The sequence below is a fragment of the Acomys minous genome (assembly GCF_964271855.1).
Source record: "Acomys minous genome assembly, chromosome: 4".
Lineage (NCBI taxonomy): Eukaryota > Metazoa > Chordata > Mammalia > Rodentia > Muridae > Acomys > Acomys minous.
In genome coordinates, this window is record NC_140486.1 from 47,463,650 (window position 1) to 47,605,807 (window position 142,158).

The 142,158-nt window shown below is 46.8% G+C and overlaps 4 protein-coding genes across 18 annotated transcripts; 2 read left to right on the plus strand and 2 right to left on the minus strand.

Moving 5' to 3' along the window:
• The first annotated feature begins 21,213 nt into the window (after positions 1-21,213).
• Positions 21,214-33,002, plus strand: GNPDA1 (glucosamine-6-phosphate deaminase 1). 2 transcript variants are annotated; one of them, XM_084780347.1, is made up of 7 exons: positions 21,214-21,302; positions 22,014-22,143; positions 25,056-25,157; positions 27,370-27,552; positions 28,556-28,740; positions 30,136-30,310; positions 31,457-33,002. In XM_084780347.1, exons 2-7 carry the CDS (start codon positions 22,020-22,022, stop codon positions 31,555-31,557), a joined length of 870 nt encoding a protein of 289 aa, XP_084636473.1. In that variant the 5' UTR covers positions 21,214-21,302; positions 22,014-22,019; the 3' UTR covers positions 31,558-33,002. The 2 variants fall into 2 exon arrangements, with proteins under 2 accessions (XP_084636473.1, XP_084636474.1); XM_084780348.1 differs by lacking the exon at positions 21,214-21,302 and adding an exon at positions 21,677-21,889.
• Positions 32,742-68,865, minus strand: RNF14 (ring finger protein 14). 12 transcript variants are annotated; one of them, XM_084780338.1, is made up of 10 exons: positions 66,071-66,196; positions 64,516-64,648; positions 63,118-63,288; positions 62,539-62,707; positions 61,377-61,528; positions 54,724-55,254; positions 52,969-53,197; positions 48,551-48,723; positions 46,454-46,584; positions 41,883-43,154 (listed from the first exon to the last, which is right to left on the minus strand). In XM_084780338.1, the coding sequence occupies exons 4-10, from the start codon at positions 62,690-62,692 to the stop codon at positions 43,097-43,099; spliced, it is 1,428 nt and encodes a 475-aa protein (XP_084636464.1). In that variant the 5' UTR covers positions 62,693-62,707; positions 63,118-63,288; positions 64,516-64,648; positions 66,071-66,196; the 3' UTR covers positions 41,883-43,096. The 12 variants fall into 12 exon arrangements, with proteins under 12 accessions (XP_084636462.1, XP_084636464.1, XP_084636467.1 ...); XM_084780341.1 differs by having other exon boundaries at positions 64,512-64,648; XM_084780340.1 differs by having other exon boundaries at positions 64,500-64,648.
• A 10,973-nt stretch (positions 68,866-79,838) lies between these two features.
• On the plus strand, positions 79,839-99,356 carry PCDH12 (protocadherin 12). 2 transcript variants are annotated; one of them, XM_084780331.1, is made up of 4 exons: positions 79,839-83,044; positions 86,863-86,960; positions 90,303-90,454; positions 95,844-99,356. In XM_084780331.1, exons 1-4 carry the CDS (start codon positions 80,171-80,173, stop codon positions 96,251-96,253), a joined length of 3,534 nt encoding a protein of 1,177 aa, XP_084636457.1. In that variant the 5' UTR covers positions 79,839-80,170; the 3' UTR covers positions 96,254-99,356. The 2 variants fall into 2 exon arrangements, with proteins under 2 accessions (XP_084636457.1, XP_084636458.1); XM_084780332.1 differs by lacking the exons at positions 86,863-86,960; positions 90,303-90,454; positions 95,844-99,356 and adding an exon at positions 86,742-86,850.
• A 2,809-nt stretch (positions 99,357-102,165) lies between these two features.
• DELE1 (DAP3 binding cell death enhancer 1) lies at positions 102,166-116,601 on the minus strand. 2 transcript variants are annotated; one of them, XR_014778919.1, is made up of 14 exons: positions 116,444-116,601; positions 115,664-115,778; positions 115,462-115,579; positions 112,952-113,099; positions 111,710-111,868; positions 111,384-111,472; positions 111,182-111,278; positions 108,122-108,264; positions 106,827-106,985; positions 106,649-106,741; positions 104,726-104,885; positions 103,701-103,928; positions 102,584-103,020; positions 102,166-102,536 (listed from the first exon to the last, which is right to left on the minus strand). XR_014778919.1 is itself a non-coding variant. In XM_084780333.1 (13 exons), the coding sequence occupies exons 1-12, from the start codon at positions 116,472-116,474 to the stop codon at positions 103,702-103,704; spliced, it is 1,539 nt and encodes a 512-aa protein (XP_084636459.1). In that variant the 5' UTR covers positions 116,475-116,601; the 3' UTR covers positions 102,166-103,020; position 103,701. The 2 variants fall into 2 exon arrangements, 1 of the variants encoding a protein (XP_084636459.1); XM_084780333.1 differs by having other exon boundaries at positions 102,166-103,020.
• Between the last annotated feature and the right edge of the window lie 25,557 nt (positions 116,602-142,158).

The window sequence follows — 142,158 nt, forward strand, 5'->3', positions numbered from 1 at the left end:
TGTGTGTGTGTGTGTGTGTGTGTGTGTGTGTGTGTGTGTGTGTTCCAGTATCCTGCCAAGTCCAGGTGTTTCCTGCATCCAGGGCAGCTCCAAAGCAGTTACTCACAGATGCTCCAGCACAGGCTCAAAGACTGCTTCAGCTAAGCTGCAGACGGTCTCACAGATCCTGGACAGCGGTGACACACCCAGCTCTCCCAGGACTTTGCCAGAATCCCAGTTTTCTCAGGGTCCCCAAAAGATGTCTTTATCCCCCCATCAGCAAGTAGCAGTCTAAAGAACACAATGACGCCCTCGTTCCTGCCTCACCACCTCTTCCTAGTTCCTCCTTTTTAATTAAACAAAAAGAGAGGAATGTTAGCATTCAGGGGGTTCCGCTGGCCTGCCTTCAGGGCCCTAGCAATTGCTTAAGTCACCACCTGCCACTGCCAGGTATGCCAGGTGTGTTCAGGATATAAGGACCCCTGCCACCACCCCACCCCCCACCCCAACACACACACACACAAACACACACACACACACACACACACACACACACTTTTCTCTGCCCTCATGGCTCTATTCCCATCTGCTTGCCTACATCCAATAAACTTCCTTATCCCCAGATCTGTTGCATGGCCTAATTCTGCCATGGTTCTCTCTCACCGCATCATTATATATCATGACAGCCGTGCCTTGGGTTGTTCAAAGTGAAAAGACAATGTGTGCAAAGAAACCAGACCGACCCCAGGACACAGTGAGTACTCAGCGGCGTCTCTGAGGAGGAGGGCACGGCAGGATGCCACAGAAGCATTACCCCCCTGCCTTGCTGTCTCTGTACGGCAGAGACCTGGTTCTGTTAAGAAAGGAGTTAGTATCCTCAAACAGGCTGACTCTCAACCATGGTGGTGAAATTGCGAGCAAGCTCTGGAGACTCCCTCTTGATTTTTGCCTCTGTCAGCAGAAGAGAGTTGCCAGGAAGTGATCACACCACACAACAGTTAAAACGTTTTCCGCTTCTTTGGCTGCGTGTTGACTCAGCGGGTGCTCATGGAGAGCATAACACTGTGCCCTGCTCTGAGCAAGAATGACCTTTCTCACTTAGGATCTTTCTTGTGTTCTGTGCTCTATAGGAGACTCTGCAACCCGGCCTCAGCTCCTCACCCCGCCCCGCCCCGCCCCGCCCCACCCCCACCCTCATATTCTCCCTCTTCATCCCCTGGCTGCATGGCCAGGCTCACAGGATCACACCGATGCAGAATGGTCACAAGACACCATACCCGGAAAACAATCTATATATACTTCCTGCTCTGGCAGCACTACTTATTTTTAAAATGGTCATTTTTCGGGCTGAGGGTGTAGCTCAGTTGGTAGGGTGCTTGCTTCCCACACAGCAAGCCCTGGATTCATTTCCCAGTACTGCATGAATGTGCCCAGCCCTCGGGAGGCAGAGGCAGAAGGATCAGAAGTTCAAAACTGCCCTCAGATAAACAAATGTGAGGCTATCGATGCAGAAACTGTCGCACTCATCTTAGAGAGAGTAAGAGTTTATTGGAGAGCCAAATACGAATGACTAAAGGCTGGAAATAGAGATTTAGGTTACCCCAAATATCATATTCCAACATGGCAACAGTTTCATGGAGCTTTGCTAGAAAGAGAGGGAAAAAAAAGATAGTAAGTTATAAAAACCAGGCAGTGTCTCATGACTTTAAACCGAGCACTTGGAAAGCGGAGGTACGCGGATCTCTGTGTCAGATCTCTGTGAGTTTGAGGCCAGCCTGCTCTGTACAATGAGTTCCAGGACACCAAGAGCTTCTTAATGAGGCTCTGTCCCAAAACAACAACAAAAAGGAAAGGAAGGAAGGAAGGAAAAAAGAAAGTTGTAAATCAAGGCATTTTTCAAATATATTGGTGGAAACACCAGGTTGGTGGGTTCCAGCAAAGCTGGGAAATCTTTGATCTAGGAGGCCACAGACAGTGTATGATGGCAGTCTTAGCCTTTGGATTGGTGCAAGCCAGGGGTCTATTCGTACATTCCGAAAAGATTTACCCAATAGTCACAGGATATTAGGTCACACTCCCAATAAATGTGTGTTATGGGGACTGAAGATAGCCAAAGATAGTTTGGCTCCCAACCTCTACGATCCCAGCTCTCCAGAAACAATCAGGAAGTTCAAGTCAGCAAATCAGCCTGTAGAATGTTTCACATGAGTGTGGACTTTGTCTGAGGACTTCAGTTCACAATGCCAGAGTGACAAATTTAAGACTTAGTCTTAAAAGCCAGGCAAGGTGCCGCATGTCTGTAATCCCAACACTCAGGAGGCAGAGGCAGGCAGGTGTCTGTGAGTTTGAGGCCAGCCCCTGGTTTACAGAGTGAGTCCAGAACAGCCAAAGCTACACAAAGAAACCCTGTCTCAACCCCTCTCCTGAAAATAATAATAAATAAAATAAAAAAGACTTAGTCTTAAAACATGTCACAAAGCAGACCAAACAGCATCAGAAGGAGCCATCACTGCTTTCAAGCATCTCTTCCTCGTGCTCAGCATCACTCCAGAGACAGCCTGTGTTTCTGGGAGCATCAGGGTTCTCTTATTTCAGGCCCTTATACACATTTTAACATTCTTTTTTTCAGACAGGGTTTCTTTGTGTAGCCTTGACTGTCCTGGAACTTCCTCTGTAGACCAGGCTGGCCACGAACTCATTGAGTGCCAGGATCAGAGGTATGTGCCACCATGCCCAGCTTATTTTAATATTCTTGGGCTGAGCACCATCCTCACAGAGGTTTATAGAACTGGACTCTTTGGTTTTATTAATTAATTTATTTATTTTGCAGTACTGAGGATTGAACCCAGGACCTCGGGCGTGTTAAGTAAATGCTCTTCTACAGAATTATATCCTCAGCCCATTTTGCATAGGTTTTGTTTTTTTTGGTTTGTTTGTTTGGTTGGTTGGTTGATTTTTCGAGACAGGATTTCTCTGTATAGCCTTGGCCGTCCTGGACTCACTTTGTAGACCAGGCTGGCCTTGAACTGACAGTGATCCACCTGCCTTTGCCTCCCAGTTGCTGGGATTAAAAGCATGCACCACCATCACCTGGCTTATTTTGCATGTTTTAAAATATTTTTTATTTTAAGTGCATAAATGTTTGCCTGAATGTATGTATGTATGTATTCATGCATGCCATGTGTGTTTCTGGTGTCTATGAAGGTCAGAAGAGGGCAATGAATGCCCTGGAACTGGGGTTCTGGCCAGCTATGAGCCAACATGTGGATGCTGGGAATCGAAGTGAAGTCATCTGTAAGAGCAGGAAGTACCCTAAACATCTGAGCCATCTCTCCAGCCCCAATTTTTTTTTTTAAAGTCAAGATTACTACATTGCTCAAACTGGCCTTGAACATACTCTGTAGCTCAGACAAGCCTTGGATTTACAACCTTCCTGCTTCAAACTCCATACAGCTGAGGTTATAGGCCTGTGGGAGCTGGTCTGACGCTGTGTAGTTTAATGCTAATTACTGGCCACCAAGATCTGCTCCCTGCTCAGAGAAGCACATTCTCACGTATACCTGTCTTAGTAGTGTAAATCTTGCTCCACCTAGTTTAAACTTGATTGGTTAATTTTTAAAAATGCTGAAGCTCAGGATTTGGCAGAAGAGAAGGGGGTGGAATTTTGAGGTTGTGAGGCCAGAGGTCTGGGGGACACAAGGAGAAAGTGCAGGACAGGAGGAGAGTGGGCTGACTCCAAAGAAAATAACAATGCAAGTACCTGGGACCTCGGATGGGAGGAAGATAAAATGATAGTAGGATACTAGATTAACTATTATGCTCACTTCCGTGCTTAATTTTGAATGAATCATAGTCTCTCTGTGTGGTTATTTGGGAGAAATCATTGATTAATAAATAAGGTTTTACTAAATATATGACTGAATATTATTATTAATATTCTATCAACACCTATGTGTCCTTCTGTGAGTGTCTCCATGCAGATGCACATGTATGTATGTATGCACATCGAGCCCAGAGGACCATCTTAGCTGTCACTCCTTATATGCTATTCATCACCTTTCCAGGACAAGGTCTCTCATTGGCCTAGAGTTTGCCAAATAGGCTAGTCTTATCTGGAAGAAAGGACCAGGTATGTGTATGTATGTATGTATGTATGTATGTATGTATGTATGTATGTGTATATATATATATGTATATATATGTATATATATGATGTCAGGCAACAGATTTGATATGGAGAAGTTTATTATATGAGCATGGGGAGAGAAGGAAGAGGAACACACCAAAGAGAGAGAGACAGACAGAGACACAGGAAGAGAGATAGAGGCAGGTAAGACGGCATGAGAGTAAGAAAGAAAAAGGTAGGTGGGTTTGTCCTTTTGTGTAGTCCTGGGCAGGGGAACACCTGGTGGCAGGTAAGCAATGATGTCACAGGTTGGTAGGCAGGCTGGGGCAGAATCCTAACATTCCTCCCTTTTCCTATAATTTAAAAAATGAGGATGTTGTTAAACTATATTAATAGACTCATTGGAAGCAGTTTTTGGTTGCCATGTAAGGGGGAAAAAGAGAGAGAGAGAGAGAAGCAACAGCAATAAAATGTCCAGATGATGTGGTGAAGGGGAAGGAAAAGCTCCACCCTGGAAAGTTCAGGGTGGAGGGCAGGCTATGTCATCCATGTCCTGCAGCAGACCAGGACCGAGGCATGCTGGGAGAGCCTGGAGCTGGTTTGTCCTGTGTCTAAAGCACATCATTTCAGCCTTTTGTAAATGGATTATTGCTTTGACTGCTTCCTGCTGACAGTAGAGTGGCAACAGGGGGTTAAAAGGCTGAAATGCTGGCTAAGTCTGGGAAGAGCAGGCTGTTGTATCTGCTGTCCAGGGTCTGAGAACATCTTCAGTTAGGAGGGGAAACGCAGGTCTAGCTGACACGATCTGTGAGGTTGGACTGGAGCATCCATGGGTAGCTGTGTTAGTGCTGCCCTGGATGGAGGAAGTCTGGCAGGATACTGGAACATACATGTGGGCAGAAGACAAAGTTAGTAGGTTAGGGAGAAATTTCCCTTTAGGTATACATTTGAAACGCTTGAGAGAGCAAAGGAGAGAAAGACTTGAAAATACGGAGAGCCTTCTTTCATTTTACCCAATTGCTGGCGGTAATTAAAAGTTTCGTTTTGGATCTGTCTGAGTTTAGTTGCACAGGCATGTAAGCTTAGCAGTCCTTTATGTGGGCATAGAGATTTGAAAGTCTCTAGAAGCCTGAAGGGATGGAGAATGGACTGTTCCCATGGGAAAGTAGAAGTCAGTGACCTGTCAGGGCGTCCCCTGAGGAAGCTTTAACTCAATGAGATTGGTACAATGTTTCAGCAGCTCTTCAGCGCTAGTCAGAGACCAAGGGCGTGGCTGGAGAGCGGACATGGTTACCTAGCACTAGAGTTTCAAACATGAAGGAGAGGGGAGGGAGATGGAACCAAGCTGGTAGAGGGAGGTCTCACCCAAGGGAGAAGGGCCTAGATGAAGGGTTTGGATGTCGGTTGCCAAGAATGGCAGGAAGTGTTTATGTCCACCAGCAATCAGCTGGTGTTGGGTGTAAGAATGTAGCAATCGGGTAGTTAGGGAAGTCCCAAAACCAGGGAAGGTGGGGCGGGGTGGGGTGGGGTGGGGTGGGGTGGGGTGGGGTGGAGGGAGTGGAGGGGCAGGGGGGTTGGGGGGAGCTCAAATCTCACCCTCAGGGATAGGCGATAGTTGGGAAACTTAGGCTGTTGATTGACAGTACTTATCTGGATTACATTTGACCTGAGAGGTGGATTTCCTGTAGCTTACAAGAATCCTTTTAAGTTCATAAAGGGAGATAAATTTTAGACAAGTTAGCATCATCATTGTTTGCAATCTGCAGTGAAATACACATTGTAAAAAAAAAAAAGCAGTAGACATATCAGCATAGCAGAGGCTTGGGAAAAAACTTTGTGTTAAGAGTATGAATGCTCTTTGAGATGAGCTTAGGAAAGGCAGAAGCCTTATGGAACTGTTTGATATGTGTGGAACAGTAACCTGGGGAGGACAGAAACCTCCTGTAGAGCAGCAGGGCAAAAGCTCACTTGATCTTGGTTTTTAGCATCAGTACACATCATGAAAGAGGGGCTCCTTCCCTCTGTTCAGAAGACTGGAGGTATATAATTGTAGCACAGTGAAAGACATTTTAAGAAAAAGACAAACCAAAGGAAATGTAAAGTCTTGAATTTGGAACTATGATCCTATAGTGGAATGTTTTACCATAGTTAGCTTAATAAGTCGGAGCCCTGCTGATCAGTGTCAACACCCTAACCAGTCTCAGTGCGGCAGTACCTTAGCAATAGGAGGAAACAAAACATCCCTTTAGACATTTTGACCTTTATAACTTTCATTTACCAGCCTTAAAACACTTTCTTAGACCTTTTTACATTCATAATTTGCATGTATCAACCTTAAAACACCTTTTTGGACCCTCCAACATTCATAAAACACCTTCTTAGACCTTCTAACATTCATAAAACAACTTTCTGGAGGCTTTAAGACATAGGTGACATTGCCGTAAGCAGTCACTGTCCTTTAGCTAAAAGTCTGGCACCCATCTAGACCTGACAGGAGCTCTAGGAGTGAGGCTTAAAGCTTCTTGGGTATGAAGAGGATTGGGAAGGTATCCGAAGCCTGTTTATCTTTAACCTGAGGACTGTAAGGCACATCTGTTTGCCTATTCGTTTATTTATTTATTTATTTTGGTTTTTCGAGACAGAGTTTCTCTGTGTACCTTTGGCTGTCTTGGACTAACTTTGTAGACCAGGCTGTCCTCGAACTCACAGAGATCCACTTGCCTCTGCCTCCCGAGTGCTGGGATTATAGGCACCTGCCACCACCGCCCAGCTTGTTTGCCTCTTTAAATAAGAGATCTAGTATCTAGTAGTTTTAACTAGCAAATGAATTGACCAATGAACTAACATGGTAGATTACCCTGGGGTAAGGAAAAGAGCTAAGCTAATTGTCTGTTTTCTAGCTATCAAGCTAACATCAGCTTTAGCCATCAATGTGACCAGAGACCTGAGAAGGATAAATTGTAACCTAAATGAATCTGTGTATTAATAAGATGACAGAGATGACTAGTTAGTCATATGCCAGTAAATAGACAGTGTCCCAGCTGTCTCCTGTGGCAGCATGGCACGATAGGCAGAGGCAGTCTGGCATCAGGCACAGAGGACGAGAGGCTGCTTCTGTGGAAGGAGAAGGTGGGAGAGACTGATCACACTTAATTTTCAGCAATGTGAGACAATAACTCTCCAGGTGTTCAGTTTGTCCAAAGTTCAGGCTGGGCCCTAGCAGAGGGCAAGACATTGGGAGCAGTTTTTCCCAGTGGTCAGCACACCACAATCCAGGGTTGAAGTCACCTGCCATTGTGGCCAAATCTTCCAAGACCCAGGAGAACTGCTGTTATGATCTGGGAATCAATCTCTCTCTCTCTCTCTCTCTCTCTCTCTCTCTCTCTCTCTCTCTCTAATAAACTTATTCAGAAAATCTGATAAGTTTGAGGGTTAGCATATTTGAGGTTAAGGAATCTTTGTCTGTATTTGGTTATCTGCTCTAAACTATACTTTGCAAACGTAAAATAGAATGTTACGATCTTATTCTATGTTTGACCTTGAAAATATAATTAATCACATTGGTTCTTAGCATGACTAAAAATACATTCTTGAATATGTTAAATGACTTGATCATTTATAAGATCTTAATAATGAAAGATTAGGACTTCAGGTTTCATCCCTATTAAGTTGGAGCTTTAAAAACTGTAAACACAGTCCATAAAGGGAGCAGAACAGTTTCCTGTATGCTTAATAACATCAAATTTAGAAAATAAAGCTAAACACGTTTTAAGGCAGTGATTTTTAGGCTTCCAGAATAAGGGTAAGGCTGAAACATTGTAAACAAATGAATGTTAACACAGCAGAACATTATACCAGAGCAGTTGACCAGGAAGCTTGCAGGTGCCCGGTGGGAGAAACAGCACTTATCTTCCTATCCAAGTCAGGGCACCACTGTAATGATTAAAAAATAAGGTGCCAGGTAACAGAGCTGATATGGAGAAGTGGTTTATAGGAGCATGGGGAGAGAAGGAAGCGGAGGAACCCAAAGAGACAGAGACAAGAAGAGACAGGTAAGAGAGTACAAGAGAAAGAGGTAGGTGGGTTTGTCCTTTTATATAGTCTTGGGCAGGGGGACACCCAGTGGCAGGTAAACAGTGATGTCACAGGTTACTAGGCAGACTGAGAGAGAATCCTAACATTTGACTTCCTAGCACTGGGGCTACAAGTAAATGCCATCAGGCTGGGTGTGGTGGCACACGCCTTTAATCTTAGCACTTGGGAGGCAGAGGCAGGTGGATCACTGTGACTTTGAGGTCAGCCTGGTCTACAAAGTGAGTCCAGGACAGTCAAGGCTACACAGAGAAACCCTGTCTAAAAAAAGAAAAAAGAAAGAAAAAAAGAAAGAAAGAAAGAAAAGAAAAACAAGTAAGTGCCATCATACCCACCTTAAAACAACAACAAGCAAGCAAACAAACAAAAAGCATGTATTTTGGGCACTCGAACTCAGTTCTTCATGCCCACAAGGTTACTACTATGCCAACTGAGCTATCATGCCAGTCCTAAATGTGACCTTTCAATGGCTGCATTTTATTCTATATTATATCTGTACCAAACCGTTTGGCTCTTCCAAAGCGTTCCTCGAGTAAATCGGGTCCTTTTAAAAGGAGATAAGAGTCGCACTTCCTTCTGTTGGGGTGGCCTCCTCTACCATCCCCGCCTCTTCCTCACCCAGCTGCTTGCATACACTGAGTACATCTCGTATTTTGTCCTATGATTTACACTGACTTTGTCAAGGCAGTCCCTCACCGCCCCCCCCCCCGCCCCTATTCGAAATCCTTGTGTTTTCTTCTTCCAATGCATTCGTAATTCTGTCTGCGCTATTTTTCTTCCACAGCAACAGGCACTTAAATTACTTTAGTGGCTGCGCTTTGCTGAGAAGCTTATTATCTCCACAAATAAAGAGCTGAAAAGTTCCTTCTGCTCTGAAGCAGATTGGGCCAGGGAAGAACAGACGGGAAGACCTAGAATTAAATCCATATTCAGGAAGGAAAGCGCTGTTCTCAGCAGAAACCCCAACAGTAGCCACCGTTAATTAAAGAAGATAACAGCGCAGGCGTTCTCAGCCTCAGCCAGTCAGAGACAGCCTCACTCCTGTAACTATGCTCCAGAGCCAGAGTCAAAAAAGATAGCCAATCACGGAAGCCCCTCTAGACCTCAGCCAGTATGCTATGGTCTCTGGTGACGTCAAAGGCAGCCTTGAGCTGGTGAGCTAGCACAGCTGAGAAGTCCCGAGATGCCTCAACACTTCCTCTTTTGAAAGCTGGCCAGGCTCTGAAATGCCTCATAAAACCAATTCTGGGCTCTTAAGGAGATTTTGTGAACATGCGCAGATGTCTCTTTCCGGCAAATAGGAAGGTTTTTTTTTCTATTAGATGTCAAGTTCATTTTTATAAAACTCTTTAACAGCTGGAAAGCTCCACCCTTCCTCCATCCCTGTTTATGGTTTATTGTGAGTTCAGAATTGTTAGAGACTGATTAAACAAAGCTCTCCGCACTTGGTAAACTCAGTATCTTCCATTCTTGCCGTGGCTTCTATTATCTGTTCCTTTATTTGTTCATATAGGAACCCATAAATGCCTGGGAGGAAACGTGTGGTGTCTTACTTTCGGGTATTTATCAAGTGTGGAAAGAGCACCATTATGCACCTTGCGCATTACACGGTGGTTCGCTTATTATAAAAACAGTGGAAAGACTAAAATAACTAGCATACGCCAACAGGCATAAAGAAAATGCACGAGCCTGGCAGCAGTGGCACTTGTGTGTAATCATAACACTCCGGGGAGGTAGAGGTAGGCGGATCTCTGTGAGTGCAAGGCCAGGCTGGTCTACATAGTACAGGACAGGCAAGGCTACACAGAGAAACCCTGGGGGGGAGGGGAGAGAGGGGGGGGGAGAAGAAGAAGAAGAAGAAGAAGAAGAAGAAGAAGAAGAAGAAGAAGAAGAAGAAGAAGAAGAAGAAGAAGAAGAAGGGAGGAGGAGGGGAGGGAGGGAGGGAAGGAAGGAAAGAGGGAGGGAGGGAGGGAGATATTAAGACAATAGTGGGGCTGGCGCAGTGGCGCATGCCTGTAGTCCCAGCACTCAGGAGGCAGAGGCAGGTGGATCCCTGTGAGTTTGAGGCCAGCCTGGTCTACAAAGTGAGTCCAGGACAGCCAGGTATACACAGTCTCAGAGGAAAAAAAGAAGAAAGAAAGAAAGAAAGAAAGAAAGAAAGAAAGAAAGAAAGAAAGAAAGAAAAAAGACAATAGTGGAAATCAGGCATGACTTTAATTAAACTAATAAATTTAAATACAAGGCACGAGCCTTTAATCCCAGTTCTCAGAAGTCGGGAGTAAGAAATTGTAAGTTTGAAGCTTCCTGAGCTGTATATTTAGACAATCTCAAAAGAAGACAGGAAGAGGAGGAAAGAGGGGCGGGTATGTGAGGGGACCCGGGAGGAGCAGAAGCGGAGGTTTAAAGGGCGTCCTGCCTGAACTGCTAATGGAAACCTCATCTAGTTTTTTTGGGGTTTGGGGTTGTTTTTGTTTTATGTGTATGTGAGTGTTATATCTACATGTGTGTCTGTGCGCCACATGTGTGTCTGATGCCCTGGGACTGGAGTTACAGAGTTAGAAACTGACATGTATATGAATGCTAGATCTCGAACTCGGGTCCTCAGGGAGAACAGGCTGTGCCCTTAGCCACTGACTCATCTTGCCAGTCCTGCGTTTTCTACTTCTAAACTTGGAAGCGCATTTCAAATGCTGGAATAAGATCTGTTGCCAAAATAAAAGCAGCAGTTGGCCCCATTTCTTATCACAAGATGTCCACTGGGCATGCTGTAGCCACAACAAGAGTGGTCAGCATGCAGAGGTGGCTCGTCCGTCTTTCGTGCTGTGTTTTCCTCTCGGAGAAGGATTGCTCAGTAGGACCCTTCCCAGATGAGACCTGAGAAACCAACAAACCTCACAGTCCCTTACTGAGTTAGCAAAGAGAACTTATGGTGAATGTGTGCACAAAAGTACAAATGTATCAGAAGTTAGGCATTCCCCAGTAGTAGCTCTGGGACTCAGAACCAGACTGAGTTGATTCAAAGCTGAAGCAAAGCATGACTGATTTTGTAGAAGGCGTCAGCTGTCTGCCCAGACTCTGTGCGATGCTGCGCAAACAGCACCTGGTAGCTTCCAGCAAGACTATGGTAATTGTTGTGAAGCTTTGCCTGAGTCAGCGTTTCTCGTTTCTAACCCAGCAATCCTGGGGTTTTAATTGGTGTCATTGGCATTCAGAAATTTTTTCATTTCCCTCACCTTTGAAAATCCAGGACAATCTGTAACAAATGCCATTGAGAGACTCCCTCATTTATTTGAAGCACTGTTAATCATACATAAAAGAACTCCCAAATTCTCGACCTTTTAAATAGTCCACTGAATGAAGCCTGCTTACTTCTTGTTCAGAGTTTTCAGTGTTAAGTTAGTGACAGGATTGTGTGATTGAGAAGCAAAGAGTGTCACTGGAGTACTCCGCTGCTGAAAGAATGAGTGGGGACAAAGATCCCTCTTGTCAGGGGACAGCATTTTAAAAAGTCATTGATCTGGACATTCCTTGTAGCCCAGAGCATAGGAAAGAGAGTTATAGGCCACAAAATGTGTTATGTGCTTCAGCCAATCAAATCTGGACCACATTTCTCAGCACTGTCAAATCTAAGTCAGTGCAGGTGCGAGTCGTGAGCATGATTTCTCATTAGGGAGTATGTAATGGCCAAAGGAACCAAGCTGAGGCTGGGAAGGGGCCTCGGTGGATAAAAATGCTTGCTGTGAAAATACGTGGTGCTGGGCTGGAGAGATGGTTCAAAGGTCAAGGCCACTGTCTTCCAGAGGTCCTGAGCTCAATTCCTAGCAACCACAGGCTCACAACCTTCTATGATGAAATCTTGTGCTCTCTTCTGGTGGGAAGGCACACATGCAGGCAGAATGTTGTATATATAATATATAAATTGGGTTGAGGATTTATCTCAGTGGTAGGCACTTGCCTAGCAAGTGCTAAGGCCCTGGGCCAGGTCCTCAGTTCTGGGGGGAAAAAAAACCCCACAAAATAAATAAATATATAAATCTTTTTTAAAAAGAGAAAATACGTGGTCCTGAGTTCAAATCCCCCAAAGCTGCAAACAAACAAACAAACCACATTCATCTGTAATCCCAGTACTCTAGTGAGGAGATGAGAAGCTCATGGGATGCACATACACACGCACGTGTGCAGGCACACACACACACACACACACACACTGATATGACACTGGGAAGCCATGGTAAAGTGTTAGTGGAATGCAGACATGTCTGCAAGAAAATTCTGCAAAATAATCTAGAATTAAGATTAACCAAATAATCAAAGAGATAGAGGTATGTGACTAAGACATTTATAATGTATTTCAGATACTCAATATGAGTGTGTTTGAGCGTAGCAGTAGTTTGCCTTTATCTTAATGCACACATTCATGAAAATTAGAAACAATTCAAATGTGTCACTGTATCTCGTGTTTTTGTTTGTTGACTCTAGAACCTGCTTCCCCAGCACAGGAGCCTCTGTGCCTTTGCTCATATCTGGCTGCAGGCTGCCCTCCTCCTCTACAAAATCAAACCCCATTTAATTTTCAAATCAAGTCAAAATCTTAGTGATGACAATAGGAGCCATCGCTTGGTGTTTTAAATACACGAAGCATTTACTTCTCTCTAGAGCTGCCACACTCGATAATAATAGCTAATCCCATACAGTAAGTTTTATTTTTCTTATTTTGCAGACAAAACAATAAGGGCACAAAGAAATGAAGTAGCTTATCAGAAGTTAGGCATTCCCCAGTGGTAGCTCTGGGACTCAGAACCAGACTGAGTGTTGCCAGAGGTGGTGGCACATACCAAAATCCCAGAGATGGGAGACTCTCCACTTGCAGACACCCCTGAGCTAAGACCCTACTTGTAACAACAGCCACCTATGTAGTGTACCTCTGGTGTCCTTTCTCAAAGGCATCACTCGCACCTGCCCCACCATGGCGTCTTCTGGACATACGAACAGCAGAGGTTTCTCCTCATTTTTCCCTTTTAAAAGAAATTCTGCAATAGCCAAGGAGTGGAGCCAACCAAGCATCCATCTTCGGGTGAAGAGCTACATGGAGCTGGGTGAGGAAAGGCAAAACCTCCGCCGGCAGTAGAAAGCTGAGTAGCTTCCGAGAGTTTGGAACACTGAAGAGGCGAAGCAGAGGTTCTCTCTGCCGTCATTTGGATTTGTGCAGCGTAGCTACGCCACATGATACTATAGTTGTAGACATGTGGCACGGTGCATTTGCTAAACTCTGCAGAACTTTAGCACAAAGAGTGAAGCTTGCTCTACATAAAGTTTTAAAAGTTACCGAGGAGGGGCTGGTGAGGTGGCCCAGCAGTTGGCAGCACTTGGCGTTCTTGCAGAGGACCTAGATTCAGTTTCTAATACCCACATGGTGGCTCACAGCTCTGTAACCTCAGTTCTGGAGAATCTGACATCCTCTTCTGGCTGTCTTGGGCACTGGGCACATATATGATATACATATATAAATGCAAGCAAACACTCATACACACAGAATAAAAATAAATCTTTAAAAAAAATTTCCTTTATGAGACTGAGAGATGCTAGGATGGCTTCTACAGTTCGGATTCCTTTTCTGTGCCAGAGATTGAACCAAGGGTCATGTGCATCCCAGCCAAGTGTCCTACCACTGAGCTGTGTTTCCCATCTCACTTTAGATACTTGTCCCCCACAAATGACCATGTACAGAAAGTCAGTTGCAAGCCTGTCCTAGAAGGAGGTGACAGAAACTTGAAGAGGTGAGACCTACTGGGAAGTTGTCTTAGCTAGAGTTGCTTTTGCTAATGAAGAAACACCATGACCAAAAGCATCTTGGGTGGCTGGGGGAGGGTTTATTTGGCTTATATCCCTACATCTGCTGTGCATCACTGACGGAAGTCAGGACAGGAACTCAAAAAGGATGAAAACCTGGAGGCAGAAGCTGATGCAGAGGTCGTGGAGGAGTGCTGCTTCCTGGCTTGCTTCCCATAGTTTGCATGGCCTGGTTTCTTATAGACCCAGCCCAAGGGTAGCCCCACTCACAATGGACTGGGCCCTCCCATGTCAATCACTAGTTAAGAAAAGGCTCCAGGGCTACATAGAGAAATCCTGTCTCAAACTGCCACCCCACCTCCGACTCGACTCACAAAGCTAACTAGCTGGGCATGGTGGCGTAGGTCTTTCATCTCGGCACTCGGGAAGCAGAGGCAGGTGTATCTCTGAGTTTAAAGACAGCCTGGTCTCCAGATGGAATCCCAGGACAGCTGAGGATACAAAGAGAAACCCTGTCTCAAAACCCCACGGAGAGAGAGGGAGAGGGGCAGGGAGAGACGGGGGGGAGGGGGGGCAGAAGGAATGAGAGAGGGAGGAAAGGAAAAAGAAAGCATAAATGGATGCTCTACAGGTTTGTTTACAGTCCAGTTTTATGGAAGCATTTTCTCAGTTGAGGCTGCCTCCTCTTAGATGACTCTAGCCTATGTCAATTTGACACAAAATTAGCCACCAGAGATGTCTTCCATCAAATGAAGGCATGTCCTTGGAGAGAATGTTGGGACCCTGAGAATTATAAACCTTTCTTTCTTTGTTTTAGTTTTGTGTGAGGCAGGGTATCACTCTGTAGTGTTGGTGGCTGGCCTAGAACTCACTATCTGCATGTTGTCTAGCCTTGAATTCACATACCCATAATCCTAGTGCTTGGGAAGCAGTGTCACTGTGAATTCGGGGCTGGTAAGACTTTGTACTGTTTCAGCAGAGGGCCCGGGTGCAGCTCCTGGCGCCTCAGTCGGGTGGCTTCCAACTGCACTTAGCTCCAGCTTCAGGGGATCCGATGCCCTCTTCTGGATTCTGAGGGCACCTGAATTCACACACACACACACACACACACACACACACACAGAGAGAGAGAGAGAGAGAGAGAGAGAGAGAGAGAGAGAGAGAGAAACACACAAACACACAGACACAGACATACACACACACAGACACACACAAACACATACACAAAGACACGCAGACACACACACAGGCACACACACATGTGCGCACACACATTCTTTTCCTTTTAAAGAAGTTGATTATCCCAGACATTTGCTACCATGACACAAAGCGGAGGCATAGAGGCATACAGGTGAGCAATAAAACTTACCATATTACTGTAGTAAAATGGTTGAGACAACTGGACTGAAGGGAGTGTGGAAAGAGCACTAGCTAGGGCATCTTTGGAAATGAGAGGAGTTTATCAAAAGCGTAGAGCCTCCACAGCCCTGTACTCTCTGACAAAGCTGTTTTGCAGGGGTCGCATGCGTTTGCAATTCTGATACTGTTATATGTGTGTACCAGAATTGAGCAGTTAAGTTGATGGATAGAAGACAGCGGCTAAAAGTATGTTATATAAAGTGAAATATTATTGTCTTAGGAAGAAGTTCTGCCCCACACTCCAACATAAGTGAACCGTGCAGACATGGTTATGTGAAACAACCCAATGTAATGAGACTTGTCTTCTGACTCCTGGGCTGGGTAACTCCATTTTGTTGCAAGCTGCGATTTATCTGATCTTCTTGCCAGACTGCAATGAAACAAGACAGCCTTCCCAGTCAGATGAGACCATCAGGGTCCCCAATAAGAGACAGGGCAAAGTCCACATGAACATATCAGAGTCTGGCTCTGTCTGCGTCGCTCTCTCACTGGGCTCTAAGCTACGCTTGCTCTTGAGTCATAGAAAACAGAAGCTCAGGAAATGGGGTGTGGGGTGGGAGCCTGCAGTCAGCTCATCACTCTGAAAGTAACCCCAGTAAACTCATTTTACTCATCAGGTAAGCTTGTATGAGTCACTCTTTGGGCTGTTGGTGCCATCTCAGTTTGAAGGCAGATAATTAACTTTGCGTTTTCCCTGGAGCACAAAAACAACAAAAGAACACATTGTTTATACAAGAAAGATCTAGAATAGCCAAACCAAAGACAAGAGACTAGAAAGGTAGCTGTCAGCAACTGGGGGTGGGTGGGGAGGCCTGGGCAAAGAGGGAATGGGAAGCCGGTGTTAGTGGGCATACACTTCCAGTTTGGCCAGATGAAAAAGTTGGAGCATGGGGGCACAGGCCTGTAATGCCAGCACTCGGGGAGCTGAGGGAGGAGGAACACGAGGGCAAGCCCTTGAGCTGGGAGTATAGCTCAGTGGGAGAGCACTTGCGAAGTAAGCATCAAGTCCTGGGTTCAATGTCCAGGACCTAAAAAAAAAAAAAAAAGCTCTGGGTGGGGGGGGGGAGAGAGAGGGAGAGCTTGCACATGTGCTCAACCTGCACTATGTAGCAAGACCCTGTCCCTCAAAGAAGAAAAAAACATTCTAGAGATTGGCTACCTAGCTTTGTGATACATTTAACACTACTATAGATGATAAAAGGCCATTTGCTTGCATTACTGCCTCAAGAGCATAGGAGCGGCCAGATCAGTCACAACCCCAGACCTTCCTGATGAGTTCCCAGGCTGGCTGGCTGCAGGGCTTCCCGGCTGAACAAAGGGAGATGGGCTCAGCTGCATAGAGACAAAGATCTGGGTGCAGATGCTGTAGCCCGGGGCCTGCGCTACCCGATGACCTTGGAGATCGAGGCTGGACTGTCCCTGTGAAGCATCTGCAGTCCTCACGCTGAGATATGATTTCTGATTAAGTTTAAAAAGCAGATTAAAAATAATAATGCCAGGGCCGGGGGGTGGTGGCACAAACCTTTAATCCCAGCACTTGGGAGGCAGAGGCAGGCAGATCGCTGTGAGTTTGAGGCCAGCCTGGTCTACAAAAGCTAGTCCAGAATAGCCAGGGCCACATAGAGAAACTCTGTCTCAAAAAACCAAAATTAATTAATTAATTAATTAATTAATTAATAATGCCTTTCACAGTGGCAAAGAATAAGTCCCTCAGTCTCCTGCATGGACTCCACCACCTCTGGTTTTAGCACACACCCCTCCCCCTGACCAAGACAGTCATGCTTACAGCCAGTGGAAGAGGCAGATGAGCCCTAGGTCCTCTCACTGTAAAACTAGTCAAGAGAACTAAATATGGCCACTGCATAAACTGACCATATGACCACTCCATGGAATGATTAAGGGGAAGGTTTTCATTGTAGATATGAGAGAACAGCCAGAGCAGAGTGAGAAAGAAACAGACTGAACATGGCCAGCAGGTTGAACATGGTCAGGGCTCTCTGTGAGAGAAAGGAAAACAGCCGGGGAGAGAAAATAGCAAAACCATAGTGAGAATAGCAGGGTTATAAGGAGAGTGAGTAACTGGGGGAGGAAGGGGGGGCCCCATGGGCTGAATGAAGGCAGTGTCAGGCAGGGGAGGGCGTGAGAAGGGCTGGGAAGCTAGCATGGACTCTGACATGTGTAACAGGTACCTATGACACCAGCATGATGTGTGTGTGTGTGTGTGTGTGTGTGTGTGTGTGTGTGTGTGTGTGTGCATGCACATGCACGCTAGCCTCACAGACAACCATATCTTCCTTCTGCCAGAGGTAAGGGGAAATGACTCCTTTTGGCAGATGGGAACCAGTTCTACAATTTCCCGAGGAATGTTGGCTTTTATCTAAGTATCAGAAACCCTCCTTTGGCCCAGGTCGAGCTCCTGTCTGGATACTGGACTGCCCTTCGGAGTTTAGGGAATTGGAGTTTCCTTTAACCTTACAGCCACCTCGTGGTCTGAGAAAGGCCATGTCACCAGGAGACAGGACACGCCACCTTCAGACTGCTGTTGGGGGAGCTACATGGACTTAGGAAATCTCTTCCCTGTTATAAAGAGCTCACCATAGGTCCCGGGCTGTGCCTGTGAGGCCACACATAATATGTACATCTATAAAGTGCCAACAGTCGCACCTGACTCTTGGAAGGGATCCCTTGAAACCACAGCTTTTAAGTTTGTAGAATATTTTCTATTGTGATGCTTTTACTAATGTGCGATCTTGGGAATGAACAAGAAAGGAAAGGTTGTAGCTTAACTGTGATGGGCTTGTATATCAAGTACACAAGGGGTCAGCTGTGCTGGCTATTTTATGTCAACTTGACATAAGCTATATTCATCTTAGAAGAGGGAACCGAAGAAGAAGAAGAAGAGGAGGAAGAGGAGGAGGAGGAGGAGGAGGAGGAGGAGGAGGAGGAGGAGGAGGAAGAAGAAGAAGAAGAAGAAGAAGAAGAAGAAGAAGAAGAAGAAGAAGAAGAAGAAGAAGGAACTTCAGCTAAGAAAATTCCTCCGTAAGATCAGGCTGCAGGCAAGCCTGTAGGGCATTCTCTTAATTAGTAATTGATGTGAGAGGGCCCAGCCCATTGTGGATAGAGCCACCCCTGTGTCGGGTCCCAGCCCATGGGAAAAATCGAATCAGGGTTCACCTGAAAGAGGGAGTGGGGATTGAAAGTAGGATACAGAGACGCAAGAAATAACGAATCAAGTCAGGACATTTCTGATCAAGATTCACTTTACTGCCGACTCACAGGAACATATATAGGGCAAGGCCAATAGGATCTATTCTTATCTCACTCACCCTAGCCCCTGGGCAAGAATGCAATAGCCTAAATCGCTCCCTGTAGAACTTCCTAGTTCTCTGAGTAGTTCCTAGCTGAGACTTCTCTACTTCTTTCAAAGATAAATAGTCCAAGGATGGCCTAGAACACAAGACCTCGTGGTGAGGTAAAGGTCAGCAACTCCAAGGTCACAGCATATAGCCTAAGCACGGGATTTCTGACATACCAGAATTTGGCACAGGTCCCCACACCCCTGGGCTAGCAGTTCTGGGTTGTATAAGAAATCAGGCTGAGCAAGCCACGGGGAGCAAGCCAGGAAGCAGCACCCCTCCATGGCCTCTGCATCAGCCCCTCCAAGTTCCTGCCCTGTTTGAGTTCCTGTCCTGACTTCCTCCAATGATGATCAGTGATGTGGAAGCCCTTTCTTGGGGCTGGAGAGATGGCTCAGAGGGTAAGAGCACTGGCTGTTCTTCCTAAAGGTCCTGAGTTCAGTTCCCAGCAACCACGTGGTGGCTCCCAACCATCTATAATGAAATCTGGTGCCCTCTTCTCGTGTGCAGGTGTACATGTAGGCAAAATACTGTATACACAATAAATAAATAAATAAACCCTTTCTTCTCGAGGTTGCTTTTGGTCATGGTGTTTGATCACAGCATCGGTAACCCTAAGTAAGACACATGGGCACCAAAGCTCTTAGCAAAACCATATATAACAGGAGGGGCTTCTGGTGACCACCCAATCCTTCCTCCTAACCTCAGCATGAGCGTCTCCCGGATACCCTCAGAAGTTTGATATACTCTAGTGCTGCCCTGAAAGAGTAAGATAGGCTGTTGAAATGGCTCAGTAAACAGTTTGCTGAACAAGCGTGAGCCCCAGCACCTCTGCTAAGAGCTAGGTAAGGTTTGCGACCCAGTAGGGAGATGGTTGGAGACATAAAGATTCCTGGGCCTTGCTGACCCACCAGCCGGCTGAATCAGTGAACCCCCAAGGCCCCAGCAATAGACCCTGTCTCAAAAATAAGGCTGACCAGGGCCGGAGAGATGGCTCAGCAGTTAGGAGTGCTTGATGCTTCTACAAAGGACCCAGGTTCAGTTCCCAGCACCTACATCAGGCAATTCGCAATGGCCTGAGACTGCTTACTCCGGGGGATCTGTTGCCTGTGACCTCTGCAGGCACACACATTGTGTGCACATACCCACACAGACACAATTAAAAAGAAATCTTTAAAACGTAAAATAAGGGAGACAGCTGGAGAGGTGGCTTAGCAGTTAAGAGTGCTCGCTGCTCCTATGGAGGATCTGAGTTCAGTTCCCAGCACCCATGCCAGGGAACTGCACAACCTCAGCACCTCGGGATTCAACGCCCTCTTCTGGCCTCCTTGGTCACCTACACACAGAGACTTACACACACAGAAACACAACACACTACTACTACTACTACTACTACTATCTGGTTTTTCGAGACAGAATTTCTGTTTGTAACAACCCTAGTTGTCCCGGACTCACTTTGTAGACCAGGCTGGCCTTGAACTCACAGAGACCCACCTGTCTCTGCCTCCCAAGTGCTGGGATTAAAGGCATGCGCCACGGTGCCCACTAATAAATCTTTTTAAAAGACTGCATCTTGTTCGGAAGCTACAAAGTTTAAAGCCAGACAAGCAGACGGGAAGTAGGGTGGACATGACTCACATGGACCTTCCTTACTCTCCTTGTTCTGACTTCCGTCTCTGGCCAGCTCAGGAATTTCGACATAAGTAACCAACCCAACTGCCTGCAATACTCTCATTCGTGAGAGGCATCACCAATGAGATTACTAACGTGACAGTGAGTTGTGCCTTTTGTCCAGCTTCCTTGTGACTTGGGCATTCGGAGCCCTTTGACCGCTGTCCTTTCTGTTCCGCTGTGCAATCACAAGTTTGCACAACCATACCTTTAAAAAGTCTCCTTTTCGCCGGCCGAAGTGGCACACGCCTGTAATCCAAGCACTCGGGAGGCAGAGGCAGGTGGATCACTATGAGTTCTAGGCCAGCCTGGTCTACATAGCGAGTTCAGGACAGACAAGACTACACAGAGAAACCCTATCTCAATAAACAAAACAAAACACAACAACTAGTGTCCTTTTCAAGGTCAGAATTATGTGAATAAGAAAAAAAGCACATACTTTCCCTAACAGCCAGATTTAGCTGCAGATTAAGCTGTGTCAAAGGCCCCAAAGCACACACCGCTCAGTCAGACAGAATGCACCTCTCCTAAGGCCCGCAGCCGGGCACCTTGTCCAGGCCTTAGTGGACAACCACCCTGGCTGCTGCTGTGTCTGTGTGCCCACCACCCCAGGCTGAGGGGCACCGCGGGCGCACAGTCAGCAGCCAGAGTCATTGTCCACCTTGCACTTAACATCTAAGGGACACACATCTGGCCTCCTTCCCCAGGTCAGGAAGCCGCATTTTGCGGTCCCAGGGGGCGTGGCCCGGCAGGGCAGGGCAGGCCCTGAGTCAGCTGGCGGCGCGCGCACCGCGTGACTGGCGCCCACGTGACGCGCGCCGACCCGGCCACCAGTACTGTAGCCGCTGCAGCCGGGGGGAAGCGTGCGCGTAAGTGGGAGCGACCCCGCCACCGCCACCCCGGAACCTGATCACTGGCAGGCCCGAGGGGCGACGCGAGCGCAGTCTGGGAGGGGGACGCTGGGCCGCGCGGACAGACGGCGAGCCATTAATCCTCCTGCCGCAGGGTTACCTGTATCCCTTGGTGCTTTGGGGGGAAACTAAAGCCCCTGAAAGCTCTGAAAAGCTTGGAGGGCGGGAAGCACCCCCGCCCTTCCCCATGCCTCGCCTCGTCCTCCTCTAGTACCCCAAGGTGACCTCGCGGCACTTCAGGTAGCAAAGGCAGACGAGGCAGTGGACCTGTCCTGGGTGAGGATGGACATGTGGGCAGGAGCAGGCCCGGCCGGTAGTTGGCAGAGGCCCGCCAGCTGTGTGCGTTGTGGCTCACGGGCGGCCTCTCTTATACCTTGCCCTATCCTGAAATCGAAGAGGCAGGTGCTGCTGACTCCAGCTCTACGCAGGAAGGAACGGGCCCAGAAAATGCTAGGGCTTTGTGAGGTCCTCCCCAGCCAGGGACCCCTCAGTACCGCCTCCTGGTGGTTGGTTCGCGGAGGCCCGCGACCCAAACCTGTTCACCGGTGAGCTGGGAGAGGGCTGTAGCTTGACTAAAGGAACTCTATCCCGTCCCCCCCCCCCCACCATCCCCAGCCTTTTCTGCCCCCTGCCCTAACCTTCATCCATCTTGTCATCTCCACGCTGCAGGACGAAATGAAGCTCATCATCCTGGAACACTATTCACAGGCCAGCGAGTGGGCAGCCAAGTACATTAGGAACCGCATCATCCAGTTTAACCCAGGGCCTGACAAGTACTTCACCCTGGGGCTCCCCACCGGTAAAGTGTGGGAAAGGGGGGGGGGGGCGGGAGCGGGCATCCAAATTGGGGGAGGAGGGATAGATGGGGTTACAGATGGTCAAAACAAGGTAACCATGACAGGTAGTCATAATAAAGTAGTGGGGGTGGGTCACATGACCTTTGGAAACAAAGGTAGGGTTGATTATAAATAACTTTTAAAAACAAAGGCACGATTGCCATTCCTGGAACAGGCAGTAAAGAACCATTGTAGTTAAAGTCGCAGGTGGGGCTTAACGCAGTCCTTGAGAAACAGCAGCTTAATCATAAACAGGAAGGAACCTGGTTTGTCTTTCGTATAAGATGGCTTTTAAACCTAAGATGGCGGCCGGACTTCCATCCTAACTCAGCCTGGGCACTCTAAGGCATTCCTTTTATGAGATAACTGTTATCTGCATACAGGGGCTACAGTCTGAGTTCTGGTGGTCATGGGAGAGCTAAGAAGTTAGTCATAACTTAAATTTTCTCTAAAGCTTGATTATAAACCCCCAATGTCTTCTGAAAAAAGCCGTAATGTTACCTTTACAGGAAGATATGTTGGCCAGGTGCCTCAAAAATATCCTAAATATTTCTTTCACAGTTGGGGAGATAGATTGGCCTTAGTGGTTTTGTCTGACTAGAAAAAGGCCTTCAAACTTTTGCAGCAAATAACCTAGCAGTGAAATATTTCAGGCTTCGCTATTGTAGCTCATTCTGCCACTGTGGGTTGGGGGAATATAGTCACAGACAGTATGTGTGTGTGGCTATATGCCAGTAAAACTTTATAGACATGGAAGTTTGAATTTTGATGTCATGAAGTATTCTTTTGATTAAAAAAAACCAATTAAACATTTAAAACTATCTTGGGCTGGAGAGATGGCACAGCAGTTAAGAGCAGTGCTGTTCTTGCAGAGGACCCGAGTTCAGTTCCTACACCCTTACCGGTATGCTCACAACCTTCTGTCTCTCTACCTCCAGGAGATTCGGAGCCCTCTTCTGGGGTCTGCAGGCACCTGCGCTCACACACAGAGTCTCACACAAAGATATACATAGAATTAAAAGGAAATCTTTCACTAGGTAGTCTTGGCTAGCTAGACCAGACCCGGCTCAAACTCGGAGGTCGGGCCTGCCTCTCCCCTCAGTGCTGGGATTAAAGGTGTGTACTACCATGCCTAAAGTGAGTCTTTTTAGCTGCCGAGTCCCCTCTCCAGCCCCACTCAGTAGATAAGTTTTTGAGTGCCTGCTGTAAGCCAAGCAGTTAAAGTTCCCGGGGATAAAACAGCAACATTTTTAAAAAAGAAAAGGAAAAAGGGGAGGGGCAGAGAGCATAACTACCTACTTGTTAAAGCTTAAATTATAGAGGGAAAGACAGCGTAAACAACTTAATTAGCAAAATGTAGAGTGTTTTAGAAGGCAGCAGGAAAAAAGCGACCCAGGAGAGAGGCTGGGAGTAGCTTGGGGGAGCTGTGTCAGATGTGGTGGCAGAGGAGGTCTGTAGAAGGCTGCATGGGGCACAGCCTGAAGAAGAGACTTGGCCTTGAAGTTACTTGAAGGAACAGCATGGCCTGCAGAGAGGACGGTGGGTGCAGAGGCCTTGAGGTGAAGCCTAGGGCGGGCTTGGCAGCCTTTGTGAGCTTGTTCATCATGGGGCAGAAGGATGACAACAGAGGGTTTTGAGGAGGAGGAGTGACTTAGTTGGATGAGGTTGATGATTTTTTCCCCCTTTCAAATATTCAAAGGAACTGAAATCAACAGTATAGTACTGTTTGTCCATATTCACCAGTGAGCACCTTGGCACATTTGCTTTTTTCCCCTCTGGCTCTTGTTTGCTGTATACCCATGTTGTTTGTTGTTGGAACCACGTAAAAGAAAGTTCCAGACACCCTGACACTTTAAGTCTTGCAGCCCTTACCTCCCAAGAATGAGGGCATTTGTTCACAGGCCCCATAACCACTGTAGACCCAAAGACAGGTCTGCCTCAGCATTCTGCAATATCACCTAATACAAAACCTATATCGGAACCTTTCCCTGGGAGTCTACAGTAATCATGTATGGGTGGCTAGGTTTATTTGCTTGTTTTCTTCCAAGACATGGTCTCTCCGTGTAGACTTGGCTGTCCTGGACTCACTTTGTACACCAGGCTGGCCTTGAACTTACAGCAATCCACCTGCCTCTGCCTCCTGAGTGTTGGGATTGAAGGTGTGTGCCACGACGCCCGGCTGGGTGACTAGTTTTTAATTTCCTTCTTGTCTGTAGACATGGCTAGGGAGTACTCCATCTTTAAGCCTTCCCCTTGACTACACGCCCATCTGAGAAGGTTAGTTTTAAAGTAACCCAAAATCCAATCAGGGTTCTTGCATCTTGTTTTTTTTTTCTTCTGCAGCATTGCTGGAGATGGGGCCCATCACTGAGCCATACCCACAATTCAGCTCTTCAGCCCTTTACTCTCTTGTGCTCCTCCTCTTTTTGTGTGCTTACCTGCTCATGAGGCTCAACTCAGGACTTTGCTGTTGTTCTGATCCGTCTTCCCTGAGCTCTGAAGCGCAGGGTGGCCCTGTCACAGCTGACAGCCTGGCTGTGTCCCCATTTCCACACAGCGGTCTCTTCTAGGGCACTTACCTCTGTCTTCCTGTCTGTAGCCCTGTGTCTTGCATGCTATTAGAACATCCCATCAGTAATCAAGTCTGGCCCTCGCTCAGGTACTAATCGGCGACTTCTGTCAGCTGTGTGGCGGGTTCCCGCGGGACCCTCACTGCCCCGCCCCCTGGAGCGTACAGCCACCGAGCATGGAGTAGATACACAGTGGATGGGGCTGGCACATAGTGGGCCCTGCAGATCTGACACGTCCTTCTCGGTCCTCCTGGGAGCTGAAGGATGTTTGTGGTTGTGGTGACGTTCCTAACTGCTCCTCACAGGGAGCACCCCACTTGGCTGCTACCAGAAGCTGATCGAATACTATAAGAATGGAGACCTGTCCTTTAAATACGTGAAAACCTTCAACATGGACGAGTACGTGGGTGAGTGTCTTTCGTGTTCTTCTCGATTCTAGGGGACTCACGTTCCTTCTCTCCCCGGCTCAGCCTTGGGGAGGAGTGGCTGAGTTATTGGCACTTGTCTCTAACAGCCTTGCTTGCCCGCTGTGAAATGGCTCTTACCTTAGTAGCTGGGTTAAAAGATGCTGTGGGCGATGCAGAAGCTTCTTGTGCAAGCAGGCATTTTAGCGAATACTTGCTAAATAAGAGGGTGCACTTCCCCCTCTGTTTGGTCCCCAACTCCATGCCATTTCTCTCTGGAACCCCTGCCCATGAGAGCCTGGGATCCAGGTTCTGTGTCTGGACAGTTTTCCTTTAGCTGGTCTCTCTGCCAGGTACGCTTGGCGGAGGCCGAGACTTGTGCCCTTGCTCTTCTGTCACCTCTTCTGTCACCCAATCATTTTGTGATGGTTTCGTTTTAAACATTAAAAAGCAAACAAACAGAAACCTGGTAAGATACATAAGCATTTACCGTCTTCAAACCTGGGTGTTTTGAAGTAGCCCAACTACTAGGGCCTAGGGAAAGGGTGGGTAAGGCAGGGGTGCTTTATCCCAGGTGATTGAGGGCAGCCTGGGAAACAGAGACATTTCTGCCTAAAAAGCACAAACTCAAGACTGGCAAGATGGCTCATTGGTTAGGAACACACGCTGGCTTTAACCCCAGCACTGGGAAGGCAGAATTAGGAGGATCTCAGTGAGTTCAAGGCTAGCCTGTTCTACCTAGCAAGTTCCAGGATAGTTAGGATTGCATAGACTGTGTGAACCCTCACCCCTGCCAGAAAAAACACACTGCTCTTGCAGAGGCCCAAGTTCAGTTCTAGCACCCACCTCAGGTGGCTTACCTGTAATTCCAGCTCCAGAGGATGCAACACCCCCTTCTGGCCTCCAAGGGTACTACACTCACACGCACTCACGCCCCCCCACCACCGCACAGGACATCTTTTTCTTGAGCACTTTTTAATGTACAGTTGACGAAGTCTTGAATGCCCTCACTCCACCCTGAGACTCCTTCCAGAACTCTCAACTCTGCAGAGCTGAGACTTCCTGTCACACAGCTTCCTAGTTCCCCCTCTTTCAGGGTGCCAGAATCCACTTCCCCAGCATCTGGCTTCTCCAGGCATCTCCTGTGAATTTGACTATTTTTGCCTGGCTTTTGTGTAGCATGTTTGCAAGGTTCATCCATGTATGGTATGTAACAGAGTTTTTTTTCTTTTTTCTTTTGGTTTCCTGAGGTCGGCTCTTGCTGTGTAGCCCAAGTTGGCCTAGAAATTAGGACCCTCACACTTCACCTCTCGAGTGCTGGGATTACAAGTGTGTGCTCTACCACTGATGAATATTCTCAGTCTCTGATTTAAAATAAAAAAAAAGTTTTGAGACAGGTTCTCACTATTGCTGCCTTAGCTGGCCTGCAACTGACTGTGTTGATCAGGCAGGCCTTGAACTCCTAGAGATCCTCTGTCTGCCTTTGTCTGGGATTAAAGGCATGACTTTAAAGATAATTTTTGGGTTTGTGTTTGTTTGTTTGTCGGCTTATTTGTTTTGAGACAGGGTTTCTCTGTGTAATAGCCCTGGCTGTCTTGGAACTTACTCTGTAGACCAGGCTGGCCTCTGCCTCTCGAGTGCTGTAATTAAAGGCATGGGCCCCCCACTGCCCAGCTGACTTTAAATATTCTTAATATTGAAATTGTCTTTAAACAGCCTTCTGGCTATAAAAAAAAAAATAACAGTTTTGAGAAGCTCTGATACTCTCTCCAACCACTTCGTGCTTAAGCCGGGGCTCAGGTTTAGTGGGAATAATGGAGTGACTGGTGGGATGGCCAGCTTCCTTCCCTGTGGACTCAGTCCTGCCGCCCGGGGGGACAGGCTGCCTCCTGCTGCACAGTATCCCTAGACCGCAGCTTGTAATCATTTCCTGACAAAAAGGTGATGAGCTGGTGCTGGAGATCAGACTGAGCATCTCATGTGCCCGGCAAATGCTGCAGTGGGGTCAGAACGAGCTTTCCTGGTTCCCAGCGCCTCCCCCATCTGTAGCCACAGATAGTGGCCATGGCTGACTGCACACCAGCTCGGTCTGTCTTAGCTACGTGGTGGAGGGTCAGCTGGGCAGTCTCCCAAGTGACCCTGAAGCCAGTGTGGTCTCCCCGGGAGGAGGGCTGCGGCTCAGTCTCAGGTGAGTGAGTGTCCCCTGACCCCACAGGCCTTCCTCGAGAACATCCAGAGAGCTACCATTCCTTCATGTGGAACAATTTCTTCAAGCACATTGACATCCACCCTGAAAACACCCACATTCTGGATGGGAATGCGGCTGACCTGCAGGCCGAGTGCGACGCCTTTGAGGAGAAGATCCAGGCTGCGGGCGGGATTGAACTCTTTGTTGGAGGTGAGGTGGCACGTTCTGCAGTGCATATCCAGGCCCGGGCCTAGAGTGGCCACAGTACATGGGCAGGAGAAGGGGATGCCATGTCCACCCCCATGTGGCCCCTCAGTGCTGGCAACACTGTCTGTCACCATGTGCGGCAGGGAAGGGATAGAGTGGGAGCCCCAGGTCCAGCCTCAGCCCTGTTGCTCAGGAACTGTGACCTGAGGAGTCTTCTTTCTGATGGCCTCAAGACTGCCTTTCCAAACAGCCACGTAACCTAGTCATAGACTCTGTAGTTCCAGAAGATACTGTTCGGTCCTTGCATGTTGTCATCAGTTGAACCCCAGGCCCCAGAAACATGGGGAGAAGGTGGGAACTTGGGCTCTTGTCTCTTGGACATGTGCTCTTATTCCCCTGGGCTGCTGACAGTGTCCACACGCTGTCATGTTAGAAGTCACCTTGGGCTTAAAGTTGGATGGTATCTTACTCCTTAATCTAACTCCTATAAGAGAAGGAAGAGGGCTGGGCACGGTGGCAACGTCTTTAATCCCAGCACTTGGATGGTGGAAGCTGGTAGATCTCTGAGTTTACACACCGAATTCCAAGCCAGGCGCTCCGGCGCACGCCTGTAGTCCCAGCACTCAGGAGGCAGAGGCAGGTGGATTGCTGTGAGTTCGAGGCCATTTTGGTCTACAAAGTGAGTCTAGGACGAAAGAAAGAAGAAAAGAATAGTAGTGGGGAGGGCAGAAGTTTGCAAGTCCTGAGCACTTTTAACTCTGGGCAGGAGGGACTTGTACTTCCTGAGTCCAGGGTGGGGGGAGCTACTTTACACAGGTCAGAAGCAAATTACCAGAGTCTGTGTGTGCCTCAAGTAGATGAGGTGGAGAGGGAGGTCACATGCTTGAGGTAGACCTGAGTTAGGGTACAAATGAGAAGAAATGCAGTTTTCAAAGATTTTATTCGGAGCAGAGGAGACTGAAGTTTTCGGTCCTTGGGGCTCAGAGCTGCTCTGCCATCTCTGCAGGCATCGGCCCCGATGGACACATTGCCTTCAATGAGCCGGGCTCCAGTCTGGTGTCCAGGACCCGGGTGAAGACTCTGGCCATGGACACCATCCTGGCCAACGCTAGGTTCTTTGATGGAGATCTCGCCAAGGTGCCCACCATGGCCCTAACCGTGGGTGTAGGCACTGTCATGGATGCTAAAGAGGTAAGTGTTCAAAGCTCAGTCTGCAGCCTCTGCTAAGGTTGGGCCAAGTGTCAGTCTCTTGTACATTTTAAGCCGTACAGGCACCAAGTATGCATTCTTACTAAAGACCAACTCTTCATAACTAAAGATAAATGGCCAGCTGGTCTTGACACTGCTTCTCCTCCAACTTGGGGGTGAGGCCATTCCTGGGGTCTTGTCTGTGTCTTAGGGGCCAGGGCCTGGCCATCTCTGTTAATGCACCCCTTTCACACAGCTTGTGGGGCAGAGGCTCTCAGCACCACTAATGGAGGAGTAAGAATTTGTACATGCCCAGGTACTGAGCGGACACTTTTGGTCTCTGTGGTTAGTCACTGTTTGAAAGGGCCCCTTTCCTGCAGCCCAAGGGTGCTGCTACTCCGTAGTCCTGTGCCTGAAGGCAACAAGGCAATAAAAAGTAATTAGAATGTTTTGGGATGATTTTAGTGAGTTTTCTCCTAGAAAATCAGACATCATTTTAATTTTATGTTTTGTGGTTCCAGTTTCCTTACTGTGTCTGAATTTTACTTTTTCTTATTTTTCAAAATCATGTATCTCATGTGTGAGTCTCATGTGGGGCCCAGGGGTAATCTCCTTGTCAGGCTTGGCTGCAAGCACCTTTACTTACTGAGCCACTCGCTAGCCTGTGCGTTTGAATCTTGAAGCATTTTCTTTCTCTTTCTGAGGTGTTATACTCAGTGAGAAATGGCTGTAGATGTTTACTCTCCAGTCTCTTTGCTCAAGTCTGTAAGCAAGCATCTAAATCAGAGGAAAGGTGGACGTTAGTGAGTTGTGGTGCCTGGATTTCCACTGGGTGGCCTGAATCCGTCCCTCAGGGTCTGCTTGCCTCTTGAAAGCAGGAGGGTTTGGAGGCCAGTCATACCAGAGGGCATCTGCCCTGAGAAAGGACCAAGGACAAGAAATAAGTTGGCATTTGTCTCCTCTGCCTTTAAGAGCAGTAGTGCATTCCTTAATCCCAGCACTCGGGAGGCAGAGGATCTCCTGAGTTCAAGGCCAGCCTGGTCTGCAGATGGAGTTCTAGGCCAGGCATCACTACACGCTGTGAGACCTTGTCTCCCACTGGCCACTCTATGGGGGGAGTAGAGGACTTCAGACGGAAGTGGAGTCTGTAAAGCTGAGTTCTTTAGGGTCACCTCTCAGCATGCGTGTTCTTGGTATCTTAGCTCTGGAGTAGAGCCCTGCCTTTGCTTTCTATAACAGAAAACATCAGCACATTATAACAGTCACATTAGCACTGTCAATGCTCTGACCTTGAAAGAGAGCAGACACAGGGACAGCCTTCCTGAGAGTTAACCGTGGGGTCTGCCATGGCTGCCCAAGCTGCGTGTCTCCATCACTGGCCTGTTCTCTGACCCTCAGGTGATGATCCTCATCACAGGTGCTCACAAGGCTTTCGCTCTATACAAAGCCATCGAGGAGGGCGTGAACCATATGTGGACTGTGTCGGCCTTCCAGCAGCATCCCCGAACCGTGTTTGTATGTGACGAGGATGCCACTCTGGAGCTCAAAGTGAAGACAGTCAAGTATTTCAAAGGTGGGGCTCGGGCAGTGTACAAACCCCCAGGCAGGCTTTTGGGAGGAAGGATGGATGACCTGACTTTTGTTCTGGGTTTTATGTCATTTTTTAAAAATTTATTTGAGTCAGGGTCTCGCTTTTGTAGCTCTGGCTGACCTGGAACTAGCTTTGTAGACCAGGCTGGCCTTGAACTCACAGAAATTCACCTGCCTTTACCTCCTAAGTGCTGGGATTAAAGGTGTGTACCACCACACCCTGCACCTATTTTATTCTTTATTTTCACTCTGTAGCCTCCAAATCCTGTCTCAGCCCCTTGAGTGCTGGAATTAGAGGCACTACTACCACACCCGACTTATTCCGGATATTTTAATCCACACCTATGGTCTTTTGTGTATATGTGGACGTATGTGATCTATGCATGTTTGCATGCGATGGTATACCTGTGAAGATCAGAGGGCAAGTTTGGAGTTGGTTCTTTCCACCTAACTTTATATGGGTTCTGGGGACCAAACTTTGGTGACCAGGCTTGTACAGCAAACACCTGTACTGAGCCATCTTGCTAGCCCTCCTCCTGTGACCTCAGTAATCGTCAAAGTGTACTGCTCCATGGTATGGTCATTCCTCTTTCTGTCCTTGACTGGAAGGGTCTGTTTCTGGAGATGTGTTACTGGGGAGTCAGGGAGATGCAGTCACAGACCATAGCGCTGTGGTAACCCTGCAATACATGGAGCCTCAAGCTTTTTCCATCAGACCTTGTACAGGCATTCCTCCATAGCTGGGGCACTAAAGCAGCTCTATGGGGAACTTTGTTTCCTTTAAAAGGATGCCTGCTAGAGCAGCTGAGAAGATAGCTTTTTCTAGAGTGCCTGCCCCATAATTGTAAAACCCCAGTTTTAAGCACTCATCCTTATTCGTTAAGCAGCTAAATTAGAATTTGCCCTTTGCTAAAAAGAATAATCTTTACACAGCCCACTCCCACAGTGGCAGGGCTGACAGAAGTTGTGAGCCGTTGTCCGTCGCTCCCCAGAAACCAACTATATTCAGTGTTTGGAGATCACAGAGCTCGAGGTCTGCTCTAGGCCTCTGGAGAACCTCATGGTGTTCCTCTTGAGACCTGTGGAACTTTCACCTGCATTGACTACTGTTTGCTTTAAATTTTTACAGGTTTAATGCTCGTTCATAACAAGTTGGTGGACCCCCTGTACAGTATCAAGGAGAAGGAAATTCAGAAAAGCCAGTCTGCTAAGAAGCCATACAGTGACTAGCCTGTGCTGGGCATGGCACTGAGCACCTCAGAGGGACGGGCAGGCCTTTCTGGAAACTAGGAAAGTAGAATTCCTTTTCAGTCCACTGTGGTTGCTGCAGATCCTGGGCGGGGCACCTCTGTCTGCGGACTTTAGCTATGGGGAGCACTGTTTGTAACTTTGCCCCTCCTCCTTCAGTGCTGGGGGTTGAACATGGGGCCTTGCACATGCCAGGCAAGTGCTCGACTGAGCTATGTTCCCAACCTTCTGCCCCCTTTTCATGATTTTTTTTGGTAACTACCAAGAGAAGATCTCTGTCATTCATTGCCTGTCATTATACCCAAGTGAGGACTCTCGCTTTCCTCTCTGCCCCCACGCACATGGGCAGCACACTCCCAGGAAGTCCTACCTGGAAGCGCACTCTCGGGTGGGCAGGGATTAGAGCCTGTGCACTTCGGACATAGCCTTTTTGGAGTCTTGAGAGGCCCTCTTGTGCAGGGCTGCCCGTTGAGAATCTTTGTGAAAGAACACACTTCCGGAACCTGAATAGCGCACAAGGAAGCAGCCCTACCTGCTTGAAGCAAGCAGGGGAGAAGCCTGTCCCTTTCCCGCTGAGTGGATACTCTTGTGCTGCTGTCAACAGCTAGCCATCCTGTAAACAGGCTTTCTGGGTAGGATTTGGCATGGTGGCTAAGGTGGCTTTCCAAAGGCAGCCAACCGTGTCTTGTTTTCTCTCAAGATTCCAACAAGAGAAAGTGGAAGCCCTTTCCCCATCAAAGCAGTTTTTCTCACTGCAGTCTTTTTTGTTGTTTTGGTTTTTTTCTGGGACAGGGTTATTTGTAGACCAGGCTGGCCTCGAACTCACAGAGATCTGCCTTCCAAGTGCTGGAATTAAAAGCATGAGCCACCACTGCCTGGCCTTTCACCACATTCTTACACACTCCCTAGTGAGGAGGTCCACTCAGACAAGGCCATGGTTTCAGTGTTTTTTACCTAAGGTGGAGACCTGGCATCTGCACACAGATGCTGTGTTCTCCTACTTCCTCAGAGTGCCAAGCTTATACACACGCTCGCACCATCTCCTTGCTTAAACCACACTGTCATTCCCACCCCTGATGTTCTCAGAGCACCAGAAATAAAAATCTTCAGCCACTGTCCTTCAAGCCCCCTTCCCAGGCTCCTTTGCTCAGCCTGTCTTTATATTCTCGCTCCCTGTGGAGTAGTTGCTGCCTCCTCTTCTGTCTTTGTGCCTGTCTGAAGCTACAGGTGCCTATTTCCAGGAGAAGTTTTTCAGATCATGGCCCAGGCCCCTCTAGAAGTACTGTCTGGTACCAGCATTTTGTTTGTAGTTTTTATATGTGATTGTGATGTCATTCTGTGTTAAGCTAATGGATCAATTGACTTGTTTATGATGTGATATTTTCTATTAAATCTAGTATTTTCAAATAAAATGTATCACTTGCGGACTTTGACATTCTCCTGAGTCACTATTCTGTTGCTGTGAAGAGACACCATGACCAAGGCAACTTACAGAAGAAAGAACAGTTAACTGGGGACTTGTGTACAGTTTGGGAGGGTTAGTTCATCATCATGGCAAGGAGCGAGGCAGCGGGCAGGCAGTGAGAGCTTACATCTTAGCTGCAAGATGGAGGCAGCAAGGGAGAAAGACTGCCCCAGAATGCAGAAGGTTGTCTTCTGAAATACATTTGGGAAACCCCTGTAAACATGCTTTGAAGGGAAAGAAGAGAGCGTGGGTCACAGAGCAGGCTGCAGTCTAGCCTGGCTTGTTTTTCCTTGGCCCTGGGGCTGAGGATGGTGCTGTCTGGTAGCAGCACACAGGACCTGCTCTTCGCCCAATGCCTACCTTTGGAGAAACCTGAGTAAGTAACAGAAGGGTGCTAGGACAGTGGGAGTCAGTAAACTGTACTGGAAGCTTTGGGGGCTGTTTACTGTAGTCTACGGTTGGACAAAACTGAAAAAGCAAAATGAGTTTAATGTTTTGGGAAATAAAAGCTGCCACTGAACCCCAATCTCCACCAGGAGAGTAACTGAAAATCAGGTCATCAGCAAAACTATTGAAGATCAGGCTAACGCTGAGGCACCATTCAGAACTGGTAAACTAAGCAGCAGGAAAAGCATCAAATGAGGAGTGAACATGGCACCTATGATGGTCTGAATAAGGCTCACACATTTGAGTGCTTAGTCACCAAGGAGTAGCACTATTTGAGAGGATTAGAAGGATTAGGAGATGTGACCTTGTTGGAGGACCTAGGTCACTGGAGGTGGCTTTTAAGGTTTCAAAAGCCCAGACCATGCCTAGAGTCTCTCTCTGCCTGCAGATCAGGATGTAGCTCTCAACCACTGCCCAGTGCCATGCTCCCTGCCATGATGACAACAGACTCACCCTCTGAAAATAAGCAAGCCCTCAATTAAATGCTTTCTTTTATAAGAGTTGCCTTGGTCACTGTCTCCTTACAGCCACAAAACAGTGACACCCCTAAAAAAAACTAGTGAGAAATAAACAAAACATAGCATAGCTTTATACTCTATTCTCAAAGCAACTATCTGATCTCTTCAGTTTTAAAGACTAAAAAAGACTAAAAATTAAGCATGTGAGAAACAGTTGGAATAAACAGATGGGTGATACATTGTAATGTCTGACAATCTAAGATGTACACTGGCAGTCAGCTATTAAAAATAAGGCAGGGGTCAGAAATGCTGTTCAGTGGATGCTCCCCCTGCAGCACTGTAACGCTGACAGGTACATGTAAGGTTAAGTGAAGTCACTGACAGAGTATTCTGAATCAACATATCCAATTAAGGAGGTACAATAAGAAACCAGGAGCTGCCTTTAAATCCAGCACTCAGGAGACAGAGGCAGCTGGATCTCTGTGAGCTCAAGGCCAGCCTGGTCTACATAGTGAGTTCTAGGACAGCCAGAGGTACATAGTGAAGTCTTGTCTAAAAACAAACAAAAAAAAAAAAAAAAAAAAAAGAAAGAAAGAAAGAAAGAGAAAAAAGAAAGTGGGGGATGTTACAGGATATTTCATCCTATTGTGAACTGTGAAAATCTGTTTCTAGTTGTGGAATGGCTCAGCCCTAACACACACACCTTTAACCCAAGAGTTAAATAAAGTCAACCCTAGCTTAAGAGGTGGAGCAAGAAACCAGCTGACGGATTACACAGGAAGGAGGGACACTGAGAGAAGGGATTTAAGCCAGCATGGAGAAGAAGGAGCTTTGGGCTTTTGCCCTTTTCCTTTTGGGATTTGTGCTGAGTTGAAAGGCTTTTTTCCTTCAGGGGCATCTGCTGAGAAGGAAGGTCAGCTGGGTGCTTTCTCTGCCTCTCTGATGCTGGTTTCCACCCCTGCATCAGGCTCAGAGTCTTCACTGGGAAAGTCTAATGCCTGGGACTTTTCATTAAAACAAGAAGGGGATGCCAGGCAGTGGTAGCACACACCTTTAATCCCAGCACGCAGGAGGCAGAGGCAGGTGGTGGATCTCTGAGTTTGAGGACAGCCAAGGCTACACAGAAAAAAACCTGTCTCAAAAATCTCAAGATAGATAGACAGACAGACAGGGGAAGGAAGTTACTTTTCAAAACTTGTACTGATATAATTTGTATGCCAGTAAAATCTCCTTCCGATGTAAATCACGTGGCTTTAAGTTTGGAGTTGTGTGACTTCTGAGCCACATCCCTTTCCTGTTCTCCCTTTAGCTCCAAGTGACTATAGATGGGAGTTCTATCTGTGGGGTGTTGAAGGTTAAACTAGGGCGTTGCATATGCTAAGCACAGGCACCTTTCCCATCTCCTTCTAGAAATGTCACAAATAGTTATATGACATCTTTTGTGTTTGATTTCTTACACTAAGTGGACTTAGTGTATTTGAAGTTAGTTCACATGGCATGCAGCAGTAATCCACTCCTCTTCGTTGCCCAGCAGTGTTCCATTGTGTGATAACATTCTTTTATCCAGTCAAGAAAGGGCAGGAGAGATGGCCAGCAGTCAAGAGCACTTGTTGGTCATACAGAGAACCAGGGTTCGATTCCCATAGTCCCAGTTCAGGGGACCCAACAGGCACATACATACATTCATATGTGTGTGTTATGTGAGTATAATTTTTTAAAAGATTTATTATTTACACAGTATTCTGCCCACACGTGTGCCTGCCCACCACAAGGCGGCACCAGATCTCATTACAGGTGGTTGTGAGCCACCATGTGGTTGCTTGGAATTGAACTCGGGACCTTCGGAAGAGCAGACGGTGCTCTTAATCTCTAAGCCATCTCTCCAGCCCAGTGAGTGTATAATTATATATAATGTAAAATAAAAAAATTTAAAGGTTCAAATAGACATGAAAAACATGAGATAGGGAAAAAGGCGTAATGGTTACCAGTGAATAGCATACATTTGATGCAGCGTGGGACCTTGCAAAGATTTGGCTTCTGGGGTCTGTTCTCCTGGTAGTCCCATGGTAGTCATCCTGTATACTCAGGGCCTTTGTAGGTCAAGTGGGACACGCACTGTGGGCTTCCTGGAGAGAAGTGCGTCATACATTTGGGGCAGAGATCATGGTGGGCCTGAAATAACCTTAGAAAATAAAGATGCTTTCAATACGTGTGCAGCAGTGTTGAGAGGATGGCAGCCAGCTCAATGGGATTGTATTTTTCAGCTGCCAGACCAACAGTTTGGTTAAAACCGCTTAATGGCCAGGTGTGGTGGCATACACCTTTCATCCCAGCACTCGGGAGGCAGAGGCAAGTGGATGCTGTAAATTTGAGGCCAGCCTGGTCTACAAAGGGAGTCCAGGACAGCCAAGGCTACACAGAGAGACCTCGTCTCAAAAAATAAAAAAATAAAAAATAAAAAAATAAAAAAGAAAGAAAAAAACAAGGCTTAATGGCTCAGTGTATGGTGTAAGCCTTACTAAGTCAGGAGGATCTTAAATTCAAGGCTAGCCTGGGTCACACATCAAAACCCCTATCTCAGTAACACAGTTGTTAGGGACAAGCTCAATCTGTACAACAGTAAGCCTAATATTCGAGGTGTGTGGGGGCGCGTACAGACATTTCAGCAGGGACGGAGCGAATGTTTTACTTGGTGTAGTAAAAAGAGGCAGCATGGACATGTGTATGCCACCAGCTACTAAGTAACTGCTCAGTAGGGATGGAAATGGGAACTCAGCCCAAGGGCCCCCTACTCAAATGTTACTTACAAGAGCTATCCTCCCCATCATATAAAACTCTGCCCAACCCTCCCCTGAGAACTGCCTTCATGGGGACAGAACAGGCTGTGGCACGTCTTCAAGCTCAATAATTCTCCCTGGCTGTGTTCAGTCTACGGATGAGCTCACTAAGAACACTCACAGCCAATGTCTGACTTTTTTGTTTGTTTGTTTTTTAATTCTATGTGCATTGTTTTAAGAGTGTCAGATCCCTTGGAACTGGAGTTACAGACAGTTGGTGAGCTGCCATGTGGTTGCTGGGAATTGAACCTGGGTCCTTTGGAAGAGCAGACAGTGCTCTTAACCACTGAGCCATCTCTCCAGCCTTTGTTTTGTTTTTCGAGATGGGGTCTCTCTGTGATAGCCTTGGCTGTCCTGGACTCGCTTTGTAGACCAGGCTGGCCTCACAGCAATCCACCTGCCTCTCCCTTGCCTCCTGAGCGCTGGGATTAAAGGCATGCGCCACCACGCCCAGCTGACTTTTTTTTTTTAAAGATTATTTATGCAAGCCAGGCGGTAGTGGCGCACGCCTTTAGTCCCAGCACTTGGGAGGCAGAGCCAGTAGGATCTCTGTGAGTTTGAGGCCAGCCTGATCTACAAAGCGAGTCCAGGACAACCAGGACTACACAGAGATATTCTGTCTCGAAAAAACAAAAAGATTACTTACACAGTGCTCTGATTGCAATATACACTTGCACACCATAAGAGGGCATCAGATCACAGTATAGATGGTTGTGAGCCACTATGTGGTTGCTGGGAATTGAACTCAGGACCTCTGGAAGAGGAGTCAGTGCTCTTAACCTATGAGCCATCTCTCCAGCCTGCCAATGTCTAACTGTTAACTTTCTTTTGTACCTTGCTGACATTCCTATCCTTTCACGTCTCTTGTTATTGAAGACTTTAGTATGTTAACTACTTCTCTGTCAACTTAAAACCTGTATCATGTCTAAGTCTGGTATGCGTTGTGTCTGCTTCTCTTCTGGCATGGCTTTATATTGGAAACTAGACCTGGTGTACTGGGAACTTGAGCTAAAGCCAGAAAGCCTTTCATGCACTCATGTTACTTACGTGAGCCTGTGTCTAATGGTTGCTGTAGCAGTGCCTGAGTTTTCGTGCTTTGCTTTCTAACCCTGTGTTCGGGTTTCCATAAACATCCTAATAATGTCCAAGTCTTACTGCTGTCTCAGTGGTCATCAGGGTTCTCAGGCACCCTGTTGATGGCCCCTACTACAGAGGAGTAACATTCTAGAATCTTTTATTAAACCTCTTTTGTGACACCCCTCTCACCTCTGCCCCATCCCATTAGGTGAAAGCCCCTGGGCTGGGAATTTCCTAGCTTTCTTCCCCCACCCCTCCCCCATCCTTCAAGTGACAGGAAGGCCAGAGGGGCCAAAGGTCTACCAAAATAATAGTCCCTAGCCAGGCGTGGTGGCGCACACCTTTAATGCCAGCACTTGGGAGGCAGAGGCAAGCAGATCTCTGTGAGTTTGAGGCCAGCCTGGTCTACAAAGTGGGTCCAGGACAGCCAAGGCTACACAGAGAAACCCTGTCTCGAAAAACAAACAACAAACAACCAACAAACAATAGTCCCTGACCCTGACGTCAAGCTTCTGTCTGAGAACAAGGTTTGGAGTACTTTAAGTATGTTTCAGTGGCTCCCTTCACTTCCTCTGTCCAAAGCACAAGAAGGTGGACTTTCCTGGGTTCAAGATTAGGGCCAGTAGCTCTATTTTTATTGACACAGCAACTGCTGCCACCTGCTGGCTGTGTTCATAACAGTACTTGGGAAATGTGACTGCTAGTCAAATTTTTGACAATCATTTTCAAAGCAGGTAGCATATGCACAGCATTAAGGTTCTTCCTTAGTTACTCTCGGTAGAGACATATATGAGATTTATAATTTTAACTAGAATCTTCCACTACTAAAAATTACCCTACTTAGCCCTGGTGTGATGTTGCACACCTTTAGGTCCAGCACTTGGGAGGATGAGGTATGTGGATCTTTGAGTTCAAGGCCAGCCTGGTCTACAGAGTGAGTTCCAGTAGGGCCCACTACAGCCAAGGACACACAGAGAGACCCTGTCTCAAAATAAAAGGGGGAGGAGAAAGAGGGGGAGAGGAAGGAAGGAAAGAAGGAAGGAAGGAAGGAAGGAAGGGAAGGAGGAAAGAAGAAAACTAGAACAACCTTATACTGACCACGCTACAGATCTAGCCAGCCAGATCCAGGCTTTTCTGCTTGCTGTACCTCAAGACAGGAAAAGATGAGCCATGCACATCCTGGTCCAGCTGACATGGTGGGCTTGTCCTTTCACACCAACTCAGGACTGGTATGGGTTGACCCCTGTGTATTGATTCACTTGCCCAGTGTATAAATGCCATTTCTTCAGTAACTGAGCAGAGAAATAACAAGTAAAAACCTAAAACTATATACAAAGCTAGTGAAATGTCCTGAGTGGTAACTAATTTATTAAAGCTACAAATAAAAATAGTTTCACTGGCTTGCTCATGTTGCAGTTTTCAGCCTCTCATCAATCCAGATGCATCAATATATAATGAATATTTATCTATACAACTAATAAAAATGGGTGGGACAACTGTGACAGCCAAGAGGTATCTAAGGAAACAGGTGATTAAATGCAATGTGATACACAGAGATAAGAGATCCTGGAACAGAAAACACACAGAAGGAAAAAAAATTAAGAAAAAAAATTGGTCTAAGACATGGCCAAATAAGTGTTGGCCACTGATGGTACCATATCACTAACATATATCAACAATGGGGAAGCAACATGGGCTATAAAGCGACTTGAATACCTTGAATACCTTACCCCAACCGTTGCAGTTTGGGGTAAATTCCCACCCTACTTAAAGATATATATATATATATATATATATATATATATATATATATATATATTTTTTTTTTTTTTTTAATGTATACTGGTACTTTGTATGTACATCTGCACACCAGAAGACAGCATCAGACAGTTGTGAGTACTGGGAATTGAACTCAGGACTTTTGGACGAGCAGTGAGTGCTCTTAACCACTGAGCCATCTCTTCAGCCTTTCCACCCCTCTCCCTTGGCCCCCTCCCTGTTTTTGAGACAGGGTCTCAAGTAGCCCAGACTGGCCTGGAACTCACTACATAGCTAAGGCTGGCCTGGAACTCTATCTCCCACCTTCCCTCCCCAGTGGTGAGATTACAAGCATGTACCACCATGCTTTGTTTCTTCGTAGTTTTCTAGGAATCAAAAATTATGCTTCTTTTTGAAAATAGATTAAACAAAATACATCTCAGTTGATAAAGGCAAGCCAAAATCACACAAAGTGATGGCCAGTATTTCAAGAAAAAAAAAGTTATTTTGTATCTAAGGGTGTTTTGTTGCTTTTTTTTTTTTTTGGTTTTTCAAGACAGGGTTTCTCTGTTTCTTCTCTGTGTAGCCTTGGATGCCCTGGACTTGATTTGTAGATCAGGCTGGCCTTGAGCTCACAGAGATCCAACTGCCTCTGCCTCCTTGAGTGATGGGATTACAGGCATGGGTGTTTTTGTTTTAGTCCCAAGTATGAGATGTTAAACTGCCTCATGAGAAGGTGCGTAATTCTTTCCAGCTGGGGGACTGCCTTGTCCAGGGGCAAAAACATCCTGTTGTGGATTCTGATAGGGTATAAATAAGAGGAGAGAGAGAGAGAGAGAGAGAGAGAGAGAGAGAGAGAGAGAGAGAGAGAGAGAGAGAGAGAGAGAGAGAGAGATGCTTTGCATCATTTTGCATCAGTTGGCTTCACATTGCTTTACTACTTTGCTCCAATTCAAGACATTCCTAGAGAGAAAGGCTCCAGAGAACATTTGAAGGAAGCTGCTGCTGATTTGTGCTGTTGTTGCTGTTTGCTGATGTTGTTTGTTGTTTATCTGGACTGCTAGAATCTTGATGACAAAGAGTGGAAACACCCCAAGGAACTGAGTCCATAAAGGTCTAAGTCCCTTGTCCCTACTAACCTTCTTCCTCTCCTACCTAGGGTAGGTGGGGTGGAAGGGAGGTAAAGGCATTAAGGAATCCCCAAAAAAGTAGATTAAAAAAAAAAAATCAAAGCCTACAATATATTCAGGTGAGTAAACAAGTCTCAGACTAAACACGGCTAACTCATTAAAAGACACACGAGTGAGGGCTTTCCTGTTTCCCTCCTGACTATAAAGGCTTCATACTCACTTCTACAATATCATCAACAAACTGCACAGCAGCTCCAGTAAAGGATCACTATAATTTATCAAATAGCTCATGAACCAGAGCATGTCAGTGGCTACACTGAAACACCAAACTGAATTCCTGCTAATATTTCTCTCAGTGATTTACTTAGCAGTCATCTGATTTCCATTTCTTACCCTTGTTTTTTTGTTTTTTGTTTTTTTGGTTTTTTTTTCCGAAGACAGGGTTTCTCTGTCACTCTGGTTGTCCTGGACTTGCTCTTTAGACCAGGCTGGCCTCAAATGCACAGAATCTGCCTGCTTCTACCTGCCTGAGTGCTGAAAGTATAGGCCTGTGCCACTGTGCCTGGCTTTTCAACTTAATATTTTTTAAAAAATTTTATTTTGTGTATATGAGTGTTTTATTTGCATATATACCTTCATGCCAGAAAAGGGCATCAGATCACATTATGGATGGTTGTGAGCCACCATGTGGTTGCTGGGAATTGAACTCAGGTCCTCTGGAAGAGCAGACAGTGCTCCTAACCACGGAGCCATCTCTTCAGCACCCTCGACTTGTTTTTTTTAACTCTAATGATTATATAAAATGTGCTGGATGGAAACCCATGAAAAGAACATGTTCCAACAACATATGTGCCCTGAGTAAAAAGGGGAGGTGTGTTCTGGGACTCTTCCTTCTTAATTTAAGAATGTTGGGGTGTGGGTGGAGGGTCACTTAGTGGCAGGGCTCAGGCTCAGGCTCAGGCTCAGGCTCAGCATACTTGAGGTCTTGGGTCAATCTCCAGAACAAAAACAAAGAACAAAACACATCTGCTACAAACACAACACACACCAACCAACAGAACAAACATAAACACAAGTTAAGTTTAAATTTGATCAGTGCTTTGGTGACAGAATCAACAGGACATCTCTATTTCAATTATAGGACGATTTTAGATAATTTTTATTGTTAAGATTAAGCATCCTCATTGACAACAGCAGTCCATGCTGACAGTGAAAGCAATTCCTTAATTTTCAGTGTCAAAGTAGAAAACACATGTTCACAAGCTGCAGGTGAATTACTGTCCTTTCCAAAACATCCACTGAGTGACTACCACCTCGCTTACCGAATCATGTGGAAGACAGTTTTCCAAAAAGCCACTAAAAGCCAGAGATAGGAATCCAGTTGTCAAGCTACTGTTCTCACTCCACACACTGCAGTGTCGGGGGAGGGGAGGGCGCCCAATTCCTATAGGTGACCAGGCAGGACGAGTGTTCAGAAGGAAGGGCTGGAAGCGCGGTGCTGTACACAGGTGCCGCAAGCATTCACCTGAGGAGTATACTGGGCTCTTTCCTGTTCCAGCACAGGAAATAAAAGCACACTGCTGGAATCCTGTCCTTGTCAACAGAAGATGGGAGGGCAAAGGGAGAAAGTTGAAAACAAAATGGGACGAAGATACCTGACTCTGCATCTTCTCCCCAGGCAAGCAGGAGGAGCAGCTCTGAGCCAGCATCATTAAATTCTATATCTGGCTCTAAACAAGTGGACTCAACACACTATTTATAAATACTAAGTGACCCACAGGGCTTGAAGTACTACAGATAAATTTTAATGTATTGTTAGATTTCTGTTCTGACAAGCGGGAGATCTGAATGACACTTGGATATCTGATCAGTTACAGAGCAAAAGGGTTGCTCCAGAGAGAACTGACAGAAGTGAATGGTGTCCAGAGAATGGAGCAGGCTCCCACTACAGTGTCAACAGGGCCGCGACTGTCCCCACAGAACACAAAGTGCTCCAGCAGCAGCAGGCTTCTTGGACATGATCTGAAAGCTTAACTCTTGACCCTTCCCCTAACCTAAAGCTTGGGGAAGAAATAAATATTTACTTTTTAACTATCCACAGTTTGGGCATATTTAATCTCCTATAGTTTTCATTTCTGAACCTTTGGCATATAGTTTTATCAGATTTTGTTATGTGGAAAATGTACGTGCCTTAATCAGTAATACCAAAGGAAAATATAAACCCTGTCCTTCCTTGTACACAGGAGGAACGAACTTATGGCACCCTAAGTATCTTGAAAGGTCTCTGCGTCCTTGACAGGAGATCAGGGCAAAACATTCCATTTCTCTATTGTGAGCACAAGGAATGAGCTAGTCCTCAATTTCATCTTCCCAAATGTCTCCATTAACATCCACAGCGTGGAACAATCTGAAAGCATAAAAGAAGGTACAAATTTATGCAACTGGACAATACTGAGCATAATCTGTCCTTCCTTTTCTCAAAAACAGTCTATTCTTCTGGTAACATCTCTGCATAAATCTTTAACCATTTCATTAAGGAGGGTTGAATTCTAGGTCCCTCTAAAGAAGCTGTAACATTTTTGTGTAAGGAGATGGTATCAGCTCAGGACCCCCAAGACCATGTTCTCACCACAAAGGAGATTTATTTGATCCAGAGGAACAAAGGGCAGAGAATAAGAGACAAAGACTCCCAGCACTTGGGAGGCAGAGGCCAGCCTGGTCTACAAAGTGAGTCTAGGACAGCCAAGGCTACACAGAGAGACCCTGTCTCAAAAAACAAAACAAAACAACAAAAAGAGACAAAGACAAGAGCTAGAAGATGAGGTAGAAGAGGAAGTGAAAAGGGGGAGGGGAAAGGGGCATTTACCCCAAAGAGAAGGGAATGACGAAGTCAGGAATGGAGAGTCATATAGACTGAAGAGACTGACTCGTTCAGAAAGCAAGTCAGCCATGTGCTAATCTTCCCCCCCCCCCTCCACTGGTGGTATTTTGTCTTCTTTCCTTTATAATCTCTAAAGTTGGTGTGCTCTCCAGCACTAGCTTGCAACAGGGTTAGCAAGGACTAATTCCCTCCATTTCTCTTATACTCCTATCATGATGAGAGTGGGTTCTCCTCAGAAAGCAACACAGAAGAACAGCGGCGCTGACTTTAGAGAGCCTTTCAACACTGACCCACACTGCGTCAAAGAACTGCCTTAGACTGCTTTCAGATAACAAAAGGGAAAGCATACCTTGGCATGGATTAACTTTGCATGCATACTAACAGAAGGGCACCATCTGCAGTACATCACATGAACTATGCTTGTCAAAATGGATACTATATCTAATCAAACTTCCATCCAGATGTGACTTGTGGTGACAGCAAAGAGAGAAGACAGAGAAGCAAACAAGCTAGAAGATGTCAAGGAGACACAACTCCAGAGATGTCACCTAACAGTACAAGCTGGCCTAAACAAATAAGTGGCCCAAAACCTTCTATATTAAGAGAAAAGCCAGCTGCTCCGAATGAGTTATCACAATTGATTGTTCACAGTCAGTTACAGATTGAACTCCTGCTCTATACTTTGCCCCATCTCACTACTGCACTTGACTAGTCTTTCTCAAGCTGGGTGTGGTGGCGCACGCCTTTAATCCTAGCACTTGGGAGGCAGAGGCAGAGGCAGAGGCAGGAGGATCACTGTGAGTTCAAGGCCAGCCTGGTCTACAAAGCGAGTCAGTCCAGGACAGCCAAGGCTACAAAAAAAAAAGTCAAGGCTTTTTCCTGTCTTGAAAAAGAAAGGAAGGAAATAAACCAAACTGAACCTGACTTTAATAGGAATTCTTTTTTTTGTTTTGTTTTGTTTTTTGTTTGTTTTTCGAGACAGGGTTTCTCTGTGTAGCCTTGGCTGTCCTGGACTCACTTTGTAGACCAGGCTGGCCTTGAACTCACAGCGATCGGCCTGCCTCTGCCTCCGGAGTGCTGGGATTAAAGGCGTGTGCCACCACGCCCGGCTTTTAATAGGAATTCTGAATGGTAAGTAGGAAGGTGTTTTGCTTTTTTACTTTGTGTTGTGTGGTTGGGTACATATGTGGCAGTCAGGGGACAACTGTAGAGTTGGTTCTCTCCTTCCTTTTTTTTTTTTTTGAGACCAAGTCTATGTAACACTGGCTGTCCTAGAGCTCACTGTGTAGACCATTCTAACCTCAGACTCACAGATCCTCCTGCTTCTGCCTCCTGAAAGCTACTGTTAAAAGTGAGCACACCACCCCTGGCAGTCATTCCCTTCTTAGAGCTTCAGAGAAACACTCTGGTTTTAAGGGAGCTGGGGAAGGGGACTGAACTCATAGCTCCCACACATGCTAAGCATTTAACCCACCACTAAGCTACACCATGTCTTGTAGGCATTTCCTTATTTGGATATATAATGTAGTAATAGATTTACTTGAAACATTGTCACAATTTATCTTCAAGCAGTTTAGCAATGTCTCTGAGACAGTGGAGAGAGTAAGTCAGCGCTGTTGTTTATTCCTGCTATTCATACTGTAGTCTTTCAACCTTTCTATATGCTTAAAAATTTTTACCACAAAAAGGAGGAGTGAGCTGGGCATGGTAGAACACGCCTTTAATCCAGCACTCAGGAGGCAGAAGCAGGCATGTCTCTGAGTTCAGGGCCAGCCTGGTCTACAGAGTGAGTTCCTGGTCAGCCAAGGCTACACAGGGAAACCCTGTGTGGGGGGTGTGGGGGGGGGATTCAAAGCCAGGGTTAGCAAAATGGCCCATCAGAAAGACTTGCTTGTCCTGAGTTAAGAGTCCAAGGACCCATGGTAGAATGTGGTAGAAGGAAGTAACAACTGCTCAAAGTTGCCCTGACTCCACATGTGCACCAGGACACAAATGCACCCACTTAAGTGGGTGGGGGTAGGGTAGAGTAATGGTTCAGCCGTTAAGAGCACAGCTGCTCTTCCAGGGGGCCTGTGTTTAATTCCCAGCACCCACATGGTGGCTTTACAACCATCTGTACTCCAGTCCAATGGGATACAACCTGCTTTCCCAGCCTCCCTGGCACCAAGCACATATACATGCAGGCAAAACACCCATAAGCATAACTTTTTTTCTCCTACAAGGCAGGGTTTCCCTGTGTAGCTCTGGCTGTCCTGAAACTCACTCTGTACACCAGGCTGGCCTTGAACTCAGAGATCCTCCTGCTTCTGTGCCACCACTGTCTAGCTGTGTGTGTGTGTGTGTGTGTGTGTGTGTGTGTGTGTGTGTGTGTGTATTTTAAGGTAAGGGTAAAAAGTAATTTTTTTCAAGAGGTGTTTATTCTGACCATAAATTGTTTTCAAGGAGATTTAAAAATCACATGGAGGAAACTAGTTCTCCAACTCTAGCAACTTTAAAGAAAAAGCAAAAACAAAAACAACAACAACAAAAAGAAACCAAAATGGTATTTAGGAAACAAACTAGCCTGTATACCGGTATCAAAACATACCAGTGGTTCAGTGGTTAAGAATGCCTGCTGTACAATCACAAAGACAGGAATCTGGATGCTAGCACTCACCTAACAAACCAGGAATCCTGCAAACATCTGTACTTCCAACTTCACCTCTGAAAGACTATACCCTCTTGGGCCTCTGTTCATGCTCAGGTACACCTGTGCACACACCTACTCATGTATGCACACATACGTTTTTTAACTGCTGAGTCTAGGAAACCCTGTGGGTACAAACCTGTTAAAGCATGGAGAATCAGGATCAGTGAAGTGTTTGTAAGGGTTTGCTCTAGAGAGAGAACCCATGCAAATCCAGCAGAAATACTGCATACAGCCCGTACAGGTCATCTTGTTACAGCCATCTAATTTCTGGTGGGAAGGAGAAAGGAGAACAATACCAAGGCAGTAAAGGCAGAGGAGGATGCAGGTGCCACAACAACACGGTACACGCCCGCAGTCCTTTGTCCTTTCTCAGGGACAACTGATACACAGGCAACAAACACACTGACAATCACTTATGCTTACAATTTTGCACTGCAAGTAAAATACAGAAATTTTGAGCAGGTGTTCCTACAACTAGACACTTAGAAAAATCTCTTCTCATAAAAATAGACACAAATGAAGCATATGAAAGGAGCATGTCCTAGATTAGGACTAAGATGTCGCTTTATTTTCAGTACTAGAGATGGAATCCAGGTTATCTTACATGCGGGGCAGCCACTCTACCATTACGCTTTATCTCTCTACTTTTCCCCGGGCCTGGCAACCCTCCGGCTTCAGCTTCCCGGACGGCTGGGAATACAGACTATGCCAACAAGAATGGATTGAGTTTTAAATTTCTATATAAATCAAAATTAAGTTCTTCATTCTATCATAGGGCTTAGGCATATTAGAAGTGGTCAAATCTGATGCCACTTTCCTTAATGATGTAACTAAGGAATTATCATCAGTTTTAGTTACAATGTACAGGACTGGAAAAATCAAATCAAATGGAATGCTATGTTTTGATTTTAAAACCCATTAAGATTTTGGTGAGAAGAAATAGATTTGTCTGTTTGGCTCAGATTAATGGAGAAAATGTCTCCATTTCCTGAATACATATTCATTAAAAATATTTGCTATTTTGAAGGAGAAATAGTTCTGAAAAGTCAGATTTTTTTTTGAGACAGGCCCAGGCTGGCCTTGAACTGAGAGATCCCCCTGTCTCTGCCTCCCAAGGGCTGAGATAAATGGACACTACCATGCCTGGCAATTTTTTTAAAGATTTATTTATTATGTATACAATATAATCAAATCACATTATAGATGGTTGTGAGCCACCATGTGGTTGCTGGGAATTGAACTCAGGACCTCTGGAAGAGCAGTCAGTGCTCTTAACTACTGAGCCATCTCTCCAGCTCCGATTTTTTTTTAAACTGAGTCCCATGTTGGCCCTGAACTAGCAACATAGCTATGGGTGACCTTGAACTTCTATTTTTCCTGCTTCCACCTCCCACACAAACACAAAGACACCAATGTGCACTTCTATGTTTGCAGGGCTTCCTGCATTCTGAGCCAACACTAGCAACTGAGATACACTCCCAGCCACAGATAAAGACTTTAAAGAGATGGCTCCTTGGGTAAGAGCACCTGCTGCTGTTCCAGAAGACCCAGGTTTAATTTTCACCACTTACATGGTGGCTTACAGTCTAACTCCAGTTCCAGAAGACCCAAAGCTGTCTTCTGGCCTCTGCAGGCACCAGGCATGTACATGGTACACAGACAAACATGAAAGCAAACAGCCACACAGACAGAATAAAGTCTTTTAAAGCTGACTGTAGTGCTAATGTGCTCTCTTTGTAGCATGCTATTGCCTGTCCCTCTCAAAACTCATGTTAGGAATTTAGTTCCCACCGTGATGTTGGAACTTAGCCCGAACACTGTGTGTAGAAGCAGGGTCCTTGGGAGAAGATGAGGTGAGGTGAGGTCACCAGGCTGGAGCCGCATCATTGGACACGGATGGCTTTCTATGAGAGCACTGCCTGTGGAGACACACTCCAAAATGAGCTTGACAGCTTACCTAGCCTGTGGTACTGTCAGCAGTGAAAGGAAGTGGAACGGAGCACCAGCTGCTCAGCTTTGAGGTAGACACAAGTGAGATAACTATCTTTATATAAAAGCACTTTGAATAGAGACGCCCATGTGCACTTAAGGTCAGTAACTAGTGAAATTTAATTTTCCAAGTAAGGAGGCTGAATAGATGCTCAAATATGTTTTCTCCATACTATAACTATTACACCCGACCCACGGACTTGTGGCGTAGCTGCGTCCTCTAAGTCTGTCCTACGATGGTTACCTGGATGGGTGTTCCGCAGCAGGGGCAGCTCTTGGAGTTCTTTTCCAGCCAGTCTTTACTCTCCATCTCCTCCAGCGCCTTCTGAATCACCCTCTTGCCATAGCGCTGTTCCAAGAACCTCTTAGTAGCTTCATCTGCTTGTAGGTATTCATTTCGTACATCTATTAATTTCTCTAGAAAGTAAAAGAGAAAATTATGTTACTTTGCAACGTTGACTAAAAAACACTTTAAAAATGGTCATAATAGACGTGATGGTGCACAGCACTTAGGCAGAGGAAAGCAGATCTCACTGAATGAAGTTGAAAGCCCAGCCTTGTCTGCACAGAGAGTTGCAGGGTGAGAAACGCTGTCTTGAGAGAAAAACTATGAACAAAACAAAACAACAACAACAAAAAATTCCATAAAAGGGGCTGGAGAGATGGCTCAGAGGTTAAGAGCACTGGCTGCTCTTCCAAAGGTCTTGAGTTCAATTCCTAGCAACCACATGGTGGCTCACAACCACCTATAATGGTGGCCTCTTCTGGTGTGCAGGCGTACATGCAGGCAAAGTACTGTATACATAATAAATAATTGTGTTTTTTTGGTTTTTCGAGACAAGGTTTCTCAGTAACCTTGGCTGTCTAGACTCGCTTTGTAGAACAGGCTGGCCTCGAACTCACAGCGATCCGCCTGCCTCTGCCTCTGAAGTACTGGGATTAAAGGTGTGTGCCGCCATGCCTGGCTAAATAAATAAATCTTAAAACAAAAACAAAAACAAAAACTAAACTAAACAAAAAAACCACCAGTAATATTTAAATATAAAAAATTTAGGAGATTAGAGGGAGGAGTCGGAGACAAAAGGGGGCAATGGAGTAACTATTATAAAAATACATGCATATATAAAACTTTCATAATGAAATTGGGTGGTGGTGGTGGTGCACACCCTTAAACTCAGCACTGGAGACAGAGGCAAGCAGATATCTCTGTGAGTTCAAGGCCAGCCTGGTCTACAAAGTGAGTCTATGACAGCCAAGGCCACAGAGAAACAAACAAGGAAAAATTCATAACGAAACCCATTATTGTATATAAAATTAATGTCAATAAAAACCAAATATATTGTGTGTGAAAATGTGAGTGGTCTTTTGTTCTTTAGATCTGCATATTAGAAAAAGCTTTCAATATGGTGAAAGAAATCAAGACATACAAAAAGACTTATAATTAGAGTGGCCACTATTCATGTATCATAGGATTCAAGAGAGCATGCCTACACGACAAGCAGATAAAAGTTACATGTGCACACCTGACAGAGGAGAGAAGGAATGCCCCACCAGAAGAGTCAGGCTTGCTAAGGGGACACATTTCCCCTTTGACTTTGATCTTTCAGGATCAGTATGCTTAGGCAGCTGGCAACATTCGAAGTAAGAACTGGCTTGTCAAAAGGAACAAAAAGCCTGGGGGCGAAGTGGCAGAGTGTCTGCCTATGCTCCAAGTTCAACCCCCAATACCATCCCCCAACACCAAGATCTCTAAGTTGTAGACATGGATTCTACACTATATAAACACCAGCCACTATAAAACTCCAAGTTTTGACATATAGTAATAGTGACTAGATTTTGCTTTGTTACAGATGCTGAGAAGCTCTTCCTGGGGCAGGTGAGATGCCTCAGAGGGTAAAGAAACTGGCTGTCAGCTGGGCATGGTGTCGCATGCCTGTAATCTCAGCACTCGGGAGGCAGAGGCAGGCGGATCACTGTGAGTTTGAGGCCAGCCTGGTCTACAAAGCGAGTCCAAGACACCCAAGGCTGCACAGAGAAACCCTGTCTAGAAAAAAAAAAAAAAAAAAAAAAAAAGAAACAAACAAACAAACTGGTCTTCTGACTGCCACATTTCTCACCAAGGGATGAGTGTGCTTCCTACCACCAAAATAGACAGACAGACAGACAAATAAATAAATGTAAGCTTTAAAACAGTTCTTCCTTGAAGTAGGAGACTTAAGAACACTTGCTGCTCCTCCAGAGGACCTGGGTTCCATTTCCAGGACAAACGTTATCATGAGGCTCACAACCTGTAACTCCAGCTCCAGGGGAATGTAATGCCCTCTTCTGGCCTCCATAGGCACTACCCTCACATGTATATACCCATTCAAAAAAGAAAAATAAATTTAAAAGAAAAGTCTTTTCAGCTTTTACCCCAATATTCTTCAGCTGACTTATTCTGGTGCTCTACCACTTGAATAAAACAGGCAACCTTTTGCAAAGGTCCCAGTTGTAGACAAAGCTTTTGTTCACAATTGTATTCCTTTAATTTTTCAATATTCATTAAAGTCCTAGTTAATGACTTTTTATTTGAGGAATGGTGTATAGTGTGTGCATGTGAGTGTACAGATGTGTGTACCTGTGCACACAACTGTGGAGAAGACAGAGGACATCCAGCATCTTTCTCTGTCACTCTTTGCCTTACTCTCCTAAGATGCTGAAGCAGAAGCCTGCCATGTAAGCCAGGCTGGCTGGTCAGTGAGTCCTTGTCATCACATATGATGGGGTTTCAGGCATGTGTAGTCATTCCCAGATTTCTACTTGGGTGCTAGGGATTCAAACTCAGGCCCCCATGTTGGCATAGCAAGCATTCTTACCCACTGACCATCTCTCTAGACCTGCTCTTGTTCTTTTATTAGGCTCCGTTCTTCGTATTACTTAGAGATCTGTTCCTTTTAAGCAGTAGACACCTGAGGCAGCCTGTATTCTCTCCTCTCCTCTCCCTTTTCTTCCCCTCCCCTCTCCCCTCCTTCCCTCCCCCCCTCTCTGGTTTCTAGGGTTTTTTGGTTTTTGGAGACAGAATTTCTCTGTGTAGCCTTGGCTGTCCTGGAATCAATCTGTAGATTGAGCCTGGCCTCAAACTCACAGCCTCTGCCTCTGCCTCCCGAGTGCTGTGATTATAGGCCTGTGCCACCTTGCCTGGCACACCCTTCCTCTTTTTCAACTGTAAATTCTTAGCATATTGTGCATTCCCGTGGCATCATGGACATTTTTCTTATCTAATAACTCAAAGCATTTTTTTTTGTTTGTAAACATCTTAAAGACAAAAATTTATTGTTTAATACTCTCAAAATAACTATTTCATGGATGTGCATGTGCACTTATGCCCATACATGTGCACATACACATAGACTCTAATTCTGCTGAGCCCCCAAGCCTATGTGAACCTCTCGAAATGCATGAAACATTGCCCTTCTCTCAACAACAGGGTTAGAGAATAGAGACTAGCACAGTGCTTCAGAACAGCCTGAAGCATGAAGTGCCCTCATACTTCAGGCTACACGACTCTGCCCCCACGGACGCAGACGCTTCCTTGTGAGGAAAGGCAGTCTGCTGGCATTGCTGATCAGTGACTACACTGGCACCAGCAGCTACCACTCTGCAGTTTGCATATTAGCTCATTGTTCCTCACTTTACTGAGGACGAAAGATCAGTCTTCCTGTCAGGAATCAACACTTTTGCAAAAATACATTAAATTGAATTACTAGAGAGATTAATGACAACTACAAACTTAAAATTTGTAGAAGATCTGAGTTATTCTGAAATTGTTCTTAGTTTTTAACCCTGACTTTCAATTTCTCTATCTACCTTGTCAGACTCAAATAAGTGTAACAATACTCTTGCACGGCACTTTCGTTAGTTCTCCTCATTTTACACCACCTTTGGCGTACTCCTGTCATCTTCATTAACCTGAGAGAACGTAAGTTGACAAAAGGGCCCAATTCCCCAGGCCCTACCTGCATCAGAACCGGCAAGCATCTTCCCCTCCTGTACTCACTCCAGCAGAGGTGCTCAGTGAGAAGACGTCTGAGGACTGACAGGTGTATGTGCCAAAGAACCAAGGGTGGCAGTTTGGACGCATCTACCACCTGGGACCTGTGTGAATCCACGTTCACTGGCAGACTGCAGTGCCACTGCCTGGTCCTGCGTGCTTCCAGCAAAGCTGCCCTGATTTCCTAACTAAAACCCTAACTCCTCTTCCTCATCAGAACACGTCCTAACCTGCTCTTATGTTCTTCGTCCTCCTTAGCCCTTACCACTATCTACTCTCTATACTTCACTGTCTGTCACCCCCACCAGACTGGACGTCCCATGAAAGGCTTTTGTCTCCTCTGGTCACCTTTGTCCTACAGCCAAAGTAACAACTGACAAAAGTAATCGGTAAATGAGTATTTCACCCAGCACTCAGCAAGATGTGTCTGTACACCATATCTGCCACCAGGCCAGGGTACACTTGAGCAAAAGCTGGTCACAACTGGCATGCAACTCTACTTCTAACAGCGCTCTGACCTGGAGAGGAATATAAACATTACAGGTGGGAGGACTCTAAATGTATAAATGGAAGTCCCAGCCTTTCTGAGAGAGGGATACAGCACGGTGGTTGGGCTCACAGTTACAACATACCTGCAGATACTTTACATGGAGAAACCCCGTGATAGGTCAGTCTGCAGAAGGTACAGAAAGCAAAATTGCAGCTGGAGCAGATAGCCATGGTTCCGCCAGGCTCCTTCATCACAGGGAGCTGGCAGCATGGTCGGGGGCAGTACACCACGTCTGCCATTAGGTCCAAAGTTGACTGGAGGAGGAGGCGGTCATAACGGGCAAACAAGTCTGCTTCTACCAGCTCTTTGACCTGGGAGGGAATATAAAGCCCCATAGACCTGGTGATTTCCCAATTAGTTTGATCCTGACAAGATTCTTAGGCTGCTGATATAAAATAGATAGGTGCAAAATTCACACCTCTATTCTCATTTCAGCAGCAAAGGAAGTTTGCCAATAGTTTACACCTTTCAGGCAGGGGGTGAGGGGGTGGAGGGTGGAGAATGGTTGAGACGTGCTTTCCTATGTAGTCCAGAGTGGCTTTGAATTTTCAGCCATCCACTTGCCTCAGCCTCCCCTGCCTTTCTGTAACAGTCTATATCTTAGCTGGGATTGTAGTTTCATGGATCCACACATTGGTCAAAACAAAGGCCAAGCATGGTGGTGCATGTTTTTAGTCCCAATACTCAGGGGAGAGGGGCAGCTGGATCTCTGAGTTTGAGGTTAGCCTGGTCTACAGAGCTAGTTCTAGGCTATCCAGGGATATCCAGAGAAACCTTGTCTTGAAAGAGAGAGAGAGAGAGAGAGAGAGAGAGAGAGAGAGAGAGAGAAGATAGAAACCTGCCTGTGTATGTGTGTGCACGCATGTACTCACATATATTTCTGTGGGCTAAAAGACAACCTGAAGAAGTGGGTTTTCTCCTTCTATGATGTGGGTCCTAGAGGTTAAACTCAGGTCCTCAGGCTTGGTGGCCAGTGCCTTTACCTGCTGAGCCATCTAGCTGGCCCTGGTTTTGATTTTTGTGAGATGAGATCTCATACCGCCCAAATTAGCCTTGAACTTGCTACTCAAGTCAAGGATGATATTGAACACCTAATCCTCCTGCTGCTACCTCTGGAGTGCTGGGATTACAGCTGGTTGGGTGGCTATACAGCCATCTTACAGCATTCTTAATAGACACAACGTAAACTTGTGGAGTGCATCCAAGGACGTGGTCTAACCTATGAGTACTATCAAAGTTTGTGAAGTCTGGCGGTGATGGCATATGCCTCTAATCCCAGGACTCAGGAGGCAGAGGCAAGTGGACCTCTGTGAGTTCAAGGCCAGCCTGGTCTACAAAATAAATAAATAAATAAATAAATAAATAAACAAACAAATAAATGTTTGTGAGGATGGGTTTAGTGGGAGAGGGCTTGCCTAGCATGTGTAAGGTTTGGGGTTGATCCTCAACACTGGTAACAAATACATTAATTAAAATTCCTGTGGTAGCCAGGCATGGTGGCGCACGCCTTTAATGCTAGCACTCTGGAGGCAGAAGCAGGCAGATCATTGTAAGTTTGAGGCCAGCCTGGTCTACAAAGCGAGTCTAGGACAGCCAAGGCTACACAGAGACCCTCTCTTAAAAAAAACAAAACAAAACAAAATTCATGTGGTAACGTGGTGGCCTACATCTACAATGCCAGCACTTGGGAAGTGAGGCAGGAGGTCATGAGCTTGAGTCCAGTCTGGGCTATATAGAAAGATCCTGTCTCAAAAAGAAACAAAAGACAAGTTTCCAAGATGTTTCCCTTTGTGAAAAAGGCCTACAGGGCCATGTGACATCAAGAGTGTATGCTTACCTGGCCAGGAGTAGCCACTGAAGAGCACTTTGGTTCTGGACAGTTGAGGCATTTGACTTGCCCGTCTTTGATCTGGATTTCAAAGTAGTCCTTAAGACAGGCTTTGCAGTACACGTGTCTGCACTCCAGGAAGTACATGCACTCACTACCCAGCTTCTCGCAGAAACAGATGTTGCACAGGAACAATTTACTGTTGAAGCACTTCATCTGCTGAGCTTGATTGAAGTCCAAGATTTCCTGGATCAGGCTTGACAATGACTCTACATCCTGCACAGCTCTCTCGTCCACAGTTTCCTCTTGGTCTACATCAGACCCAGCAGCTCCTCCCAAATCCAGCTCTGCGCTGGAAGAGGCCTGAGCTGTCGTCCTTCTCTGAACTTTATTCTGAGACCCCATCTTGAGCTCAAAAGGGGAGACGATATTCAGGTAGGTGAGGGTCTCCTCCTTAAGAAACTGCATCCAGGCAAACAGCACCACGCTGCCTCGGTGCTCTTCCCATAGGTTGTCTAGGTGCTTGCAGAGAGCAGAGAGCTGGGAGAAAGCACACGAGGATGCTGAGTTTGAAAAGATAATGCTGTACCTGTTCCTGATCTTCCTAAGGATCTTGAGACTTATGTTAATGTAACTCCCAGACACTACTTTTTCTATCAAAATAGTACCAACACTCTCACCTAAATATTCCTTAACCTACTCAGCAACAGGAGCCAGAGTAAATCAAAGGTGGAATCTAGCAGGAGCATGAAGACAAGAGAAATGCCAAATGCTGCAGGATATAGAACCAGACTGCTATTTAAGCTACTTAAACAAAACTTTTAGCATCACTCTGTCTCTCATTTGTTAGAAAGGAATATTATTCTAAAAGGAACTGTTTCTCTGCCCTTCCTTATGGGTGACCTGGACCGGTGATTAGAAAAGGACACTAGCTAGAAGCCCCGAAGGGTCTCACAGCACTTGTTTCGGGTGGTAAAATTCAATAGTTACCTGTGTTCTCTTCTCCCACACCCTTCCTGTTCCTCTTTTGGATTAACTGTACTTCCTATAACAAATCTATCCAACAGAACTTTGTGAGGCACACAGGAAGAGTAAATGGGCTGAAACAAAAAGAAAGATAAACGAAAATAAAAGTATCATTCAGAACTGGGGACACAGCTCGATGGTAGAGTGCTTGCTTACCTCGTCCATAAGAAACAACAGAAAAAAACATTCGACAAAGGACAGCTTCCTCAATACATGGTGCTGGATAAACTGGATGTTCACACTCAAAAGATCCACTAAATGCACACCCCTACACATTCACCAGTTACAAAATCAACCCAACCTTGAGGAAAGCTTTTATCAAAAGGAACAACTTCTGCAGAGCACAGAACAACTGAGGGGACAAGGCACCAGGTGGAAGAAAATAGTCATGGTGCACATACCACCTGGCCAGGGTCCATGCCCAGTATACACAACAAGCCCCAAAAGCACAAACCTGATTCTTTTCCCTTTTTGACAGCACTGCTGATGGGACCCAGGGCAAACGTCCTATCCTGAGTTGGGCCTCTCTGCTTTCTTGTCATTTTTTATTGAGAAAGAACCTTGTTAAACTGCCCAGGTTTGCCTTTTTAAAAATGTATTTATTTTGTATGTAGTTATATGTGGACACAGACATACATGTGCCATGGCATATATGTTGAGGTCAGAGAACAACTTGAAGCAATAAGTTCTCTCCTTCCACTACATGGGTTCCAGAGCTCAGACGCAGGTCATCAAACTTGGTGGCAAGGCTCTGAGCGATTTTACAGATCTAGCCCTTAAACCTTTGATGTTCTTGCCTCAGCTTCCTGAAGAGGTGGGATCAAAAGCTACTGCTACCACACCTGGTTTACACAATATGATATTTAAGTAGGCAAATAAAGCCTGGGGTATTACTCCATAGTAGAAAACATACATAGCATGCACAAAGCCATAGGGTTTTTTTGGGGGGGATTGTTTTTTCTGGGTCTCTCTGTGTAGCCTTTGGCTATCCTGGACTAGCTTTGTAAACCAGGCTGGCCTCCAACTCACAGCCGATCCACTGCCTCTGCCTCCTGCTGGGATTAAAGGCACTATGCCCAGCAACTTAGCCCTAGGGGTTTTTTGTTTGTTTGTTTTTGTTTATTTGTTTCTCCCTGCCCCCCCCCCAACAGGGTTTCTCTGTGTAGCTTTGGCTGTACTGGAACTCAGGCTGGCCTTGAACTCAGAGATCTGCTGGCCTCTGCCTCCTCAGTGTTGGGATTAAAGGTATGTGCTACTACTGCCGCCCTGCCAAATCCCTAGGTTTAATCCCCAGTACCATTTAAAAAAAAATTATTCATATATTATATACAGTATTCTACCTGCACGTATGCCTGCATGTACACCTGCACACCAGAAGAGGGCACCAGATCTCATTATAGATGGTTGTGAGCCACCATGTGGTTGCTGGGATTTGAACTCACGACCTCTGGAAGAGCAGACAGTGTTCTTAACTACTGAGCCATCTCTCCAGCATCCCCAGTACCACTTTCAATACACACACAAGGGCAGTACCTAACAGACAATTCTTAAATAAAGACATGCAAGTTTCAGACAAAGCTCATGAAAAAAGCTCAGTGTCACTAACTGAGGTGATATAAAACCCAGACACAGTGAGGCACTGACTTACTCTAATAAAAATGGCCATCATCAAAAAGACAAGTGTTGAGGCTGGACATGGTGGCCCATGCCTTTAATCCCAGCGGGAGGCAGAGACAGGTGGGTCTCTGTGAGTTCAAGGCCAGTGTGTCTACAAAGTGAGACCAGGACAGCCAGGGCTAGAGAGAGAAACCCTGTCTCAAAAAACCAAAAACCAAACCAAAACAAAACAAAAAACAGTATGAGATTATGTGTATAATATACACTCTCCCGTGTGGCAGAGGTATTCTTATTACCAAGAAAGGAAATAATCTAAATATCCATCAACAGCTGGGTGAATAACAATGGAATATTGCCTATCTACAAAAAAGAAAATCCTCTTGTTTACAACATGGGTGAAATTGGGAATCACTGTGTTAAGTGAAATGAACCAGACTCAGAAACATAAGTCCTGAGTGAGTTTGTTCATATGTACAATATAAAAGTTAACCTCAGCTAGGCATGGCAGGGTATACCTTTAAGGAGAGGCAGAAGAATTAGGAGTCTGAGGTCAGCTTGGATTACATGAAACCACATCTTTTTTTTTTTCTTTCTTTCTTTCTTTCTTTTTTTCTTGTTGTTTGTTTTTTGTTTTCTGAGACAGGGTTTATGTAGCCTTGTCTGTCCTGGACTTGCTAGCCTCAAGGCCTGTCCAGGCTGGCCTCAAACTCACATCAATCCACCTGCTTCTGCCTCCCGAGTGCTGGGATTAAAGGCATGATCCACCATGTCCAGCTTCCCTTTCTTTCTCTCTCTTCCTTCCTTTATTTTTCTTTCTTGGTTTGTTTGTTTGTTGAGACAGGGTCTCTTTGTATAGCCTTCGGTGTCCTGGAACTGGCTCTGTAGACCAGGCTGGCCTCAAATTCAGAGATCTGCCTGCACCCCTACTACTGCCTGGCTTTTATTTTTAAGGAGAGGGGGCTGGAGAGATGGCTCAGCAGTCAAGAACACTGGCTACTCTTCTAGAAGACCCAGATTCAGTTCCCAGAATCCACAGGGTGGCTCACAACCATCTGTAACTCAGTTCCAGGAGATGCCATGCCCTCCTCTGTGGACACTGCATTCATAAAAAGGCAAAACACTTATACACATAAAATAACAACGTTTAAATAATAAAAAAGAACAAAAGTAAACACAAAACAGTTCATTTTACAGAATTTGAGTTACCAGAACAAAAAAATCCCATGTGCATACAGTAGGGCAACATTGGTAATAATGTGATAATAATGTGATAGCACAAGCCTAAAATCCTAACACCTGAGAGGCAGAGAGAGGCAGGGCGACTGTGGGCTTAAGGCCACAGACTACATGAATCCCTGACTGAAAACAAACAACAAAAGTGTATCTCAAAAACTAGAAGGGGGAAAGCCTGAAGAAAAGATTTTGAATGTCCTCACTATAAATAAATAATAAAGGGCTGGAGAGATGGCTCAGAGGTTAAGAGCCCTGACTGCTCTTCCAGAGGTCCTGAGTTCAATTCCCAGCAACCACATGGTGGCTCACAACCATCTATAATGAGATCTGGTGCCCTCTTCTAGAGTGCAGACAAAACACTGTATATGTAATAAATAAATCTTGAAAGAAAGAAAGAAACACAAGCGTAGTAGCACATGCCTTTAATACCAGCACTCGGGAGGCAGGGACTGCTGAATCTGTGAGTCTATGAGTTCCAGGACAGCCTAAGCCTGGTTTACAGAGTGAGTTCCAGGACAGCCAGGGCTATTACACAGAGAAATCCTGTCTCAAAAAAACCAAAAAAGACAAAAAGGAAAGAAAAAAAAAAAAAAAAAAAAAAAAACAAGAAACACAACCAATTAAAACCTCAATTCTCTGTGTAAGAAATTATTTGATGGGCCAGGCATGATGGCGCATGCCTGTGATCCCAGCACTCAGAAGGCAGAGGCAGACGATCTCTGTGAGGTCTAGGCCAGCCCAGTCTACAGAGTGAGTTCCAGGACAGCTAGGGGTACACAGAGAAACTCTGTCTCAGAAAACAACAATAAAAAAGAACTTTTTTGATAAAGAACTCTAGTATAGTTTTATCTAAAGACAAGAGCAATGAATCCTTCCCTAAGCCCTAGTGCTCCCAAAGCTAGCGATAAGTAGACACTAGAATCTGAAAGCGCATCACTTATCCAAAGACTCTATCCCTCTTGTGTGCATGTGTGTGTCAAAGTATGCAGAGTAGCAGTAATTCTATGGAACTATATGAGGCTCTGAACACCTAAAGAATTTGCCAAATGTCAGGGATTTAAAACTCACAAATGGGGCCGGGCAGTGGTGGCGCACGCCTTTAATCCTAGCACTCAGGAGGCAGAGGCAGGCGGATCGCTGTGAGTTCAAGGCCAGCCTGGTCTACAAAGTGAGTCCAGGACAGCCAAGGCTACACAGAGAAACCCTGTCTCGAAAAACAAAAAACAAAAAACAAAAAACAAACAAACAAACAAAAACCTCACAAATGGTGAGTCTCAAGAGATGATGAGCTGCCATCCACCCTCTGCTTTGGACACATTGTTACAATATCCTTCCTATTCTACAAGCATTATGCCCTTAAAGTTTAACTTCCTTTTTAAACTGTAATCCTAATTCTTGCAAAAGTACCTTTATGGGAAAGATAAGACCAAGTGGGTTGTTGCCCACATCTAATCCCAGAAGGCCAAGGGAGGAGGGTTCTGAAGATTTAGCCCATCCTACGCTAGGTGCAGAACTCTACCTTCAAAAATAAACAAACATATCAAAACCATAGGACTAAATCCAGGTGTGGTGGCACTCTCCTGTAATCCCAGACTCCGGAAGCAGAGGTAGGTGGATCTCTATGAGTTCAAGGCCAGCTTGGTCTATAAAGAGAGTTACAGGACAGCCAAGGCTACACAGAGAAACCCTGTCTCGAACACCGCCCCATCCCCCACCCCACCCCCACAAAAAACAAAACAAACAAACAACAACAACAACAACAACGAAAAAAAAACCCCACACAACTAAAGGAAAAAACAAATGAGTTATTTCCTTAAGGTCAACAACTGACAGCTCTTGTCTTTGTATCAGCTTATCAATCTTCATAACTTCTAGAAGAGTAGCTATTGATCTATCACATCTCAGAACACTACTAGCTTCAAGTCATATTTATGTCTTAATCAAATAGTGAAGTTGAAGAGAGGTGCTTGAAGGCTCCAGGCATAAATGATATAGAGACAGAAATGGTAATTACCCTGGTTTGATCTATGCATGCTGTACATAACTGAAATGTCACACGTGGCCCCATAATATGTACAATTATTACCTGTTAATAGAGCAGTTGAGGTTATTAGAAAAGGATGAGCAGCCCAGAGAGGAGGAAGGTTTTCAATGTACGGTCTCACCCTTACAAAGCAGCTCCGAGAACTGCATACATTTCTCTTTGTGCACTTACAGCTAAGCAATACTAAGTAACAATTACCCATTATTAATACACAGATTTTTGTGGAGAAGCATTTATTACATTTATTCAGGAAATTTGCTTATTATAGTTATTTAGCTCAATTTTCTGTTGTAATTACAATTAAAGCATTTATGGAATAAATAAGAAACTAAGAAAAATAATATCAGTATCTAAGGAAAATGAGGACTCGTCTCTAGGAAAAGAAGCAATACACTTGACTAAACATCTCTGCTGCTGTAATTCATGAGGATTAATTAAGCTTTGTTTTCTTTCTTTCTCTTCCTTTCCTTCTCCAGTACCTGAGTCTAGGACCCAGGGCCTTGCACACGCAAGGTTAAGAATTCTACCACTGATCATACCCCCAGACCTGCCATTCTTTCTAAAAACATCAAGTATTTTCAACTCATTAGCATTAGGATTCATGAACACTAGGGGAAAATTTACAAAACCAAAGCCATTTGTTCTTTATGCACTAAGTTAAAGATCACCAAGGTAGTATTCAATTAAAGATGCTTTCGAAAGTTTCTAAAAATGGATAGGAGAAATTAAGTTTTGGGTCTACCTGAGTTGGTGACAGCCATTTGCCACTAAGTGTGAATGAAGGTGGGGAGGAAGATGGATAATCTGGTGGCAGTTCAAAGTTCAGCACAAGTGGTGGCAGAAAGCAAATGGTGTATTCAAAGCCACTATTCTGGAGACACTCATTTGAATTGCCTGAACCAAAAACAAAAATCAGAAAGGATCAGTTGACCAACACTGGAGCGCCCGAAAGGACTGAGCAGTGCTCAGCCTGATGTTTCAGTCCAGAGGCAAGAACCCTCCCTCCCACAGCACTTTCCCCCCTTAACGTGGTTAATTCCCTAGTTTCTGCCTTCAAAAGCAAAACCACCACCTTAGGAGCCCTTGAAAAATCTACTTAGGTGCCCTGTCATGCACAAAGTCACACAACTCATTCTTTCAAACCCTCCCTAGCACAATTCCTAACACTAATGACAAAGTATTGCACAATGTTTTGTTTCATTGGTGGTTTATGGTAGACAAAGACACAATCTAGAGAAAAAGACATTTATTTCTATGAAACAACCATGACTTTATGAAGACCAACATATGCCAACCAGTCATGAATCGGTTGGGGAAGTTTGTGCCAATAAAACAGTATCAGGCTTGAGGATGTAAGCTGGCACACACACCTGGGACTACAGGTTCATCTGCGTGGTCTCAGGCTCTAGAGAAACAGTGAGACAACATGGTCTCTGCAAGTGAGCAAAACAGTTCTGATTTTCTCCAACAAGAGGTGGCAGAGTAACAGCATGTCCCATACCTGTCCACAGCAGTTGCCCTGATTCTAGAAACTAAGCAGAATCAACCATGTGGCACTCAAGTGCTCCAAGAATCTTCACGACTGCACATTACTGTCTGTTCTCTTTGGTTACGTCCAATAATCAACGCCTGTGCTGATCAACTACTAATTAGAAGACTAGGCTGCATGAAATATGCAGGATATCTCAATTCAGTGGTCAAAAAGACAGCATCAAATAAAAAAAAAAAAGTTTTTACCCACCACCCAATTTTCTTTTAAAAACAGAAAACTGCATTCAATCTGTGCCTCTAATACTTATTAATAATCCCTTAGGGCTATATACACAAACGACAAGTAAAATATAATAAGAAGTTGTGAATGATTTTTATTTAGGAAGATCTGTGTTAAGATATTATTAACTAACCGCTCACAAAGATCTTGAAATTCTGCGGCAAATCCAAATAGATCCTGGTTTCCCCGCCTTGGACAGACTCTGCTTTTCGAAACTCATCAGCATCATAAATGCTCGCCAGGGCCAGTAGCTCATCCTCCTGGGCCTCCAGGTCTTCTGACGACATTGACTTTCCTGAGAGCTGAATACAACCATTCAAGTCAGTTAAGAACAGAAAAAGCGCACAGCTGGGGTAAGTTTCATGGTACATAAAAGTCCTCATCAACTACTACAGAGGACTTATCAACTCTTTCTGCTGAACCCCTAGAACGCTGCCAGGGTGGAGGCGGCGCACAACGGGGGCTGGTCTCAAACAAAACAAAAGTGAGAATGTGTTTTGCATTCTAAAAGATAATGCTACAAAATCTGAGCATCCATTTAAATGGCACTATTTTCCTCTTCGTTTTTTATTTTTTCCTAAACCCCACCCTCATATCTGAAACAATCCTATTTTCTAAAAAATATTGCTTTTCCTCAGCAGTTGTTCTACCATGCTTAAGCTTAGCTCTGTCTGAAGCACAGTGACATGTTCCATTTTAGGTCACTTAGTACCTGTTAGTAACAACCAGGAGAAAAGGATATCAACACTGCAGTCTGTACTTCAGTTGGGCTTGGAATTTGTGCAAATCCCATTTACTTTCTAGCCAGTGGAGCTGAGACTGAAGCTGGGTAACAAACTAAGATGTGGGACTGGAGTCGGATACACTACAGAAATTCTGCCATCTGCAAAGAAAGAAACAGGAAGGATGAGTGAGGACACTCCAGCTTCAAAGTCCCCACCTAAGTCACACACCACACACTCTAACACATCAACCCTAACCCACTAGAGCTCTCCCAGGACAGACTGCCTCACGTGGTCAAAGGGCACCTGCACGGTCCCCAGTTAAGACACCTTATCAGAGTGCCCTCAGCCCTGGAACTGAGGCACTTCTACGAGATAACAGGACACCACGCCCAGAGGACATCTTAAATTTGCTGTTTGCTTTCTCCTTTCCTCTTCTGCTTCTGTGACTTCACTCCCCATCCTTTCTACCTTCAATTCTCACCCGCTTATAAAATAACCTCGCACGTGATCTAGTTAACTCTGACGGTAGGATAACATTTTAAAACAAGGGCAGGCGTGTACACGTAAGAATTACTCTAGTGGCTGAGCACTGTAACCTGTACACCTGTAACCCCAGCACTCTGGGGGGCAGCTGGTTCTCTGTGCGTTCGAGGCCAGCCTGGTCTACAAAACTACTCCAGGACAGCCAAGGCTAACATAGAGAAACACTATCTCAGAAAACACAACAAAACCAAAAAACTAAAACCAAAACAAACAAAAAAGAATTACTCTAAGTGTTTACAGCCACACTTCTATGACTGAGGTCACTGTGGAAGACAGACCCCTAAAGTTCATTTTTAGAGAAGTGTGGCCCATACATGGGTTATGAAACCTGAGGAACAGCTTGAAATTATATGCAAAAATGTTACATAACACTAACGTTTAAGCCATATCCTCAGAAATTATTCCCAAATAAATCAGTATCAATTAGTGTACACTTACAGAGCACCAACTGCGTAGGGTACTAGGTCCAGTTACATTACCTTAGTGAATCTTTAACAATCTAACCAGAAAGTAGCACACAGTGAGGATAGATTAAGCCTTTTGTTTCTTTGTAAACAAAGAATTTCCAGACATGAGAGATGTATTTATTGACTTCCTGGTTTTAGGTTAGCATTCTCCATCTTGTGTGCACATCAAAATCTCCTGAAGAAATTGCTTTTTAAATTCCAATACCCAGGCCATATTTAAGAACAATTAAGTCTGGCCTCTACAGTCGGGTTGGCTTTTTTCCCCCAACAACTTTTTAGGGGGGAAAAAAAAGACTACAAATAGATTTATTGCATTTTCATACATAATTTGATTCTGTTGAAATTACACACTTACACACACACATACATACATACACACAGCCTTGAACTCCTGGTCAGGTGGTGGTGTTGCACAGCTTTAATCCCAGCACTTGGGAGTCAGAGGCCAGCCTGGTCTACAGAACAAGTTCCAGGACACCCAGGGCTACAAAGTTAAGCCTTGCTCCGTCTTAAAAAATAAAAAATTAATTAAACTCCCTCCCCCGTCTTTTCTGCATCTCCCTTTGTACCCCCCACCCCCTTTAGCAAACTCCTCCTGCTTTTCCCGTTCATGTCACGTACGCTCTGCTCCTCTACTTGCGTCCTGAAAGCCTCCATTTGCCCTCTCATGGTCTCCTTTCTCGTTTCCTAACCTAGTCTCACACACAAAACACAGAACGCTTCACGAATTTGGATGTCATTCCAGCACGGGGGCCTTGCTAAGCTTTGTATCATTTGAGCTTCAGCATATGTGCTGCCAAAGACAGCACACGCCTAGTTTCCCAAGTGCAGATGATTCCAGTATGCAGGCCGGGCTGACACTCCTCACACCTCGTAACACCTATTCCATCTGACGCCAGCTCAACATGAAGGCTGGGCACAGGCGGCCCCTACCCTCCCGGCTGCTAGCTCTCACTTCCTCTTGAGCCCATCTAGACTTTGAGGGCAACCTCTAAAGTCCCAACTCCACAGAGCAGTTTCCCAACAGGCACTGTCTTCGGTATAAAATCGAGTCTTGCACCTCCTCTCCTGTTCGCCTGCACGAGGTCCTCACGGGACAGGCCCAAGTCTCCCATCTACCTACTATACTACTCTTAAGTACCTAGCAGTGTCGTGGGCACTGAGAAAATACCTGGAGTAAAACGCAGTGAGCTGGAGGGGAGGACTAGCGGCATAGGATTCAGTGGGCACTCACTCACACTCCGCTAGAAGCAGGACGTTGGGTCTGTTGCCACAGTAACACTGGTAGGAACAGTAACAATTACTGCGTTCTTACCGGCGTCGGGCACTACGCTTAGGCCCTTTCAATGCGGTAACTGACACTAGACTCCACAATCACATGAAACAAGTCCTATTACTATCTTCATTAACCAAAATTAGACAAATGGCAGCCTGGGCTCTTTTCTGGGGCATCTCTGGACACACACACAAAAAAAGGCCTATTTTTCCTCTGTAAGCCGGGAACAAGAATAAACCCTGGCAGCACCAAAGTTTAATAATTCTACTGTAGAAACCGGAAGCCGCTCCTCCGCCGGGTTTCCCTAGCTTGGGAAAATCCTCCTCATCTTCCTCGCCACTCCCTGCAGCTCCGGCGCTGGGGTCAGCCCGGGTCTGGCCCCCGCCGTCTGCCAATCGCCATGCAGACTTATTTGTGTGACTCCCCAGCAACACCTGGCAGGATCTGGCAGGACCACGGGGCCGGGGTTGGCAACCGCACAGAGGAGCTTGGCCCTAGGGCGTGCTGGAGGGGCAAGGCCCGTCCGCCCCGCCCTGTCCCCCTCCGCGCCCACGGATCCCGCCGCCCCGTCCCGGGCAGGGGAGCCGGGTGTCCCCAGAGCAGGCCGGGCCATTCGGCTCTGCCTCGCGTGCTAACAGCGCGTCTCCGCCGTACCTTCCGGCCGCCCCTCCGAGCCCGGCCCCAAAGTTCCGCACTACACCCTCGCCCTGGGCCCCGCAACACGCCCGCCGGCCAGGCCTGGAGACACCGGGCTGCACCCGAGCACCGCCTCTTCCGTCTCCAGACCTGTCAGCTGAGCCGGGCGGACGCAGGCGTGGGGAGGGAGGGCTCTGCGCAGCCGCTGTGAACGCCTCTGACTCCTGAGCGCCCTCCACAGACCGTGGAAAGAGCTGCAGACGCCGCCGCCTACTCTACCGGAAAGCTCAAATCGCCCCGAATTTGGTACAAACGCAGGTTCTGACCAGCGAATTCAGGCTTTTACTAAACTCTAGAACTACCTAGGGGGCAGAGACTCGTTTAACAATCAATCCCACCCCAGCACTTGGGAGGCAGAGGCAGGTGTATCGTTGTGAGTTCGAGGCCAGCCTTGTCCACAAAGTGAGTCCGGGACAGTCAAGGCTACACAGAGAAACCCTGTCTCAAAAAAAAACCATAAAAACAAAACAAAACAAAACAAAACAATCAATCCCACCGGGCGCACGCACGCCTTTAAAGCCAGCACTCGCGAGGCAGAGGCAGGAGGATCGCTGTGAGTTCGTAGGCCAGCCTGGTCTACAAATCGAGTCCAGGACAGCCAGGGCTACACAGAGAGACCCTATCTCAAAAAACCAAAAACCAAACCAAACAAAACAAAAAACTCATTAACTCACTGCGTATATGATAATAGTAACTGCCGCCGTTTCTGAGCAGTTGGAGGCGTCAAGCATTGTACTCAGTGTTATATGTACACTTTCCTGCTCTTTACCAAAACCTTATGATTCGGGTTCTGTTTGCTAGTCTCATTTACAAAGGAAATTGAGACTCAGCTTCAATAAGTTACTAAAAGCCAAATGATTATTGACACAGTGAGCAGGATTTTAAATTGCATTTCCTGTTACGTCCCAGCATTATAGAAACATTAACTAAAATGGACCTAAGGTTTAAATGTGAGGGGCAAAAACCATAAAACTCTAGGAAGTAAATATGGGGGTAGGGGACCTTCAAGAACTCAAAGGCAGCATATATAGATTTATAAAACTTAGAAACATTTGTGCATCAACAGATGCTACTAAGGAAGGGAAAAGACAACCCACACTATAGAAAATATTTTCAAATTATACATCTAATGAAGATGTATCACCTAAAATATATAACTCCTGTGAGCCTGAATATCACAGCACTGCAGAAACTCATGCAAGAGGATTGAATGTCCTAGGCTGACTTGGGCTACATGAAGAAACACTGTCAAACATAGTGGGACCAAAGAAAATAAAAAGATTTGATGCATATATAGATAAATAACTGGGAATTTTCACACTCTGATGGTGGAATGAAAAAAATGATACAGCCACTGTGGGAAAGTTTGGTTGGTCCTCAGGAAAGCTAGATATAGAATACTACAAAGCAATTCTATTTTTTTTTAATTTTCATTTTTCATTTTATGTGCATTGGTGTTTTGCCTGTATTGCATATATGTCTGGATAAGGTTGTCAGATCTTGGAGTTACAGTTGTGAGCAGCCATGTGGGTGCTGGGAATTGAGCCAGTTCTCTAGAAGAGCATTTAGTGCTTTTAACTACTGAGCCATCTCTCCAGCCCAGCAATTCTATTATTAGGTATACTAAAAAAATAAAAAATAAAAAATTGCATCAACACTTGATTAATGTATACAAGAGCCAAAAAAATTGAAAATCCAAAGCTCCATCAAGGAATGAACAAAATGTGGTCTATCCAGCAATGGAATATTATTCAGCAATTAAAAATAATATACTGATATGTGCTCCAACATGGATGAACCTGGAAGCCATGTCAAGTGAAGTCAGATATAGAAGGTCACACTGTATATTTTCCCACTTATATGAAATGTCTGTAGTAAGCAATGTGGTAGCAAGTAGGTCAGTGGTTAGCAGGAGGGAGAGATGGCATGTAACTGTTAATGTGTATTTTTTGAGGATGAAAATAATGTGGAATTAGGCTGGCCGGGCGGCACACTCCTTTAATTCCAGCACTCGGGAGGCAGAGGCAGGTAGATCTCTGTGAGTTCAAGGCCAGCCTGATCCTCAAAATGAGTCCAGGGCAGTCAAGGCTACACAGAGAAATCCTGTCTCAAAAAAACAAAACAAAATAATATGGAATTAGCAGTAACCATTGTACAGTGTGATGGATGTATTAGACACCACAGACTGTATTTTTTTTTCCTTTTTTTCTTATGTTTTTTAGAGACAGGGTTTCTCTGTGTAGCCTTGGCTGTCCTGGATTCCCTTTGTAGACCAGGCTGGCCTCGAACTCACAGAGATCTGCCTGCCTCTGCCACCCAAGTGCTGGGGTTAAAGGCATGTGCCACCACTGGCCGGCCTGACTGTATATTTTTTAAGGGTTACTTTTTAGTACAGGTGAAGTATATCTCTATTAAACAAGAGGGAACTTCCATAGCATTGGTCCTGACATTTAAACAGAATGCGGAAATGTTGCTCTACTCCTGAGGCCATCAAGCTAGTGTGCTCTGAATTATCTAATAAACTCCTGTGTTCTCATTCTGCATTATTCTCCCCCAACTGGAAAACAAAAACAAAAAGTGAATTGCAGATCTGGGACTCAAGCCAAGTACAGGATTCCTGAGGTCTTAACCAAGTGAGATTCTCTGGGATAGATACCGAGTGAAACACGTACCCCTTTAAAGAGAGAAAGGAGACCCCCTCCAACGAGACCAAATACCTGGAGGCCTCTCAGATGTAAAGAGCAAAGGGGTTCAAGAATCAGCTCAAGAGAGTCCCAAGGTTGGAGCTGAGGCTGGATTGTGACATCGTGCCATGACCTCACACCAGAGGTCACAGCACTGAAAGGAAGGGAGTGTTTCAAAGCAGAAACAATAATTTGATGCAAGTTAAAAGCAAATTGAAGACTTAGAGTATAGTTTTGAGAAAAAGATTGGCTAGAACCTTTTAATAAATTTTGTCTTTGGACTCCATGAAAACAGCAGGCTTTTCTCTCTTTGGTTTCATGTGCTTGGTTAGTTTTTCAGATTGAACTTTTCCCTTGTGACCAACTCTCTAGTCTATTAAGCATTTTATGTACTTTACCTCATTTAAAAGCCCAGGACCCCATGACTTAAGTAATTTTGTCTCCTTATTTTGTAAAGAAAGAAATTGTGTTACTAGGATGAAGTGATCTTTCCAATACTGTTACAGTGATGTTGCCAAAATGAGGAGATTCCTTGTAGTCCAACTCTCTCCTATAGCCTGGGAGAGGGTTAGAATTTGCTGCACTCAATAATGCAGAGGAAGAAATAGTTCTGCCCCAAAGCTGTAAAATAGGCCTTATGGAAGCTAGTTCAAACTTTATGACATAATAAAGCCAGGCATGGTGGCACAGGCCTGTAATCAACCTCAGCATTTAGGAAGCTCAGGATTGCTGTTAGTTGGAGGCTAGCCTGGACTACATACGGAAGCAAACCCCAGTTTGTATGGCTACAGAATAAGACCCTATCCCAAAAATAAATAAATAAAAACTAAATAAATGGCTAAATAAATAATAGGTTTACTGCATAGTGATAGGTTAAAAAAAAACAAAAACCATACAGCCAGGTGTGGTGTCACATGCCTTTAATCCCAGCACTCGGGAGGCAGAGGCAGGCGGATCAATGTGAGTTCGAGGCCAGCCTGGTCTACAAAGGGAGTCCAGGACAGCCAAGGCTACACAGAGAAACCCTGTCTCAAAAACAAACAAACAAACAAACAAACAAGCAAAAAGAATGCAGCGCGTGGAAGAGACCTACCGCCATCCTCTGTCCGCAGATGAGGCGCCCAGGCTGTGAAAGGATGGAGTGTGTGAGCGGAGTCAGATGAGTAGAGTGGGCGTGAGTCACACAGTGGGTTAGTTACGATAGATGTCAACAGGCCATCCACCAGCCCCACACTCAGTGCCCTCCCCTGGGCATCCAGACCCCCTTCCTAGGATCACAGCCTCCTCCTCAGGGGACCCCATTCACAGTTTTCCCTGGGCCAGTCCCTTCATTCTTAGACAACGGCATATGGAAAGAAAATATCTGCCCAGCCCCTGAGGAAGACTGGGTGCTTGTGACCCCTGCCTAGAACAGAAGAACCATTGCTTTTCTTTTTCCCCTTCAAGACAGGGTTTCTCTGTGTAGCCTTGGTTGGCCTGGACTCGCTTTGTAGATCAAGCTGACCTCGAACTCACAGAGATCCTCCTGCCTCTGCCTCCCAAGTGCTGGGATTACAGGTGTGTGCCACTTTGCCCAGCATACCATTGATTTTTAAGTTTTTTATTTTTCCAGCTCTGAGCATTGAACCCAGGGACATACATACATACATACATACATACACACACACACACATATATATATTAGCCAAGAATTCTATCACTGTGGTGGTTTAAATCAGAACTATGCCTCATAGTATAGTCTCAGGCATTTGAACACTTGGTTCCCCAGATGGTGGCTCTGTTTGGGGAAGTGTGGGCTTTGTGGCCTGGCTGCAGGAAGGGCGTCACTGGGGGCGGGCTCTAACACTCTAGTGTTTTCCTCTCTCACTCATACTTGCAGCTCAGGGTGTAAGTCCCCGGCTTCCTGCTCCCACCACCAGGCCAGCCGCTTGCTGCCGTGCTTCCGTACGTACGTACATACATGATGGACTCTCATCCCTCTAAAGCTGTAAGCCCAAACAAACTTTCTTCTCTAAGTTGCCTTAGTCGTGGTGTTTCATCACATCAATAGAAAGTAACTAAGATAGATGTTCATACCAGATAGTGGGCTGTTGCTGGAAAGAACCTGACTTTTTATTTTATTTTACTTTTTGAGGAATGTGCAGGACTAGAAACGCGGTTCACTGCTGTAGGCAGAGTGTAATGGGCTGTCTTGGGAATCTTGAAAGAGAGTGCTGATGCTGAGAGCAACGGGGGCTGTGGAGGCTCAGCTCCAGAGATTTTAGAGGGGAAAATATCGGCAGTTGTGCTAGCCGCCACTCCTGTGATACTGTAAGGGAGCATGTGGCTGTCTTCCACCCTTTTCCTTGGAGCATGCCTGAGGCTGATAAGCAGCAATGGACTCATTTGTTCGGTGGAGGAAAGGTCAAGACTGTGTAACACTGAATTTGTGGTGTGGTTATTACTAATGGCCACTATTCAGGTCTACAATAAAAAAGAGCAAGTGAGCTGGGCATGGTGGTGCACGCCTTTAATGTCAGCACTCTGGAGGCAGAGGCAAGCGGAACTCTGTGAGTTCAAGTCCAGCCGGGTCTACAGAGAGAGTTACAGGACAGCCAAGTCTACACAGAGAAACTCTTTCTCAAAAAACAAAACCACAAACAAACAAACACACAAACAAACAAAAAAGAGCCAGTGAGGCAGAGAGAGAGAGAAAGATACAAAATATACAATTTGGCTGGGCAGTGGTAGTGCATACCTTTAATCCGGGCATTTGGGAGGCAGAAGCAGGTAGATCTCCGGGAGTTCGAGGCCAGCCTGGACAGGATAGGCAGAGTTGTTACACAGAGAAACCCTGTCTCAAAAAAACATAAATAAATAAATAAATAACATACAGTTTGAAGAGAGAGAGAACACCAGGAGACTTAATAATATTAAAGCCAGGGCTGTGCTAAGAGGTAAAGTGCTTAGGAGAGGCCTCAGGCTCTGTACTGGAAAAAAGGAATGGGTGCCCTCAGGGCAAGACCACACCCAGCTTAGTTTCCGACTTGCAAGAGAGCATAAGTTGTTTTCTGCTTCTACAACATAGCTGAATAAAGATTCATGAGATTCAAATGCACAAGGTCCATCCAAGATGGCAGCTGCCCTTGGCAGTGTCATTTAAGTGGCGCTGGCTTTAGAGGCACAAAAGATTCGAGAGTGAAGCCGGGTGTGATGGCACACGCCTTTAATCCCAGCACTCGGGAGGCAGAGGCAGGTGGATCCCTGTGAGTTCGAGGCCAGCCTGGTCTACAAAGGGAGTCCAGGACAGCCAAGGCTACACAGAGAAACCCTGTCTTGAGAAGCCCAAAACAAACAAACCAACAAATAAAGAAAAATATTCGAGAGGGTTGGGTTTTCCCACAGTATTAAAAAGTAAAGTAAGACACCCCAGTGGCCCATATTGACTCTCTGTGGTCACTTGTGGCTGTGTAGTTGTTTACCCTCTAGATCTTAGGGAATCTGAACACTTGATTGTTTTGTTTTGTTTTAGTGGAGGTTTCATCCTAAAGACAAAACAAAACAAACAAATGACAAATAGAAGAAGTATGCAAATCACTCTGTTATGAGTAATTAACAGGACACTAAGCATGCAAGAGGTAGTGGGTACTGACTGAGCTAAACATACAGTAACCCAACCCAGCCATTGTCACTGTCATCTTATTTGTCATCATCCCTATTTTATTATTATTTTAAAATTTAATTGTGTGTGTGTCTCTCTTTGTGTGTGTATGAGATCAGAGGCTTCGGATCCCCTTAGAACTGCAGTGATAGGTGCTTATGAGACATGTAACATGGATGTTGGGAACCAAGCTTGGGTCTTCTACAATAGCAATGCATGCTCCTAATCACTGAGACACCTTTAGCCCCTTCAACACTGTTTTATTTTTTTTTAAATATTTTATTGTGTATATGTGTGTGTGTGTGTCTGTATGCTATATTTGCATGTACACCTATACACCAGAAGAGGGCACTAGATCTCAGTATAGATTGTTATGAGCTACCATGTGGTTGCTGGGAATTGAACTCAGGACCTCTGGAAGAGCAGACAGTTCTCTTAACCTTTGAGCCATCTCTCCAGCCACCCCCTCACACACACATGCACGCACGCACGCACGCACGCACGCACGCACGCACGCACGCACACACGCACACACGCACACATGCGCCCTGTTTTAAAGCTGAAGATAGAACCCAGGGCCTTGCAATTGCTGGCAAGTGCTCTAACACTGAGCTAAATGCTCAAACCCAAAGCTGAGGAGAAGGCCATTGATTTGCCATTGTCTCTGACAGTGTAAATGACTGAGCCAAGCTATGATCCTGAACAGTAGTAGTCCTGAGCCCACATCATTATCCCCAGTGCCATGCTTGGGCCAACTCAACACTTTCCGCAAATAAAGTGGTCAGTTAAGCCTGTAAGGAAAAATTGTCAGATCACGGGTGTGACCAGCTTCCTGGATCAGAGTGGTCCAAACCATCCCTGGGTCATCCCAGGATGATTTAAAGATAGATCTCTCTAGAGGCTTCAGGTGGCTGACAGCATGGAGTGTTGCCTGTACTTGTGATGCGAGGTAAAATTTGATTACAATAACAGGCATAGAATGATCATGTTTATACTTGCAACCTGGCACTTTATTATTATTCCCTCGAATATGAGTGAAAAGAGTTTTGTAACCTCAAGGTAGCACGGGTCTGTGAGGAGGAACGAGGGTGAGGTTTAGCAGCAGCTGCCATCATAAATCAGCGCGTGGCAGTTTCTCTTGGAGCTCCAGGCTCAACTCCTAGCTGTCAAAAACTTGTAAAGGGAAGCCCCGTGAGAATTTATGTAACAATGGGAAGGCTCATTTTCCTTCCTGCAAGAGCCTTTCTGGAGCAAGGAGAGGATTAGGCTGATTAGATTCCACACGAAGGGAAAAAAAAAAAAGAATCCAAACCCAGGGTTCAGAGGGAGGAAAAATGTGGGTCAACTGGAGCTATTTCCCTTGCCCCCTAAAAAGTGACCTTGTAAACAGAGACGAACGTGCTGAATTCCATCAAATAAATGAATGATTGGGTGACTGAATGATTTAATGACGGAGTGTGATCCGGGCTTCCTCTGGGCTGGTTCTTTCAGTGTGGGAACAGTTCGATCCCAGGCTGACCCAGAAATGCTGAGTGTATAACAAGGCCAACCGACAGAGTCAGCTTATGAATATTCATGCACAGATGATGCTCCCAGTCAATGTGTTTGATTTTTTTGTGTTTACTGATACATTTTCAAATTCACTGTGTAGACCAGGATTCTGGGGTGTTGGGGGCACAGGAGGAAACTTGTGCTGAAGGCAAACATTTCTGGGCAGGGCAGAAATATATATATATATAATTTGCCATTTATCTGAAATTCAGATCTAACCCTGGGCATCCTGCATTTTTATATGCCAAATCTGGCCATATCTGGTCCAATAATGCTCAGGAGAGGGTTGAGGACAGTACTGGAGACATGCTACACCTGGGAGCCATTAGGAAGGAAAGCCAAAGGTGGGGTCTAAGGAGCAGAGAACTATGCAGAATGTGGAGACAGAAGCAGGTCTGTCTTCCTGTCTCCTCTTACAGAGATCAGAGAGATATGGGCTTCAGGAGAGAAGGTGACCTGGAGGATGTTGAGTCAGGAAGCATCTCACTTCCTGGTGAAGCTATAGTGTCGTCCGTTGTAGAACTTGGCTTTCTGAGGCTGCTGGTTCTTCTGAGAAACTAATCAGTGTTCCCAGTCCGGCTGGGGTGGAGGCTACAGAATCGCCTGTAGAACATTAGAATTGAAGTCTATAAGCCAGGAGCGGAGACACACACCTGTAACCCAGGACCTGAGAGATAAGGTAGGGAAACCAGAGTTCAAGGCCAGCCTGAGCTGAGCTCCTACCTCAAACAATAATAACAAACAACTCAAACAAACAGAAAACAGAATTGAAACAAGTAAATTAAGCCAGGCAGTGGTGGTCCATGCAATCCCAGAACTTGGGAGACGGAGGCAGGCAGATCTCTCTGAGTTTGAGACCAGCCTGGTCTACAGAGTGAGTTTCAGGACAGCCTGGGCTACACAGAGAAACCCTGTATTGAGAACAAAAATTAACAATTGAGAGGTAGTGGCAGGTGGATTGCTGTGAGTTCAAGGCTAGCCTGGTCTACAAAGCGAGTCCAGGATGGCCAAGATAACACAGAGAAACCTTGTTTCAAAAAAACAAAACAAAACAAAAAACAAAAGCAACAAAAAAGACAACAAAAATAAAAATAAAGAAAGAAAGAAGTAAATTAGTACCTTCCTGTCTGAATATTGGGATGAGAGATTGAAAATACCATGAATCGGCCAGGCATGGTGGTACATGCCTTTAATCCCAGCACTTGGGACAAAGAGGCAGGAGGATTGATGTGAGTTCAAGGACAGCCTGATTTACAAAGCAAGTCTAGACAGCCAAGGCTACACAAAGAAACCCTGTCTCAAAAAAAAAATCTATTTTTTTGCATTTTTCCTGAAAGTTATGAAGGAGTGCCATAGTTTGCGAAAACATTTTCCAAAGTCCTGTTCATCTTCTATTCCCTTTTCAACCTTTCTCCAGTGGTGCTCTCACCAGACAGTCGTCAATTTTCATTGCTATTATTTTCATCTTATGTAGACAGCATAATCTCCCCAGCCCTGCCCCAGTGATCTGAAAGTAGAGGCCTTCTAATTGAGCTAGAAATTAAAAAGCCATCCTTGGCAGACTGGGAAAGGAGAAATACAAATTTCCTTACCCTGCCTCTGGCATTTTGCAAAGCTTTCCAAGTCATTCCCACGTGTGGCCCCTTTGAGGACTACCACTCTTAGAAAAGACAGAACACCTTTTACAGCTCTTGAAAAGTCCGATATCTTGGCAAATTTCTCCTTGCAAAGTCCATTTTTCTTTCTGCACTTGTCTAAAAAGAGGTGCCATGGTGTAAGATTTGACATTTGTCACCTGTCCTAGTAAAGTCCCGAAGTGCCACGCCAGGAGCAAGTGACCCACAATAACAAAGTTGAGTCCCCTAGCCAAGACTCCTGGCTCTCACTTCAGCAAGGTCTAACTCTAAAAGGAGGGTGGCCTCAGGCGGCCCTGCCACCTTCCTGAGGACAATGCTGCCAAGCCTCACTGGAACTGTCTAAGAGAGCAGTCTCAGGAAGAGCCAGTCCAGAAGGTCTATTCCGAGTGGGTGGGCTTAGCCTTTGTCTACCTGTCCTCTCAATGTCCCAAGAGACCATGCTGTGTCTTACAAGTGTGAGCCTTGCAGATTCCAAGCGCTCTGAAAAGATCCTCCGGTTCGCACGCATCTTTCTTGTTTCATCTCTCAGCTCCTCCCTATGGCCAAGGAGTCGACTCAAGGCTTGGGGGTGAGCCAATACATCAGTCACAAGGCCTAATCTACCCTGGTCTTAAACTCCAGGACATGAGGGCGGCCATGCTCAGCTGTTCCAAACATATTTCAAATAACCACGTCTGCTCCTTCCAAACTTTTTCCAAAATTCAAGAAAATGAAATCTCTCTAGACAAACTCCAGTGATGGCTCCACTCACCCTTTGGCGGGCTGCCACAAAAGGTGAGCTTCTCTCAGAAGAAGGAAGGAAAGACAACAGTAAAATGAAGGCCTCGTTCCCAGAGGCAGCCACCTGTGAACAGTCTGATGTCTTGTTCTATAAACCTTTTCAAGGGGCAGCTTAGCTTCATGTCACCAATGCCAATAAAACAAACACATAGCAATAAGGAAAAAAAACCACACACATACATAACATGCCTTTAACCTCAGTGCTCGAGAGGCAGAGTCTCTCTCTCTCTGTATTTTTTGTTTTTCGAGATAGGGTTTCTCTGTGTAGCCTTGGCTGTCCTGGACTCACTTTGTAGACCAGGCTGGCCTCAAACTCACAGCGATCCACTTGCCTCTGCCTCCCGAGTGCTGGGATTAAAGGTGTGCACCACCACGCCTGGCTTTTATTATATATAATTATATATAGCATTGCTATACATGCACAGCAATTACTTTTCAAAAATATAAATAACACACATAAAATCATGACCTCCATTCTTCTGGGCACTGGTTATCTTTTGTTGTTGTTGCTGTTTTGAGACAGGGTCTCATGTAGCCCAAGCTGACCCCCAACTTGCTATGAATAGCAACTTCAAGAACAGCATTGAACTCCTGATCGTTTTGTCTCTACCTCCCAAATGCTGGCATAACATGCACGTACCGTCACACCCAGGATGGGTCATCTATTAAGAGATGTATTATTATTAGTGGTGTCTTTTCTGGTTATGTTCATCTTCTGTGCAGCATAACTCTGTAAACCCTCCCAGGATGGTGACTATCACCTTCGCGCCTCTGTTTTCTTCTCTGCCTTTGACCACCAGATGGCATTCTGGAAACGTCTCTATTCTGGAAACATTTTCTGCATCTGGGCCCTGTCTACTGCAGACTCTCAGCTGGCCTCTCCCCCCCCCCCCCCCACTACCTAGAGGCTTTCCAGAAAGCAAATCTGTAGGACCTTGGACAGGTTTCCTGCGTGTCATCGTCTTTAGCCTGATGACTTGGCTGTGGGGTCAAAATGAGAGGCCATAGGTAGATCACTCAGGACAGGGGCTGGCAAGTCATTGCTGATCTCACTGTCCTGCTTTTGAGCCTTCCCAAATCTCCTCCAGGCTCCACAACAAGTTTTCCTATGGGAACCCGGGCTTTTCATCATCAAGTGACCCTGGTCCCATCTTCCTCCTTCTGTATCATACACACTCTCCAGATTCAGCTTAAGGACCCAGCTTGTCCACTTCAGCCTCTGCCCAGTTTGCCTCTTTAGCCTGCCTGGCCTTTTTCTGCTTTTCCCCTTTCCTAATGAACTACTCCTGTCCACCAGGGATCACTGAGCAACTGCCCTGAGGCACTGCCATTGACTCTCAGGCCCCAGGCCACAGCAACTGCACTGGGCTCACGTTTTCATTTTTCCTACCTCTGCATTGCCTGTAAGCCCTTTGGGTTCATGGTCTTGGTGCGGTAGTAGGATGGATAAGGGTCAGACAGTGAAGTCATCATGTAGGCTTGTCCTTAGAGGGCAATGAGCACCCACTGTGTTCCTGTGCTCTGAGGGGACCACATGGCTTCCCTTGTAGTGCAGGCTGCATCCTGCCCACTCAGAACTAAGAGAGACCAGACCATGGGAGAAGAAAAAAGAAAAAAAAAGCAGAAAGGTAAATACATGAAGTACTTCACATTTGCATATGAGCCATTAAACCTGCAAGATGAAAAAAAGAAGATGGTGGTCCTTGCCTGTTGAGTGAATTCTGCCAGGCCCCACATTCAGGCCTCCATGTGTGTCACTTTTTTCATCCTTACTCTAAACTTATAAAATAGATGACAACACACTGTCAGAGAAGGAAAGGGAGGCTCAGAGACTCAAGTCACTTGTGCTCTAAGTCTGTGAGGGTCCAGTGGTCCCCAAAGCTATGCCATAGGAAATGTCCCTATGAACTCAGGACCCTAGCCATGGCTCAGTGGGCTCAGTGAGATGGTTAAGCAAACTCCATGAGTGAACTGCAGGATGGAAGGAAAGAAAGGGCAGAGGGAAGGGGAGGGAGTGCACGTGGCCAACCTTCAGCCACCCCCAGCCTGACCGCTATGGGTCTCCATGCCAACAAACCCCGAGTGGTGTCGCTGTGTCCAAATGGGGCATCTCTGGCCCCAAGGACTCAGCAGCAGACACCCATCTTTGGGAAGTTGACCTTAATTTCTGCCATTTCAAATGTTTCACAGACCTCCAGAATAAACCTACATAAGGCTTGGGCATAAGGCTGGAAGAATATCGGAGGCAACACACTGAGGAGGAAAACAGAAGCCACCAAGGCCATGCAAGCCGCCTTCCCACTCCTCTGCCTTCTGCGCCTCGCCCAAGTGAGAAGGTGAACAGCAGGAAGAACCTACCTTAAGCGCAGGGGCGGGGGTGGAGGCAGCAAAGAAAGAAGCTGTTGTTCATAGCACTCTTATAAACAAGAGTGGGTTGAGAAGAATTGGAGGAAGGGAAGGAAAGACAGATGAAAAGGGGGGGAAGGTGTGGGAGAAGGAAACGTGAAAAGTTCTCGACAGAGGAAGGGAGGCTGGGGGGTTCCCCAGACAGGGACTCAAGTTGGACCAGATGCAGAGAACAATGGATTTCAAGGATCTCAGGAAGGGAAGGGGGTGGGGGTTGGTAGAGAGCCTTAGTAGTCAGAGCAGACAGGTCCTTACAGCTTCGGGTAGAGTCATTGGCACCCTCAGGGGTCAATGTGAACAAAAACTGCCCCATGGCCAATGTTAAGAACTCCAGTCACAGGTAAGATGGGCTATGTTGTCCACAGTACCCTTAGCCAAACAACATTATTGTTTGTGATTTGGGACCACGACCAGGCCAAGGGATTCTATACATCATCTCATCCGGTCCTACTGGGAAGACAACTATTCTGCACATCCCCACCCCCAAGAAGAAGGAATAGAAACTTGAGAGAAGTCAAGCCATTTGTCCCAGAAGACCCAGCTGATGAGTTGCAAAGTCAGCATTCGAACCCACGCCATTTAGCTCCTGTGGCTGTTCTACTAATCATAGCTCTTTTTAGAGAAACAAACATGGGGTCAAGTTTGAGGACGAATGTCCAACGAGTGTGGGAAAAGACAAGGGCAGAAGGTAGAAGAACAGGGGAGGAAAGTAAGGGGAAAAAAAGGAGATGAGGAAGACTGATGAGGAGGCTGACATACCCTAGAGGGACATCGGTATAGGTCAAGTTCTTTGCTCACTTGGCCACACAGTGACTCCCTGCCCCTCACCGGCTGGCTTGCTGCCTGGACTAGGACCTTCTTATCCAGTAGCCCCTGGCCGCATCCTCTTCAGCAACAGGCCTCTCTGCCTCACAGGAAATGCTCTTTCTCTAATTGCCATTGAAACTCCCAGCCCTCCCTTTTCCTGTAGGTGGGGTTTCCATAGGAAAAATCTGCTTCTCCGCTTCCCCAGCCTGGTAACTGTTTGGAAGTCAGATCCCTACATCCTGTTTTACTAGGTCAAGTCTCTCTCAGGCCGGTACTTGCCCATCACTGCTAAGTGGACCAGCTGGTGCTGCAGCGGAGCGGGGGCCGTCTCTAGCAACTCATCTGTTGTGGGATGGGACCTCTCTGATCACTTGTCACGGAGATGGCCTTGCTTGGGGATCCTGCTTCTCCCGGCATCTTCTAATTATGGGACAAACTTGTACCGGCAGATCTGAAGTGGAGGAGCCAGGCTGACCGAGGTATTCAGGAACCACTGGGGGACGCATCCAGCCTTTGAAGAGCTCCCGTGTGTCCAGCCGTCCCTGCGGTAAGCATGATGCTACTTGTGCCGTTCCTCCTAGGGCTCTTGGGACCAGGAAGCTACTTGTTCCTTTCAGGGGATTGTCAGGAGGTGGCCACTCTCACGGTGAAATTCCAAGTGACAGAGGAAGTGCCGTCTGGCACAGAGATAGGGAAACTGTCCCACGAACCAGGAGTGGAGGAGAGGCCTGGGAAGGCAGGAGAAGCCTTCCAGATCCTGCAGCTGCCTCGGGCACTGCCTATTCAGATGAACTCTGAGGATGGCCTGCTCAGCACTTCCAGCCGCCTGGACAGGGAGAAGCTATGCAGGCAGCAAGAACCCTGCCTGATGTCCTTTGATGTGCTGGCCACCGGGGCTCTGATTCATGTGGAGATCCAGGTGCTGGACATCAATGACCACCAGCCTCAGTTTCCCAAAGGTGAACAGGAGCTGGAAATCTCCGAGAGTGCCTCTCTGCACACACGAATCCCCTTGGACAGAGCCCTTGACCAAGACACCGGTCCTAACAGCTTGAATTCCTACTCCCTGTCTCCCAGTGAACATTTTGCCCTGGATGTTATTGTGGGGCCTGATGAGACCAAACACGCGGAACTTGTGGTGGTGAAGGAGTTGGACCGGGAAGTCCACTCGTTCTTTGAGCTGGTGCTGACCGCCCACGACAATGGGAATCCCCCCAAGTCAGGCACCAGCGTGGTCAAGGTCAATGTCCTGGATTCCAATGACAACAGCCCGATGTTTGCAGAGAGTTCACTAGCACTAGAAATCCCAGAAGACACTGCCCCCGGCACTGTTCTCATAAACCTGACTGCTACGGACCCAGACCAAGGTCCCAACGGGGAGATAGAGTTCTTCTTTGGCAAGCACATGTCCCCAGAGGTGATGAACACCTTTGGTGTAGATGCCAAGACAGGCCAGATCATTCTGAGCCAACCCCTAGACTATGAGGAGAATCCTGCCTATGAGGTGAATGTCCAGGCAAGGGACCTGGGTCCCAATTCCATCCCAGGGCACTGCAAAGTTCTCATCAAAGTTCTGGATGTCAATGACAATGCTCCAAGTATCCACGTCACATGGGCCTCTCAGATGTCGCTGGTGCCAGAAGATCTTCCCAGGGACAGTTTCATTGCCCTTGTCAGTGCAAATGACTTGGACTCAGGAAACAATGGTCTGGTCCACTGTTGGCTGAATCAAGAGCTGGGCCACTTCAGGTTGAAAAGGACGAATGGCAACACGTACATGCTGCTCACCAATGCCACACTGGACAGAGAGCAGTGGCCCATATACACTCTCACTGTGTTCGCCCAAGACCAAGGACCCCAGCCTTTATCAGCTGAGAAGGAACTCCGAATTCAGGTCAGGGATGTCAATGACAATGCCCCTGTGTTTGAGAAAAGCCGGTACGAGGTCTCCACGTGGGAAAACAACCCACCCTTTCTTCACCTCACCACTGTAAAAGCTCATGATGCTGACTTGGGCAGTAACGGAAAAGTGTCATACCGCATCAAGAACTCGCCCGCTTCTCACTTAGTAGCTATTGACTCCGAAACGGGAGAAGTCACTGCTCAGAAGTCACTGGACTATGAACAGATGGCAGGCTTTGAGTTCCAGGTGGTAGCAGAGGACAGAGGGCAACCCCAGCTCGCATCCAGCATCTCGGTGTGGGTTAGCCTCTTGGATGCCAATGATAATGCCCCAGAAGTGATTCATCCTGTGCTCAGTGAAGGCAAAGCCACCCTTTCGGTGCTTGTAAATGCCTCCACAGGCCACCTTCTGTTGCCCGTCGAGGATCCCAGTGGCTTGGATCCAGCAGGTAATGGTACACCACCAATGGCTACCCACAGCTCCTGGTCTTTCCTTTTGGTGACAATTGGGGCAAGAGATGCAGACTCGGGGGCCAATGGGGAGCTTCTCTACAGCCTTCAGAGTGGGAATGACGCTTATCTCTTTGTCCTCAGCCCCTCCTCGGGGCAGCTATTCATTAATGTCACCAACGCCAGCAGCCTCATTGGGAGTCAGTGGGACCTAGGGATAGTGGTAGAGGACCAGGGCAGCCCCTCCTTGCAGACCCGAATTCTGTTGAGGGTCCTGTTTGTCACCAGTGTGGACCACCTGAGGGACTCTGGTCACAAGCCCAGGGTCCTGAGCACACCAGAGCTGGTGATGATCTGCCTGGCTCTACTGCTGGCCGTCTTCGGGTTGATCTTGGCTCTGTTTGTGTCCATCTGCCGGACACAGAAAAATGATAATAGGGCCTACAACTGTCGCGAAGCTGAGTCCACGTACCGCCACCAGCCCAAGAGGCCCCAGAAACACATTCAGAAGGCAGATATCCACCTGGTGCCTGTGCTCAGGGCCCAGGAGGATGAGCCTGATGAAGTTAGGCCATCTCACAAGGATACCAGTAAGGAGGCATTGATGGAGGCGGGCTGGGACTCCTGCCTGCAGGCCCCCTTCCACCTCACACCAACCCTATACAGGACCCTGCGTAACCAAGGCAACCAAGGAGCACTGGCAGAGAGCCAGGAGGTGCTGCAGGACACCTTCAACTTCCTTTTCAACCATCCCAGGCAGAGGAACGCCTCCCGGGAGAACCTAAGCCTCCCTGAGTCCCCACCTGCCCTCGGCCAGCCACACTTCAGGCCTCTGAAGGTACCTGGCAGCCCCATAGCGAGGCTGGCCGGAGACCAAGGCAGCAAGGAAGCCCCACAGAGCCCACCAGCCTCCTCCGCAACCCTGAGACGACAGCGGAATCTCAATGGCAAAGTGTCCCCTAGGGGGGAGTCCAGTCCTCATCAGATTCTGAGGAGCCTGGTCCGACTATCTGTGGCTGCTTTTGCAGAACGGAACCCTGTGGAGGAGCTCGCTGGGGATTCGCCTCCTGTCCAGGTACCTCTGGCATGGGCAGCTCTTTTTCTGGTCACCCCCAGAAAGAAGCATTAGAACCCCCGCCCCCAAGAACATTAGACATCCTCATTTACCATATTCATCCTTAGACTCACCCAGCGCACCGGGATGCAGAAGTTAAGGGCACAGTGGCCAGGCTAACAGATCTTAGCGGTGTGTGGTCTGGGGCCTCAGTTTCCTTCGTGGTGAACTAGGTATGGCAGTGAGAAGTGTGTGCCTTGCAGAGTTGTCCTGCGGTGCAGGCCAGCCAACTCCTGCAAAGTGCTTAAGCATGTTTGGCACGTGTAGCCACCCAGCAAAGGCAGCGACTAGGAATATAAACTTTGGAGTAAGGCTGCCTGGGTTCAAATCCTAGCTCTACCCCTTCCCACCTGAGGCTCATAGAGAAGTCACTCAGCTTCTCTATTGAAAGTATCCACCTTATCAGCACGCTCTCTCCCAAGTCTGCATGAAAACCAAGCGAATCAATCAATGGCAGAAACGCCTGGACCACTGTGTCTGTTTGGCCTGTAGTGGTGCATAGGTACTGTCACTGCCACAAAGCACTTCTCTATCCCTGCTACAAACCTGCTTCATCTTGGCTAGGCAACCTCCCTGTGAAGGAGTCAAGGCCTAGGTACCACTGTCCCATGCTCCAGAGGCTGCATTTGACTTTCCTGAGACTCCCCCAAAGCTTACCAACTGGGTCCACAGAAAGAGCCAGTAGAAAACAACCCTGCAAGGTAGGCAGACCCAAGTTCAGACATGGCAACCTGGAACTGGGGGACGTAGAGAATGACCCTGTGACAGTTGGAGGCTTATTTTCTTTATCTACAACATGGTGGCGCATATCTTTAACCCCAGCACTCAGGAGGCAGAGGTAGGTGGATCAAATCGCCTGTGAGTTCAAGGCCAGCCTGGTCTATAAAGTGAGTCCAGGACAGCCAAGGCTACACAGAGAAACCCTGTCTCAGAGAGAGGGGGGGGGCAAGAGAGAGAGAGAGAGAGAGAGAGAGAGAGAGAGAGAGAGAGAGAGAGGGAGGGAGGGAGGGGGAGAGGGAGAGGGAGAGGGAGAGGGAGAGGGAGAGGGAGAGAAAGAGAAGGGAATTACAATGACAAACATATGTGGTCTCTGCTGCTCTGAAGGAGAGGATTAATGGAACGGTGAGGGACAATCTGGTTCATGTCTCTGGATTAACACAAATGGAGGTCTTCTCAGGGATGGTGCCTAACACGGCCCTAACTGCTTCTCTGGTGTCCAGAGAGCTTTCACTGTACTAGCCTGTGCGTCAGAGACATACTTCTGTTGGGCCAGGCTAGCAGCTCAGGTTTCTTATGGAGTAAGGACACAGCTTCCTCCCCAACCTTCCTCCCAGGAAAACGCCTGGAGGTGGCTTAGCTGTTACTCTCTCAGGACTCTTGCCCTACAGCCAACGACTCCGCTCGCTCACTCAGCCATCCACCAGTTGCTTTTTGAATGAACTCTTAATGCCGCACCACAGGGCATGACGGCAGAGAGCAGACACTCTGCATGACACACTGAAGCGATGGATAGAAAGGGACCCATCTGGAACCAACTGGAGGGTGACAGTAAGATGTTCAAGGTCCAGGGCCTTTTTGACAGTTCAGCCTCACAATAAAGTCAGATGTGAGTTCAAATTCCAGGCCTTGTTGCCACCAGGACGTGAAGCTCAGGTTCCATCTCTACAAAATGCATGGGATGGTGTCTCCTTCCTGAGGCTATTGTGTGGCACAATGAGATTAGTTGTCACCAGGTAATTACTAAGTGCCACCACAGGCTCTATCAACAAGGGAGTCACACACCTCAGCTCATCTAAATATCACAACCACTAGTCTCATTATTATACCACCCCCCCCCCTGCTGAGGAAACTGAGGCACAGAATCCAAAAGTGATTTTCTAGGGCTGTGGAGATGGGAGGCTAGGCAGGAATAGATTTAGAATGTGAGCCTGATTCCACTCCAGAGTTTGAGTTCTAACTGTGAAATGACTCTGAATGCCAGCATGCAGCACTGGGTGTGGCCTTCAGGTGTCATTCACCTAGTGTCCTTTGGGTAAAAGGTAGCAGGTATCTGCATTCTAAGGGCTTCTGCGTCTGGTGGGGAGGCAGGATCTTCCTGAGGCAGGCTATGGGATCCTGACTCTCCCAAGTCACAGTGAAATCCCAGCCCTGCCATCCAGAAGCAGCATTTTGAGATGTTATCTCCCTGAGTCTGCAGGACATTTTTTTCTTTTTTCTTTCTTTCTTCTTTTTTTGTTTTTTTGTTTTGTTTTTTTCAAGACAGAGTTTCTCTGTGTAGCCTTGACTATCTTGGGCTTGCTTTGTAGCCCAGGGTGGCCTTGAACTCAGAGCAATCCACGTGCCTCTGCCTCCCAAGTGCTGGGATTAAAGGCATGCGCCACCAAAGCCAGGCTCTGCAGGACATTTTTAATATCAATATATCTTATTAACACTGACAGTGCTGTGGAGAATGTGAGCCCACTTCAGAAGTGAGAGGTGACGAAGCTGAGGTCTCAGTAGATCTCAAAATCAGTTCCGAAGCTCCTGACCCTGAAGAAGAGCTCAGCCTGCCAAGATTAGGTCAGCTTCCTCTCTACTACCTTAGGGTGGAGGGCTGACAGCTAGACAGCCCCCCCCTTCTCCCACCTTCCGAAACCCTACCATTTTTCTGGTCTTTGAGCACCCTTAACAGAAGCTGTCTTCTCTTAAGGTTTAGATACCCTGCCCCCTCTGCCTCCCCCCCACCTCTCACCCCTCCCCCACCCCTGCCCTCAGTCTCTGGCGGAATTCCTGTGCAGCCTTAGGTTTCTGCAGGAGTCCCTGGTGCACAGCCAGAATTTAAAAAAAAAAAAAAATAGAAGTTTGTTGAATTGCCTGAAAGCCAGGTTTTGTGGCACACGCCTGTAGCTCCAGCCCTCAGGATGCTAAGGCAAGGGTTCAAGGCCAGCCTGAGCAGCATAGTGACATCCTGTCTCAAAAAGACGAGAAAGTAAGTGGATAATTGTCTTCAGCAGTACCTCCCTGCTTCTTGCCTTCTCCAAAATAGATTTGAGACCTCTGCTCCTAAACACCTCACTCACCCTTCCCAGAACTCAACTACAGTCTCTGTCACATTTCTCACTGCTTTCCTTGTAAACCATGAACTTCCAAAGACAACTGGGGGGGGGGTGTCCCCTTCTTGTTCTTACAAGCCCCACAGAAATACTATGCCTGACACAAAGAAATGCTTTTAAATACATGGCCATTGACTGACAGGGTGAATAAATGAATTAGATAAATGACAGTATTTCTTCCCCGTACAATGCAGTCATATATATATATATATATATTCATCTACACACACACACACACACACACACACATATATATATATATATATATTTCCCCCTCTACACAAATTGGCCAGAATGCTTGAATACTGCTCAAAGGGAGAAAAAAATGACTGGAAGACAATCCTTATCAAAGTAACAACTGTAAGATCAGGAAATGCCTTTTTCACTCCAACCCTCAAAGTCCAGGGGATGATCTTGTGGGGGATGGGTCCACGGGTCCCCATGCTAGCTCCTTCAGCTGCCCTGGGCCTGCAGAGACATGACAAAGCCAGGAAGCACCCTCCCCCAGGTCCCTTGCTCAGTCACACAGGTCCGTTCCCCACCCCCACCCCCCTATCTGATCACAGAAGCATCTGAAGCCAGAGGAAAAACTATAAAAAGAAAGCACCAGCATTGAGGGAAACATCCGGCGAGGAAGCGTGCACGGTCGGAATTGTGTGGAGTCAACAGATTTTTCCTGTCTTGTAGCAAATCTCCCAGCTGCTGTCCTTGCTGCATCAGGGCCAATTCCAGCCCAAACCAAACCACCGAGGAAATAAATACTCGGCCAAGCCTGGTGGCAGCAGGTAAGCAACACAGAGCACCCACAGCTCAGGCTCCTCAGGGACCCTAGCCTTGGTGAGGTGTGGAAGGCTGAGCATACCCTAGGGACCCAGCCCGGGGAGGTACGTGCAGCAGGCAGCACCCATCCCCCCACTCCGGAAGCTCCATGGGGGGGGGCGGGGGGGGAGGCACTGTATTTATGATATTTACAGGTCCCAGTGTCACTAAGGAAATGACCTCATCTCTTACCTCTCTGACTATCTGTCCCCTGGTTACTTGATTGGTTTGAAATCTGCAGCTTTCATCATTCTTTCTCTTGGCCTACAAACACACTATATAAGGCTGTAGATGGGAGGGTGTAGCCCTTAGGGCAGTCCTGGAATTGAGGAGGCCTTAAGAGGATATCAAATCCTATTCCTCACTGTGCTCGGAGAGACAGATTTTCTTTCTGCAGGTTCAACAATTGAGTCTGTGGAAATAAACTGGCAATAGACCAATGACAGGAGAATATCCATAAATTTTTGTTGTTTGTTGTTGTTGTTTTTGAGACAGGGTTTCTCTGTGTAGCTTTGGCTGTCCTGGACTCACTTTGTAGACCAAGCTGGCCTTGAACTTACAGCAATCCGCCTGCCTCTGTCTTCCCAGGGCAGGGATTAAAGGTGTGCGCCACACTCCCGGCCTAAAAAAGTTTTTAAAATTATATTACATGTATTTATTGTGCATATGAGTGGGTGGACATGTGTGTGGAGGACAGAGGACAGCACATGGATGTCTTTTTTCTCTTTCCATCATATAAGTACTAAGGCTTGAACTCAGGTCACTGGGTTTGGTAGCAAGTACCCTTAGCCACTGAGACTTCTATCCCATGGGCTCCATAACAACTTTTCTTTTTTAAAGATTATTTATTATATATACAATGTTCTGCCTGCATCTGTGCCTGCCCACCAGAGGAGGGCACCAGATCTCATTATAGATGGTTGTGAGCCACCATGTGGTTGCTGAGAATTGAACTCAGGACATCTGGAAGAGCAGATAGTGCTCTTAACCTCTGAGCCATCTTTCTAGCCCCATAACAACTTTTTTTAAAATCATAGTTTTATGTGATACAGCAGCTTTTAGATTGAAGATCCAAAGACCTATTTTTTGGTTTGATTTGGTTTGGTTTTTGGTTTTTCGAGATAGGGTTCTCTGTGTAGCCTTGGCTGTCCTGGACTCACTTAGTAGACCAGGCTGGCCTCGAACTCACAGTGATCTGCCTGCCTCTGCCTCCCAAGTGCTGGGATTAAAGGCATGTGCCACCACCGCCTGGCTTTTGTTTTGTTTTTTGAGACAAGGTTTCTCTGTGAAACCTTGGCTGTCCATCCTAGACTCACTTTGTAGAACAGGCTGGCTTCAAACTCACAAAGATCCACCTGCCTCTGCCTCTTGAGTGTTTGGGATTAAAGTTGTGCACAACCATGCCCAGCTTCAAAGACCTTTTTTTTTTTTTTTTCTCCAAAGACCTATTTTTAAGATTGGGTTCAGCGGGCTGGAGAGATGGCTCAATGGTTAAGAGCACTGCCAGCTCTTGCAAAGGTCCTGAGTTCAATTCCCAGCAACCACATGGTGGTTCACAACCACCTTTAACGTGATCTGATGCCCCTCTTCCGGCCTACAGGTGTGCAGGCAGGCACAACACTGTATACATAATAATAAATAAATAAATCTTTAAGATTGGGTTCAGTGGGGGCTGGAGAGATGGCTCAGGGGTTAAGAGCACTAGCCATTCATCCAGAGGCCCTGAGTTTAATTCTCAGCAACCACATGGTGGTTCACAACCATCTGTAATGAATCTGATGGTCTCTTCTGTCTGGTGCTCTCTTCTGTCATGCAGTCGTACTTGTAAGTACAGTGCTATATACACCAGTACACGAATAAATAAATCTTAAATTAAAAAAAAAGAGAGAGAGATTGTATTCAGTGCTTCAGGGATAGCTGTGAAAATATAATTGGATAAAGAGTGTGAGCAAATTGAAATTCAGACCAAGGGGGAAGTCCCAGCAAGGCCTCTCTGTATAGCTTCTTGACTGTTCCACCAAGCACTCCTTGAGCCTTTCAGGAATGAGAGACTTAAGATGTACAATCAAGCTAGGCAGGTCAGAGATTTTTTTTTTTTTAATTGCCAGCTCTTCTACAGAAAGTTAGGAGGAAATTCAAGTCATGTTTTTAGGTTTTATGGTTGGCTTTGGGGAAAGTTCTAGTTTCTATGACCTACTTTGGGAAAGGAATTCTAGATTGCTATCTCCTTGCATGGGGGGTGAAAGCTCCGGATAGGAGGTCAGAGGGGCAGGTTTAAAGGCCTTCGCTTTTTGGCATGCTTTCCGGAGCCATAACAGTACTCACATTCTGGAGTCATGGGTCCGGATTTGAATTCTTGCTTAACTATGTAGCCCACGGGGTCCTTAGGCAAGCTGCAAAAAAATCTTCTCATTGGTAAAATGGGAATGACCCTTCTATATAGCCTTGAACTGTTCCAATGAGTGAGTACCTGTGCCTTGCATGGCACAAGGCCTGGCTTAGGATAGTTGTCCCTATTACCCCCAGCTTGCTACCTTCTGGCTGACCTCTTAATAGCAGCACAAATGGTCACAGCGGGAAATAAGGACAATAAAAATCAGCTAGGACTCATGGGCCTTAGAGGTCCTCAGGGAGATGTTTCCCCTGAGAACCAGGGTTTATCCTGAGGTGACTGTGAGAGGCCTTGAGCATCAGGTTAAGCCAGGAAGCTGGGGTGCAGGTGTAGATGTGTGTAGGTTAAGGGTACCCTGTCCAGGTGCATCCTTTGCTCTGAGACGTGCCTTAAGAAAGGAAGGCGCAGTCGCTCACTCCGTAGTGTCCATCCAGAGCCCAGTGCACGCCAGGCCATGTTCTGAGCACTTGACAAGAGAACAAGGAACAAGGAAGGCAGAAGAACCTTGACTGGCTGGTGCTGGGTAGATGGCAAAGTTAACTGAAGAAGTTTTATTAAGTGTCATCCTGTGCCACCCTCCCCCGAGGTGTGAGGGGCCAGGCCCGTAGTGAGTAACATTCCTGATGGCGTGTTTCTCCTCTGCGAGTCTACTGTTGACACTGTTGCAGGGCACTATGCTAAACCTTTCACCTACACAGTCTCATCTTACAAAACGCCATGAACGTTACTACTTATGACCCCCCACTTTCACGGGAGAGGAAAGAGTCACCAGCAAGGCTGGGAGGGTAAGACCCAGTTCACCCTGACTCTGTAAGCCAGGCTCTGCACCAGCTCCCTGTATAGATGACAGATCCTGCCATGAACAGACAGTTATATGGGAATTCCTCATTTGAAACCTGGTTGGCTTTCTTCACAGGGCTCCCATCCCAGACACAGATGGCCTAGGCATCAGGCCGGGTGCTCAAGCAGAACCTGACTTGGAAGAAGGGCCCCTGGCTGCTGAGGAGGACCTTTCTGTGAAACGACTTCTAGAAGAGGAGCTGTCTAGCCTGTTGGACCCCCATACAGGTAGGGATGCCCTGGGGTCACCCCTGGGCTGTCTCTGTGTCCGTTGTCTTCCCACGCACTCGGGCTCCAGAGTTCTGCTCAAACCACTGTGAACAGGGGCGTGGCCAGTCCACTGTTTAAGAGGGGCGTGGCCAGTTCACTGTGAGAGGGGCGTGGCCGGTGTTTTAGTTTCCCAGCAGTCTCAGAAAGTGGTTATATATCCGTTTATTTAGTGATGTGGTGGTAGGTTTAGTTAGTTTAGACAGGGTTTCATTCTGTCAATATGTAGCCCAGGCTGGCCTTGAATTCTTCTTCAGGAGGCTCAACTTCCCAAGTACTGGGATCATAGACATGGGGCACCATGCCCAGCTTTCCTTTGTTTAATGACCAGACTTTCTATTTTTTAAAGATATGTATTTGCTTTTCCTTTCTGTGCATTGGTGTTTTGCCTGCACATTTGTCTGTGTGAGGGTGTTGAATCCTCTGGAACTGCACTTACAGAAAGTGGTGAGCTGCCATGTAGCTGCTGGGAATTGAACCCTGGTCTTCTGGGGAAGCAGCCAGTGCTCTTAACTGCTGAGCCATCTCTCCAGGCCCCAGGTTCTATATTTTTGTTTTGTTTTGTTTTGTTTTGTTTTGTTTTGTTTTGTTTTGAGACAGGGTTTCTCTGTGCAGCCTTGACTGTCCTGGACCCACTTTGTAGACCAGGCTGGCCTCAAACTCACAGAGATCCACCTGCCTCTGCCTCCCAAGTGCTGGGATTAAAGGCGTGCGCCACCACGCCCGGCTTCCAGGTTCTACTTTTTAAAAAACGTTGTTAAAAATCATGAACAGATGCTGGGCTGCACAGAGAAACCCTGTCTTGAAAAAACAAAAACCAGCAGGGGCGAGGGGGTGGGGGTGAAGGGGGGTTGAGGGGCAGATAATATCAAGTGCAGTGTACAAGGGAACATGGCTCAGGACGCAAGCGCACCTGCCAGAGTCTCCTCGCTCCTGGCTGGGGTGCCCAAACCCGCATAGTATCAACATACCTGCACCATCGCCTTTGATGTATTTAAGTAACCTTTCCCTCCAGACAGGAGATGACTCCTTAATTAGCTCACTGAAGCTAAATTTAAAAAAAAAAAAAAAGGTAGAAAAAAATTAGTTTTGGTTTGGTGGAGTGTTCCTAAGTTCACCCCCAAACACCATATTAAATGGGCCTGTTGATACACACCTGTAGTCTCACAATTTGGGAGTAGAGGAAGGAGGGTCAAAGTTCAAGGTCCTCCTTGAGTTACAGCATGAATTCTAGTCTAGTCTGGGCTACATAAGACCCTGTTTAAAAAATAAACAACAACAACAACAGAGAAAGAGGAGGAGATGGGATACAGGAAGGGAGGTAGAGGAGGAAAGCAAAGCAATTAGTTTTAACAGTAAACGTGATAGGAAACCAGGTGGTGCTAGTGCCCGCCTTTAATCTCAGCACCTGGGAGGCTCAGGCAGAGGCAGCTGGATCTGTGAATTTGGGGTTAGCCTTGCTGTTTGAGGCTGACCTAGCCTACAGAACGAGTTCCAGGATAGCCAGGCTACACAGAGAAACCCTTTCAAAAAACAACAGACAGACAAGAATAAAAACATAATGTGAATTTTAATGCAAGATTCAGCCAGCTAAGCACCCTCAGTGGAACCGGGCTTACCTCCTTTAGGTGGCGCTCTTCCCCATCCTCTTTCTGCAGCTGGTTTGCTTCTCACATGTCCCACCTAGATGCAAAGCGTGCTGGGGGTGGTGGTGGTGGTGGTTAACCCTTTCTGGGCCTAAAAAACCATAACTAGCATGGGCAGAGTGCTTTTTAAGCACAAGTCACCTATTGTAAGTTTCTCTGGAGAAGATATGAAGCGAAAGGGGCTATTCATTATCCCCATTCCATAAAGTTAAAAAAAAAAAAAGCTGAGGGTCAAGAGTGTTTAATAATTGTCCAAGGGTCATGCAGCTAATAGCTATTAACATAGGCGATATGGCTCCAAATTTTAGAACTGCGCTGCTCAATATGATAGCCACTGGCCACACATGGCTATTTCAGATCAATATGATAGCCACTGGCCACACATGGCTATTTCAGATCAATATGATAGCCACTGGCCACATATGGCTATTTAGATCAATATGATAGCCACTGGCCACATATGGCTATTTAGATCAATATGATAGCCACTGGCCACATATAGCTATTTAGATCAATATGATAGCCACTGGCCACATATGGCTATTTCAGATCAATATGATAGCCACTGGCCACACATGGCTATTTCAGATCAATATGATAGCCACTGGCCACACATGGCTATTTAGATCAATATGATAGCCACTGGCCACACATGGCTATTTCAGATCAATATGATAACCACTGGCCACACATGGCTATTTCAGATCAATATGATAGCCACTGGCCACACATGGCTATTTAGATCAATATGATAGCCACTGGCCACACATGGCTATTTCAGATCAATATGATAGCCACTGGCCACATATGGCTATTTAGATCAATGTGATAGCCACTGGCCACATATGGCTATTTAGATCAATATGATAGCCACTGGCCACACATGGCTATTTAAGATCAATATGATAGCCACTGGCTACATATGGCTATTTAGATCAATATGATAGCCACTGGCCACATATGGCTATTTAGATCAATATGATAGCCACTGGCCACATATGGCTATTTAGATCAATATGATAGCCACTGGCCACACATGGCTATTTAGATCAATATGATAGCCACTGGCCACATATGGCTATTTAGATTAATATGATAGCCACTGGCCACACATGGCTATTTAAGATTAATATGATAGCCACTGGCCACATATGCCTATTTAAGATTAAATTAAGTGAAGTTAAATAAAATGAAACATCGAGCCCTGAGTCATGCCAGCTGCACTTCATGGGCTCAGCACCCACACATGGCAGGGGCCGTCTGTCCGTCTGTCATGAGTTCCATCATGGACCAGCTGTGGCTGGAACCTGTGGGCTCCTCCCCACAGCCCGGAAGGTACTGGGCAAACTGACTTTGGAAGAAGGAAAAAGGGATGGGAAAGACTCTGGTGTTCAAGAACTTGATGCCCTGGGGCTCCTGAGGGGTGTGTTTAGGATTGGGGACCTTGTGATCAGATGAAAAAAAAACCCTATGCACACGCCTGTAGTCCCAGCACTCCAGGAGGCAGAGACAGGCAGATCTCTGTGAGTTCGAGGCCAGCCTGGTCAACAAAGTTCAGGACAGCCAAGGCTACACACACACACACACACACACACACACACACACACACACATACACACACACACAGTACTTTACTAGCTGCCAGGAGCTCACTAATTTCATAATGAAGTTTACACAGTGAACACAACTCAGTTTCCAGCTGTTCTCTTATGCCCCGTGATTTCCCATTCTCCTCTGAAGCTGACATAAACAAGGAAAGGCTGGGGTCTGTACCACCAGGAGTTGCAACCCTTATGTCTGAGTCTCAGGGAACTACAATGTTTACATAGTCCGGCAACGTCAAGGGTTAATAGTCCTGTCCATTTATCATACAACAGACATCCACTAAGTCCCCGGTTGCGGGGTGGGCGGGGTCGGGGAGAGCAGGCCCATCCTGTACAGTCCAGAACTGAAGACAAGAACCAGGAAGAGGTCATTCACTAATCCAAATAATGATTAGCTGCACCCTGAATAACCTTTTCAAGTTGCGAAAGTAGCATTCTGGCAATTTAGGAAATATAAGCAAAAACAAACAAATAAAAAAGGACAAATCATTTATGCTCGAGAATTTCAGTTAACATTTTGCCTTATTTCCTTCCAGCATCTTCTTTGCTTTTGGGGCTGGAATTCATGTTTGTTTGTTTGTTCTTATTGAAAAAGAGTCTTCTGTAGTCCTAGCAGGCCTAGTACTCCATGTGTAACCTATTCTATTCTGGAACTCCCAGTAATCCTCCTGTCTCAGCCTCCTGAGAGCTAGGATCACAGGCATATAACAACACATCCAGCCTTTGGAATTATTATCTTGAGACAAAACTTTCTGTTGGAGAAATGAGAAAAGAAGTGAGAGGTGGTCTGAGAATCTAGGAGACAGGCTGGTGTCCTTTAGGCCTCAAATGCCAGGCTGCCGCTGCCGCTGCCCTGGCCCTTTCCCAGGACAGTCCTCAGGCAGGCAGCCCCTTTTCAGCTGGACACTAGACCAGGATTTCCTGCCTTTGGAAAAGTAACAGTGTGAGGGGGAGGTGACAGGGGCCAGGTAGTGACAATGAAGGCCCTGGCAGCCTTGGGAATTCCAGAGGCGGATCCTAGGAGCTCCCCCCCCCCCCCAAGGAGCAGGAAGAGCATGCTTTCCAGAGAGTGGGTAGGGTTGGGGACTACCAGGGGCTTCAAAGTAACCAGACCTACCTAGGTCCACTCTAGTTTTGGTTACCTAGTAGACAAGACTCTTTGAGGGGCAGTTTCCTTCCTTCCTTCCTTCCTTCCTTTCTTTCTTTCTTTCTTTGTTTTTGGTTTTCTGAGACAGGGTTTCTCCGTGTAGCCTTGACTGTCCTGGACTCCCTGTGTAGACCAGGCTGGCTTCGAACTCAGAGATCAGCCTGCCTCTGCCTCCCAGAGTGCTGGGATTACAGGAGTTCACCACTGCACCTGGCTCAGTTTCCTCATCCTTAAAACGGAGCTAAGACTCTTTATCTCAAAGGCCTGGGTAGGTGAAATGAGCTAATTATGCAATTTCTTGGCGTGTGAGCAGTTAATAAGCAGTCATTATTATTTCTTTGGGTTTTGTTTGTTGTTTTTGAGATAGGGTCTCATGGTGCAGCCTTGGCTAGCCTGAAACTTGAAGCATTAAGTGAGACTGGCTTCAAATTTGCTCTAACTCTTGTTGGGTGGCATACACCTTTAATCCCAGCACTCGGGAGGCAGAGGCCAGAGGATCTCTGTAAGTTCGAGACCAGACTGGTCTACAAAGCGAGTCCAGGACAGCCAAGATTACACAGAGAAACCCTGTCTCGAAAAACCAAAACAAAAAACAACACCCCCCCCCCCAAAAAACCCCAAATTTGCTCTAACTCTGTTGCCTCAGTTTCCCATGAGCTGGGATACGACGCGTGTTCCTCCATGCCAGGCTGAAACAGGCCAATTCTGTTTGTCCTCATGTCTCCTCCTAACTTAGCTCTTCCGGCTGCTTTGGTCAGCAGCTTTCCTGCCCAGGGAGCTTGCCTGTCAAGCCCTCTTCCTTCCTGTCTGTCCCCCTCTCGCCGTAGTGTGTCCCCCACCATTTCCTTTCCTCCTTTGTCCACTGCTCTTGTCCCACTCACAGCCCCACCCTGCCTGGCTTCCCAGCCCGTCCCTGCATCTGGCCTCACCGTGCCCCTCCTTCCTCTCTGCAGGTCTAGCCCTGGACAAGCTGAGTCCCCCTGACCCAGCCTGGATGGCGAGACTGTCATTGCCCCTCACCACCAACTACCGAGACAATTTGTCTTCCCCTGACGCTGCAGCTTCAGAGGAACCAAGAACCTTCCAGACATTCGGCAAGACAGCCGGACCAGGACCCGAGCTAAGCCCAACAGGCACGCGGCTGGCCAGCACTTTCGTCTCAGAAATGAGCTCTCTGCTGGAGATGCTGTTGGAGCAGCACACAGTGCCGGTGGAAGCTGCGTCCGCTGCTTTGCGGCGGCTTTCAGTGTGCGGCAGGACCCTCAGTCTAGACCTGGCCACCAGCGCTGCCTCGGGCTCAGAAGCACAGCTGGGTAGAAAAAAGGCAGGTGAGGGCGGTCTTGGCTGTGGCAGGAATCTGTGAACACGCTTGGTTGGGACGCCTTTGGTTCCAGGAACCGAGTCCTCTGGGAAATGTTAGGGCACTCAGGTCTTGAGGATCTCAGGGAATGAGCTGGTTTCTAAAAGTGTAGAACTCACTGGCTGGAGATAGAACTTTAGGGTGACTGATCCTATGCTATTCCTCCACAGAGGAGGCAGGAGCTGGGAACTAACCGACAAGCCGCTGACCTTGTAATGGAGTGGGTGGCTGAGCTTTCTAGAAGACACGGACTGCTTGTTTCTCTGCAGTTTGTGGTAAAGCAAATACAGAGTGTAAAGAGGTGGCCCTCAGGAGGAACAGACTCCACAGAGTGTAGTATCCTAAGCAGGCAGATGGCCTCGTTGGCTACCGAAGGCAGAGGGCTGGCTCCCGGGGGAGCCAAGCAATGCTCTCTGACCTACTAATAAAGGAAAAGCTGCAGCTCCTTCTCCTGTTTGCACTCAACAGGAGGGAGAACAGAGTACCAGAGTGAGGGTTGTTTGTCATCTAACTCCTGGTATGAAACTCCTGTTGGGTCATTGCACGAGTAGGTCACGCTGGCTGACAATGACAGGTACACAGGTACGCAATGGACATGTGTGTCCTTGACCCCACTCCACTATGTCACCCAACAGTATGCTTCTCAGCCAGACAGGACTAAATCAAGCAAGACTGTAAATAGAGTATTTATGTGAGTCAGGAACTAGGCTTTAATTTGATTTTTTTCCCCCACAACGTGCTTAGTTGGTGGTGTCATTATACCCATTTCACAGAAAGGAAGCTTGGAAAAGTTGAGTGTCCTCCCCAAGATTGAGCAGGATGTAGAGGCAGGCCCAGGATTTGTGCTCAGGACCAAAGTCCGTGCCATCAACCATGGCACTAGATTGCCAACCAAGGAAGAGAAAAGGAACTCCGTGAGGTGAGGACCAGATCTGCAGATAGAAAGCACTCAGGTCTATACAACTCTGTGCTCCAAGCACAGGATGAAAGGTGCTTGCATGTGCCCAGTGCCAGTCCGTCCTTCAATGCAGAAGTCTTACCTGAAGCCTCAGCTGAGGAAGTCTTTCTCTATGGGCAGATTTGAGGCCACAGAGTTTACATCTGGAACTATGAAATCCATACTGGCAGCAGCCATTCATCCGGGGGTGGGAAGAGTGAAGAAAGGGCTAATAATTTTCCCAAGGCTTTTTGTTCCTGGAAATTTCCAAGCAATCACAGCTGGTTTAGGATAGTATGGGGGCTCTCCTCAATCCTGAAGGCAGAAGATAACATCTGTTTTACGTGCCATCTTCAGGAGCTCAGTGTTCTGGACTGTCATCAGTAGATGGGCCAGCCACAGTCCCCTCAAGGGCTGGTGACTGTTGCACATACTTAGAATGCAGTGTGATGTTATTCCATATTATGTATGAGTATGAGACTTGAAGATGTTAAGTGTTTCAGAGGCAAGATCTGGGTCTCTGGTCATCTCACTCCAGGTCAGGGTGATCTTACAAGACCTGTCATTGTCAGGGTGGCTCACAGAGCTGTTGGGTTCCAGGCTGGATGCCTGGCACCGATGACACTTGAAATACCTGTTGAGTAGATATATGAATGAATAAATGGGTAAACAACTACCTCAGAGTTTCCTTTTATTTATGTTGGTACTCCAGGTAGGACTCGGGAGTGGGGATAGTTCTACCATCTAAAAAAAAGTCTGAAGACTATAGTATAAAAGTAGACTATGGGGTCTGGAGAGATGGATCAGAGGTTAAGAGCTCTGGCTGTTCTTCCAAAGAAACTGAGTTCAATTCCCAGCAACCACATGGTAGCGCACAACCATGTGTAATGAGATCTGGTGCCCTCTTCTGGCCATCTGGCTCATCTGCAGGCTGAATACTGTATTTAAAATAAAAATTTAAAAAAAGGGTAGACCATGCTGACCCCACAAGTAATTAGTGGATTTGCAGGTTGGGGAGAGATAGAGTGGACAGATGACCTAGGAATCCTGGAACAAAAGCTGAGACTCCAGAGAAATATTAGACCAAGCTGGGTAGTGGTGGTGCATGCCTTTAACCCCAGCACAGGCAGATCTCTTGCGTTTGAGACCAGCCTGGTCTACAGTGTAAGTTCCAGGATAGCCAGGGCTACCCAGAGGAACTCTAATTAAAAAAAAAAAACCCTCCCAAAAAACAAAACAGAAAACCCAAACACTAAACCATTGCATTACTTTGCATTACTCAGTCCTAAAACTCCAGGCCTTGGACCCCTGTGTGCCAGACAACTTTTGTGTGTAAGCATTTTTATCTGAGCAGAAGATACAAAGTTCTTAGCACATTCCCAAAAAGGCATGTGACTTGTAAAAGTCACGGCATGGCTCCATGACATTGAACCATTGCAGACACACAGTCTGAACTTCCCTTGACCCTGCTGACTCCATCTCCCAAGTCCTGGGATCACCAGTGCAGGAGAGCTCAGCTCTCCACTCCTCATCTGGAAAGACAAAACAATGAGTGATGTGCCACACAGCACACATGCTGCAAAGTGAGATCTGGGGTCAGGGATTTTGGATTTGATATGGTATCCTACATCACAGTGGAGTTTTTTGTTTTGTTTTTTAAAAATAGGGTCTCATCAAGCAGTGGTGGTGCACACCTTTAATCCCAGCATTTGAGAGGCAGGGGCAAGTGGATCTCTGTGTATTTGAGGCCAGCCTGGTCTACAGAATGAGTCCCAGGATAGCCAGGGCTACACAGAGAGAGACCCTGTCTGCAAAAATCAAAACCAACCAAACCAACAACAGAACAGGTTTTTACTGTGTAACCCTGGCTGGCCTGGTAGACCAGACAGCAGACTGGCCTCCCTCTATCTCACCAACATCTGCCTGCCTCTGCCTCCTGAATGCAGGATTAAGGACACTCATTACCATGTCTGGCCACTTAAATTTGTATTATTTGTGGCAGGGGTGGGTGGAATACAAGCCACAGGGCATGTGTGTGGAGGTCAGAGGACAACTTGTAGGGGTCAGTTTTCCCCTACTACCATGTTGGTTCCAAGAATCCAAATCAGGTTGTCAGGCTTTAGGGTCAAGCATCTTACTTTGCTGAGCCATTCATTAGACTGATTATTATTATTATTATTATTATTATTATTATTATTATTATTATTAATTTTAAAGATAGTCTCATAGTGTAACCTAGGCCAACTTGGAACTTACTATGTAGCCATGGACTTGAACACTTGGCAACTCTCCTTCTTCAGCATCCGGAGTGGTGTTATCAGACATGGAAGCCAACATACCTGGCTTCCATTGCAGGTTCTTAACCTATGGTGTTTGGGCTTCAAGAGCTAGGAACGGCTAAACTGCAGGCCGAGCAGGGATGGGATGCGTTTTCCTTTGGGCTGGAATAGTGTTTTCACCAGATTTTCCAAGTGGACCCTGACTGCATAAGATGGAGGACCACTGCAGCCTCTGAGTCCTCAGCCTTCCCTGCAGCACCCAGAGATCTATGGGGCAGTGCTGTTTTGTCAGAGTGGGGGTGAGCTGTGAGAGCTGGTGCTGTACCCCGCATCACGCGTCCCTTCCTAGCACGCTGACACCAGCACTTTTCCCTGCAATAGGCTCAGAGTGAGGCAGTACATATGGTGACAGAACTGGGTGTGCTGAACAGGAAGGTTACAGAAATTTCTTGACATCAGACAAGATGTCAAAGCTGAGGCTTTGGACATATTTGAAACAGTTTCCACCAAGATGGGTTCTGTCCCCTGGGAGACAGAGAGAGCAGGCGAGCCAGCAAGCACTCAGTTAAATGTCGTCTTAATTTGGAAAGCACAGAGGGACATTTTTTTTTTTTTAAATCAATAGTCAACGGTTCTTCAGCACCAGAGTGCGATGCAGTGCTCGCTCACTCAGCCTGCGGGCAGCTCAGATTGACAGGCAGCCTTCCCGCCTGTCACCCAATGTCAGCTTGGCAGCTCACTGACCCTACCTCTCCTCCGGCTGAAACAAGAATGCGACGGCAACACTACCCTTGGGACTCTGGAGGGAACCAAATTCCCAAAAATGACAGGATGGGGGAGGAGGAAGTCTTAGCATAGGATGTGGCCCATCATATTTACCTGCCAAGTAGGTCAGCATCATCTAGTTCCTCCGAAGAATAGTGTATGTATACTATGAGGGCACACATAAACATCCCCCAGAGACTCTCACTGTAGGCCTTGAACTATAGGTCATCTTGCCTCAGCCTCTTGAGTGCTAAGGTTACAAACATAAGCCACCACACTAAGCTATATTTTGCATTTCTTGAGCAATTTCTAAGGGCCAGAAGTAGCATGGAGAGGAGAAAGGCACAGAGGACAAAGGCCTAAAGAACCATTCATCCATCCATAAAACTATTTAAAGCACTTACTATGTGTAGGCTTGTTGCTGGGCACAGAGTAGATGGGACGCATAAAATCACCATTTGCCAAGCACCTACTATGTGCTCTGCATATACTTAGCAATGATGAAATAATGATCAGAATGGCTGTGTTCCCAGCACAGCATCATGGCTTCCTGGACAGAGCATCAGTACAGCTTTGCTCAAGGGTCTCACAGCCAAGGAACAGGTTCTATGGCCCGGCCTGGAACCCTGCCTCTCCCCCCACCCCCCAGCACCCAAGCCCAGCTGGCCCTGCTGTGAGGCCACCTCCCTGTCCTCACATTTTCTCTCAGGGAACTGATGAGTCATTAACAGAATTTGAATGGCAGAAGCACAGCAGTTGGGGCTGTCCATGAAGCCTGTCCCCTGGGGCTGTACGGAGACTGCAGTGACTGCATTGAGGCCACAATGACTGCACAGCCATAGGTTTGGGCCCCCTGATAATATCTCTTAAGACTTCTATCTACCTTTCTCTCTCCCCAGGCAGAGGCTCTTCTGAGGCTAGAGAAGTTAAAAAAAATACTCTACCCCACCCCAACTTGGGTACCCAGGCAGTCTGTGTTTATCTGGGCAGGGACTGATCGGGAGAGCATCACTGCATTATCACTGCAGGATACCTGGACCCATGGTAAGCAGGGCTCAAGGGACCCAAATGACCTTAGTGAGACTCCTGGGAATACTGGTGGTGACACTCCTCAGGGCACCCAGGAAGGCTCTGTTGCCTCCGTGACGAACCTTCATCTTACTTAGGGTTTCTGGGAACTGACTATTCTGATGTGTAAACCTATTAAAAAGGGGCCGACTAGGGCAACACTTCTCAACCTCATTCGACCACAGCAACCTTTCTTACTTATTTTTGCAACAGAGGTTAGTGTACTGCACAGCTTCACTGTTACATGGGACACTTCTCAACGGCCCCGGCTAAGGAGCATGCTCTGTGGAAGGCAGCATGTAAGGTGTCCAACGGAGGTGGGAGGTGAAGACGGTGTATAGGGCAAATGTGAGAAGGAAGCAGGGAACAGGGAAGACACTAGGGCTTCAGGGGAAGGAAGGTGCTGGCACACCGTCGCTAAGACCTCACAGAAGCTGAGAGAGGTAGGGGTGGGCAGCAGAAAATGTGCTACCAAAAAGAAAGAAAGAAAGAAAATGCGCTACCTTCCCAACCAAAGCCTCCTATCTTTGAACTGACCAGGCTGGCCAGGCAAGGAAATAGTTGTGGGGAGTGCAGGGAGTGGAGCTGGTCCTCAGTGCCTCCCACCCCCTACCCACAATCACATTTGTGCTATTGAACTTGGGCTAATTTCCAGAAGCTAGGGAACAGCTATTCACAAATTCAGTAATTGGAGTCATTAGCGTTGACTCAGAAGTAATTTTTTTTTTTTCGAAGTCTCTCTCTTGGAGAGCTTTTAAGACCCTTTAAATTGGTTAATGGAGAGTTTAGAGAGGAGGATGGAGCCTCAGCTTCCAGCTCCCCCTGCCCATCTCCCTGGCTCTCCCCAACACACGCAAAGGCAAGACTAAGAGACAATCCACCATCTGTTTTATTAAGCACTTGTATGGTCCTAGCTGACCTTTCCCAAAAAAAGGACTCATGGCCTCCACTCTCTGGCTCCAAGATTCCACATGGCTAATCTCTACTGATTCCCCACGTTTGCAGGGTGACAATAATTTCAAATAACACTGCAGTGTGCACTGGTAGACCAGAAGTCTGGGCTACACCTCTTCCTCTTTTTTTTTTTGATGGTGGTGGTGGTGGGTTCAAGGCACAGTTTCTCTGTAATAGCCTTGGCTACCCTGGAGCTAGCCTCAAACTCATAGAGATCTGCCTGATTCTGCCTCCTGAGTGTTGGGATCAAAGGGGTGTGCCACCATGGCCAGCTGCCTGGTGACTCTTTTTTTTTCCCCCCGAGACAGGGTTTCTCTGTGTAGCCTTAACTGTTGTGGACTCGAACTCACAGAGATCTACTTGCCTCTACCTCCCAAGTGCTAGGATTAAAGGCGTGCGCCACCACACCCGGCCGCCTGGTGACTCTTAAGGCCATGGAACTGCAGGCACCACTCTGGCTTCAGGAACCTAAGCAAGGAGTAAGGTCCTTTCTGCAGTAAAATGGCTGCACCTCAGTCCTTTAAGGCAGGGGGCACACGCTGCTGCCCTTGGTCTACAACTGAGGAAACAATGTTGGAAAAAACAGGTCACTGCTTCCAGGTGGCAGCGTCAGAGCCTGGGTCTTTACACACGTTCTTCTCTCTTCTTTATGGTGCTGAGGAGATGCTGATGGGTTCTGGGAAGGTGAGTAGCTAACTGGCCTCTTCTTTGGGATTCAAGTTGTGGTATCTTGGAGAACTCTCAGGCTCCATCATTAAGGTGGAGGTCTGAAAAAAAAAAACAAACCAGACAGACACATGTAAGCACTCAGGCTACCCCTCCCTCCCACATCAAAGATGAAAATGATCACGAGATCATTGGGATGGACAAGGTGACAATGTTGGCGCTACTCAGGATTCCCCAAGCTTCAACCACTCACGGGAACATCTCCACACTTCTGCCACCTTTTTGGGTCTGCTCTCCATTTGACATCTGTTGTATGTCACTTCCCTAATTTTTTTTTTTTAGGTGCAAAAAAACTTCAGGCCAACATGTTTATTATATTTGACATTATATATCACTAAATATATATATCACTAAAGCAAAGCATCTTAATTTCATGCCACAAAAATATTCCTGTAAAACACCAAGGACGTGCATACATCAAAGGTTGTTGGCAAACTATGGTATCTAAGGGTGAGGAAACTGAGGCACAGGTACAGAGGTTAGTTATTTGCTCAAAAATTAAAGGTGAAGGTGACAAGCAGGGGGTCTCTGGGTTCACTGAAGGAATATTTTTGCTGTGTTCAAGGCTCAAGTGGAAGAAAGGTCCTAAGTTAGCCATGCACTTGAAATAGGTGCCACCTGAGCACCAACCGGAACTGCTACCCTAAGAAGGGACACTAACACCCAGTCTTTGCCACCAACCTTCAGCTCATCCTCATTGACAGGGCAGCTTTAATCTCACCTTAGCCGAAACCCAGTCTCACAAGACTCCTTTCCAAGGACGGTATGGCCCTGCTGGAGGCACCACTGTTGGTTCCAAGATGGCCAGTTCTGCAGAGGAGGCCAAGGCTCCCAGTGCTTGAGGCATGAGGGAGGCCGGAGGCACCTGCCAACAGGGGGTTCAGGCTACAGAGGGAGGGGCTGGAGAAAGACTTCAATCCTGTAGTGGCCAGGTGGCTGGGCCCTGGGGCTACAAAAGAGATGACAGCAATGCTTACTCAAGCAGTTTTCAGTGCAGGGACTTTGTTAGTTTTTGGCAGGGTCTCTCTCTCTCTCTCTCTCTCTCTCTCTCTAGTCCTTTTGTCCTAGAACATTGTGTAGATTATACTGACCTTGAACTCAGAGATGCACCTTCCTTTGCCTCGATTAAACACGTGTCCCATCATGACTGTGGGACAGGGGCTTTTCAGAGGACCTGGCTCCCCTGGCCTTGTTAATGGAGCCAGCTCCTGTGACTCAAAAGTGAGTTGGGTTCTCAAAGCTCTAGAAAGGTAGCTCAGCCAGCCTCAAGACATTGGCTCTCCTAAAAAGCCATGACAACCACCATCATTTATTGGTTTATTGAATACTTACTGTGTGCTAGACTCTGCTATGCTTTTTTTTTTAAGGCAGTATCTTGCTATGTTACCAAGGCAACCTTGGAACAGATGCCCCAGCATCCCAAATTTTTAGCTTCTGGCATGTACCACCATGGCTACTTGTGCTAAGACCTTTATTTTCCTGAAACTTAGGGCTTACAACAAGCTAAGGAGTTAAGTTCTACTGTTGCTCTGATTGCTAGAGAAGAAACTACGGCTGAAAAGCATAGAGTCCCAGTTCAGTGTTAGCAGAGGCCAAAACACAAGTTTACTTCGCTCTGAAAGCTGGCCTTCTACCTACCACTAGGGCCAGGACTGACATGGCGACCTGGGACCACTGGGACCTGGGACTTTTTTTTTTAGCCCAGGGCACTAAGCTTAGACAGACTAAGGTCTTGACTTGCATTACCTGCTATCTCCACTCTAAAGAGGGTCCGAAGCCTTTCCTGGGCAGGTTTGCTCCCCATAGCTGCTGACTGCTGGTAGCACTTCACAGCCTCTCCCACATTCCTCTGTACACCGAGACCCTTCTCGTAGCAAATTCCCAAGTGGAATCTGCTCTGAGAGTCCTAAAGGAGAAGGCAGACAGACTGAAGAACCGGAATGCTCAGCAAGGAGTGAGGCGGAGCCAGGCAGGCATGCTGGGCCTTCATCCATGCGGCCTGCACATTCCAAGCTCCTCAACCATGAAACACTAGTGGCCCAGTGCATGCCTGAGGGGTCAGGCTCCTCTGCCCAGGGAGATTAGGCCCTGCCAGCGCAAGGGCTTCTCTTGCTGGGACTGAATGAAAAAGACCACAGAACAGTTTGTCCCTAGATGGAAAGGAAAGTGACAGAGCAGAAGGCCAGCCTGCAGGGAGGTTTCCCAAAGCCAGATCTGCCTCCCTCAGAGGCCCTGGCTCTCTCCCCACTGATGTGATGCCCCTCTTTGAGACAGAACAAGTAGGCATTAGAAGTCTGCCTTCCTGGCTTCCAACCTACGTGCCTCAGTTTCCTCACCTGTGTATGGAACAGGGGTAACAGGAGAAATACTTGCCCCAGCATCACACTACCCTCTGGCTACTCACACCACTGAGCTCTCTTCCCCTGCTAGAGAACTTTTAGCATATTTAATCCCCCAATTAAAAAAAAAAGCTCTATGGCCTCCCAACCATGGTCCACAAGTTTCTGCTGCATACTCTGTCCCCACGTATGCGATATGCAGGGTAAAGTCTATAATAAATATAGTAGATTTGGCGCTACAGGCCAGGGCAGAACATAGCAACAGGCATATGGAAGCCCTACCCCCGTAGCACTGCTCAGTAGAAGCTCTGAGTGACCTAGTTTCTGGAAAGTTCAAGAGTGGACACGCTGGGTGATATCCCTGTGTACACCCCTCCGTTTAGCATGCTAGCCTTGCCCTAGGAGGCCAGGAAGGTGTGTACCTGGCATCTGGACACCTGGCCCTTTCTTCCAGAGGAAAAGCAGTCAGTGTGATCACTGGCTGGCCCAGCCGCCCTCTTCTGTCAGGTATTACATACACTATGGGCAGCATAGAGTGGCTAAGGGTAAGGATTCTGATTCAATAATGCTATCAGCCTGCCGGTCAAAGAACACAGAGAGGCAGTAGTGGCCTATGCAGGGATATAACCCTGTGCACACTGCCTGCTCCAATCCAGGACTCCTGACCCTTCCAGGTACAAGTGAACACACATAACTGCTCCAAACCACTGGGGGAATCCGATGAACCACAGATCACTGTGGCATTTCACAGTGATGAAAAAGCTCTGAGATTGTCTACACCCAGAACAACTCCTGAGATCCAAGAAGTCACCCTCCTGGCATTCCTCATCAACATCCAGATTTCCGGTGGAACAAACTGGGCAATGCCACTTGAATGCCAACACCAGGTCAGATAACCGGTACCCCCTTTCTCCACGTATCTGACTTCCCCACCCCAGGGCTGGAGAGATGGCTCAGAGGTTAAGAGCACTGACTGCTCTTCCAAAGGTCCTGAGTTCAATTCCCAGCAACCACATGGTGGCTCACAACCATCCATAATGTGATCTGATGCCCTCTTCTGGTGTGCAAGTGTACATGCAGGCAGAGCACTGTATCCATAATAAATAAATCTTTAAAAAAAGATCAGCACCCCAGTGGCCTTGTCCAAGGTCGCAGAGTAGGGCAGTGGAAACCATGACATTATTGAATAGCACTATTGATAGCATTATTGAATCAGCCCAAGGCTCCTGGAAACCATATCGTTAAGGCCAGAGCTCAGAACCATTTCCCAAATCCCTTTTCTTCTCAGACTTGATCCCTAACATGCATGAACCAGAGATCTCATACTTACCCCATTGCTGGCTGCCAGCCAAAGGTATTTCACAGCCTTCTGCTCATCCAGGTGTGGCTCCTTGGTAAAAAGCACCCCAAGGAAAGCTTGGGCCTGTGGGGGAGGAAGGAAAAGGGCATCTTGGTCACTTTCAGGCCCCATGTACCTCACTTAGAATCGACCCCACCAGGGCACTCACCTCTGTTAAGCCAGCGTCTGCAGCCTGCTTCAGCATAGACACTGCCCTCTGCCGCTCAGGGTCTGACAAAGTGCCTGGACTCTGCAACAAGCACCGGGCATAGCGGTACTGAGCCAAGCTATGGCCCTGGATGGCAGCCAGGTGGTAAAAGAGGATCGCCTAGGGCAATGGGAGAAATAATCAGTATGCAGGAAACTTGCCTCTTTCTTTGAACGAAATTTTTAAAATCATTCAAATAAATACACAGTCATTGTAGGTTAGTCAGGTGAATGCTGGTAAGTCAAAATTTAAACAGAAACCCAAAATACAAATGTAAAATCCTAAGATATCCTGTCTCCTAAAAAGTATCAGTTTTTGATCTATTGTCTTTTTTGAGATGAAGTCTTGACATAGAGTTCCTGCAGCCTGTTACTACCTACAGAGCCCAGATTGGCCAGTGTGGAAATCCTCCTGCCTCAGCCTCCAGAGTGATGAAATTATAAGTGTGTGTTACAATTCTCAATTAAGGTCATTCTTTGTATAAATTTACACATGTATGTTTGTGTATGACTATATTGTGTGTGTGTGTGTGTATAGCTGATTTTATTGTGTCCATGGGTGTTTTGCCTGCATGTATGTGTGTGCACCACGTTTGTACAGTGCCTATGGAAGCCAAAGAGGATGTCAGATCTCCTAGAACCAGAGTAACAGATGGTTGTGAGCCACATTGTTGGTGCTGGGAATCAAACCTGAGTCTTCTGAAAGAGCAGCTAGTCCTCAACCCCTGAGCCATCTCTCTAGCCGTATACGTTTAAGTATGAATATACACGCATACAGTGAAAGACAAAACGGTACACTATGAATGTCTTTCCCTATTGATACAGACCTGATATATCATTATTAAGGTCCCAAAGACATATAAGAACAGTAAGTTGCATACCTATTTTTCTATCTTAAAATTAATTTCTTTATCAAGGCACAATCTAGGCTCTGAGAATACAGGTGAAAAGAAAGGCAAAATGTCTGCCTTCCCTGAGTACTTTTCTTTTTGAGACAGGCTTTCTCTGTGTAGCCTTGGCTGTCCTGGACTCACTTTGTAGACCAGGCTGGCCTTGAAGTCAGAGATCCACCTGCCTCTGCCTCCTGAGTGCTGGGATTACAGGCGTGTGCAGCCGTGCCTGGCTCTGAGTGCATTGCTGTCAGTTAGGAATGTCTTGCTTTGGAATCACAGCTGGGCTCCAACAGAGTCAGGGAGGGGAGCAGACTATTGACTTCTTCTGCTTTTTGAGCTCACTGGGTCTGGGGAGGAACTGTACCTTGCTGAGGTCCCTGGGGGTGCCTCTGCCATGCTCCAGACACAAGCCCACATTGTACTGTGCTTTGCTGTACCCACGGTCTGCCGCTTTCTGGAAGTAGGAGAAGGCTGCCGTGTAGTCCCCCGTCTTTACGTTCTCTGTCCCTGTAGGCGAGCATGGAGTACACAGTTCCTACTGTGACCTTCTACAGCCTCAACCAGACCCTCATGGCTGCTCATCTCCTCCCAGAATCCCTCTTTCTTCAAGTGTGCAGCATTTACTTTTCCAGCAGGGCTCACTGCTGCCAGAGAAATGGTGATGGGGCTGGAGGGCTCTGTGCCAGAGATGGGGTGGCTCTGCTGATCTGGCCAACAGTTCCGGCTGCCCTTTGGGAACAACCCCTCCTCTGGGCTGTACAATCAATATGCCTGTGCACCCACCAATGAGACTTTGTCAGGAGTGTGACTCTTAATCAGGCCGAGAAGCTTGTCATAGAGAGGAAAGAACCCTTAAGTATATTCTGATGGCACCGACCTTGAAACACTATCAGCACTGGCCCCTGGGTCTCTGGACTTTCCTTGATTCATAACCCCCTGAAGCTCAGCGGGTCAAGAGATCCCAGAGATCTTGGGCTTATGTAAGCCAAAGAGGGTTTCCACAGAGCACTTGAATCCCACAGGTGATCCTGCTCAGCTTGTCTTATACAGAAGCTGGCCCAACACCTGCCTGACATGCTAACTCCAAAGCCCTTTTCAGGAGGCAGGTGGCTTTGCCCAGGTGTTAAGGAAAAAGGAAGGACTCAACTTTGCCAGTTTTCATCTTTGCTCCAACTGTCTCCTGCCTGAGACGCTGTGTTCTGTGTCTATCACAGGCCTCCCGTCACTTCTCCTCTAGAACCTCAGACCACACTCGGGGTTTAAACTCGTTTTTAGCACTTTCCTAATATACCAAACCTTTGTCTATGGACGCAGCTGTTACAAAAGAATAAAGCCCTGTCTCTTCAATTATACTGTAAAATCCTCGAGGCAGGCAGAACAAGAACGGAGAAGTAATTTTGCACGGGATGGAAATTCTACATAAATGCAAAATATGATTATAGCTTGTGCTGCCTTTGTGTTCCGCCACAGGGCTCAGCACTTGCTGAATAAATGAATATATGAATGGAGGAATGGGCAAGGGGGTTCTGAGAAGAACCTGCCCCTCAAAAAATCTCAAAAAGCCAACCAGGAAAAAGCTGCATTCCACTCGGCAAGCACTTACTTCCCTGCCTCCTGAAACGTCACTGTCCACAGAGCAGAGTCCTTCCTCTGTCCTTGGGAAGGAGACAGGAGACACGAGGGTGAGGGGCAGCGCTGCTCAGCAGGAGGAACCCCAATCCCTCTGCTCCTCTGCCCTCTGCTTCCTCTAGTCACGGCTAAGCCCACACTACATCTTGCTTAGTTCTCTGTAAGTCTTCCTGCCTGGTCTCCTGTTTCTTTTCTGGCCCAGCTCCATCCACGCTGGTCTGTAAACAGCCACACTGATCTTTGGAAGTCAGTCAGACCACGTGACCACTCTTCTTCCTCCTCCTCCACAGTGTCTTCCTGTCTCACAAAATCCCTCCTCTCTTCCTGGGCTCAGAAAACCTTACTGGACCTGGCTTCTGCGTGCTTCTGACTTCATCCTCCCATCCTTCCTGTGATGGCTGAGTTCCAGCCACACTTACCTCTCCTTTGTCCCTTAACAAGTAAAACTCAATGCTGCCTCATGGCTTTTGCTCTCACTTCTCCTTCTAGTGGAAAGCTTTCTCCAGACGGGAACCAGAGTGGCTTGCTTTGGTCAGCCAGGCTTAGCTCAAGGCTCTCCCTTTCAGCATATTTCTACATGAAAAGTTGTTCCTTGCCTAAGTTACTAAAACATCCTCTTGTTCAATTACTTCATAACATTTATCATCTGAAATTCTTTTTATTTGCCAGCTTAATGTTTCTCTTTTCTGAACCAGGACCTCTTTATGTAGCCTTGGCTATCCTGAAACACAATATATAGACCAGGCTGGCCTCAAACTCAAAAGAATTGCTTGCTGCTGCCCGCAGAGTGCTGGGACTGAGGTTGTTCGCCACTCTACCATTCCAGCTTACTGTTTACCATCCTTTAATTCACACATGGACACTATGAGAGTAGAGAAGCACCGTTATCTCCAGAACACAGAGCAGGGGCTAGCACACAGTGAACAAATGTACAGTAAACATATATGCCTGAGTGACCACCGGCCTCTCAACAGGTGCTGCTGGGAACTCGGGGTTTCACCTTAGGTGGCTTGAGACATGAGCCAGGTCACCACAGAACCAGGACAAATAGCAGAGTCATGTGGAGTTCCTAGATTTAACAAGGATTCCTACCTATTATGCATCTGGGGCCTGCTGCAAACTGCAGGAGCCTGCTCTCTGCTAAGTGTGGCAGAATGCTGGGTGTCCTCTAAAATAATTTTCTACTGCCTACACAGGACAGAATTTTCAAGGACGCACATAGCCATTCAACTGAAGACACTTCTCAGCCTCCTCTATAACAGATGGCTTATAAGCTTACCTTGTGGCTTATGTACCTCCATGAAGGGCAACTTCAAGGTCATGCCCTTAAAGGAAAGGAGTGGTCCTCTAGTTTACTGGCTCCTTCCTCCCAGCTGTCAAGAATATACACAGGAGGGCAGGAGCTGGAATGACTAATACAGAACTCAAGATGGGAGCTAGTTTTAAGACTGGCTGAACAAGCCATGTGGTGGTGGTACATGCTTTTAACCTCAGCACTCAGGAGGCAGAGGCAGGTGGATCTCTGAGTTCTAGGCCAGCTTTGTCTACAGAGTGGAGTCCCAGGGTTACACAGAGAAAACTCTGTCTCAAAAAAAAAAAAAAAAAAGATTGGCGAACATATATGAGTAAGGATGGGTCCCTGGCCCCACTGAACCACCATGCCACATCTGGTCTACCTACCAGAAAGAAGATAAACCTCTCTTGTTTAAACCATTCTCTACTCTGACTGTATTCCACCCACCCAACGCCCTCTCCACCTCCTCATCCTCCTGCCTTGAGGCAGGGAACCAGATACCCAGGAAGTTGAAAGCGATGGCAACGCTGAGCTGAAAGAGTTGCTGGATGGACATCACAGCCTCCTCTAGGGGAAGAGCCTTGGGCTTGTCTTGTTCCTGGAGTGGAGAAGAACCAGAAAGCAGCTTCAAGATGCGGTTTACTTCGGTTTCCACCCGCCCCGAGAGTGGAGTGGCATCCAGGGTACCAAACCTGGACCGTACATCTTTTTCTCCAGGGGGGCAGGCCTCAGCCGCCTTTGCCTGGGATGTGAAGTCCCCGCTGGCATGCAGGAAGCCAAAGTCACTGGGCTCTGTAAGGGAAAGGCCGACACCCGGGTGGTCAGGGGGAGAAGGGTACGACTTCTCCCTTCTTTTCTCTCCCAGTCTGCCCTGTCTGTGTCTAGTAACTCTCAGCCACCCCAGAAAGCAAGAGGCCTCACAGGAATGACAATTGGTTACCTGGGCACACAGGTAACCCCCTCCCCCTTCTGTGGGTGACAGGTCCATCCTGCCCCTCCCCGCTCTGTAGGTTTTAGATGAGGTCGAACCTTCCTCAGGTAGGTTCAGAAGGCCAGCTGTGAGGGAGCTGTCTGCAGGAACACACTGGGGCCGAGCTGAGGCTTCTTCCTGGCCCAGCCTTGGTTCCCTGAGGCCGATGTTCCTGGGAGCTGGGCAGTCAGGCCTTGGAAGAACGTGCCTCCGAAGCGCTAGAGAGAGGCAGCAAGGACAGGTGAGAAAGGGATCAGTTTTTTTTTTTTGGTGGGGGGGCCAGGTTGGGGTGAAGGGCTTGCCAGTCAGTCCTCTCTGAGATCTGGGAGGCCAGAGGAAAAATCGTGAACCTTCTGAGACACCTTCCTCCCACTCTTCCTCTCCTGTGACTGGCCTTCCTCTACATGGATCCATACTTTGGCTGACCTCCCATACTGAGCACAGATCACTTGAATTCTTGCAGTGGTAGGGAGTGCCTGCCTCATTCACCATTATAGCCTAGCATCCAGCTTTCTGCTTAACGCCAACGCTGATAATCTGTTCTCATAGGATAAGAATTAATATTCCAACCAATAGTGACCAAATGCATACTATGTGCTAAGACCTTGACACAAAATAACCTCATTTGGTGGTAACATTTATTATTACTCCATTTTCTGGATGAAGAACCTGAGGCAAAGAGATATTAAAAACTGATTTCTTCAGATACACAAGAATAGTTAGTAAGTAGTTATTGTAGGATTAGAACTCCCCCCCAGACAGAGTTTCTCTGTGTAGATCTAGCTATCCTGGACTAGCTTTGTAGACCAGGCTGGCCTTGAATTTACAGACATCTGCCTGTCTCTGCGTCCCAAGTGCTGGGATTAAAGGTGTGCCACCATGCCTGGCTGGGATTAGAATTTTAACACTCTGACTCCAGGACTGCCTCAATCATGAGGCTATACGCTTTCTGCACACAAACCAAAATACACACTCAATAGATTCAGTTGCTGATGAGTGATTGCAGGGCTGAACCCAATCAGTAGAGGATTGGGCAGGAAACCACACCCACGGTCTACAGTAGCCTAGGCCATGGGGCTTCCTCTCTGGGAGGTGATAGAAGGACACTGAGGAGCACTGAGGGACAGGCATGACCACACCCAGTGAGGACAGCCCTTCCCCACACTCCTCTTCCTCTGACTTCTGATAGGAAAGGCAAGGAGCTGCTGATGGCTCTTTTCCTGAGGTGTGGCCAGAGACACTTCCTGGCCCAGAGAAACTCCCCGCCTGCCCCAGGTGCCCCTTGAGGGTCGAGAACTCACAGGAGTATGGGTGCCACCAGGAAGAGGGGAGGAAGCGGTTCAGGGCACTGTGCCAAGAGCAGCGTTCAGCTGGCTGAGGTCCTCCTACCAGGGGTGCGTGGAAGTGGATCTGCCTGGCCAGGTGCAAGCCCAGCACGGCCAGAGTGCCCTGGGAAGGAAAGTAGTACATCAGGAACACAGCCCCCACCAGTCAATCACCATCTGCTCGGTAGCCTTTCCTGACTAACTGGGGCGGCTCCACACCATGTACTTTCACAGTACTTGAGCCTGGCCTTTGGTGTTCTGCAGTCCTTTTCAATTATTCACTTAGGGTTTGTCACTTCTGTTTAGTTTGTAAGCATGACAGAGGCAGGGCCCATGGCCCGTGCACATTTTGGTATCCCTGGAGCCCAGGGTAGTGCTACATGAGAGTAGGTACCTGGGGGGGCTAATGCATGCTGAATGCATGTGCTAGCAAGTGAGAGAATAAAAGGATCTAGGCGGGCCATAAAGATGCTGTGGCAAACTGGAGCTTAGCCTAAAAATATAGGGACAAGTCTGAGTCCCCAACCAAGGCACAAGAGCACACATGTACAAGTGGGAGTTAGAGAAGGTGACACAGAACAGCTGAGCTATCTCCTATCCCAGGCGCTGCTTGCTCATCCCTATCTTCCTATGCTGTGCTGGAGACACCCCAATACTTCTTTGTTGCAACAGGAACTATGTGCTATAGCAAGTAAGTCAGACAGCATCTGTGCCCTCATGACATTTGTGTCTTTTGTTGAAAAAGACAAAACCCAAACACACTGAGAAACAAATACAATAACCTAACAATTATGCTAAACACCAAGAAGAAAAAGAACCAGAGGCTACATAGAGCCTGGAGGGAAGAGCACTAAAAAGCTTCCCCTCCAGGCAGGCGGTACTGACCTAGGGCTCAGATATCTGATAAAATGGAAAAGTACTCCCTTCTGTATGGTATACTCTGCCTCCAGTCCACAGAGACCCAGAGAGCCACAGAGATAGTCCATGTTCAGCTCTGCTGATGACACCAAATTACACGTTAAAGGAGAGTGGGGGACAGGGGCTCAATGGTTAAGAGCACTGGTTGCTCTTCCAGAGGACCCGGGTTCAATTCCCAGGATCCACATGGCAACACGCAACTATTTACAACTCTAGTTCCAGGGAATCTGACTCCCTCACACAGATATAAATGAAGACAAAACACCAATGCACATAAGATAAAAAAAATACTTTAAAATATAAAATAAAAAGGTGAGACTCAGAGGGGTCAAGTCACTTGCCCAAAGTAGAGAGCATCAAGTACCAGGATGGGATGTAGCATTCAGAATACCTTATTGCTACAGTCTCCATATGGAATACTGCTTGTGGGGTCAAGATTCTACCCCACGATACCTAGTGTGTGTTTTCTGAGACAGGGTCTCTCTGTGTAGCCTTGGCCATCCTGGAACTCACTCTCTAGACCAGGCTGGCCTGGAATTCAGAGATGTACCTGCCTCTGCCTCCAGAGTGCTGGGACTAAATGTGTGCACCACCACCACCACCCCCTGGCATGAAAACTAATGTTTGTGATGAAGTCCCAACCTTAGAGATCTAGTTCAACAAATAATTTACTGAGTGGCTCTTATGCAGTAGGCTCTGGATTAGGTGATTCTATAAGATATACTAGGTGAGGCAGCCACACAGTAGTACAGCTTGAATATCAGGCCAATAAAATCTGGTTCTTCAACCTAAGAGCCATGTAACTAGAGCCGGGCGCGGTGGCACACGCTTTTAATCCCAGCACTCAGGGAAGCAGAGCCAGGTGACTGATGTGAGTTCAAGGCTAACTTGGTCTGCAGATTGAGTCCAGGGCAGCCAAGGCAACAGAGAGAAACCCTGTCTTAGAAACAAACGAACAAACAAACAAACAAACAAACACAAAAAGAGCAACGTGACTTCAATTCCAAAGTCTGAGTGTCCTTGTATAGGAGATGAAGGTTCAATTTCCCTTATAAAATTTTTGTAAATATTAAGCAAGATAATGCGTGTTTAACAGTTCATGTTGGTAAGTCATGTTATCTATCAGAAAGTCATTATCATTTACACTAAGCTCCATGAAGGCAAGAATTTTTCTTTCTTTCCTTCTTTTTCAGAGACAGGGTTTCTCTATGTAGCCTTGGCTGTCCTGGACTAGCTTTGTAGACCAGGCTGGCCTTGAACTCATAGCAGTCCTCCTGAAGGGCACGTGCCACTGCAAGCGCCCAGCTCAGAATTCTCTCTTTCTTGTTTTCTGTTGTGTCCCTAGTGCTTAGCTGAGAAGTGTTAAATAAATGTCTACCAAATGGAGAAGACTAAATGCACTGCAGAGGCTGAAGACATAGCAATGTTTCCGGGAGTACGCTCAGGGTCACAGGCCTTGCATGCGGATACCATCTTGCCCTTGTTTCTGGAGTGGGGTGGGGTACTCTCCCTTGCAAGATCATTCTTGCCTACGCTGAAGGTACAGGGCAGGGCTGGGGAAGCCTTACCCATGAGATGGCATCCCGTAGAGTGTTCGGGGAGACATGAGCAGACACCCAGTGGAAGGCATCTTTCCAGCCATGGTACTTTGGGTCCCTGTCCCTCTTTGGACCATGAGAGCCTGACCTAGATAGTACAATTAGAAATCTATTAAGTTCTGTACAAAATGGGAGCAGAAGGGCCACGTGTGACACAATATAAGTCTCTCACCTTTCAAGGCTGGGCCTGGGGAGCAGCAGGGTAGTAGAGGTCGACTGAGGCCCATCTGAACTAGTGGGCCTTGGTGTTACCCCTTGGAAGCCAGGTCCTAGCAGGCGGGGAAGGGCTGTGGAAGCAAGTGTCAGTCACTCAAACAGGGATGGATGGAAGAAGGATGGCCTCCACATCCTTCCTTCCAGTCCGTGAGGGAGCCCTCCCCCAGAAGGCCAGGAATCACTGACTCTGTGCAGTGTTTGCTGGAGACAGAACCCAGGACCTCCCAACATTTTAGGCAAGTCCTCTACCACTGAGCCTGGCCCCCTAGCCCTTGCAGTAGTTCTTAAACCAGGTTACAGACAGAAATCTTTAGCTTACTAGGGAACCCGGGATAACACCACCCCTGAACTAATAAAGCAAGACCCCTAAGGATGAAGCATGTTTATTTTGAAAAGGTTCTCGCGGAGTTCTGACGCAAGTGGTAACTTCTGTTCTAGAACCCAAACTTCTACAGGGGCAGTGTCACTAGACTAGACACGTGTCTCTAAACTCCCATCTTTCCATTGGCTTTCTCTCATTGACTCCTCCCCTTCTAGAGCTCCACCCACCTCACCATCCTACCACGTCTCAATTCCAACGGCTCCGAGCGCCTGAAATGGAGCCTCGCCTCCAATGTCCCGCCTTTCCCGGGTCTAACCCCACCCACTGCCGCTATGGTGGCCTTCCCGCCGATCGCTGGTCACTGCAGTTCCGAGTCAATCGCCTGCTGGAACTCGACCTGCTGACGACCCCTACCTCGCCCCAGGAGCCCCGTCAGGCGCCACATGTCGTGCCAGAACCATAGAGAGCTCGCAGCCGAGAGACCGAGGCCACGGGACAGGGACCAGGGTGGACGCTGCGCAGTCCCCAGCGGCCGAGTCCTCAGCCAGCCAATCAGCAAGGAGCCCTGCCGGAAGGATGGCGCTGTGGGGAGGAAGTAACGGATGGGGCGGGCTTGGCGCCGGCGAGGTGAGAGCTACAAGGACGTAATGCCTATCCAGGGCCGAGTTGTCGTCCTCTGTCGTCGCCATTGCAGGAGCCGTGAGGGTACGCGCATCCCGGATGGTGGCCAATTGGTGGAACGAAGTACCCAGGGCCGGTTTTGCCCCCCTGGTTCTAGATTTGGTCCGGTTTTGTCTCTTTACCGTTAGGCTGTCCACTTTCTGAGACAGGAATGAAAGACAGGAAATCTTCGCCAGCGGTCCGGCAAGAATTCCAGCACAGTTAACAGTTGTTTAAGGCTTTTTTCCCCCTCCCTTGTCAGCCATAAACTATTATTTCTCTAGGATTTCACCAGAACCCCAGTTTACAAGCAAAGAGCATATACTGAACCCTATGCAACCCTAGTGGCACCTAGTTTTACTCTTAGATTGTAATTCCATCTAACGAACCACCCTATAAATTCACTTAGCAGAAGAGAGAGAAGTGGAGTGTCCTTTTGTTTTGTTTTGTTTTGTTTTGTTTTGTTTTGTTTTGTTTTTCAAGAAGGTTTCTCTGTGTAGCCTTCACTGTCCAGGGCTGGCTTTGTAGAAGACCACGTTGGCCTCGAACTCACAGAGATCTAACTGCCTCTGCCTCCCAAGTGCTGGGATTAAAGGTGTGCGCCACCATGCCCAGCAAGTGGAGTGTTCTTAACAACCACACCATTTTTGAGTTGTAACTTAACCACCAAAGAGGTGTATGGCTACTCTCCCTTCAGGAGTCCATATTTACACGTTGGTATTGCCTTTGTTTCCCTGTGTGCCTTCTAAGCCTTAATGCCTATGTTAAAGTTATTCTTGTTTGGTTTTTTTTTTTTGTTTTGTTTTTTTATATTGAGACCGTTTCTCTTGTCCTGACTGTCCTGGCCTTGCTTTGTAGACCAGGCTGGCCTCGAACTCACACAGGTCCCCCTACGTCTGCCTCCTGAGTGCTGGAATTAAAGGCGTGCGCCACCATGTCCGGCCTAAAGTTATTCTTAATAAAATCTCCAGTTCTTCGTCACCATGGCTAGTCCTGTAATTCCTTTTGTCCTCTAAGCCAAGAATCCTGATTTGGGCTGACACAAAGTCACTAAAAAGTTAGGAGAACTTGGGGGCAGGGGAGGGGGCAGAGTTAGGAGACCCCAGGCTGCTAGTGGTAGCTATGTAGTAGCACTATTTCCCTGTCCCCTCGCTGCTGACATTCTGTGGTCTGGACCTCTGGTCATAAGATAGGGTCAGCTGGAGCAATCTCGACTATTTGTTCTTAATCTGTCAGGCTGAGGTGTTTGATTGGCTACTCCTTTCAAAATACCTGAGGAAGGCTGGAGAGATGGCTCAGAGGTTAAGAGCACTGCCTGCTCTTCCAAAGGTCTTGAGTTCAATTCCCAGCAACCATATGGTGGCTCACAACCATCTATAATGAGATCTGGTCCCCTCTTCTGGCATGCAGGTTTAAATTCAGGCAAAAAAAAAAAAAAATCCGTATAAACAATAAATAAATCTTTAAAAAAAAAAAAACCTGAGGAGTCACAGGCCCTGTTCTGTCTGAGCCTTCCAGTTCAGTTGCAGCCAATGTTGGTATTTGTAAACTGGCCCCACTTTGACCACTCTGGAGTCCTGTGAAAAGAATGTTAGGTGTGGCGACTTCCTCGCTCCTTCTTTCCCTGGAATACATGACTTTTAGGTGGGTGGAAGTGTCTGGGATAAAACAGTACTGGGTGTACCTACTCTTAGACCCAGGCATGTGGTGTGAAAGTTGTGTTTGTCTGCTGAACAATCTCGAGCCATATGCCAGCCACCAATCTAGGATCTGAGAAGACAGATTGATGAAAAGCATTTGTGGCCTCCCAAAATACATGGCTCCCGTACATTAAGAGTAGACTGAAGTAGGGTATGGTGACATGAGACTTTAGAAGTGGAGACAGGAAGATCAATAGTAGTTCAAGGTCATTCCTGAGCTACATAGTTCTAAGGCTAGCCTGCGCTATTTGAGATCCTATCTAAAAACAAAAACAAACAAACAAACAAAGGAGTTCTTAGAATCTGACACTGGTGGGGAGGATAAAATAGGAGGACCACAAATTCAAGACATAATGAATCCAGGCCATTCTGAGTCATATAGTGAGATCCTGTCGCAGAGTCTGTAGGGCTGAAGTTACAGACCTATCCCGGACAAGGCCAAGTTCAGTCTCTTCTCTAGCACTGACAAAAAGCAAATGGGCTCTAGTCCCACAAATACTGCTTTGAATACCAGCTTTCTGGTTTCCTAGCTTTGTTATTGCTGCAGCGTTCTTAAGCCCACTAAGCCTGTTATCTGTAAAATAGCGGAAAAAATACCTTACACAATTGTGAGAGTCAAAACAACATAAATGTTTATATAGGTCCTGGGACATAGAAAGTGCCCAAGAGATATAAATTAGTGTTAACTATACTAGTGGAGGGCGGTGAGCAGGGGACTTTATTTGTCTGTTTGTTTTTGTTTTTCTGACACAGAGTTTCTCTGTGTAGCCTTGGCTGTCCTAGACTCGCTTTGCAGATCAGGTGGCCTCGAACTGACAAAGTGATCCACCTGCCTCTGCCTCTGCCTCTGCCTCCCAAGTGCTGGGATTACAGGTGTGCGCCACCATGCCCAGCTGAGCAGGGGACTTTAAACAGAAGTATGAGCAGCAAGCTGGGGGGTTAGCTGGATGGATTCAGACAGGTTTGCTTTCGAGTTGGTCCTTCAAACACAGGGTGTTTATCAGGAGAAAACCACATGAAACTCCAGGAGCCTGAGTGTGGGGAACTACTCGGAAGTGTTCTTGCTTGGGGAGTTGGGGCAGCCACCTTTGGTAGTCCTCGTGCTGCCTGAAAGAAAACTACAAGTGCTGGCTTGGCTCTTCCTCCTGGGACTTCTGGGCTCTTCTTCCTCTCAGCCTGTCTTCAGTTGGCCTTCCTCCTCAAGGCTCAGGCGGATCGCCGCTCTGCAGTGACGACTCTCCAGCGCTCACCACTTCTCCCTCCGTCGCAGTCCCTGTATGCTTCTTTTTTACTACACAGCTTAGTACTAATTATAAGTTGTCCTGTTATTTAATTAGCTCATCTGTGTGACTTAGTCTCCTCAGTTCTATCCCTCAGGGCAGGGGTGGCATCTTCCCATTTTATGTCCCACATGGGACTTAACCCACAAAATATGTTTACACAATGTCTTTTAACTGCACACAGCCAGATGCACCAGACCCTAATCGTGGGATTACTGATTGGAGCAAAAATGTATTCCTTCCACATACCTTCCTTCAGGTCCTGACATATTTGAAGTTAGCTGAAGGGGCTTGAAAAGAGAATAAGGTATCTGCCACCATACACAAAATGGCGTTATGGCCAGAGATGGCGGCACACACCAGTAATCCCACCAGTAATCCTAACACTTGGTTGACTGAAGCAGGTGGATTGTGAGTTCAAGGCCAGTCAGGTAACTAGTAAGATACTGTCTAGAAGGAGGAAGACATGGCTTCAGGTCATGTGGCTGTCACATTCATGAACTCATCAGCTCTGGTCACCTACAGAAGATCAAGCCAGCTCAAATTCTGATATAGTTGAGAGAGCTGCTTGCCAGGCCCCACCCCTTAGGTGGAAGAGGGGAAATGGCTGTCTTTTTTGAGGATGTGGCCATGGGTGAGTTTCCCATGCTCCAGGGAAAAGAAGGAACATTATTTTCTCCCCAGACTCTGGGGACCCTCAGGAGACTACCTGAGTGAGTAGTGTGACGGGTGCTGGAATCCTTACATCCATTCACTTGATCAGTGTGGCCCTCAGTAACACTGTCAGAGCGACACCGACTTTTGCCTTTACTAGAAGCGCCAAGGCCTGGAGCCATCAGCCGTCTTCCGCTGCTGCTCGCACACTCTGTTTCTTGGATTATGGCCCAAAGTCAAGTTGATTCAATCCTCCTGCAAAGCCAGCTGTTGTCATTAAGAACCTATTGTCTGGGTACCTAGTAAATTACTTCTGGTGATGTGTATACAAGCCATTCTGTTCCTACAACAGGGAGCATTGTAGACATTTGTTGTTGCCTTTATTTTGTAGACATTTTTAATTTGTACTTATCAAGTCTATAAGAGTTTATTCAGTGCTAGAGGATGCCTAGAGTATTTAACAACTTTAAAAAATGGATGTGAGATGGTGGGGGAGGAGGGTCGGAGGTCAGAGGTCAGAGCGGAATAGGGCAGAAGACGGAGGGAGGGTGGGAATGGGAAGACACGAGCGAGGGGATGACAATTGGGATGTAATCTGAATCAATACTACTAATAACAAATTTTAAAAAGGAAAAAAGATGAATGTGACCCACTATGGTGGCAGATGCCTATAACCCCAGCACTCAGGAGGCTAGGAGGCTGAGGCAGGAGGATTGCCATGAATTTGAGGGGAGCCTAGTCTACATGGTGAGTTACAGGCAGCCTAGGAGACCCTGTCTCAACAGCAAAGCAAGTCAAAGCAGCTTGTTTGTGCAGTGGGCGGCATTAAATGCAGAGATATGTAGCTCTCCACCTTAGTCCTTTAAGACAGGGTCTTTTTTTTTTTTTTAAAGATTTATTATGTATACAGTGTTCTGCCCCAATATACACCTGCAGGCCAGAAGAGGGCACCAGATCTCTTTACAGATGGTTGCGAGCCACCATGTGGTTGCTGGGAATTGAACTCAGGACCTCTGAAAGAGCAGCCAGTGCTCTTAACTGCTGAGCCATCTCTCCAGCCCTTGTTTTGAGAATGCATGAAGAATTGTGCTCAGTTCCCCAGAACTTCATAAACAAGGCATCATGGCACATACCTATAATCCCAACACTAGCCAAAGGAGTTAGGGGGATCAGAAGTTCAAGATCATCCTCAGATATGTAGCAAATTGGAGGTCAGCCTAGGATGCGCGGAACTCTATAACACACACACACACACACATTGGTAAAGACTAGGGACTGTGTTTGTGTCCATGTGTGTAGCTGCTGTGTGGAATAGATTGGATCTAGGAAAGAGGTCAAGTCCTCACTGTCACCCTGTCCCTTCTCAGCCAGGACCCTCACATTTGTCACTGAAGGCTAAGTCATTACCTCAACACTGATATCAGTTCCTTTTGCTTTTTACTAGCAGGATTTTTTTTTTTAAATGCAAACTCCTTCTTACAAATGTTTTGTTTCGCTTCGTTTATTTTTAAAAGAACATTTTGCAGAAAACCTGCTGCCTGGTAGGAGCCTGGACTTGGGGTTGGTCAGGTGGTCAAACAATTTATACTTGGGTGTGAAATGTGCTGAGGAAGAACCTGCTGGCAAGGAGCAGGGGGCGTGCCATTGACCTCTCAGATAAAAAGATATATGAAATTGAAATTATCTTTTCATTACCAATGAAAAGGTAATGTAGAAGAGGGCAAAGAAGGTCGTTAAAAGAGTTTCTACTCTAGTCAGAAGTCAAATAGTACTAAAGGGCTATATCAAAAAGCAGCAGACCTCCGCTACATGCTCTCTACCCTCCGGTCCGGCTCCCTGGAGGCAGCCATTTTCAACTCTTTGAAGTATGAGGAAGCTGTGTAGAAGAGCAGGGGCTGTGTGCCATCCAGCACAGCGCCTCCACTGACCGCCTGGCTATCTTGGTCAGGTTAATTATTATCTTTTCCTTCGGCTCTCTTATCTGTATCGTGGGACTAATGAAAGAGTACCCATCTCATGAGAAAACACAGTGAGTGATGACTACATGATGAGGACGCGGGGGTGGGAGTGGGGGGGTTGCGGGGAGGATGAGGATGAGGAGGGAACTTGAGAGCCACTGTGAACATGCTTGGATTTAGTCACACACCATACAAATAGGTATAGGGCCTGAATGTGTCCTAGAGGAAAAGACAAGAACCCAGACTCAGTTGGAGAAGTCTGAGCTTTTTGTTTGTTTGGTTTTGTTTTTTGTTTTTAAGACAGGGTCTCTCTGTGTAGCCTTGGCTGTCCTGGACTCACTTTGTAGACCAGGCTGGCCTCAAACTCACAGTGATCTGCCTGCCTCTGCCTCCCGAGTGCTGGGATTAAAGGCGTGCGCCACCACACCCGGCTAAGTTTGAGCTTTTCTGTTCTAAGACAAGTTGTTTGTTCTCAGTCCCATCCCTCTCCTGTCTCTTCTACAACCTTGGCAGGATAATTACCCTGATCCTCATATCAAAGCACGCATTTCCTCACTAAGTTTTTGCTTTCTGCCTATGAAATATACACACGCCTGTCCTATCTTGGCCAAGTCCTTTAATTGATCCTCCTGCTTCTTCAATTATCAGTCTGTTTCTTTGTCTCCACTGCCAAATTTCTCAGCACAAATGCTGCCTCTTTTTTCTGTATGAATCCGTGGGTTTCAGCCTTGTCATCCACTTCCATCTCTGTCTTTCTGTTGCACTGGACACTGGGGTCATCAAAGCCCGTGTTATTAGCCACCAGGGTACATTTGGACCCGGAATATGTGACTGGGTTGACCGCATTACTCCTTCGATCTCACCTACAAAGACTCATCATCCCACTTCCTTATTTCTGTCTGCATTTCTCCGAGTGGTCCAGGAAAGCCACCTTGAACTCTGGGATGCCTCAACTCCCATCTTTGTGTTCCCCGTGTTAGTTTGCCTGTCGTTGTCAATACTGAAAGCTCACTGAAGCTAGTGTCTGTAAAAGTTGCATCCAAATCTGGAGGGGTGGGGGTGGACAGCTAACGAATCCCAAGAGCAGGATACAGCTGGAACCCAAGAAAGACCAGAAATGTGGGTTCTGGAGCCAACAGAGTGAGCTTCTCCCCAGCCTGCCTTATGGATTTCTTGTGATCTGTATAGACACCCCAAAGGTGTCAGACACTCCCACACCCAGCCAATCACCAGGTCCTGCAAAAATCACCCTCATGCATCAAGCACTTGAATGCGCCTCATGAGAAGCTTCCCCTGAGATGCTGGACATCTGAGGTCCCAGGGGTTCTGCTGTGACCTCAGGTCCACCTGTTGGACTTCTCCAGTTACTTGAAGTTAGTGATGTGGCTCAGTTGGTATCGTGCTTAGAAGCATGCCGGAAGCGGTGAGTTCATTCTTTAGTACTGAGGAAACCTGCGTGACATGTCACACACCCCTGATGCAGGTACTTGAGAGGTGCAGGCAAGGGGGTCAGAAGTTGAATCTTCAGCTACGTAGCAAATTAAAGGCGAGCCTGGCGACATGAGACTCTAGGAGAGGAGAGATGGAGACATTGCACCTCGCGTTCTTGCAGAGGACCCAGGTTCAATCCTCAGCACCAAAATGGTGGCTCACAACCTTTTATAACACTGTGGTGTGTAGACATACATAGGGACAAAACACTCATATACATAAAATAATTCAAATAAAAATTTTTAAGTAAGAAAGAAAAGCTAGTGAGATGGCTCAGCTTGTGGTAAGAGCACTTGCCACAAACCTGACAACGGAGTTCTATCCCCGGGAACCACTCCGTAGACAGAAAGAGGGTACTCCTGCGAGCTGCCCCCTGACTTTGATGCGTATGTTGTGGCGTGCACACTCTCATGCAGACTCTCACACACATATTCAATAAATATAATTTTAGAAAATAAAGACATTTCAGATATTTGGGGAGGATGCAGGCTTCTGAGGGCTGGGGAGGTGGTCTCATCAGAGCCTTGAAGAAAGCCCCGTCTGGCCTCAGCCAGATCTCAGCTCAGAAGACCGTAAAGCAGGACTCCCCTCCCAGCTCCCAAAGCCTGTGCTAACACCGAGGCTCTAGGTGCGGCTGCCATGGAAGAGTGGCACAGACACGGGAATCCAGCCCTAAAAAGAAAAAAGCTGGGGGTGGCTGGCGAGAGGTGTAGCGAGCTCCGCAGTGCTTACAGGAGGTGAGAGGGGTGAGAGCAGCATGCTCAGGGCATCGTGCCAGGCTCAGACTAGGGCCTTCCTCAAGTGCCAGCAGCCAGCAGCCAGAGGCGCTCCCGATTCTGCTGAGCTCTTGCAGGTTCCCTCTGCACCCTTGTGCACATCTTCTCACTGGTCTCTAAGTGTGGCACAGGGTGTTCGGCTTCCGCTCGGGTCTAACAGCCCTGCTCTCCCTGCCTGCTCCCGAGCGAGCCGTGGCACTCCCGCAGCTGGAACTGCAGCTCCCACGCCCACCCCACCCGGCACAGAGCTGGGGGTGGGGCAGGGAGGGCAGCCTCACAGCTGTTTGCTCCCAGGCAACGTGGCTAAGTAGTTCACAGCTCTGGCTGTGAGTCAGAACCCGCCCATTTCAATCCCTCTGCTGCCATTTGCTATCTTTGTGGCCCTGGGCAAGTTAACTCCTTTATGCTTCCTCTGTGCTGCAGGGGTAATGATAGGTCTTCATACTGGCCCTGAGATTTACAATGGTAATGCAGAGAAAACACTCAGTTTGATCCACCTTTACCTCCCGGAGCCAAGGGCCCGGTTCTTTGTGGAACAGCTACCCTCCCACCTTTACACTCTGCTGCTGTCCCATCTGTGTTGCCCTCTGTTCACGGGTCCATTTCTACCTTTGGCCTGAACTCCATTAGGTCAAAGATCAGGTTATATGTGTCTGTGTACTTGGTGCCCAGCACAGGGCCTGGCATATTTGGTATTAGGAATATGACTTTCCTACTGGGAGGAATTGGTTGGTGAGAAACAGTTTAGAAGACCCAGAACACAGGGGCTGCAGAGATGGCTCAGCAGTTGAGAGAGCACTGGCTTCCTTTGCAGACGACCAGAGTTTGGTTCCAACCTGCCACATATCTGACGTGTGCTTCTGTCCTGCGTGGGCACTAGGATCCCACATGGCACACATACTTGCAGGGGAAAATGCCTGTGTACATAAAACAATACAAGAAGAAAAGGCCAGGTGTGGCGGTGTGCCCCTTTAATCCCAGCACTGGAGGCAGAGGCAGGCAGATCTCTGTAAATTCAAGGGCAGCCTGGTTTACAGTGTGAGACCCTGTCACGAGAGATGAGAACGCAGAGGAAGAGGAAGAGGGGCGAAGGAAGGCGATGACAGGGCTGGACGGAGGGAGTCGTCCTCAGAATTTCATCTGGCTTTGGTGACTCACCTTCCGCTCTGCTCGGTTACTGCACTTGAAGGAGCTTCTGTCATTGTCTTGGCCTGGGGGCCAAGAAAACCACAAGGACCACAGTAGATTGCACTACTGACCTTATGGAGCGAACTGTTGGATTGATGGACATTAAGCGCATAACCAAGCTAAGGCTACATTTCATTCAGGAGCCTTGCAGGGAAGGAGAAGGCCAGGCTCTAACAGAGAAAGCACATTTGGGGAGAGGGAAGAAGCGAAACAGTAAGAGTCTCCTGGATGATGTGAAGGGTAGGCTGCACTGAAGCCAAAGATGAAAAAGAACCTTCCACAGAAGGCCTCAGGCCGAAAGGAACCAAGCTGTTGGGCAAAAGACAAGGTTAGTGCAACTGGAGCCGAGTGACAGAGCTGGTCAAGGCTTCTACAGGGCTGCAGAGCTGGGAGAATGCATCCTGCAGAGCCACAATGAGACTCAGATGTGAGCCTCTGCCCTAATGATAATAGCTCACATTTATTCAGTTTTGTGTATATGTACGCTATGCTAAGCACCTTGTGTGTTTTTGTCATTTACCACCCACAATCCTCTAGGAGCCTGGTACTGTTATTCTCACGCTGCCTCACGAAGGTAAATCTGCTCAAAGGCGATCAGCGGACTGTAGCAGCTAAGATTTGAATCCAGACGTCAGGACCCAGCACCTTCCCTCCTAAACCCTGTGTGGTCCAGCCAAAGAACTAAAAGCAGGCAGGCGAGCATCTCAACGGCGTGCTACTCCTTGGCAACCCTGGCTCCCGCAGTCCTGAGTTCCCTGGCGGCGGGGTTGACCGCCCGGAGCAGCTGTCCCAGAATCGCAAGCCTGGGTTTCCACTCGTAGGACGTGACCGCAGTGCGGAGGGCGCTGGTGTGTGTGCGCGCGCGGTCGCCGCAGCTGTCCCGGCTGCAGCCGCGAGCTGCGGGGGTCCCGTGGCAGGGGCGCCCGGCGGCGTCCGGCAGGGGGCTCTCGGTCCCAGGCTCCCGCAGCCAGCCCACAGCCTGGCCGCCTGCATCACATCCCCTCCGGTCTTGGGGCGGGAAAGCGGGCTTTTGATTTAAAACGACTATTTTTAAATGAGTTTCATTCTTCTTCTTCTTCTTTTTTTTCCTCTTCCTCTTGCCTTTTCTCACTGCCAGAAAGAGGGGGAAAACGACACCAAGAATCCATTCCAAACGAACAACCAAGATGAGACGCGGCAGCTCCCAGATGTTGATGTTTTGTTTTTTGACATAAATCTTCTCACTCATATGGGAGTTTTCATTGATTCATGTTCCCATCTGCTGAATTTCCCTTTATTTATTTAATATGGCTTTTTGGGGAAATCTTGCTTCGAAGCTCTAGAGAAGCATAAACCGTGGCAACCGCTGCAGCCCCTCCTCCCTCTTGCAAGCCTTGGCTGCTGGGGGCAGGGAGATGCAGTGGCGTCCTGCAGAGGGGGTGCTGGGCGTCCTCGATGAGGGGCAGCTCTGCAGGCCTGCGCTAACGTGGCGATTCTGCCTTTTCGAGCCTTCCAGAAGCAGGGAGAGAGGTAGAGTGAGGAAGGGAGGAAGGCAGGGGTGGGGTGGGGGGGAGGGGTGTGTAGTGCAGACCGTTCCTCGTGCTTCCTGCTCACTCTCAACGCTGCATTCCAATCCTTTCACGCTAACATACACTTTGCTTTTCACCCCCTGGGTACTAGGAAACATCTAACAGTGGACATCTATATTAATATGATGGCGCCTCTCCTCGTCCACGCTGTACCCTTCCACCCCAATAGTGATTTATCAGCAATTACAAACTCCAACTCTGGAGTCAGACTGAACCTTGACGACTTTCCAGAGGGAATTCTTGAACAAATTAACTTTTTTTTAGAGCTGTGGGTTTCCTACATATAAAATAGGAATAATTACTACATCCTTCTTGATACCAGTATGCGTTACAGAAAAAAGAAAAACGATGCAGGAACAAATTAGGGCATTGTCCAAGTCAATCCCATCCAAGCCTGCATCTCTACCAACCACTTCCCCATTCCATCCCCTCCCCCAGGACTCCACGTGAAACCATTTGCCTGGCCAAGATCAGCGCCTTTTCCCCATGAAGCAGAAGGGAAAAACTAGGAGTTAAGGGTTCAAGATGATTGATAACTGAGAACAGTATTCATTGAATTTGGAAAATAGGTTCAAACTTGGGAGAAATCCAGAAGTCCTCCTATTGGGTCCCTTAACCGAATCCATACTGGCCTCTCTGACAGGCAGTGTGCTTCACCTTTACAGACACCTATTCTACTGGAAGATGCTTTGAGACATTAAAAGCCCTGTAAAGCCAGGTGTGGTGGCCTTATATCCCAGCACTTGAGAAGCAAAGGCAGGCAGATCTCTGAGTTTGAGGCCAGCCTGGTCTACATAGAGAGTTCCAGGACAGCCAAGGCTACATAGTGAGACCCTATCTCACCCTACCCAAGAAAAGAGCAGATTATGGGATAGGAGTATTTGAATGTTAACCATAGTTTCGGCTGGCCATGGTGGCACACGCCTTTAATCCCAGCACTCGGGAGTCAGAGGCAGGCAGATTGCTGTGAGTTCGAGGCCAGCCTGGTCTACAAAGTGAGTCCAGGACAGCCAAGGGTACACAGAGAAACCCTGTCTCGAAAAACCAAAAGGGGGGGAAAAAAGAACCACAGTTTCAGCCAGGTGTGGTGGTACACACCTTTAATCCCAGTACTTGGGAGGCAGAGGCAGGTGGATTGCTGTGAATTTGAGACCAGCCTGGTCTGGCCTAGGCAGGTCTAGGACAGCCAAGGCTACACAGAGAAACCCTGTGTCAGAAAACCAACCAACAACCAACCAACCAAACAAACAAAGCAAACCACAGTTTCCGTAGACCACACCCCTTGAGACCTATCACGGTCCTTATCTATAGCTGTGAAGGTCAGTTCTGAGCAGAATGGAGTTCCCCATGTTGTCCGTCCTTTTCCTGAGAAGAATAAACAAATGTCTTCATCCCAGGTAGGAAACAAACCACGGACTGAAGAAAAAAAAATTTAGCCAAGTTTAGCTTGATGAACCAATGAATTTAGTTGGGAGCACGGGTGATGGTTTATCTCACAGGAGCACTATCAACTTATGGGAAGGTACACTGTTAAAGAAAAGCTCCCCTCCCCCAACAACCAGTATCTGCCGATGTACATGTTATCCTTGGGGAGGGGCAGAGCCTATCAAAGTCTCCTCCCTCTGTTATTGATGTTTAGCGGGCCCAGCTTGTGTGGATCTCGTGTTCTCATAGCTGCTGAGAGTACGTACGATTGGACAACAGCGATGCCATTTCAGGACGACAGCATTCTACAACACTCGGGGTCACTTGAAGTATAGCACTAAACTATAGCACCCGGCTCTGGGGTTGACATGCCTTCCCTATGCAGTCTCACCCAGCCTGCCCTCTACCTGTTCTGGAGGGGCCCTCTCCTGGCTAGGCACATAACACCTGGGTATCTGAGACTGATTTGATTCTATGCTTATGGAGCCTTTGGATGCCTCCATAACCTTCACCCGCGAACGCTGTTCTCTGGAACCCCTTTGAATGATAAATCGTGTGAGACTTTGGCATGTGCTTTCAGGCGCACAGGAAGTGGACACTCAAAATGTGTGCAGCGACAAGATTAGATCATATAAAAGACTGTCCCTCTTCACTTTGCCCAAAAGCCACCTAGGCTGAAAACATGACTTCATTGGGAAACTAAAGCAGACTCATCCAATCCATAATTTGTCCTTGAGATTGTTGAAATAGAGCATACACATCACATACAAATCCAAAAATAGAAAAGCAAGAGATGCTGGGTCTATAGCTCCGAGGTAGAGTGCTTGCCTAGCACGAGCAGGGCCCTAACTTGATCCCAAAATCACACACACACAGAGAGAATGTTCATAACAGACACGTGAGACAGATAGTCATATGGGGGGATAACTGCTCTTATGCACATTTTGGGCATCTTCTGGCTTTGTTACACTTCACAATAACGTTACTTAGACATAACTTACCTGGTAAGTTGTGTGTGAACTGAGGGAGATAATGCAGTTTAAGCTCTACCCAATCCTGCCTGGTGGGCAGGACACACTCAGTGGAAGAGATTTTCATGTGGAGGGGATGATCTGAAGCCACCTAATTAGTCACTGACAAACATTAAGGGAAGGCCATTTGGTTTGAAGCATTAATTGCCTATTATTGTGTGGATGCATATATTGGGGTAGAAGGCGTTTGCTGATTTAGATAAACTGACAGTTACAAACTCAGCGCAGAGTTGGAAAACATTATTCTGAACCCCCTTCCCCGCTGAGAGAAGACACAGAGGGAAGGAACAACAAGGGAACTGGTTGACTCCAGGGGATGTAGGTGAGAGGGAGAAGAGCAGAAAGGAGAAAGTTCCATTTGTGGGACTAGGTTGGGGGTTCCAGTAGACCCCCTGGATGCCTCACCTAAACCCACCAGGCTCTGTCGTGGCTTCCTGCAGGGTGGGTGAGACTTCAGAAGCCGACCCAGGCGACAGTGGGTTGGCCCACGCCCGACTCATTGATGGGGAGGGAAGACATTCTGCTGACTGTGTACTCTACAGGGACTGTGCAAGTGGCCAAGAGTGAGAGTGCTCACCCAGCCAAAAGGCCCCGGAGTCAGCCAGGGAGGCCAGGAAATTCTTGCCAGAGTCTTCTAGCCAGGAGATGCCAACAGAACTGTGCGCCTCTGGATGTAAGCCTTTTGAGGGTCTCAGAGCCAAGACTGCTCTGACCAGGCTTGTCATAAGCTCCAAGATCTCTCTGCCTTCCCAGATGGAGCCTGCTTTGGGATACTGGGAAAGGCCTCTTTTTCCAATGTATTTCTGTCTGCTTTGTGTTGTTATAACACAATGCCACAGGGTGAGGCACAAACAACAGAAGTGTGTTCTTCTCTTGGTATTGGAGGCTTGAGAATTGAAAATCAAGAAGCTAGCATGGGGGTTGGAGAGATAGCTCAGTGGTTAAGAGCACTGGCTGCTCTTCCAGAGGACCCAGGGTTCAATTCCCAGCAACCACATGGCAGCTCACAACCATCAAGAACTCCAGTTCCAAGGAGTTTCATTTTCAACACCTAATACAGACACATATGTAGGCCAAACACCAGTGCACATGAAATTTCCAAAAAAAAAAAAAAAAAAAGCAGCTACATATGACAAGGACCTTCCTGCTGGACTATAAAATGGTAAAAAGGGATTACAAACAAACACAGCAAGCAGAAAGACAGGACCAGAAAGAGGGAAAGTGATAAACCACTGTCAGAGCACTCATGACTTAAGTCTTTCTTGGAGGCCTTCCCTTAAGATAGTTACAGTGACAATGCTCAAGTTGACTTTTGGGACTAACATGGAAACTACAGCACTGCCTGTTTCCACCCTGTATGTTGACACAGCCCCTGGCCAGCGAAAGTACCAGAGACAAGATGAAAGCTTGAAGCCACCGCCACTGTGGATGCTTGACTCGTAACCCGTTAGGGTGCCTCTCACTTTACTCTGATTCATTGTGGTTAATTTAGTTCAGTCATTCAATTCCGAACTGCCACCCGCCTCCCAACCCCCAGATATTAGCACAACTGACTCCATGACTTCATGATGGAAGTACCACTCAGGGTGTAAAACTCAGCATGTAGACAGCACCACCTGCCAAAGTGAAAACAAAGAGCTAATCCATCAAAGTACCTAGTTCTGGGACCGTCTCTAAATGTACTGGCCTTCCCTTTTGGCGTCTGTACTTCTGGCTAATGGTTCTTGCTAACTGAAGTATGTCAACCCAGGATATGTTTGTTTGTTTTGTGCTTAAGAGTTCACCTTGAGATAGGCTTGGGCTAGACTGGGATCCCAAACATCCAGTGTAGTCGATGGCCAGCTAATAAAGACTTTCCATTGGCTTAAGCAAGCAGTCTTCTCTGTTGGATATGCCACAACATTTCACCCAGGGTCTACCGATCCCATATAATATCCATGTCTCTTTTTCCTAAAGACTGTAGATACTGGGGACATTATGATAAACAATAAAGACATAAAATATCTCCATGAAGCTTACAATTTAGGGGCATGTTTTAGTTATGGTTTCTGTTGCTGTGATAAAACACCACGACAAGAAGTAACTTGGGAAGAAAAGGGTTTATTTCATTTTACATCTTATAGTCCGTCGTCCAGAGAAATCAGAGCAGGAACAGAAGGCGGGAACTCAGAGGCAGGAACTCAGAGGCAGGAATTGATGCAGAAGCCATGGAGGAGTGCTGCTTACTGGCTTTCCCCTGGTGGCTTGTTCAGCCTGCTTTGTTTTGTTGGTTTTTTGTTTTGTTTTGTTTTGTTTGTTTTGTTTTGTTTTGTTTTGACACAGGATCTCATCTATGTAGCACTGGCTGTCCTGGAACTCACTATGTAGACTAGGCTGGCCTCAAACTCATAGAGATCTGCCTGTCTCTGTCTCCCAAAAACTAGGATTAAAGGCATGTGTCCCTGTGCCGGGCTTCAGCCTGCTTTCTTGTACTATTTGGGACCATGGGCCCAGGGACGGCATTGCCCACAACAGACTGGACCCTCCCGCCTCAATTACTAATTAGGAATGTGCTCTGTAGATACGTTTACAGGCCGATCTGCTGAGGGCAGTTTGTCAATTGAGGGTCCCTCTTCCCAAATGACTTTCGTCTGTGTCAAGCTGACATAAAACTAGCCGGTCCAGGGGGAAAGGGGTGCAGGGAAGTTTTCAGTTCTGATTTATGTTAGCAAAAGAGAAGCTTAAGTGGATATTAACAAGAGGTTCATTGTTAGTTTGTTTGCTTGTGGCAAGGATTTGCTCTTTAGGCCAGACTAGGCTCAGCCTTACGGCCCTCCCTCCTGAATGCTGGGGTTATGGTGTGTACCCTTACGCCCCGCAGATATAGGATGCTTAACGTAGCTTAATGATGCATCTCCCTGGGCCACCTATCAAAAGTGTTTGAGCTTCTTGTCAAAAAATTCAGATCATGTCCTATGTATATAGTGAAATTAGGTGTCTATGAAAAGAGCGTTCAACCTGTGAGATGGCTAAGCGGGTGAAAGCATTTCCCAAGCAAGGGCGGCAGCCCAGGTTGGATCCCGGAAGCCAGGGAGGAAAGTCAACACCCGTCCACACAAGTGCCGTGACATGCAGGGGCCTGCACTCTCTTACACACAATAGTAATGACTAAAATAAAATAAAATTGGAAGTAGGATCCAAGTACTCTGCTTTTTAAAAATAGATAAAATGTAGCTAAGGGAAAAAAAGCAGTGTGCGCACACTCCAGCACCCTTTAGTGTTTTTCCAGTGGTGCAATCACACCTCTGTCTAGTTCTAAAACACTTTTACCAACCGCAAAAGACATTCTACCCTCAGGAACCAGGCACTTAGGTTCTCTCCCCTGGCAGCCACTAACCTGTTGTTTCTTCCCATGGATTTTTGGATCCTGAACATTCCAGGAGAATAAAATGAAGCAGTATGTGACCTTCCGTATCTGGCTCCTTTCACTTTGTACATTTTTGGTTTTGTTTTTTGCATATATATATGTTTAGCCAATATTTCTTTTCTTTCTTTCTTTCTTTCTTTTTTTGTTTTGTTTTTGTTTGTTTGTTTGTTTGTTTTGGATTAGCTTTGTAGACTAATCTGGCCTCAAACTCACAGAGATCCACCTCCCTCTGCCTCCCAAGTGCTGGGATTAAAGGCGTGCACCATCATGCCTGCTTAAAATTTCTTTTAATTGCTGAATTACTTTAGCTACTCATCCACTGATGGACATTTGGGTAGGTCCCACCCTTTGGCTACTGTGAACACATCGCTGCTATGAGCATCCTTACATACAAGTCTCATTAGGTAGATGGTTTTCGGATAACTTCTATAACACAACTTGTTTGATTGGATGGTTTCAATTCTCTTGGGTCCACACTTCATAATGTAATTGCTGGGTTATGTAATTCCCTATTTAACTTTGGGGACTTTTGTTTGTTTGTAGACAGAGTCTCCTGTAAGCTAGGCTGACCTTGAACTCTTGAACTCCCCTGTCCTTCTGCCTCCACTTCCCAAGTGTCGGGATTACAAGTGTACATTACCACACACAGCTCTATATTAATTTTTTTGAAGAACCATCAAACCACAGAGGCAGTTCCACTTTGGTTTCCATAGGAACATACAGATAACAACCACCTACATATTCCTGCCAACACTTGTGATTGCAAACACTGTAACTATCATCATGGATGTGAGGCAGTAATGTCATGAGAGCTGCACCTCAATAATGACCAGTGATGATGAGCCTCTTTTTATGTACCTATTGGCCATCTGTATGTCTCCTTTGGAGAGATACTGTGCTGGTTTGAATAAGAATGGTCCCCATGGGCTCATATATTTGAATATTTGGTTCCCAGTTGGTGGACTGTTTAGAAAGGATTAGGAGGCATGGGGAGGTGTGTCTCTAGGAGTGGGCTTTGAGGTTTCAAAAGGCCACATCAGGCTCAGTCTTGCTTGCTTTCTGCCTCGTGAATGTGGAAAAGATGTGAGCTCTCAGCTACTTCTCCGGCACTATGTCTGCCTGCTGTCATGTCCCCTGCCATCGTGGCCATGGCCCAGTCGCCCAAAACTGTAAGCAAGCCCCCAATCAAATGCTTCCTTTTATAAGTTGCCTTGGGGAGCTGGAGAGATGGCTCAGAGGTTAAGAACACTGGCCCTTCTTCCGAAGGTTCTGAGTTCAATTCCCAGCAACCACATGGTGGCTCAGAACCATCTGTAATGTGATCTAATGCCCTCTTCTGTCATGCTGGCAGAGCACTGGATACATAATAAATAAATAAATCTTTTTTAAAAATGAAATGAATTGGCTTGTCTTGTATTTTCTTTCTTTCTTTCTTTTTTTTTTTTAATTTTTAGAAAAGGTTTCTCTGTGTGTAGTTTTGACTGTCTTGGAACTCACTCTGTAGGCCAAGCTGGCCTTAAACACAGAGATCCACCTGCCTCTGCCTCCCAAGTGCTGGGATTAAAGGTACCATGTCAATCAAGGTGGAATGCTTCTTAACATATTCTGAATACTAGAAGTTTATTGGATGATACATGACTTGCAGTTAGAGTAGAAATGTTTTTTAATACTTTTTTTGATGTTTATTTATATAAAAGTTTTGAATTTTGATGTAGTCTCACTCTCTCTATATAACTTCCTTTGTTGCTTATATACATACGTATATATTTGTACATATATACATGTATTATGTACATAAATGTACATTATATATATATATATTTATTTATAAATTGTCTCACTATAAGTCCCGGCTAACCTTGAAGCTCAGAAATCTCCTGCCTTAGCATCCCAAGCACTGAGGTCACAGGTATGCACTGCCATTCTCAGCTTGTTGTTTGTAGTTATGTGGTTTTTATTAGATTGATTGACTGAGGGGCATGTGTGTGCCACAGCTCAGATGTGGAGCTCAGAAGACAACCTACGGGAGTCAGTTCTCTTTGGCCACCACATAGGTCATGGAGAGCTCTCAGCTCATCACACTTGACAGGTAGCACTTTCCTCTCTGACCCCACTGGCCTTCTTGCTTGTAGTTTTAACATCATACTTAAGAAGCAACTGCCAGTTGGCATGCACATGTCTGTGGAAATGGGAGATAGGAGCTAATTTAGGTTGGTGAGAGTCTTTCTTGAAGGAAAGGAAGGAAGGAAAGACGGAAGGAAGGAAGGAAAAGAAAGTACTGCTAAACTCAAAGTCATGTTTTAGTTAAAGAGGTTTTCTACTTCTTACTCTTATATTTAGATCCATTGTGAGTTAAAGTTTTTGTTGATTTCCTTTATTTTTTATTTTTTATTTTTATTTTTATTTTTTTTACCACAACTAAGTGTGGCAACCTGTTACAGCAATAGGAAACTTACATAAGCACCGAGCAAGAAAAGGTTTTGAAGCTGATGTAGATATAAAACAAGCCACTTTCCGGCTTAGTCTTATGACCCACTGTGCTTGCTGGGTTTATGCCAACTTGACACAGGCTAGAGTCATCAGAGAGAAAGGAGCGTCAGTTGAGAAAATTCCTCCATAAGATCCAGCTGTAGGCAAGCTTGTAATGTATTTTCTTAATTAGTACAATTGATGGCACCCTCAGTGGTGCCATCCCCAGCACTGGTGGTCCTGGGTTCTACAAAAAAGCAGGCTGAGCTGGGCATGGTGGTGCACGACTTTAATTGGAGGCAGAGGCAGGTGGATCTCTGTGAGTTCGAGGCCAGCCTGGTCTACAAAAGGAGCCCAGGGCAGCCAAGGCTACATAGGAAACCCTGTCTAAAAATACAAACAAACAAAAGAAAAGAAAGAAAGAAAGAAAGAAAGAAAGAAAGAAAGAAAGAAAGAAAGAAAGCAGACTAAGCAAGCTATGGAAAAGCAAGGCAGTAGGCAGCACCCTTCCATGGCCTCTGCATCAGTTCCTACCTCAAGATTCCTGCCCTGCTTGAGTTCCTGTCATGGCTTCCTTTGGAGATGAACAGCAATGTGGAAGTGTAAGCTGAATAAACCCTTTGCTTCTCACCTTGATTTTTGGTCATGATGTTTTGTTGTAACAGTAGAAACCCTGACTAAGATACCCACCAACTCAACAATACTCCAACTGTCTTTTGCAAATAAGGACACTCATGGACCATCTAGGAAGCCCTGATAGGAAGATACTGATCTCTCCCCCTCCCTCCCTCCCTCCCTCCCTCCCTCCCTCTCTCTCTCTCTCTCTCTCTCTCTTTCTCTCTCTCTCTCCCTCCCTCCCTCTCTCTCTGTCTCTCTCTCTCCCTCTCTCCTTATTGCAGATGTTTCCCTACACAGATGTGTTCACACTTTGAGAAACCTACTCCCAAGTTTATTCCCAGGCTCTGATAGAAACCAAATGCCTGACCAGGAGTACCATATGGATGTGTAATGTTTAGCACTCTATGACTCAGCATTTTGAAGGATACACATGAACAGCTGTATGGAAGAGATAGACAGGTCACACATGTGGTTATGGAGAACACCCACACGCCCTCCAGGTGTGTCCAGCTACCAGGAAGCTTTATAATGGAAAGTTTTGTACACTGAGTCAGGTGGTGTGTGTCAGTTACTTCCTAAGACAATGCTGTGACAAAAATACTTGACAAAAATCTATTTAAGGAGGGGCTTCCCCAGGCGCATGGTCTGTCCCAGCAGGCAGGGGGTTGCGGCAGGACTGGGAGGTGGCTGGTCAAGTGTCGCCAGTAGTTAGAGATCAGACAGCAAAACACTGTGGCTCTGCTTTCCCTCCCTTTCGTGCAGCCTGAAGCTCCAGCCTGTGGGACGGTATCGCCCAGGGCGGGTCCTCCTTTTTCCATTAAGCCTCTCTGAAAGCATCCTCACACATCAACCCAACTGCGTCTCTTAGGTGACCCTACATTCAATCAAACTGACAATCAAAATAACCGTCGCAACAGGGCTAACAACTTCTATGGGATTCATTCTGTGTTCGTTTGTTTTGAAATAAGGTCCTGATGCACAGCCCAGGCGACCCTTAACTGAGACCATCCTGTTTCAGCCTGCCAAGCGCTAAGATTATGGGTTTGCTATTAGGTCCGACCTCCAACTTACTTAATTTTTGTGTATAGATATCCAGTTGTCCCAGCACTGTAAGAGCGTCAGTCATCTTGGGCCTTAGAATGTTTGCTAAATACCTGTTGCCACAGTTGTATGAGTTTTTCCTGAGCCCTCTCTTCTGTCATCTTTTGGTTTTTGTTTGTTTGGTTTTAAAATTTTATTTATTTATTATTATGTATACAGTACTCTGCCTGCATGTACACCTGCAGGCCAGAAGAGGGCATCAGATTACATTATAGATGGTTGTGAGCCACCATGTGGTTGCTGGGAATTGAACTCAGGACCTCTGGAGCAGCAAGCAGTCAATGCTCTTAACCTCTGAACCATCTCTCCAGCCCCTTGTTTTATTTTTAAACTTGCTATGTAAACGTGGCTGTCCTCAAACTCACAGAGATCTGCCTGTCTCTGCCTCTCAAGTGCTGGGATTAAAGGCGTGTGCCAACATGCATGGCTTCAATTCTATTATCTTGCCAGATATATTTATCTTTAATCCAGGATCAGACTATTTTGGTAACTGTAGCTTTGAAATCAGTAAGTGTGAGTCCTCCAATTTTGTTCTTTTTCAAAATTGTTTTGGCTTTCCAGGGCCTCTGTAATTCCACATGGATTTTGGAATCAACTTTTTCATTTCTGCACTGAATCAAAAGATCTGCAGACAAAGCCCAGGAGTGATCGAAAAAATAAACATATAAGTTATGGGTAAAATACACATAACTTAAAGTTGACTGTTTCAACTTTAAAAAACCATTCTCACGGCTGGGAGTGGTGGCACACGCCTTTAATCCCAGCACTCAGGAGACAGAGGCAAGCGGATCTCTGTGAGTTTGAGGCCAGCCTGGTCTACAAAGTTCCAGGACAACCAAGGCTATTACACAGAGAAACCCTGTCTCGAGAAACAAAACAAAACAAAACAAAACTTTTTTCACTGTGTGTGTATATGTGACACTAGCATATATGTCACAGTGCATGTTGGAGGTCAGCGGATGGTTCTGTGGATTTGGTTTTCTTTTTCACCGTTACATGAGTTCCATGGATCAAACTCAGATCCCCAGGTGCCTTTACCAGCTGAGCCAACTTGCCAACCTTATTTATTTATTTATTTATTTATTTATTTATTAAGTTCAGGCCTGGTGGCACATGCCTTTAATCCTAGCACCTGAGAGGCAGATTGCTGTGGGTTTAAGGCCAGCCTGGTCTACAAAGTAAGTCCAGGACAGCCAAGGCTAGACAAAGAAAGCGTGTCTCGAAAAACAAAGCAAAAACAAACAAACAAACAAAAAGACAGGGTTTCTCTGTGTAGCTTTGGCTGTTTTGGACTCACTTCGTAGACCAGGCTGGCCTCGAACTCACAGTGATCCACCTGCCTCTGCCTCCCAAGTGCTGAGATTAAAGGTATGCGCCACCACGCCTGGCTTGAGAAACACTGTCTTGAAAAAACAAAAACAAAAACAAAAACAAAAAGTTATCAAGATATAATTTATTAATTTATTTTACATCTGATCAGAGCTTCCCCTCCCTCCTCTCCCCTCCCATCCCCCCCCCTTCCCCTTCCCCTCAGAAAAGGGGAGGGCTCCCATGGGTATCAAGCAGCCTTGGCATATCAAGTTGCAGCAAGACTAGGCGCATCTTCTATTGAGGTTAGACGAGGCAGCCCAGTTAGGGGACAGGGACCCAAAGGCAGTGTGGTCAGAGTCAGCCCTGCGCCTGCTTCAGGAGTCCTACATGAAGACCCAGCTGCACGCTGTTACACATGTGCAGGGGGCCTAGGTCCCTCCCACGCATGCTCTCTAGTCAGCAGTTCAGGTTCTACGAGCCCCCGTGGGCCCAGGTTAGTTGATTCTGTGGGCTATTCTTCCCCTTTGGCTCCTTCTATCCTTCCTCACCTTCCACAGGACTCCCCAAGCTCTACCTCATGTCTTACTGTGCGTCTCTGCATGAGTTTCCATCAGTTGCTGGGTGAAGCCTCTTAGATGACAGTTAAGCTAGGCTGCTGTCCGCAAATATAGCAGAGTATCATCAATAGTGTCGGGGTGGCCTCCCTCTCATGGCATGGGTCTCAAGCTGGCCCAGTCACTGCTTGGTCCTCTCCTCAAACTCTGCCCCATCTTTTACCTCTGCACATCTTGTAAGCAGGGGAAATTGTGGGTCTAAGGTTTTGTGGCTGGGGACAAGCCTGTTTTAAATTGTTTGAGGGACTACCATACTATGTTTTCGTAGAAACCATACCATTTAACAGTCCTGTCAACCATGCACAAGGTTTCCAATTTCTTCTCATCCTCATTAATACTTATTATTTTCTGAGATTTTTTTTCTTCTCTCCTTGTCTTTTTTTTTTTTTTTTTTTTTTTTTTTTTTTTTTGTATACCTTGAAATACCATGTCACTGTAGTTTGGAAATAACCCTTTTAATTTGGGAATAATTTTAGACTTACAAAGGACTTGTAGACAGTAAGGAAAGACCCCTTTGTGTGTCTCATTCAGTCTTCATTCCTGCAAATGTTATCATCTGATCATGGTACTTTATCAAGTCTAAGCAGGAGCTTTATTATCACAGGAGTGTATACTCATGCATGTGCATACACACACAGAAATTCTTTTCTAAATTTTATTTCTTTGTGTGTATGCTAGTTACCTTTCTATTGCCAAGACAAAACACCATGACCAAAGCAACTTATAAGAGAAGGCATTTAATTTGGGGCTCACAGTTCCAGAGATTCAGAGTCCCTGATCATCATGGCGCCAAGCATAGCAGCCAAGCATGGCCTTGTAGCAGTGGTTGAAAGCTTACATCTGATTCACAAGCATGGGGCAGAGAAAGAGACAGACAGACAGACAGACATGGAGAGAGAGGGACAGAGAGCTAACTGGGAATGGCCTGAGCTTTTGAAATCTCAAAGCCCACCTTGTGACACACCTCCTCCAACGAGGCCACGCCTCCTGATCCTTCCCAAACAGTTCCACCAACTGGGGATCAAGTATTCAAATCTATGAGCATATGAGGGCCATTCTTAACCAAACATCACATGTGTCTGAGCATACTAGCGTGCATGTGCCGCAGTGAGTGTGTGGCGATCAGAGGGTGCCCATCGTGCAGGTTAGAGGACAACTCTGTGACCCCAGTTTTTTCTTTCCATGTTAAACGTGGTTTCCAGGCATTGGCTTCAGGTTACTAGGCTTGTGTGTTGCTTTTCACGTGTGCTAGGGAACTCCTGATCTAGAGGCCAGAAAAGTTTTTCCCAAGAAATACATCTCAGGTGTTACTTGAAAGACAAGTGTGAATGAACACAGGAACCAGGGTGTGATCCAGGCAGATGGAACAAACTGTGTCAAAGCCTAGGGGTAATAAAGAACCGAGGACACTTGAGGATAATCATAATAGCAATAGTAGTAATTTATTGACACTTACCATATGCCGAGCATTGGTAAGCACTTTAGAATGTTATTTCACTTAATTTCTCACAACAAGTCTATAAAGTGCGAGATGTTATCATTTCTGTTTTCCAGATGGGGCAACTGAGAGTTGAAAGAAATAAGTTGTCCAAGGTCACCCAACCAGTTATAAAATGGCAGAGGCAAAATTTGAATTGATCTCTCCACCACACACACTCTCTCTCTCTCTCTCCCTCTCCCCCTCCCTCCCTCCCTCCCTCTCTCTCTCTCTCTCTCTCTCTCTCTCTCTCTCTCTCTCTCTCTCATACACACACTTACTCTCACACACACACTTACTCACATACACACACCACTCATATATATACACACACTCACAGACACATACATACACACAGAGCACTCCTCATAAACACACCACACACACAGCACTCCTCATACACACCACACACACACACATCACGCACACGCACATATACACACCATTTATCATCTAACCCCTCCCCCCCCACATACACACAGAGCCCTAATTCCTTCCCTTCCACCAGCTCCATTAAAGTTTATTCACTTAACTATGGAAGAAGCAAGGCATTGAATACATAGCTTTCCCTGCCCAAGTCTTCTGTAGCTCTGGCCTTCCCAAAACATCCACCTTTCAGGGCGCAGAGCAGCACTGTCATTCCAAACCGTCGCTTACAGATATTATTGTTCTCCTTTGAATTGGTGAATAAACAGAAGCAAAATGCATTGGTAGCAATGTCCAGGTCTCTACTCATCTCTGTGCTGACCTGTTTAGTGCCTGCCTTGCCCACTGAACTTTGAGCCTTCCAATGCTAAGGAAGGCTAAGGTCACTCTGTTCAGTGACCCTGATACCAGGAGAGTTTTCTGGGGGGAGTTTTGGTGGTGCTAGGGACTGAACTCAGGACCTTGTGCATCTAGGCAAGCACTCTACCACTGAGCTACATCCCTAGCCCCTTAAATATTTTTTTTGGATAAATGAAAAATAAGAATTTCAGTATCTCTATGATGTCAAAGGAATGGATTAAAATATTTATTTATTATGTATACAATGTTGTGTCTGCATGTACATCTGAATGACAGAAGAGGGCAGCAGATCTCATTATAGATGGTTGTGAGCCATCATGTGGTTACTGGGAATTGAACTCAGGACCTCTGGAAGAGCAGTCAGAGACCTTGGCCATCTCTCCAGCCCCAAATGAGAGTTTTGTTTTGTTTTGTTTTGTTTTGTTTTATGTGATGCTAACAGTTCTAGGAAACTTCTCTGCCACCGAGTACAACCCCAGACCTGATGTGTATTTTTGAGGAAAAAGAAATAGATTGGTTTTGGAATCATTTATGACATCAGCCGTAGTTCCCTTTGTCTGCAGCCTCACTTGTCCATTGTCACATCCCACAGAAAGTGCTAGGGGATTTTTACTCT

Bases quoted from the DNA above. Each gene is read 5' to 3' on its own strand.
- DELE1 (XM_084780333.1), bottom strand. From the start codon at position 116,474: ATGTGGCGCCTGACGGGGCTCCTGGGGCGAG. The intron at 108,265-111,181 runs GTATCTGGTTCC...GCTCGCCTACAG, and splicing joins CATCGCTTTCAACTTCCTGG to GGACAGAGAACGTAAAGACG. The intron at 103,929-104,725 runs GTAATGCAAGTC...TCTCTTTTGTAG, and splicing joins CTTTAGAGTGGAGATAGCAG to CCCCAGGGCCCAGCCACCTG.
- GNPDA1 (XM_084780347.1), top strand. From the start codon at position 22,020: ATGAAGCTCATCATCCTGGAACACTATTCACAGGCCAGCGAGTGGGCA. The intron at 22,144-25,055 runs GTAAAGTGTGGG...TGCTCCTCACAG, and splicing joins CACCCTGGGGCTCCCCACCG to GGAGCACCCCACTTGGCTGC. The intron at 30,311-31,456 runs GTGGGGCTCGGG...AAATTTTTACAG, and splicing joins GACAGTCAAGTATTTCAAAG to GTTTAATGCTCGTTCATAAC.
- PCDH12 (XM_084780331.1), top strand. From the start codon at position 80,171: ATGATGCTACTTGTGCCGTTCCTCCTAGGGCTCTTGGGACCAGGAAGC. The intron at 86,961-90,302 runs GTAAGCAACACA...CTTTCTTCACAG, and splicing joins GCCAAGCCTGGTGGCAGCAG to GGCTCCCATCCCAGACACAG. The intron at 90,455-95,843 runs GTAGGGATGCCC...TCCTCTCTGCAG, and splicing joins CCTGTTGGACCCCCATACAG to GTCTAGCCCTGGACAAGCTG.
- RNF14 (XM_084780343.1), bottom strand. From the start codon at position 62,692: ATGTCGTCAGAAGACCTGGAGGCCCAGGAGGATGAGCTACTGGCCCTG. The intron at 61,529-62,538 runs GTTAGTTAATAA...TTTTTGGTTCAG, and splicing joins TTTCAAGATCTTTGTGAGCG to GCAATTCAAATGAGTGTCTC. The intron at 53,198-54,723 runs GTAAGCATACAC...ATTCCCTCCCAG, and splicing joins CAGTGGCTACTCCTGGCCAG to GTCAAAGAGCTGGTAGAAGC.